Source organism: Lissotriton helveticus, chromosome 4_1 (assembly GCF_964261635.1).
Source record: "Lissotriton helveticus chromosome 4_1, aLisHel1.1, whole genome shotgun sequence".
NCBI lineage: Eukaryota > Metazoa > Chordata > Amphibia > Caudata > Salamandridae > Lissotriton > Lissotriton helveticus.
In genome coordinates, this window is record NC_136063.1 from 1,903,991,773 (window position 1) to 1,904,135,951 (window position 144,179).

The following is a 144,179-nucleotide window of genomic DNA, read 5'->3' on the forward strand; positions in this document are numbered from 1 at the left end:
GGCACAGCCCTACCTACAATTGAATAGGCTGTCCTGCCGCCACACAAAGTGCTCTTGTTAGTCTGAAGCCATGCTTGGGGAGGCAGGAAATCTGTGCACTTCAAAGGGAAACCTCTAGAAGCTCCTCCCAAAGGAGGCATGTGGTATAGATATTGGACGTCAGACACCAACTCCTCAGTACAGTTCCAGACCTGTGGAAACTCCGCCAGGAAGGAGGAATGCTGTGCTGCTGAAAGGTCTACCACTCTGCTGGACTGCTGCCCTGCTGGACTACTGTCTTGCTGGATTGCTGCCCTGATGCTTGCGTCGGAGTGACTGGACCTGCACCTGAACCCAGGATTCCCAGTCTGCCGGCCTTCGGTTTAGAGTCACAGGACAAGACAGGCTCACACCAATCTGAACCAACACCCGGATCCAGCAGAAGCAAGCACCTGACCCCCAAGTAGTGACTCTCAGGTCCTGGATCCCCAAGTAGTGACCCTCAGGTCCTGGACCCCCTTAGTGTGGCCTCAGAAAGGCTGAATTGACGTTTATGGGCTCTCCGAAAATGGACCTCGGTGCCAAAACCTTGCCGCTCGCAGAGCCCTCCAACACGAAGTTCCATCAACCAGACTCTCCATGCAACAGCACTGACTGCTCACTGGGAGCGCCACTGAGAAGCATTGGCCGCCCGCTCATAACAACAGGATGTTTGCCCTACAGAGCTGAACATCTGCGACACCAGGCCTGCTCTTTGCACTACAACGACGACTGTCTGCGATGCTTCTCTGCTACTCGCAGCCCCCTCCATTGCTAACAAGACCTTTTGCCCGGTTACAAACAAAATGAGGGTGCGAACACACCACCTCATATCTTTTCACTCAATCTGCCCCAATGCCTCATGGTAAATGCAGTGAATTATAACTGAGTTTTTCACTCTTGATGGTGTAGCCAGTGCTGTGCATCTCTAGGCACGTCTTTCACAGTAGTGGTCCTTTAGTTGAGAGCACCACTTGTTTGGTGGTGCTGGAAATGCTGCCCAAAGTCTTATCAGATCTCAGTAACAGTCAATGGGCGCAGGTGCATCTGCGCTGGACTGAGATGGTAACTTAGCGGGGCTCACCTGGTCCCTGTATCCAACCCACGCTGAGCCTGAACTTTCCAGCAGTAACTTAGCAGGGCTCACGTGGTCCCTGTATCCAACCCACGCTGAGCCTGAACTTATGACTTTTTGCCAGTCTCACACGACCAGGTAGCCGCAAATGGAGCTTTGGGCTTTTTGGTGACATTTGCACTTCAAATGTTAAGATTGCATATCTTCAGTTCTACTGATTGGAGTTCAGATATTTTGGTCTTGATTTATTTATTAAATTGTGCTTTATTTTTCTTAATTGATGTTGGATTATTATATTGTTTTAATTTAATTCCTGCTTGCAGTGCTGCCTAAATACTTTACACATTGCCTCAAAGTTGAGCCAAACCGATCTGTGCGAAGCTAACAGGGGGTTAGGCATAGGTTAATTTGGGGTTTGCTTGTGCCTCAGCCTGACAAGGATTTTGGTTGCTGGTTGAGTAAGGTTTCACCCCACCCCTCCCTTCAAAAAGTAATCAATTTCTCACAGTCATGACCACTCTGTCCTTGAAAATTTGTTTAAGTGCAGTTCTAGAATGGTGAGTGCTTGGCAGTTGCTGACCCTATGTATTTTAAGTGATGGCTTCTAGACCTGCTGTCATTAATGTTGGGAATCTGATTCAGAAGTGAACTGGCTCGAATGTCTCCTTTATTAATTGTGCGAGTACTGTATTTAAGTTCCACATGGTTGTGGGTGCTGGCCTTAGAACGCAACCCTTTTTAATCCTTCTGGGAACCTCATTATAACTTATAGGGTACAGAGAATGGTTGCGGTCAGTCCTCTACTAAAGGCCAAAAGGGCATCCAAGTTGACTTTGAATGATGCATACATTAAGCTGTTAACTAGCAGGTGGGATAGGTATGTTAGCCCAGAGGGGCTCTCACTTCTATAAGACCTTGTTTTTTGCATCAGTAGATACATCTGCAATGTAACATTTAAGTGTATTTGGTATTCTAGCCTACTTGAGGATCTCCATGTTTCTGTGCAAGAAATGTATCAACGTGACTGAACTATAAGCCGTCATGTGCTAGGATGAGACTGGCTGGTGCCGCTTACATTCTAAGTAGGTCCTGTGCTGCTGGGAGGTTTATAGTTGGTCCAAACAAAATATGTACTAGGTCTATGAACCAATGTCTTTCTGGTACACTGAGTCCATCAGTATGAGGGTCATGCCAGAGTGGCTGAATTTGTCTTATTACCATTGGGATCAGTTGAAGTCAGAAAAGTGTACGAAGATGTCCCTGACAAGGTTATCAATGGGGCATTCTCCTTGGATCAGAGGTGTGGGTGCCTGGACGCGTAGTCTCTGCAAATTGCATTCTCTGGGCTTGCAAACAGAGCTATGTCTGGGTTGTCCTCATCTCTGAAAAGTTTCATCCAGCATTTTGTTGTTTTAGCTCCCACTCATGGAATGCGTTAGCTTGTCTACTTCTACATTTTGAAGCCTGGTAGGTGTACAACTACCAGTGTTGAATTCCTCTGAATCAGCACTGTTATTCCCTTTACTTGTGCTTGGAAGGCTTCAGTACAAGGTACACAGCCTTGAGTTCTAACAGATTTGTTTTGACTGCCTCCTATGGGCTCCATAAGCCCCTGATTTTAGGGTTCCCTACGTATACCCCCCGCCCCCAACCGGTGTGAGATGCATCCATGGTGATGGTCACTGTTGTATTGGGTAGCTTGAAAGGCCTACCACTGTTACGCAATCGGTGCTACACCACTTTATCTCCTTCTCGTTTCCTTCTATGACAACACTAGATCTTCCCAACTCCCAATGGCCTTTGACCATTTACTAAGCAACCATTCCTGGTTAGGGATAATGTGCAATCTGACATAGTATGAGTGTAATGCGTTATACCATCATACCCATTACTTCATAACTGTTCTCACTGTCGGCAATTTGCCCCTTCAGGTACAGAGGAGTTTGCCTGCCAGTGTCTTGATCCTTTTGGCCTTTCTTGAATTTAGTGCCACTCCCAAGAACACATTATCTTGTTCTGAAAGATGATTCCTTTAAGTTTAACGTGAACCATAGTATGTGCAGTGTTTTTATCCGTCTGTTTGTTCTCCTGACATTGGTGTTTTGAACTCGCTTTATTTCGTTCCATTACTGATGGGCATACCGGTTGAGGGTGTTGAGTCACTGAGTAGCCAGAGCTCGTTCCATCTTCCTGCCCATCATGTCCCTTCCCTTATTAGAGAGCCTGTTCATGCTAGGGCATTACCTCACTTCCTGGCTTTTGCGAGGATGATTGAGTCAGCAGTTGCATTCTCCTTGATGTAGATTTGGTCTTAGGAAGAGGGCTTCTATTTCTTCATAACTCACAGAGTAACAGCCTTCAAGGAGGTTGGCTCTCACGAAAAGCTTCCCTCCTTTGGTTGAGCATGCTTGGAAACATGGGCAAGTACAGGTTTCTCTTTTGCAAAGACAGCAGTGTCTAAAGCAACAGCCTGATTCTGCCATCCTTTCCTGAAGGTGTACTTCATAGGTGTCTGCCGCCTTCTTTATGAGAAATTCGTAGACTGCCAGGTCATCCGGCGGTGAACACCTCAAGGGATTTGTGTCGACACCCTCCTAATGGAATCAGTGTTGTGGTCATGCCAGGCCTCCTCCAGAGGCTCCTGTTCTTGGATGACTGTGGTGTCTTTGTACTTGAAGAACCCATGTTCTTCCTTGTGAGGCTCTAGCATCGAGGATGACTCAATATCTGCCTGCTCCTCAAATGGCTTGGCCTCCAAATGTTTAGCTGAGATCCGATAGCGAGTCATCAAAGTCTTTCTTCGTTTGGAAAAGTGCAGCGACTTTGGCCAAAAGACCACACTGCTTGCACTATCTTGAGCGCCCGTTGCTTGGTGTGGGTTGCCAGCAGGGACTTGTTTTTCGAGAGTCTCTCTCCTTGGCCTCAAACACTCTTCTTCACACTCTCTCAACCTCTTCCCAGTGTCAAAAGGTGTCCCGAAAGTTTGCCCCCCACCAGAGTCCTTGTGTTTGGATTAGTGCGGCTACTTTTGCTTTGCAATCTGTCTAGCGTTTCGCCATCAAGGAGGCTTTCCAGAATATAGAGTTTTTCTGCTAATTACTTTCTGCCATTTCTTCTGGTTGGATTCATTTACTTCCCTTGCGGCTTCCATTCTTTCAATGTTGATCTCCCCTTATTCGTCCTCAGACTCTCCTCCCTGTACCAGCTCAGATTCAATTGTTTCTATGTCGTTGTTGGATAGGCTAACTCCTTGAGGGAGGGCTGCTCCTCTTGTGTTTAATATGGCATAGTGCTGCCAAAGTTGTCTCACTCACCTGCAGCGTCTTGGGCTGAAACTCTGTCCAGCGCAGAGGTTGCAAACTTTGTATGGGTCTTTCTGGATCTTTCTGCAAACACTTGTGAAGGCATTTCAGGAAGAATTTATAGTGAGAGTTGTCCATTTTTCCCTCCTTGACTCACTTCTTTCTTACTCTCAAACAAAACCCTGACAAAATCAATAAAGCACCACTTCAATAATAGAGATGTTTATTTTATTAAAAACGTTACAAACGAGTGGACTGGAGGTTGTTTTACAAAATGGAAAGAATGAAATCTACTGAAAACCTGATTTACAAAGCCTTAAGGTAATTAATCCGTTTTGCACTGGTATTCCAGATTCCAACAAGCACTGATATGGGTTACAGTACATGATAAAGATGGTAAAATAAGTTGCTGTCAAAGTCCTATAGTCCTATCGCAGTGATTTGAACTCCTCCTAATCAATGTTCCTAGATTTATATTATATATATATATATATATATATATATATATATATAGATACATACATATACATATATAATTTTATAGCCACTCAATTCTAAAACAACATCACATGCAATCTAATAAGGAAGACTTTGCCTAAATTACATTTGGTCCCTCTAGTTTTTAAAATGTGCTGAAGAAACCGTCGACCAGCTCATGTACAAAATACTTGCTTTAGGTTACTCGGAGCTGGTTTCTTAGGTGAAATACTCTGTTAATGTCAGTAACAATTAATACTACCTTTAGAAACTACCCCTTCAGAGAGACCGCATAAAGTCTCTGGCTTTGCAATAATGATTTAAATAATCCATCAATCCTACTAATTAAGAATGATGCATCTTCTAAAAGTGATTAATAACATACTCTAACTCCCAATACAGTGTTTGGTTCGTCTGGCTTTAAAGTGCAACCCTTAGTGTTAATTTCTGCCCATTCATAGTCTGCAGTACCAAGAAATAAATTAGTTTCAATTACCCTTATCCCAAAATTATGTATTCTTTGATATAATGAGCTGACAGAGGTGATTAAAAGATGGGTAAATAAATTATTGATAATGATTATAATTTGATAGTGACTATAAGCAGTATCACTTTCTACCCTGTTTTAAATCGGATGGTCGGCAGACAACAGTTTTGCCGTTTCAAATGGACTGCAAAGTACTATAATTTATTAGTTTTTTAAGAACTTTTCTAGGTGTTTGAAAAAGATGAGTTTTCAATATCAGTACATAGGCTTAGCCAATCACATGAGACGCCATACAGCTAATACAAGTGTTTATTTTTCAATTTCATAAAATTATGCTCAAAATGAATAAGAATGGGTCCTAAAATATAGAATGTTTGTGCACTGTGTGAGTTTTACTTTAAGTTCTGCATACATATGAAAAGAGTTATTTCTTTTAATTTTATTCTTGAAAAAAAGGTTTCATGTAGGCCACATTTACGGTAAATGAAGTGAACAGTAAGGTTTTAAACTAGCCTTTATATTTGTATTCAAATTTAATACCTGTGTTACAGTTAAAGGTTTCAAGTATTTAAACAAAATTGAATGATCAGGTAAACATGAAAGGCAATGGCCCTTTAAAGCACACCTCAAGTTGATGTCATTGAAGCCTAGTGTTTGTCTTAAATCCTCCCACCGTTCACCAACTTTGCCTACACTCCTAACTGCTTCACTGAGCAATAACTAAAACACTGAAATTTGTTACAAACACATTAAAATAATTGGAAATAGTCAAAGAAAATCAGACTATAAAAAGATGAATCTATTTGATTTGTATCGCCATGTGCAGAGGTGACTAGAAGCACAGAAACATGTGAGAAATAGTGTTTTGTTCAGTTAACATTAAGAAAAGAAAATAATCAGAAAAACGAACCAGTGATGCATCATCCCACTATACAGTTATCCACAATAAGAAATGTAAAAGAAATTAAATGCATGAAAAGCATTAAATAAGCAACTTCATTAAACAAAAAAGTTGCATGGTAACCTTTTAAGTACATTAGAATCGGTTAGAGATTTTAACTAATGGAATGAACATATTTTCATTTAGTTTAAGGTAGGTCTGTTGCAAATGGTTGCAAAACATAGTCATAACAATAGGATACTGCATCACAAAGTTTTGTAGTTGGGGGGCGGGGGGGTCTTTTCCATCTCAATTTAGTAAAGTCCAAGTACGGATCAGCTGGGTTAAAAAGAATCTGCAAATATAACGTGCACTGATGAGGTAATGAACAGAAATAACCATGTGTTTAAGGCTAAATTCTTCTTTGAAAACTTTCTTTTAAAAGGCATTAAGTAGGTAATACTGAGTTTAAGTATTTAATAAATACAAGTTCAAAAATTGATTAAAGAAATCAATTAAAATAATAAAAATTAACTCTTGCATATTAGCCGCATTGAACATATAATGCTAGAAAGGGTTGACTTATAAGAGAACATATTTGTAATCTATGGTAAACGTGCAAAGCGTCCCCACTTAGGTCTGTGGATATTAAACAATTCTGCACTTAAATTAGATGTATGGCAATGTGCTGTAGTAGAGACAGGTTCACCAAGGCTCATCTGCAACCTAGGCTGTAAAGATCTACAAAGCTGCATCTGTGCAAAATTTCTCTGAGTTTCATCTGTGAGGGAGAAAAAAAATAAAATCAGAAAATTTTGAAAATAACAAATTGAACAACCAAAGAAGAGAATCAAAAAAATGACCAGTTTACTCATTTCAAAAGTACTGTGGTAGTTCGGTCACAATGATACACAATACATTACATATTTTGTGTTTGAGGCCAAATGACCAAATATTACAATACAAATTCTCCTAATATGAAGTAAAACTGAATCAGCATGAAATCGTTGTTTGTATGGTTAAAATCATGCTTTTTTCTGACCCCTTCAATTTGCCAAATTCTAAGTTAATCGAGGCCAAAAATGAAGTGCAGACGAACGTTTGACAATCTTAAACAACAAGCCATTCCCTTCTGTAAGAAGCTGATGAGATAATTTTACTTCACCAGATTCACCACTTTACGATTCAAAATCAACATGAAGTTTGGAAAAAAATAAAATCTTGAACAGTACCCATAAGGTCCCAGAGCATTGAAAGTGCATATATACCACTAGTTCAACTGAAGGGAGGTGTGAGAACTATGATGAAGCTACACATATTATTACTATTCATTAGAAAGACTTGCCAACAGTACTTAATTTTACAAAATAGTACATTCCTGGTGCTGGTTCAACATCTATGAAAGAATCGCAAAACAGTTAAAAGTAAACTGGAGGTGGGTCAGAAAAGAGTTGAAAACTTTAAACTAGGATAGACCATATCACAGCACTACCAGAATAAACCTGGCCTCCTAACCTATCAATGCATTGATACAGTACACCATGACAACGCTTTGCAAAGTAGTCAGAGAGATACTTGAGCCAATGTCTAAGAGCGGAACACATCAGCGTAAAGCTGAAGTGATCGATTTAACTTTTGAGCAATGGGTCACACCTCACTCAGATTATCTCCTGCGCTTGTTCATAGTAGGTGCTATCCACGTTATGGAAATATAAAGTGGACTAATTTCCAGGTACAGTTTTAAGAACGGAGTACAAATTCTGGCTTCAGTCCCCAACTCACACACATTGTGAGAAATCTTCCAAATCCTTTGATAGCCCAATATGCAATGCACTTTCAAGATCTTCTGCCTAAAATAAAGCCATACCATAAGAAATATTATTTTGAAGTTCTTTAGCCTGTCTGCCCTTCACTAAGGATTTGTGAAACCATGAAGAGCAGACTGTCTGCCCTAAAGTCCTTAGTGCAGTATATATTAAGCCCAGAAAAAAACACTGACTGGTTTTAAGAGCCAGAGAAACAATCTTAACCATAAAAGACAACTTTACCCACAGAGTAGTAGCCCTGTTTTCTGAAACCCTGCCTCTTACACTCTTAACATGCCTAGAAAGACTAACAAGGTGAGCAAACACCAAAGACAATGAGGAACTGCTAACAAGACATTCATAATCAATCTGACATCTCAAATAAGTGAACAAACTGAACAACATTTTTCTAATAAAATATTTTTTTTATTGAGTTTCATGAACAGAAAAGGCAAGAAGACCAACAATTAGTGTCACATCACCACAGGCATATACAGGCATATATCAGAAAAACATACTTTAGTCCCAAATCACATGGCTCATATGGCAGCATCTGGAAACAAATGAGGATGCTTTTCAACCTGGTCTGTAGTTAGTCCATCCCCAGCAGTGTCTCGGTCTCAATCACTCTCTTCCACTCCCTGTGTCCTCCAAGCGGACCATACCCTGTCCCACATCTTGGGGTATCCCCTGCTTTTGTATTTTGTCTGCTCTGTGATCATGCACCAGTCCACATCATTTCGCCAATCCTGTGGCCTCGGCGGGTCCGGAGCCTCTCCACGTTTGAGCAATATTTCTCTTTGCCACTCCCAGCCCAAGTGAGAGCCATATACGACTGGTTCGAGGAGGCGGAGCGTTCCCCAAACATTTAATATACAACATCTGATTGTGTCCAGCAATTGGTATCCTGTAGTCGTGTGCATCCTGTTCCTAATGGTGGACCAGTAAGGTCTTAATCATGGGCAGTCCCAAATAATGTGTGTTAAAGTCCCTTCCTCTCCACAGCCCCGCAAGCAGTTCGCCGTTGGGGTCCTACCTATAATGTAAAGTGTAGTGCGGGAATAATATGATCGATGCAATATACCCAGCTAGACCAGTTGGAAACCCGACTTGATCGCAATCTCTCGAGGGACATCCACTCACCCTCCTCGATTTGTCCGACCTCCACTTTCCATTTCACCTTAAGGGCCAGCACAGGATCAGGAGAGCTGTTAAGAATCTTTTCGATAACCGTTCCGTCAAGACACAGTCTTCAAGTGGGGAGAACTCTTCTATGGGCTTGTTGGTGGGTAAATGTACTTCAATTGCATGTTAAGTTGGATATATTTAGAACTGTGTAGCCTCTACTTGATATTGAGCAGTTAATTCATTCCCTGCCATATGTCGCCCAGTGTATGGATTCCTATAAATTTCCAAAGTATTGTAATTTACCCACCTCAGATAAGTGATCACTGGACCAGAGAGGGGTCATCTCAGTTAGTCGTCCCTTCCATCGGCCTCCCTCCAGATTTGGGCGACTGTTCTCCTGTGTGTCGGCAGTGAGCGCATGTATTTGACCCCAAGTGCCCAGTTATAACCCTTCCCACCCCACGCATATCTATCCAAAGTGTCACTGGGTCATCCCATGGCAAAAACAAAAAAAAAAAAAACTGTTATTGTGTACCATCAATTGTGCCGCCCAATACTACTTACCGATGTACGGTTGTCCAATCCCCCATCGTGCACTGCCCTGGTAAGTTTCTGTAGGGCGAAATACTGGTAAAAAGGCTTTACCTTAACCTTTCATCTACTGCCACTGATCGATCTGTCCACTGTAAAACATTTGTATGACATCTTTGCCACTGTCATCCATACCAAGTGGTGGAGAGAGGCTTATGTGGGAAAGCAACAGAAGAATATGCTGCAAACTGGTGGATGCAAATAATATTCCCCATGTGCAGCAAGTGTCTATTATACATTTTCAAGCAACAGCCTCAACTCTACTAATGAGTGATGGGCATGGTGCAGACAAGAAGTATGTAATAAGTCTTCAACACTATCTGGTTTGTTAAAGGCTCATTCTTCATCTGTGTGCCTCCATCGTACTGTTTTGTTACAGCATGCATTGATTAGCATACTACCATAAGTCATAGGAACCAGTTTTTACAACCTCTAATGCAAGCAAGATGCAATCTGAGCTTCAAGCACTGGATGCTTAAATGTAATACAAAATGTAGCAATTCGGGTTCCACACATTTAATTCCCCTCACTTTGGAATACACGTTTTTTGGCCTTTTATTGTGAGCTAGTCTCACTAACCTAGTCTCACTCATGGTTAATGGTCTGAGCGTGCTGTCACCTTTGACATTTTGGTGGGAAATGGGTCACGTAGCTGTGCCAGCTGAGGGCACAGCTGAGGCTCTCTGCGGGGAAACCACTTCAAGTCGCCAAATTGGATTGTCTTCGAATGCTGTGCAGTAGGGTTGAAACAGGAGTGGAGTGTTGATGTTGCATCCTGGCATTGGCTAAGGGGCGTTGGACTTCTACAACTTCCTACCCCACGTACAAACTACTGAGAGAGAGATAAGAAGGCGCTGAATCTGGGAGCGGCAATGACGATAGAATGCCCAGCAAGATGTAAAAGCAACCTGGAGCTCTGCAAGGATGGACTTTGGCTCTAGCTGATCCGCCAGGAAAAGGATGGGTCACTCCAGGGCCAGTGGTATTAGGCCTCTTATGCCACCTGAGGTACAGTTGGGGGAACGGACCTGCGGGGGGAGGGTTCGGGGGGGGGGGGATTTTTGATTGGGAGGCCCCGATTGTTCCTTTGCACCTTCTGTCAACTGGCCCTAGACTCCGCTCCTAATACACAGGTGCCCTGCAAGACGGTAAGGCGGCCATGGGACCTGGGAAGCATGGCAGGGAGGGTGTTCCGCTGGCTAATGATGAGCTGTGAAAGACTTCCCAAGTAGAAGAGAGCCTCAGATGACCGGTCTGGCGCAGGGAGACAGAAAACCCAACTCACACAAAAAAGCACCCCGAAGAAACTGCTTCTGGTGGCTACAGACGGCCACCATGGGAACATAAGCCTAAGATCATGAAAAACGGTCCTACGGTGCCAGAGAAACATGCCTATGTAGTCTGGAGAAAAATGGGGAAATTAAGCATTTGTGGCACTTCGCTGCAAATTCTTCCAATACCCCTGGTTGGGGCATGACCCATGGTGGAGACTTATCAATTTTTTTTTCTATTCATTGGGGAGCGGCTAAGGTAGAGGCTCACTTCTCATATTAAGTACGCCCCTGGTCCCCCATTCACCATGGAGCAGGAACATCTCATTAAGGTCCTGCGGACCCATCACCCAGGAAGCTGCTGGCTGGGTGCATTGCCCTCTCCAGTGTCTGGTGGCTGGGCACTGCAGCCTCTTGTCCCCCCTGCCAGAGTTCACCACAGGCATGGGGAAGTGCACAGCTCCCCTCAGCAAGACTGCTCCAGCTGTGGTCCCATATAAAGAAAGATACTGGTGGCCTACTGCAGCACAGAAGGCTGGAGCTGCACAAGAAATGCGAACACGGGATGTTAGCTGGAGCCATGGCAGCCTTGGGGGTTCTCCCTGCCAACTTCTAACAGGACATAAGACAGTGGGTGCTCCAGGTGGGACCGGGAAGCCTAGATGATGGGAAAAAGGGCTTTTGCAAGGCCTCCAATTAAAAGCTTAGAGCAGAAAACGCCAGTCATATAATATGAATGTAACAGGCAAGTAAACACCCCATGATACCCCACAGGGTTGAAAATCTCATGGTTCCTTTGTCCTGGCCCCAAGATGGTCAGGGGCACCACCAAGATTGTGAAAGAGTGCTTCAGGGGAGGGAGAGCTGCAACGACCACAGTAGCCCATCCCCAGAAGGGCCCACATCTCGCACAGGAGATAAAGTCCCTGATGTAGAGTAGTATCTTGTTTTTTACTATAATGTTGGTATTTATAATGTTAAATATAGCATGTGGTTACTCTTTTTTTTAAATGTGGTGACACCCTGACAAAGTCAGTAGGACTGCCTTATTGAAGATACCTCATATATTGCGATATATAGATTTGGGGGTGGGGGTAATTATGGTTAGAGGTATGAGGATGAGGGGAGTACAGTGACATGATGGTGTCACCAAAGTGCTTCAATTTACCAGACATTCATAATTTGATGCACATTATTTGGTATTGTGCGTGTGTGTTATTCAAGCAGTGTTCCTTTTTAAAAGAAATAGGCTCCTACTGGCCAATCATTTATTGAGTTGTGTACCAGCGAGCTGGGGTCAAAAATATCCCACACTACCACCATTGAGTAGGCCTAGACTGCTCTGCTTCGCCAACCTGGGAGCCATGTGCAACAATGGGGTACTTGGTTACTAGAAAAAAGGTAATTGCAGACTTATTACTTGTGAAGGATTTGCATCCTTTGCAAATTATGCCCCTATTTCTCATACAATGTACCTGGCCAATCACCAATTTGTAAATAGTATTCCTCTCCTATGGTTTTGCACTGAATGTACGAGTTACTCACCTTCGTTAACAATGTATCTGGTAGAGAAAATTCTAGCAGCAGATTCCTGAACATTGAATTATCCGCAGGCGTGAGACTGGATCTGGAAAACTTTAGCCACAGCATCCTTGCGCGCCGGGGGACGCCATCACGCGACTCCGCACAGGCGTCGCCTGCGTACGTGATGTCAGCAAGGTCACATAAGTCCCATCCCAGTGCGCCTCGTCAGTTTTTTCTGAGAACTTTTCCACGCCACAATGCGGAGCCAGCAGAGAAACTTTGGAAGCATGAGAACAGTGTGCGAAACTGCAGAAAAATGGAAAAGAAAAAGGAATGGTGACGAAGAACACCATAAGGAGCAGTGCCAACAGTGCAGTACCCAAAAGCAGGGAAAGAATAAACAGAGCACAGCCCTGAGCAGCCACCCTGCCAATTATGAAAAAAACAGTACCCCCTTGAAGACAAGGAACATATACACAATGTCATGACAACATGTAGCAGGAGTACAACCCCGACCAAGACCCATGAAGGGGAGCTAGTTCCAAGACAAACCGGGAACGACAGACCTCCAAGGCAACCCCAGCATAGAGTGCAACAACCACCCCAAGGGAGCCAGGGCAGGCCAAATGACCCAACCAGAGAGTGTAGCAGAAGGGCCAGGACCTTCAGAAACAAGAGGGAGGGAAAGGAGGGACGAAGGATGGCCAGACTCAATCCTGGAGCAACCAGAACAGAGGAGCACAGGAGTACCAATAGATCCAACCTCTACAGTGCCAGGAAGAGGAGGGAACAAAAAGCAAGACAATGTCTTGTCAAGAGAGCGAAAGAATGCACGCACTCATCATAGCCATCCACCGGGAGGCGAGTGCAGAAGGGCAAGCCAAAGGGTGCTTGCAGAACGGGAAGGAAGGGCAGGCCGTGAAGAAATCTGCGGCTAGAATCCGCTCTACCAGGTACATCGTTACCAAAGGTTAGTAACTCGTACATCCTAGACTACTAGCCGCAGAGTCCTTAACGTAGAATAGATACCCTAGCCATACCCACTGGGAAGGAGGGTCTGCGAAAGGACCCCACCAGCCTGGACCTAACAGAGGCTCACAGGGGACTAGCCCCATGGACAGGGCGAAAAAGCCCCTCCCCAGGCAAGAGGAACCCCACAAGCAGAACACCCCCGACCCCAAGAGGGATGTGGGAAGAAGAAGTTAAAAGAATTGAGAAGAAGCCCGTTCACCCTCCACAGAGGAACCAAGGGCAAGTTCTGGAGGCCGAAGCACCCCACGCCTCTACAAGGCAACAAAGCTTCCATCCAATGCAAGGACAAGGAAGAGGAAGAAGAAGAAAGCCTAAAGGCCCAAGGAAACGAGGGAAAAGAAGGCGAGCCCACCATAGACAAAAGGCAACAGACCAGAGAGAGCGGCGCTGGTAGCAATAAGCCACCGGAAGAACAGCCCGGGCCCCAGGAAGACCGGGCAGGCTACGCCTGACAAAGGGAGAAACACAGAACCATCCCATCCTCCAGGACAGGAGCATGAAGGCGAGGAAATACCAGTACCCACTACTACGAGGGGTCAGCGCACACGACCTAAAGAAGCATCAGCAACATACATAACGCCATGGAGAGCAGAGGCCCGAAGGCGACCAGAACTCCCTAGCAGAGTGTAAGCTATACAACAGCAACTACTACCCTACATAGGGTAAGTTAAGTCCCAAGACATGGGAACCCTCTTTGGAAGGAACTTCCGCAGCAGAGGAAAAAAACGAAAGAGCCACGGGGGAAAAAGACCCTGCGGAAGGCTTACCAAGCAGTCCAAGAGAAAAACAGAAGGCCTAATCTCAGGGCCAAGTCTGTGCCGACAACTCCAGCAAAAACACAGTCAACAAAGGGGCTGTCCAGCAGCCAACAACGCCACAGTCCCAGCAAGGAGGATTCGAATGGCCATAAAACACACCCCACAGCAAGGGCGACCAGACCAAAATAAGGTCCACACCAGCTCAACTCAGCAGTCACTGAGGAGGGGAAGGAGGAGGAGGATGATATGGCAGAGGAGGATAAGGTGGAGGAGGTGGAGGAGGACGGAGCCCTGCCAAGAACCTTTGAATGGCGGAGTCAGCCGTGGCATGGAATAACAGGGTGCCATCAAATAGAAGATCAATCAGTCGCTCCCGAACAGAGCAAGCATGGCGACGGAGGGGGACAAAGGAAGTCATGGCCCGGCCCAGCACCTCCGAGATGTCCGGAGCAGAGAATAAACGCCGCTAGCTCCCGGCCATCCAACGCAAGATGCCGTAATCCACCTGAACAGTCTCTTGTGAAGCGGCGGATACCAAAGACTCAGCAGAGTCATACAAACAAGAGGAGGCCCTAGCCAACACACATAAGGTGTTAAGGGCCCGCAGGGCAGCGCTGGTCGAGGCGAACATGCTGCGCCCCTAAGAGTCCAGCCATCGGGCCTCCCAGGACGGCGGAGTCAACAGTAGCGGCAGGGAGGGAAAAGCAGTCCTCAAAAGTGGATTGGAAGCAGAGGGGTGGAGGGAAAAACACGCCGGGACACGCGGCGCCAGAAGGTGCCGGTGCAGAAGGTGTTGAGGCACCAGATCCCCTGAGGCGGGGCGCCTCCAAGCTCCCACCAGGGAAGAAAGGAGTGAACCCTCAGAGAAGCATTAGCTCCCTCCAACCAGAGCCCTGGTGGAGAACCTCCAAGAGATGGTCTGCCGGGAAATGAGCAGCAGGGTCACCCATGCACAGAATAACCACAGCCGTGGACACTGCTTGAGCGAAGGCCACACCCACCTCCGTAGGGTCCTGCGGCAGAGAAAGCAGCTCCTCCGTGGGAGATGGCTGCAAACTGAGGTAGCCGTCCCCGTAGCCAAGCGGGGCGGGCAAAGGCCAGACCTGGAAGTCAGAAGGAACCGAAGAGTGGGGGACTTGTCGCTCCTCTGGCGAACACCTTGGCCTCTGGAATGGCAGGGAGCCGCCCTTCGATGGCACCGGTGATAAAGCCACCACGCGGCAGCCTGTCTCCAGGGAGGATGACACCAGTAGGAACCCAACCTCCGGTGAAGAGAAAGCGTCCGAAGACGAATCCGCGACTCGACGTCTGTCCAGAGACGCCAACGAGGCCTGCAAAGCCACCCCATATGTCTCCATCTGGACTCTCAACACCCCCTCACCGGGAAACGGTGGATAGGAGGACGACACGCGGAGAGCCCATGCTCCCGGCAGACCGAACACCAGACCCCTGGGACAAGCTGCGACACTTACCCACCGGGAAGTGACGCTCTCGAGACATCGGAGAGGGATAAGGACGCGGACGATGGTCGTTTCTGAAATTGTCTGCCGAGGCTGATCGAGGGGATAGAGCCGACCTTGAGAGACGCGCCAAGAGTAGTTTCATCCGGCGCTCCTGCCGCGACTTTGGCTTCAACTGTTAGTACGCCTCACAATCAGTGGTGCTGTGTTCTTCCCCCAAACACCACATGTAAATGAGGTGAGGGTCCGTCGCCGACATAAGACGCCCACACAACGTGCAAGTCTTGAACACAGTTCCACCAAAATATATCCCAATGAGGGGAAAAAAGGGGGCCAAAACAGGCCCGAACCGAGACCGGCTCCGCGTAGTATGCGGAAAAGGAAAAAAACTGACGTAGGCGTGCCGGGTGGGACTTATGTAACCTTGCTGACGCCACATATGCGGACGACGCCTGGGCAGAGTCGCGTGATGCCGTCCCCCCCGACGGGCAGGGATGCTGTAGCAAAAAGTTTTCCGGATGCTGTCTCAAGCCTGGGGATAATTCTACGTTAAGGAATCTGCAGCCAGTAGTCTCTATCAGATTCATGTATCATAACAAGTGGTTAAGTGCAATGTGTGTATATTTTCCTTAGAGCACGTCTCGTTACTCTTCATTCAAGATTGTCATTAACACTGGCAGCAAACTCTGGTTGTCTAAGCAGTACAATTTCCTTTGCGTCCGCAAGGTAACATGTGGCTGGTATTTGGATGCTCTTTGCTAAGGCTCAATGCCGATACTCTTGTTTTATCCTGCCCCTCTTGGTTTCTGTAATAACGCACAGCAGTTGTGCGGAATGAAGAAATTAGGTTTACTTTGCCTGTCAGGTTCCAGTTAAAAAGCTCAGAGGTTTACCCCAACTGCTTCCAGCTCTAATCGGTTGATGTACAGATGTTCTGGAGTTGCTAGAAATTTCTTCACCTGCATCCTGGACCCCAAAGACTCTACTGATTCTTAGATTGCATGTGTTCATATACAGAAGTCTGTTATGGAGCTTTGCTGTTAGCACCAATAGATCCTCTCAGGACTATCTCAGTTGTGATCATGGGGTGCTAGTCATCTCTGTGGAGGTCTTGTGTGGTGCATAGCATACCGATTAGGAAAATGCAAACAGCATTATACATAAATGGAAATCTGATCACAGTCTGAAACAGACATCTGCTGAAGAGGAATTCTCATTAGAAATACCAGAATTTTGCCATGGATGAGAGAGACACGATCTATGAATCTAAAAACTCACACAAGTTGGTTTGTGCTTTTTCTGGGCAGAGGTTCAACGTCACTAAACAGATAATGAAGCCCAATTTAAGCAAAGGTGTGAAATTCCTATTGCCCGACGCTCATGACATTCGGTGTAGTATGTGTAACCAAGTTGTTCAAACATTTATACATGGCTCATTACTGCAAATACTTTGAATGAGGTGAGCACTCTAAGGACATGTGGTGAGCTGTGAGCTCAGTTTGCATTACTGATAGTGACTCTAGTATAAAAACATGTCCGATTTCAAAATGTAACGATCGAAGGCTACCTATAATGCACTCAAAATGCTCCCTTTGCTTTCAAAACAAAATGTATACAAAATATGTTTTGCTAACCTATTGTATAACTTTTAGTAACATTTCTCTGTTACGTCATTCAGTGAAAACCATGATATTTAAAAAAAAGATAAATGACTGAGAATCAAGGTAAAGCCTATATAGGAAACACGAAAATAAATCTGGGGCCCAATTTCCAATAATTGGCACATATAGGTCTGAAAACGATACTTCTAAGACATTTTTATAACTCCATTTTGCATGCGCAAATATACACATATATTTGCTCGGAAAAACTCTGCTCATCATTTGAAACTAATTCCCTGCATCCTGATTCTCCCAAACTTTTCCAGTGCTGGAAATAATTCGAGAGTAGTTGACAAATATCCTTAAACATGCACGTTTGTAGGCGTGCCCTGGCATAATCAAAAGTCGCAAGCACCAGAGAGCTGATATAATGAGAACGCTCCCACAACTGGTGAGCTCACTGCATGGCACCTAAATGGCCAAGTGGATTCTGGTTTACATCCCAAGTAGATTTCTAAATCATTCAGTCCTTTGGAAACCTTATTATTTGATAAAATTCCACACCCCGAAAGCAGCAACAAAACAGTTTCGCTGTGGCCCCCATGCTACCCTGCATCTGGGTGCAGTAACCCCTGAGGTATATATGAGAGGGGGTCAGGTGGTGGGGATGGAGAGCGCTGTGGTCTTGGAGGAGAAGGAGCGCTGTGGTCTTGGAGGAGAAGGAGGCTGTGGTGGTGGCTCAATGTCCAGCATGGGGCTAATGGCCTTGCCTGGCTTCTTTCTGTGTTTTTCTGCAATAGGGATGTAGAGGGCTTCCTCAAAATTCAGCTGGCAGTCACCGCTGGGAAGAGGAGGATCCATCCCATGTGGGGATGTATCACAAGATGCCAATGGCGAGAGTCAATCTCGTCCTAGAACTTCAGCAGAATCTGTAAGACGGTCGTTGACACCGAGGGCTTCGGAGTCTATGATTGAGTTTTCAGGGCCTGCACCAATTTTGGTCTGATGCTGAAGGTTTTTGGTTTGATGCTGAAGGTTTCTGCTACAACAGCCATATAAGCATCGAGGCTACAGCAGGTACCGCCGAAATTTATGGTTTCTTCAGTGCTGAGCTGAGACCACCCAGTGCATCCGACGGGGGGGAGACTGCCAAAAATGGCACAAAGGCAGTGGTGGCCCAGGAGTGGAGCTCTGTTGGTCCAGAGCAGCTGGACGTACCTTTGTGGAGGGCTGCTCGTTAAGCGAGCAGTGTCAAGGGAGGTGTGGAGAGAGAGCCGTACTCACTACCACTTATGCCAGCAGAATATCCTTGGTCTCCTGGTCAGAGCTGGAGCAGGGTGAAAAAAAAAAAAACTCCTCGTCCGTAGCCAACGGCTTACTGTGTTTTTCCCCCTTGCGCTCCTGGGTGCTGATAAGGTCTGGGGTGTCATCTCCGCTTCTATGCGAGATTTCAAGGCAATGGGCCCTGTGTCCGCGAAGAGTCAAGAGCAGAGGTAGCGGCAGCATCCTCGTGATTCTCTGGCACTAGGCAGAGGTTACAGACCTGAAGGAGATCAGTCAAGGGGGTACTCCAGCGGCAGCAAGGACAGTATCTTAAGGGTGTCTGTTCCATCATCGTCAAGGCATTCTCGAGAAGACGGAGGAGATGAGACTAGGGGCCCGAAAGGAGAGACTCAGCGTGGGGCCACGAACGACTGAAGAGACGCTTGGGATATGGGACGCAGACATTGATCAGGAGAAACACAAGTGAAACTAATACTGATGGAGGGAGAGGAAACCGTTAAGGCCAAGAAGAACACAGATGGTGTAGATCCGGACCACTCGTCCGAACTCGAAAGCGTAAAGAAAACAAACCAACAATGAAGTCTATGCTCGTGTGCAGAGGAGTCACAATACCTCACGACTCAAAAGACTTTGTTGAAGAAAAACAGCTTGCAGACATCCGGACCCAACACCAGAAGGCAGGAGTAGGCATATACAGTCACACAAGCATCAAACAATACATGTTGATAGTCTGTAGATCGAAACATTCCATTACATTTTATTCTTTGGTACTTACTTTCTTTGTTTTATTATTATGTTGTTGGTCTAGGTAATTGTTTTCTATATACTCGTTTTCATTTTCCATTACCACTAGCGATAAATCAATGGCCACAGCTGGTAATCAAAAGATCAAAAGTGTTTTAGAAAGACTGCATCCCGCTTAAAGCTGTTTGGACTAGTAAGATAGCTATTATTATTTTTTTAAGATAATGAGGCATTTAAATAAATGTACTGATTTAAAAAATTGTATTCCTTGATTAGATCAAAAATGTATCCTGTGTCATATCTATCATAATGTAGCTTTTCTTCTGCCAAAACCAAGTCAGTAGTACACAGTAACCTCTGGGTCAAACAAAACTTCAATCTTGGCCCACTCTCTGACAATTCGTTTTAGAGTTAGTTTCAGGGTCTAAGCTGGATAGTCTGTTATGGTTAATAGGATGGCCTACTCTCTTGACACGCTCATCTCTCAAAAATCTGTTACACCTTCGGCATCATATTGATTTCGCTTCCTTGGTATGCTGAGGCACTTACAGTAGCCATATTGAGGTGTAAAAAAATTTGAAAGACCATGGAAAAAGGGCTATAATGTATCAGATCATATGGCCTATTACCAAAATAAAAAAAGATGCACCACTAGAACAGCCAGGGCTGCATACTACCAGTGAAGTGTTCATTCTTTCAAAAAAAGCATGGCCTCCTCACCAGCTGAAGCCTCTCATATTGAGCCTTTTTTCAAGAACTCAATCTCACACACACTTTTGTCCATCCAAGGGCGAGTTTAGTTATGTCCCTCCACACTACTTCTCACTTTGACACCGATACGCTCTCCAGGTCAGCTTTTGAGCCTATTACCACTGTTCAAAAGTAAAAGAAACTGGACTCCCACACTGACCATTTTATGAAATTCATCGCTTCTTTCCGGAAACATTCCAGTAGCTTAGAATGCAGCTTTAACCAACCCTCTACTGAAAGAAAACGTAATACTGGACCCACCATCCCGTCAAATTTTTTGTCTATCTCCCTACTTACCAACCCCGCCCCCACCACCACCTCTTGTCAAACTAACAGAACATCATCTTTTTGCCGCACAATCTGGGATTCATAAAAATCTTAGCACTGAAATGGTCTTGGCAAAAGCTTCCGATGACATAATTTATCGATGTGGGAGGAATCGCAGCCTGTATACCACACTGTTGCCACTTTGGATACCATTTACCATGTAATTGCATTAGATCGGATGGCGGATGTCTTGGTGTCAGGGATACGGTATACAACTGGTTTGTCTCCTTTTCGAAAAATTGCAGCAAAGCAGTTTCCATGGCTAATTTCCAATCCCACGCTGGGTCTGTCCACAGGTACCGCATGGTTCTGCTCCAAGTCCTACCCTACTCAATCTATATGTCAAACCACTTGCAGGATTGATAGATTCCTTTAGGTTGCAATATTATTCATATGCTGATGACAGCAAAGTCATCTTCATGTTAGAATGAGATAATGGTGGCTCAGCCCAAAATATTTTTGTCTGCCTTACAGAGGTAGCTCTTTGGATGAAACCAGACTCCTCCGTGATAATTGCCGAAATAACCTAGGCCTGCATTCTTGGTAACCCCTTTATGTGGACCCCAATTTAGTGGCCAGATATTTTCGTCCCTATTCAGTTAGGTGTTGAACATGCTAGAAATCTTGGGATCTTTTTTGACACCAAGCTCTCTTTTGAAGAACACAAAGGCCCTAACTTCAACTTGCTTCTAACTTCGGAATATAAGAAGAAAAATTCATCCATATCTTCCAAGAAATCCCAATACTCTCTTTTACATCTAGGCTGACCTACTCCAATTCTTTGCTGGTAGGTCTTCAGAACTACTTGTTACGCAGGCTTCATTCCGATAGTTCAAAATGTGGTGGCTTGCTTAGTCCTCAGATTAAACAGAAGCTTTATCACCTCGAAACACTTGAATAAACTTCATTGGTACTTATTGCTAAAAGAAATCTGTTAAAGGCTTTATGCCTGTGTCAAAGCCGTCTAGAAACAAAGCAGATAATTTTCTCCAATAAAGTTAATGTATGAACAGTACATTTACAATATTGAAAATCATAAAACAGATCAATTCATTTCATAATTTAATTTTTCATCAGTAAAAGCATAGATTGTTAGAATATTTATTTTATATAAAAAAACAATATGTACATAGATTTTTGTGAGCTCCAGAAAGTTGAAACATGCCTTATTACAAACACAGGACAAATCTCCATGCAGGAAAAAAAAAAAAACAATATCAGTGCCAACAAAGAAACGCCAATGGGTGAGAGCTACGCACTGCACCCGTTCCATCTATTAACTATACAATAATACTTATTTAGCAGTAATGATAAACCAACCTGCTCTGTATGGCCATGATTGAGGTACTTCCTGAACCTTCTCATTGAATGATGCAAGTTGTACAACACTGATCTTGCTTTTCAGGCAGTGATGCATAGTTCATTTGCCTTACTATTTCAGCAAAAAGTTCATCCACCATGGTTTTACTCTTGGCTGATGTTTCAATGAATGGACATCCCCACTCTTGAGCCAGAGATCGACCTTCTGCAGCTAAAACTTCACGCTCAGATTCCAGATCCACTTTATTTCCCACTAAGATTAAGGGAACTCTTTCATATCGTTTCACCCGGACAATTTGGTCCCTCATTGGCTTGATGTCCTGGCGGGGAAAAAATTGTACATTTTAACAGATGCAGCTAAGCAAATATGGTTTCCACAATTCAAAGTAAGTCAACAGAAAATATTACCCTGCGTAAGTATTCAATTGACATACACACATGAATGTAATACGTTTCTCTTGAAGGACAAGTATTAACTTAATGGCATGAGTTTTGAGTGATTAAAAACAAAAAACCTAAGTGCTACAATTTTCATTTGCATACAGTGTAGAGGTTATTGGAGACCATCAACAATGGTAGGTTGGAGACCTGTGAAAAATGGAGGTCACGACTAAATCTTCTAGGTAAATGTACACATATAGAAAGTTCACTACTGTATGAACACACACTGTAAGTCAAAAAGAAAGGTTTGCACGACTGAAATAATAAAAACCACCATTACCTGCATGTAACAATGGCTGTATAATATAGGTATCTTTACCAGTTGTTTCAGATTTAGCAAAAACGCATATATCATGCAGAAGTCATTAACGTATGCTATGCTAGAGAAAGGGCTCTAAACACTGCAGTTGTTTAGTCATCCTGCAATGCCTCCATGGGTATAAGCAAAAGCACTTCGTTAAACAACTGTCACTATCCGCATTTGGCCCATTTGCCCTACATTATTGGCTGATACATGAGGTCTGCTCTTCAAAAGCCAAAGTGACTAAAGGGGAGCCACTGAGTTCAGTCTATGAAATGTAGCGTTATAAGTGTATGTAGTAGGTAAATATTTGTGCGTTGGCCCGTGTGTGTGTTAAACACCTCCATTCCTCCCTAACAAACCTCTCTAGAATACAGTAAAACCATTCTGACAAATGACAGAGAATGAACATTTATTTAAAAAAGGACATGCAAACACGGTTTAGAAACCACAAAGATATGCAGCCTGGCTCCTTTTACGTGGGGATTGCATTTTTATGACACAGGTTTGACTGACATGTTTACAAAGTTTTCAGTCATTTTTGCTTTGAAGGAAATCTGACTATTCCAAATAATAAATAGGCTGGGTGGTAAATTCCGTTTGCGGAATTTGGGTAATTTGCGTTACGCGGAGAAAGCGGAATTGCCCAAAAATTCCACGATCTGCCGTTTCGCGTAATTTTTTGCTTGTTTGCGCTTTCAAAATGCGTGTTCGCAAGATATTTCTCCCCGAGCACGCAAACAGCCTTCGCGAACAGGAAAAAAGCATTGCGAACCGGTAGAACAAGCAATTACGCTTATTCGCGGAGCGTTTGCATGCCCGCGGAGATTTTTTACTGTTTCGCAGAACTTTGCGTAGCTCGACTACGCAAATTCCGTCCACCCCCAATAAGTAGACCATTCATTTGAAAACTGTACCATCCTCTGTGTTATGCAAAAGGAAGGTGATGTAAATGTGTGTACGGCCTTCCTTTATTACTAATCTCTTCCTCACCGGGCGTCTCCAGCTCTCCTTTCACCCCAGAACTTGACTCATCTCCTTTAGTTTACATGTCAAGACGAAAGAAACTGTGTGGATAATATTTTTAGCTTTTTCTGTGGATCGTTTGTTCATCCATCCAACCATCCACCCCTCTATCGACCACACCTACCAGTCTATCCACTAACCCACCCACCATATCCATTCGCCAAGCTCCATTCCATCTATCCATACCTTTCCATCCGTCCACCAATTCAGTAATGCACTTTCATTCATTCATCAATTCACCCACCCCTTTATCCATCCAGTACATTAGTGTATTCTTTTTTTCTTACTGAACTTACTATGTTCACAGCATTTTCCCTTTTACTTATTTGTATTTAATTCATTTCAAGATTCTCGTTTCTATTTGGTTTCTCCTTACTTTTTCTTGTGGCTGTTTAAAGATGCCAAGTGCCTAAATCTTGTGTATCCCCCATTTCATCTCGATTCACAAGACAGCTCCTCGAGGTGGGTCAGGACTGCTTCTCAATCACATGTAGTGGGTGCAAGGATGAACTACAAGATCATTAATGTAGCGTGCCCAAACATAAAAATGACAGCTCACTTTAACTTGCCATGTTTTAAGGATTGTTTTTCACACAGCTGCAGTAGGAATCTGGTAGTAATGGGGTGGTCGCTGGTTGGCAGATTCGTACCCTGTCCAGGTAGGGACCCTTCCTTCTAGTCAGGGTAAGAGGGATTACACTTCAAAAATAACCCCTGCTCACGCTCACCCCCTTGGAAGCTTGGCACGAGCACTCAGGCTTATCTCGGAGGCAATGTGTAAAGCATTTGCACAGAACACAGTAATACAGTGAAAACACTACAAAAGGACACTACAGCAGTTCTAGAAAAATTGCCAACATTTATCTGAAAATCAAGATCAAAACGATAAAAATCCAACATACAGTAATCTCAGTATGAATATTGAAGGAATCCGGGGATATCTCAGTGTCGTGAACAAAGATATCCAAAAGTTTAGGCCGAGCGTGGTGTCGTGGGCCAGCTATGGTGTCAGGAAGACTGCAAACAGTACCTTACAAATTCAGGGCATCGTGGACCTTGTGATGAGCTTCGAAGAGGAGAGGTCGGTCCCAGAGGTTAGAGCAGGAGTCGCTGCACCGTTAAAGTCCCACATGTTGCACCTCTGTGAGGTTGAAGTCAGGAGCACTGGCCTCGGGGCTGCGGTGCGAAGTGGAGCAGTGCGGCGTGCTGTACCCTCAGGTCACGGTGCATGCTGCAGCTCGTTGAGGGCGCCCAGCAGCATTGGTAAGACCAGGGCTGCGGTGCAAAGTGGGGCGGTGTGGTGCTGGCAGGTCACGGTGCAACCAGTGGCGTCGTCGTTGCTAAAGTGCTGTCATCGGTAGACTGTTTGGAGTCGATGCCACTGGCGGGCCAAGGCTGCGGTGTGGGGCGGTGCAGTGCATCGAATAACTTACAAGCGGTGCCCCAAGGCTAATGTTCAGTCAGCTGCATCAATGTTGGTGTGGAGAGTCATCAGGGATTCCAGGGCAGCAATGTGAAGCGAGGTGAAGTGTGGTTCCCTCAGGTCACTGTGCAAGCAAAGGCTCGGTGGCGGCGAGACCAGGGTTGTAGTGAGATGCTCTCTGTGGTGCGAACAGGTCCACGAGCAGTCAGCTGCGTGGTTGACAGTGTCAGCTTGCTTTTTCCTATGTGACAACAGAAAAACTCAGTTCCAGATGCGGGTACCCAGGTGGTGAAGTCTTGGGTATGCCTGAGGCTTCCAAAAGGAGGTAAGCTCAAATTCAACCCATTGGAAAAACTTTCACAGCAGGATTCAAGAAAGTTTAGTCCAGTCATTTCACTGCCCAAGACAGAAGCAGCAACTGCAGGCTACAAAACAAAGCAACAAACAGCAAAGGGGCAGTATTCCTCCTGGCAGCTCTTCTTCTTGGAAGGGTCCTTATTCCAAATTAGTTCTAATGTTCTAGTGTCAGGGCACTAATATTTATACTACTTTTCCCTTTGACGTTCTAGGCAGCAAGTCCTTCTTGCTCAGTAGAAACCAGGTCTGTCCTCCCTAGCCCATCTTCTCTGCAGGAGGTGGAGACAGTATTGTGCAGAGCAGACACAGCCTAATCAGGTGCCAGTGAAAACTCCCTTCACCACTCTAAATGCAGAAAGGTCTATTCAGCCTGTCTATGAGTCACCCAGGAAAGGCAGGAAACACCTCAACCCCCCGTATTTATGACGGTTTATTATATTTATTTATTTAAAACATTTGTAAAGCGCGGCTGACACCTTGCAGGTTTCCTGGCGCTAGTGAATACTCTTTAACTGAGGAGACTGAAAACAGGAGCAAGTGATTTAGGGATTAACATGGGAATAGCCAGGTTTTGATGCGTTTCCGAAAGGGGAGGAGTTGAGATATTTGGCGGATTTCGAGGGGCAGACTGTTCCACAGCTTAGCCGCTGCAACTCCAAAGGATCTACCCCCAGTCCTGACTTTGTTGTATCTGGGTACAATTGCCAGACAGGCTGAGGCAGAGCGTAGGTTTCTGGTAGGGGTGTACCAGGTAAACATGGCCTGCAGCGGCCTGGGCCCGGCTCCGTGCAGCTCCTGTCACTCCAAAACCAGATGGTGAATACACAAATAGGCAGAGGCACACAGGACGGTTAAATAAGGCAAAACCCACTTTCAAAAAGTGGCATTTTCAAACACAATTTAAAAAAAACCTTTAATAAAAGAGGTTATTAAATTCTGAGCTCAGGGAGCCTAAACTGCATTTCCCTATCTTTTCCCAATTGAAAGTGACACTTGTGAAATGTAACAAGACAGCTCCAATGATCGCCTATGGCAGTGGTTCCCAAACTGTGCGCCACGGCGCCCCGGTGCGCCGTTAGAACTTGCCTGGGGCGCCGCGCACGTCTTGGGAACGTTGAAAATGAATTATCCTCTGAAGAAGTTTTAATGTGCGAAGTGTGTAAATTAACTCTCTGCAGCCCCGATAACCAGTGCGAGACCACAGCTTTCTTTAAGGCTGCTATGAGAACGTGCTGGGACTGGGACTTCAAAACTGTCCCAGCGCTGATTGGCAGAGGTTCATCAGCCTTATCTTTTTATGACTTATGATTGGCTAAAGAGAACGGCTCATGCCCCTGACTGCCTCTGTTTATATGAAGTGTCAACACCTGTCCAGAGCAATCCTAGATTAAACACAATAAGAGAGCAAAGAATGTTGTACTTTACCAGTTTATCATTTCGTAGTGCACTAGCCGGCAAAAAAAATTACAGGCTCGCTCCCTTGTACTGCACACACCAGCTGAACATCAAACATTAAAAAAAATGAGAGTAAACATACACGTACTCGTGTAGAATATGTAATGGAGTCCCCAGGTTTAAAAACAAAATGCTGTGGCGTACGCACCTCAGGAACTCACAACAATGTGCAGGCAGCTCTCCGAACGAAATAAAGCGATGTGCCGCAGCATCCACCTTACAGGGCATGTGGGGTCCGGCCTTATAAATAAAGGGCCCTCAAAGCTAGAGATAACATGTGCCAATATGAGAACAACTTTAACGGATGAAAACGGATGCCATATTAAAAGCAACGTTGGCCAGAAATATCGCCTCAGGGCATGTGATCTCCGTGCAAAGGACGTCAAGGGCCCGTGATGCTGTGCATATCATCCGTCAGTGATGTATGCCACCATAAGTGTGGCCCTCATCTGAAGGAGTGTAAACAGAATACATGAAAATGTGCATAAAAAACAAGTCCCTTGACGTAACGGTCCCTTTGGGGCGAACAAAGGAAGACTCCAACATGGATCCTCGATTGACACGATGTGGCGCACCAGTCAGAGCTGCACTCTCGGGAGCTGGGAATCCGTGTTCGAGCTTCGGCGTTGGATGTTCCTGGATAAATTAATCTTCCCCCTGGCTGTGCTAAAATCTACTAGTTTTTTTTTTTTTTTTTTTTAAGCATCAATGTCGGAGCGGAGGCGAGGACAGGCAAGCAGTGCAGTGGGGGTGGATGGCTGACGGCAGAGATATTAAGTGGACAGTCAAATTATGCTGCTCAATCGCAGTGAACAGCACAGCAGACAGGAGAGAGTTGTTTAAGAAAGAGTGCTCACAGACTAATTAAAACACCCTAACAACACATGTAATTCTCCTAGGTACTGAGCCGAGGCTGGGCTTACATCCCCCCACCCAAATCAAAAAGTCACATTATGGGGAGCCGTGGCCAACAGCCATTGGGTCAAGGGAGCCATGGGTCAAAAAAGTTTGGGAACCACTGGCCTATGGGAAAGACAGCCTTTTTCAATAATGAAAAACGAAATTAGCTGTATTTCACCATCAGGACATGTAAAACACATCAGCACACATCCTACCTTCCACATACACAGCTCCCAGCCGACAGGGGTACTTTGGACCTTCCCTTAGAGGTGCCCTACATTTAGTAAGAGTGAAGATTGGGGCCTGGCAAGTGGGTGCACTTGCCAAGTCGACATGGCAGTTAAAACTCGGCGCAGGCACTGCCGTGGCAGAGCTGAGACATCTTTGAAAGGCTAGTTGTGTTGGTGGCACAACCAGTGCTGCATGCCCACTAGTAGCATTTGATTTACAGGTCCTGTCATTACACAGTTTACAGTACTAGGGACTTACTAGTAAATCAAATACACCAATCATGGAAAACCAATCATAACACAATTTACAGGGAGATCACATGCACTTTACCACTGGTTAGCAGTGGTAATGTGCCCAGAGTACTAAAGCCAACAAAAAGAGGTCAAAAACAGGAGGCCAAAAAGCAAAACGCTTGGGGATAAACTTGCCAAAAATGCCAGGTCTAACAGCATCCTAGTGTTCTGGGAGGAAGAATAAGAAATACACATTGCCAACACAGCTCCTGTACTTTTTATTAAAAGATTACTGCTCTTGAATAGTGAATTCTGACCTTGAGTTGTCTGAGGATGAAAGGGAAGCAGGAGGTCTCCTTCACTGTGAAGTGAGAGAAAGGAAAGATCGCTAAAGAAAAAATAATGTTTTTTTTATAGGGATCCTGAAACCTTTAATAAATGTTAATGTGTCCAATTGGTTAATACATTTTATTAAACTACAACAGTCTCTTATACAGTGTGCAATACGTTTTTAGGTCTCGCTAGAGCCAGCGCATGCGCTCCTCTTGCGAGAAATTTAGTAGGTGGTTTAAAAGTGCTACCCAGGCCGGCCACCAGCTCGCTATTAAGAGCGCGCGACGTGCACAGCACTTTTTCCCCATCGCGCGCGCACACACAACTCGCGTCACCACTCGCGTTTTAACATTTTTTTATTTCATTTTGCGGCCGCGCGGCCAATGCTTGTTGTTTAATAAAAGCTGTACTCGTGCTAGAGTATCCGACAATAGTACCATATGGTAGGCTGGGTTCCTGACCACCTCCGATGCAGTTAGTCTGCTTTTACTGCTGGATGGTTCACTTGAAACATTTAGAGGGATTTTCATTTCTGCTCTTTCTGTACCAGGCTTCTTGTGCTGGGTGACATGTCAGGTGATTCCTCCATGTGGCGATCTACTCCAGCAATAGTCGATTGAATCAGTCACGCAGCTCCTGTGCTGTGCTGGTGGGTTCTTCGGATAACCCCTGGGGGCGGGGGACAGCATTATACTGCATATCAACGTTTAAACTCTCAATGTTTAACAATCCCTCAAAGCATTTTGTTTTATTGCAATAGAATGTTAACCACAGGAACAGAACAGCGGCAATTGTAACGCCAATGAGTTCAAATGCAACCCTCTGCCCTGCGTCCTTCTCTTTCTCTCCGACAGGCCCCCTCATGCCTCCATGAAGTGCTAGCTTCAAGGGGTGCTTCCAATAATGACACACGGCGCAGAGGATGGTGGGAAAGGGCCCGTGATTCATGCGAGTAATGGCTTTACCTCTCTCCAAGGTATCTATTTGGCTGCCCTCACGTTGGAAGTTTGCCTATACTGTCGCCACGCGCCTCGGCTGTGAGTGAGTCACCGTGCGCGGCACGCAGGCAGCCATTGGTTCCTCTTAGGCGGACAAAACACATTTTTATGTACAAAGACTGGAGTACTGTTACCATTGAAGGTCAGTGAAGTGCTCGAAGGGTATCATGCCCACGAGGCGCAGATCAAGGTTACATTTAACCATCACTGGTAAGCGCCTAATGTCAGCCTGATTGAACAGAATGAGCACATATCTGCAGTGCCTCTCACAGCAGGTAGCTGAGAGCTTAGTGGCCTGATGGTTGAAGCTAAGAGAGCAGTCAAGCCATATACCAAGGCTCTTAATCTGGGACTGTGGATCCGGTACAGGGCCAAGGTAGTCAGGCCAGAGGAGAGCAGGGTTGAAGGAGGGTGGGTTGCCAAGGAGCATGAGCTCGGTCTTAGCCCTATTGAGCTTAAGGCATGAGAGTTCCATCCACTTTGCCACCTCCTCTAGGCAAGGACCTCTCGGGGTGGTTTAGTGCCACCACGAGCTGCGCGTCATCTGCATAGGTGATGATCTTTATGCCGAGTGGAATGACATTCTCCGCCAAGGGTCTCATATAGATGTTAAATAGTGTGGGTCTCAGGGAGGAGCCCTGAGGAATCGCACAGCTAAGAGGCAACCGGTTGGAAACAACATCTCCTTCAAACACCTGAAAGAAACGGTCCCTGAGAAAGGACTGGAACCAGGTTAATGCAGTGCCAACCACTCCAAGATTCTTGAGTAGACAAGTCAAGTTGTTATGATTGACAGTGTCGAAGGCAGCACTGAGACAGAGGAGGATGATTGCTGCAGTACCTCCCTGGTCCTGTATCCTCCTCGCCTCCTCAGTTACTGCCAGAAGGGCGGGCTCAGTCCCTAGCTGAGGGCAAAAGCGTGTTTGGGTATGGTGGAGAAGATAGTTGGATTCTAGGTACTCTACCAGCGTGGTATTTATATGTTTCTCAAGCAGCTTACTCAGCCAGGGAAGGAGGGAAATGGGACGATAGTTGGTTAAGTTGGACTGGACAAGATTGGGTTTCTTTAAAAGGGCCTTGACCAATGCGCATTTCCAGGCAGGGGGAACCGTAACAGAAAGAATAGACTAATTTAAGCTGTCCAGGATTACGGGGCGAATGGTGTTGGGAACTAAGGTAAGAGGCTGTGGGGGAGTGGGATCTGTGGGAGAGCCCGAGATTACCTTGGCCATAATCAGATCTGGTGAGTCTAAGTCCAAGAGAGGGAATTGCCCTAATGAGAGTTGGGATTCAAATTCCAGTCCTGCAATATGGGATGCAAAGAGATCATTCTAAGAGGCTGGGAAGGACAGATAAATATTTAGAATTTTTTGATGGAAAAACTGCCAGGTTGTTGCATCGAGTAAGTGCACCCTCTGAGATAGGTCGTTTCTGGGGCAAGCTGGAGAGAGTTTTAGCAATTCAGAAAGTGTATTTGGGTGAATTTGCAGCTAGATTAATTTGCTCCTCATAAAAGGCGACTTGGGCAGCTTTAATTCCTGTTTTATATAGTCTATTTGCCTCTCTATAGTCTGATTTCCTGGGTTCTGAGTAATTCTGCCTCCACCTTCTTTCTAATCTTCTGCATGCTTGTTTTAATTCTCTTAATTAAGGGGAGAACCAGGGAGCCGCCTTTAGGATACATTTCTTGTGGGTAGGTTTCTTAGGGAGTACCAAGTCAAGGGAGATTAGGATCCACCTGCTGAGATCACTTATTTAACAATGGAACGTACGAGGCTTAAACAACGCTCGTAAAAGCAAGCAGGTGCTGGCATACCTCAACAGACCCAGGGTAAAAATCGCCTTTCTCCAAGAGACGCACCTCCCACCGCAAGATTCCCCTAAAGTTCCCCAAACACAGGGGTTCGCACAGGTACTTCTCCGGCTACAGTACCTATTCGAGGGGAGTTTCTATCCTTATCATCGCAGCATCCCCTTTAATTTCCATGTTAGCAATTTGGACAAAGAAGACTATACCTAGTTCTAGCTGGCCTCTTAGCTGACCAGGACGTTCTCCTTTTGAATATATGACCCTAATGTTAAACTAGCACCACACTTTCGAAGCCTGGGGAATCGAGGTCACCTCTTACCAAAATCCAGCATTCTCGGCGCCTCATCTAACCCAAAGTCAAAGGCCTGGCCGCAATCGCGACCAAAACCCCCAATATCCGTCCTCAGAGGGGCACTGGGCTCCTCTCCTCAATCAAGGCCTTCTAACCGCGCGCCATATGGTGAAGAAGCTGTACCCGGAGAAGGTCTTCGGTTTGCTACGCCAATCACAAGAACCCTAACCCTCTTTCCAGCAACTCAATGACATCATAGCCAAATGGACAGAAACGACAAGCAACAAAAAAGGGAAGTGTGTTTCGCATTTGCTCATGGAACATCAATGGCCTAGCCAGAATTCGATTTTGGACTATACCTTCACTAGTCTCTCGTTTTCATTTATCATCAATTTCAGCATGGGAGACGAGGGAGACCGTGATCATCGCCCACAAGATATAACTTTAGTGTCAACTGTTCCCTCTGATATCCAGCCTGCCTCAGTCGTAGGCACCATCTATACGTCAGACTATAAGACAATTAAAATCACAGCAAATAACACCGAATCCCTGCCAGAATCTGCATTGAATCTCATATTCGACCAAGATGGACTACATTCAAACCTGGAAAGCTTCACCAAGAACTCAACGAACTACACGATTCACAAATAAAAATGAAGTGCACTCAGCCATTCGGGCAGGCAAAAAGGTTAACTGCAGCACAAGGAGTGCAAATTAAATGCCTCAAAAGAACTATAAATGGCTCAATAATATCCTTGCGCCATGACCCTGGGAACCTCTTGCTACTCTCCTCTTTGCGTCAAAGAACTAATCTAAAGAAGTTGTAATGGGGGCATTAACAGAAATCATGAAGATGTCACCTGGGCCAAATTTCTTCAAAACATAAAACAAAATGACAGCGCTTGTTTCTGGAAAATGGAAAACAATCATTAACCCGCAACGTGGGGGAATTCAATCATACATATTAGAGGAAACCTGGGCCAATTATCTGCACACCCTCTGCAACTACTTTACAGCAGGCTCCCTTCACCAGGACCAGAGCTGGGCAGCTTCAACTGACTGTGATGCGGCTCATCTAATAACCGATAGTTTCTCACATATATCCTCAAACGCACATCAACTTCTGGAGGAAACGTCAGACGAAACTGTGCATCTGTTAATTAAGCAGCAGATCACAAAGGGAAGAAAGGAAGGGGCACCAGGCCCGAATGGAATCCCACCCGCTCCGTTTAAACAGAGGGCGACAGAGTGGGCAAGATCACTTCATCCAATATTCCTGGAAGTGAGACAACGGGGCATCATCCCTGATTCATGGAAAGGCTCCATGATCGTTGCTATCCACAAAAGTGGCGACAAGGCTTCGCCTGGCAATTATTGGCGGGTGGCACTAATCTATAATGAGGCTAAATACTTTGCGAGCACGTTGTTGGAAGAGCTTACAGCCTGGGCAGACATTTTATAATTCCACTAAATCAGGCAGGCTTTCGTAAGAAAGCTGGCACAACAACAAACATCTTGACATTATCTCCGCTCATAGACGCCACAATTTCGAAGAAAATATAACCGCGAATGAGAGGTTCATCATTGTGCTATGTCTGTTTTTAAGTAAGTTAAATAAGTTGCACAAAAGCAGATTTTAGTTACTGTATCAAATAAGGTTTCTCTCCTCACAGCACGTTAATTACCATTTGATGCTAATAGCGAATGCATAAAAATGTGATCCTGTAAAAACAGAGCACATCGCCTTCCTTTATGGCAGAAAGAAAATGCCTCCCCTTTCTGCTAATCCATGGTCACAGTCCAGTGAACTGCAGTAGTCAAACACGGGGTCGAATTAGCCTAGTCGTGGCCGCTCAGTGTTCATTGTAAGGAAATGTAAGGGCTCGGGAATGTTCGAGATCACATGCCAGTGCGTGCGGTTGTAAATCGGTTTTATTGATTTATACAATGCATTAATATGTAGCTCTTTTGGGAAGAATGGTTTTGTTGTAAGTAAATGCCGGTCTTTTATTTGTTAAATAAAGGATCTCAAAACAAAGAATTCAGAGGGTTGTGAAACCCCTTCACCATGCGGTGCATACCAGACATGACTCTTTGATTGCATCTGTGAAGGCGGATTGCATGTCGAAATGAATAAATGGCGAGTCATCCTTGCTTCATTAGCAGGCAAACTGCGGGATACGCCCTATTATTTCTCGACTGGACTTTGGCAATGCCACACTGGCAGAAGCGTATTGCCACTACTAGGAGATTCCACCACATCCCCCCCTTTAATCCAGCGTAAACTCCCCTAGCTGAACTGCAAACCGCTGCCTACCTGAAAGGTGACAAGATACATCTCAGTAGAAATGTCACACTGTTTTTGAGGTCCCAATACTCAGGACTGTGCCTGCCCAAAAACATTCCTCGGGGGCTGTGAGCTCTGCCTAGCACTCCATTAATCATCAATGTGCTACCCCGATCCTTCATTTTTGTATGGTTTGGTCTTGCACACTATCTGACCTGCCCCTTTATCTATGTTTGTCATTGTAGCCAGTCATTTTTATCTTGCTTTAGCCATAATATCCACCATGTCTGATCTATCCTATGTTCATGTATTCAGCATCTTGACTCTACTCTTACGGTCCTACTTATTTCATTTGTTTTTGTTATGCCTATACACTTTTGTTGTAATGTGCTCTACTCTACTCATAATTTTCGACCTGTGCTTTGTATCTTATCATTTTGCTTATTCTTTTTTTGATTTGTTATACCTATACACATTTATTGTAAAGCGCTCTGATACCCGTAAGGGTCTTGTTCGCGCTATATAAAACGTTCAAATAAATAAATAAAATGCAGCTGCAGCTTTGTTTTATCGATTTTAGCGACGCCTTCGACAATGTGGACAGATTAAGACTGTGGGCGAAGCTGGCAAGCTGGGGGATCCCAAATGCGCTCTTAAAAATGATAACACTCCTCCATACCGATACCTGGGCACAGGTCAAACTTGGCACAGGGACGCATTTGACAAGCAAAGCAAAAACAATGAAGGGTCTCAAACGGGGCTGCGTGCCGGGACCCATTTTATTCATGGCAGACCTTCCGCAATTACTCAACACCAGCAACTCTCACGCACCCAGGATGGGGGCACAACTCTGTACAATCTCCTTTACGCAGACAACTTAATCTTGCTCAGCCACACAGTAGTAGTCTTGCAACATCTCAACAGCATGCAGGACTACGCCGAAGCAAACAAGCTGTCAATCAACTTAAAGAAAACTAGACATATGTCAAGTAACAAAAGGAAGGCAGAGAGAAGCTGGCAGCTGGGCGGCACACAAATAGACTCAGCGGGAGTCTACAAGTACCCTAGGTGTTTACATTGACAAAGAAGGAACATTTGACAGACACCTAGAGGAGATTAAAAGAAAGGGGTTGGTGCTAGCATTAACCATGAAAAACTTAACATCTAAACTACTGGGCTCAACATTAAGTCCCCTACTGAGAGTAGCGCAGGCCAAAATTCTACCCGCAATTTCTTATGGCAGTAAAGCCTTAAGAGGGAGAGATGCAAAACTGTTGGACACAACCTTAGTAAAAGCATACAGAACCACGTTTAACCTTCCTAACTACACTTCCCCGACGCAAATTAGGCTGGAATTCGGCCTACTGAAGCAATCTTGGGCCAGATATGGCGCATATATCAACTGCTGGAACAAAATTAGACTATCGGCCCCCAAAACTCTAAATCAGCTTCTATGGCAAGATCTTCAGCAGAGGATTCTCCTGCAAGAAGCTATCTTCAGGAGGCTCTCTCGTGCACTGGACTCTTGACCATTTGGAACACGCAGATTCACCACTCGGCCTTTAAGAGATTAGTGTTGGCTTTGGTGGAGGACAAAGCAACTTTTTCAGTAAGATTGAATGCCTGGATGACTGAACAATTACAGTCTGGGCCCCTCAAAAATATTTCAATCTGGGTTACCCGAAATCATAGAAATAAAAATTCTTAAAACTTCGCCTTGGCTTGATACCATGGACCCAAAACCTTCGGCCATGGAAGAGGGAGCCATCTCAAACATCTTGTAGTCTGTGCAAAAATTGCCAGGGCGACATTACCCATTTATTATACTCCTGCAAAGCGGTAATAGAGGAAAGGGGCTTCTAAGAGTCCCCCTAAACTGCCTGTCGCTCAAGGAGACAGGCAGTTTTGGCGTGCTTTGACCCAGCAACACCTCAATTAAACTGTAGACTAGTGAGATTCCTAGATGCAGTACAGAAAAAAATGCCATCGAACGCCTAAACTCCACCTAGGCGAAGGGGAAGTCGCGACTATTGTGCGCACTCTTAATTCTTTTAACTAGGACATGAGAGTGCCTCCAATAAGGTCAACTTGGGAAACCTCCATGTAAGCACCTGGATTGGACCCTCAATACTTCCCCATTTGGTTAATAGCACTGCCCAGACAGAGCAATGAAGCCGGGCAGACCGCATAACTTAAATTGTGAGCTATGTGTATGAAGAACAAAGCATTTCTTTTATATTTGATAACAATTTAAATGTTTTAAGATTAAAAGGAAACATACATTTTGCATATGTGTAATATGATCTTATGATTTTATTGTATTAACTGAAATTCGTATTACAATGGTTTTAAGTAACTATGCAAATGTAATCAAATTAAAATTCTAATGTGGTTGACCCTACCTTCTTTCACAATCTACCATCTGTATCGGCACATTCAATGCCAAAACTGTCCTGCTAGGGGGGAGACCTAAACTTGGTAAAGAACCCACTACTTGATTCCAAAGGAACCCACACCGTAAGTAAACTGCGAGCCTCTCAAATACTTCATATTATGGACACATACACCTTAAGAGATACATGTTGACATATGTACCCAAAAACATCAGCATACACCTACTATTCTGCACCACACGCCGTCTGCAAACGTATCAATTACTGGCTATCAATGGGTGAACTCCCATAGCTTAGGGATATACGACATTTACCGCACAAACTTTCAGACTATTCTCCTGTATTACTAAATCTTAATATCCTGTTTGGCTGCGGACTAGAGAAAAGATAGTGCTTCCCCAGCACTGCTCTTATGGCTGCAGTGTTTCACTAGGAGCTTAGAGACGCCATATTGGAATATTTTGACTTAAACGGAGGATCAGTGTCAAGACAGGCCACTTTGGGGGACACTTTCAAAGCATACATTCAAGGGGTTATGCTTCTCGAAACAGGAGGGTGTCCTTCGTAACATCCGTAATAGCATTAAACGCGTAGAGAACGGGCTGAAGATCTTGGATAGCTCTAGCGCACAGCAACCTGGAATTACCAATCTGCACAGTCGATCAGTATTGAGGGATGAATTTCGTGCCCTGGTAGACAAGGAAGTGAACTACTTGGGCAAAGTTGCCCGGGCTTATCACTACGGAGAGAGTGAGTACCCAAGATGCACTCTGGTGCACCTCCTCAGCCCACACTGAGGTCCTGATTATATACCAGAATTAAGACTAGACAACAACAGTAGGGTCACTAATATCATTGCAATGACTGATGCCTTACTGAACTATTATGAACGATTGTACTCCACTAAACTTGCGGAGGATGATGTCGCCAGAGCAGAATACCTGAATGAGGTTGCAATGGTGTGGAACACGGAAAAACAGCGTTGATGCCTAAGTGAGCCTTTCTACGCTGAGGAGGTGGTACGAAGAGGCCATCAGGTCCTACATCCTACAAAGTTAACCTAAAAACAACCCAGGCGGCCTTCGTTGAAAGAAAAAAAAAAAAACAAGCTTCCGGTAACTCAGAGGGAAACCTTTCGTATCGTCAAAAAACTCCTAAAAGTGCCAGATCCACCGCCCTTCCGCGACCCCTCGGGTATCGGGTGTAACGAACTGGCAGAGTTCTTTTCCACCAAAAGCACAAGCTACTACTTGTGTAACGATATATCTGTAAGAGACATTAGTAATTGTGTGTGTGTCTTGTAAAGCGCACTGCTACCCGCACCGCAGGCCTCGTAGCGCTATAGACCGCTGGGGAACCCGTCCTGGCTTTCCCTGTGAGATAGTCCCTCCTGGGAGTCTCCCCAAGGTGAAACCAGGCATCCCCGGCGTTTGTGAGGGGTCGTTGTGGAGATGAGGCTAGCTTAATGCCCAGAGTTGCCGAGTGTGATCCCTGGTTAGAGTAGGCACCGAGGCGAGAATTATCGAGTCCGCTGATCCTGGTCCAAGACCCTACCGCGTCGGGAATCGAACTCTGGTCCCAGGCCGTTCTCTGCTCTCGGGTCTGCCGCCTCTAACCAGTGAGCCACGCCACACCACACTAGTTAGCGATAGATTCCTTTACTTAGAATATCTCCAGGCGTCAGACTGGATCGGGAAATTTTTTGCGTAGCAGTACCCATGCGCGTCGGTAGGCGTCGTCCGCGTCAGTCGTCGGTGTCGTGGGCGCCGTGATGATGTCGGAGTACTTAGACGCCGCCTCCGCGCGCAGGCGTCAGTTCTTATACACAGCTTTTCCGCGCCAGAAATGCAGAGCCATGATAAAAACCAACACTGGTGCCATGAAAATAGGTCCCTGAAAGGGGATGACCTTAACCCTAGATATCGGTTTGCAGAACTGGGAGGATGGGTGAGTCGGTAAGGAATCTATCACTAACTAATGTCTCTTACAGATACATCGTTACACAAGTAGTAACTTGTGCATCTGAAAGAAACATGTTTGTGATTGATTCCTTACCTTAGAATAGATACCCCAGCAATACCAACCCCGGTGGTGGGTCTGCGAACCAATAATCACACGAGAAAGTCCTGGAGGACGGAACGGCCAAAGAATCCATCCCTCCGGACTTGGCTGGCCAGGCAGTAGTGTCTTGCAAACGTGTGCAGCGAGGCCCACGTAGCTGCCTGACAACTGTCCTGCAAGGTGACTACCAGGCCCAGGTCAGTAGTAGTCGCCGTGGCCCGAGTGGAATGGGCCCTCAGCCCAACAGGAGGTTCCTTTTTAGCCAAAGAGTAGCACGCCTGGATGCACAACACGATCCACTGAGAGTTGGACCGTTTGTGCACCGCCCATCCCTTCTTAGCGCCCACCTAACCAACGAAGAGTTGGTCCTCTACCCGGAACTGGCGTGTGCGATCCAGATAGTATGAGAGCGCACGTTTTGGGTCCAGACGTGGAGCCTCTCTTCCTCTTTTGAGGGATGCGGAGGCGGAAAGAAGGTGGGCAAGGTGATGGACTGCCCGCTGTGGAAGGCTGTGACTACCTTGGGCAGGAAAGAGGGTCTTGTCCGCAACACAACCTTGTCCGGATGGACAGAAAGGAAAGGAGGTTTAGAGGAAAGAGCCTGGAGCTCACTCACTCTCCTGGCAGAGGTGATGGCAACCAGGAAAGCAGTCTTAAGTGTAAGAAGACGGAGAGGACAGTTATGAAGCGGCTCAAAAGGAGCACACATCAGGTAAGTTAGAACCAGGTTCAAGTCCCACTGGGGCATCACGAAAGGAACAAGAGGCAAAATAATGCCCTTTAAGAATCTGTTAACAATCAGGGACTTGAACAAAGAAGGCTGATCAGGTAGCCTTAAGAAGGCAGAAAGGTAGCCCTTGATAGTGCCCAGAGCAGAGCCCTGCTGGGCAAGAGAAAGAAGGAAGAGGAGAACCTCAGAAAGGGGGCAGAGAGTGGATCCACAGCCTTTGCTGTGCACCATGCCACAAATCTGTTCCACCTGCACGCGTATCCCGACTTTGTGGAGGGACGCCTGGCTGCCAGACATTACAGACTTAAGGAGGCAAGTCAAATGGCCTCAAATGTCACCGCTCAATCTCCAAGCATGGAGGTGGAGACTGGACAGGTTCGGGTGGAGGACCGTCCCCTGCTGCTGCGACAGAAGGTCCTACTGAAGAGGCAGACGAATCGGGGGGATAGACAGACATGCTGAGTAGCTCTGGATACCAATATCTTCGTGCCCAGTCCGGAGCCACAAGGATAACCTGGGCCCGGTCGCACCTGATCTTCAGCACTCTGGGCAGAAGCGGTATAGGCGGAAAGGCGTACAATAGACCGCAACTCCGAGCGAGTGCCGCCTTGGAAATTCCAACACGCAGAACTGATGACATTGCGCGTTCTCTTCTGTGGCGAATAGATCTAACCAAGGCTCCCCCCACTGCTGAAAGAGGCCTTGCGCCACGTCAGAGTTTAGACGCCATTCGTGATCCATCATGCACCGACGGCTGAGTTAGTCCGCCCTGGCGTTCAGGGAACCTGCCAGGTTTTGAACCACCAGGGTCAAGCCCTGATGTTCCAGCCACTGCCAGAGGCGCAGAGCCTCCTGGCATAGGGTCAACGACCCCACCCCGCCCTGTTTGTTGCAGTACCACATGGCGGTGGTGTTGTCCGTGAACACCTGCACTACACTCCCCCGGACAAAGGGGAGGAATGCCTTCAGTGCAAGCCGGATCGCCCGCAGCTCCGGAAGGTTGATGTGGAGCCGGGACTCCGCCGGAGACCAGAGGCCTCTGATCTCCGCCTCTCCCATGAGGCCCCCCGAGCCCTGGAGGGACGCGTCTGTCACAACTACGTGCTCTGGTTGGGGTAGGGAGAGGGATCTGCCGTTGACCCAATCGCGGTCCGTGAGCCACCACTGCAACTGTCTTGCAGTGCTCTCCGAGATAAAGACATGGTCGGACAAGTTGCCCTGATGCAGGTCCCACTGCAGAGCCCGCATCCGCCACCGGGTGTGACGCACCAGAAGGATGCAGGAGGCCATCAGCCCCATAAGCCACAGCGTCAACCTGACCGAGACTCGGGATAAAGGCTGAAAGATGGGAATCAGAGCCTGAATATCCCGAACCCGCTGTTCGGGAGGATAAACCCAAACCTGCGCCGAGTCCAGAACCGCTCCGATGAAGAGGAACTTCTGAGAGAGACACAGGTGTGACTTCGGCACATTGATGGAGAACCCCAGCAGGTGCAGGAGGTCGGCTGTAGTCTGGAGGTGGCTGACGACTGTCTGGGGTGAGCCCGCCTTCAACAACCAGTTGTCGAGGTAGGGGAAGACTGAAACCCCTAACCCGCGCAGATGAGCTGCGACCACCACCATCACTTTCGTGAACACCCGTGGGGCGCTGGTAAGGCCGAAGGGGAGCACTGTAAACTCGTGGCCTACCGTGAACCGCAGGTAACGCCGGTGGGCTGGCAGGACGGGGGGGATGCGAAAATAAGCAAGTCCAACGCTACCATCCAGTCTCCAGGGTCTAGGGCAGCTAAGACCCGAGCCAATGTCAGCATCTTGAACTTCTCCTTCCAGAGGAAGCCATTGCCGTTCCGTTGGTCCAAGATAGGGCGTAGGCCCCCTTTGCCCTTCTTGGGTACCAGAAAGTAGTGGGAGTAACAACTACACCCTACTTCTGGCCCAGGAACGCGCTCGATGGCCTCCTTGGCCAAGAGGGCCGTAACTTCCTCTTGTAGAAGTCTCAAGTGATCCCCCGACACGCGGTGGTACTGCGGTGGCATGGCTGGAGGGGACGCCTTGAAGGGGAGGGAGTAGCCCCTTCGGACGATTTGCAGCACCCACCTGTCCGAAGTGACAGTGCGCCAGTGGTGGTGGTGATGGCGAACCCTGCCCCCCACTGGCGTCACATGGGCCTGAAAGCACGGACTGGATGACCAGGTTCTCGGGAGTGGGGTGGGAAGACAAAGCAAGGGTCGCCCGGAGCTGGGCGGTGGCGCCTGGCCACGTTCCTATCCACAGGCTGACCTGTAGCGGGCTTGGACCAAGTGCCCAGAAGAACGTCTCATAAGGCCTCATTAAACTGCAGCAGAGGCTCGGCCGTGTTTGACTGCGGTTTAAGGACCTCAGTAAGAAGGTTAGTCCTCACGGCCGCGACAGGGAGCTCAAGTCCCAAAGCCTTGGCCGCCCTCATCAGTACCACGCTATAAGCAGCCCCCTCCTCCATAGCCACGCTAGGAGGGGAGACAAAACCAGTGTCGGGCGAAGTGTCCAGACCACTGGCCTCCCCAAGCTCACCTGTCCAGTCCGCAGAAGACTGGCAATCACGTGCCAGAGGGTCCTCAGACCCCTCCCAATCCCCCTCGTCACCCATCGCCTGGTACTCCGGCTCAAAGGATGGGGCCGGGTCATAGAAGTAAAAATCTCCCATCGGCGTCGACGCCAGACCCGAATCAAGGGCAGGACCAGGGACGGCACTGGGGGGACACCGGCGAGGTCGTGAGGTCGACCGGCGGCGACCCGGATCCGGATCCAGTGGGGCCCTGCGGCGCCGGGACTGAAGTCGCCGGCGGCGCCGGGGCCGAAGCACCCGGCCCGCGTGTAGACCCAGTCGGGGCAGCTTGGCCCGAAAGCGCCGCGGAACCAGACGGAGGAGCGAGCGACCTCATGGCCATGAGGAAGTCATCAATCTCCCCCGGCGTAGCGTTCTGCCCAGGGACCGGTGGGTATGGAGCAGGCCGCGACACCTGCAGCTCCAGCGGAGCCACTTGGGCGGTGTCGCCCGAACCCCCGGCTGCGTCGCGTGAACGTCGGGGGGTGTCAGAAGAGCGATGGTGCCTCTTCGACTTCTTGTGCCTCTTACCGGAGGACTTCGAGCCCGAAGACCGATGACGACTCCCAGAACTGTGGTGACTCTGGCCCCGCGACCTCCTTTCGGACCAGGACCTCGAGCGGCGCGGGGCGGACTGCCGCAGCTCGATTTGTTTACGGGATCGCTCCCGTCTAGCTTTAGACGTCAGGGCCCGGCAATCGGAGCAGGGCTTGTTGTCGTGGTCCGGGCCTAGACAGTGCAGGCACCGGCGATGGGGGTCAGTAACCGAAATCAGTCGGCGCAGGGCTTGAACCCGGGCATCCCTACAGACACAGGAGTCTAGAGACTTCGAAGTAGATCAAAAAGGATTGTAAAAAGTTAGTCAAAAATTGACTAGGGTACAACTTTTTCCGGATCTGCGCTTGCTGGCGCGGAAAAAAGAAGAACTGACGTCAGCGCGCGGAGGCGGCGTCTAAGTACTTCGACAACGTCATCACGGCGCCCACAACGCCGACGACGGACGTGGAGCCGCGGATGTCGCCTACCGACGAGCATGGGTACTGCTACGCAAAAAATTCCGGATCCAGTCTGACACCTTGGGATATTCGAAGATAAGGAGTCTATCACTAACTTGTCTCTTTAAGATTTCTAAACATACTAAAAACACTCCCTGCCCAGACTATTCACTATAGGGTCTCCCCCTAGACCCTGCAGTCAATACCCCCATCCTTGACTCCTTCCACCCCCCACCCTGACAATGGAGATGCTCCCCCATATTATAAACTCAATCAAAAGCGGCTCTCCATTTGACCCTGCACCCTAACAGCTTAACACTCGTGACACCCACCAACACCCCCCTTATCACCAACTTAATTACCACTTCCCTAGAACTGGGCATCGTCCCCTAGAACTGGGCATCGTCCCCCCCAATTGGAAAAAGGCGACAGTCAAAGCTCTATTAAAGAAACCTCATCTGGACCCCCTAGAGCTGGGCAACTATCGGCCCATACCCTTACTACCTGGAATCGGCAAGGTGACGGAGAAATTCGTTAACCAACAGCTCTCCACCTTCCTCGAATCCAACAGTCTCCTACACCACACACAGACAGGCTTCCGGCCTGGCCAGGGCACAGACACCGCCCTGATGGCAGTGGTTGAAGAAGCACAAATGATCCTGGATGCAGGACGTGATCCTCCTAGACCTAAGCGCCGCCTTCGACACGGTGGACCATTCTATCCTGGCCCATCGCCTAAACAAGATAGGAGTCACAGGTTCGGCCCTAGCCTGGCTCAAATCCTTTCTAGAACACAGAACCTTTCAGGTCACCGAAGGCAACTTGAGATCCAAAGCCATGCCACTCCAATGTGGGGTGACCCAGGGCTCATCCGTAAGTTCCTACACTTTTTAACGTATATATGTCACCCTTGGAGGAAATTGTAGCCCCTTTCGGCATCAACCTAGTCACGTATGCCGACGACACCAAACTCGTGGTCTCCCTAAACCAGACGGACCACTGCCAGGTAAATCTATGCTCCTGCCTAAAAGAAATCTCTAATTGTATGAGCAGATCACTCCTCAAACTTACCGGAGAAAAATCAGAGATCCTAATGCTAGGCAACCAATCCAAACTCACCTCCTGTCGTCAATGGCCATCATGCATGGGACCTGCTCAAACACCGAAAAAAGAAATAAAAAGCTTGGGTGTTTGGCTCGATCAAGACCTAACCTTTCAAACACAAGCTAGGAAGACCACGGGAACCTGCTTTGGCCTTCTACGCACCACATGCAAAATCCTCCCCCTTCTAGCCCCTCACTCTCGAAAACTCCTCATTCAGGGTCTCATCTTGTCCAGACTGGACTACGGTAACGCCTTACATCTTGGCGCCCCGAAATCAGTCATAAATAAACTTCAACTTGTCCAGAAATCAGCAGCTAGGCTCGGGGGTGTGGAATTTAATGAAATATGTACTTGTCCAAGGGACAAGTAGCTTCATAAATCTACTTGTCCTGTAACAAAACCCACTTGTCCCTTTGGTGCCACATAGTGTGCCGTAAAATAATGGCAGCCATCTCAATATAGAAGAGCTTCGATAGTAGCCTCTCTGGTTAATGTCAGGCTAATACTATAAAAGGATTTGACTTTTGGGGGTTTTCACTAGCTTTTCTCTAATCTTTTCCCATACTGAGAAAGGTTGGAAATTTACTTCCCCTGACAATGACAGAAGTAAAGTTTCTTCCAGGGCTGGGAAAAATGTGGTTCGAGGAAAAGTGAACTTGTAAACACTCAGATTTCCACTGGGGCACATTCATCTTTGCTCATGCTAAAATGCAATTCACAAATGTTTTCTAGAATTACGGTTTCCTGGCCTACTTAAGGAAATTCATGTGAATTCATGAAAAACGTAAATCTGCATTAATATAAGGACATATATCCTGGGTGCACTTTTGTGACTTTCTTTAACATTTGAGCCCCTTATTCAATCAGAGTTAACCAAGACTTTTTGTTTTTATTTACATGCTTTCTCATCCTATCGGCTGGCTTGATTGTGTGTGACAACATTCTGCTATTTTACAAAGTAGTTTTGTTCAGTACCAGGAATTTCTATGGCACTGAGGTCTTTATGAGACCAAATACTGGCTGTCTAGTAAGAACGTGCTGGCGAACAGCACCACACCTACCTGATAATCCCCAGGTAGAGAAAGGAGCATAGTGCAGGCCAAGTGAGTAACCAGAAAATTGAAATACCCCCCACTTTGATCCAAAGCTCTTATGCCACCAAGCAAGCGAAAAAAGTCACTAGAGTCCTCTCCAGAATTGCTCCGTCTCTTCCATCTAAGCATCCATCCATTCATCCTTTCACCCACTGATATCTAGCATTTCATCTTTACATGGTCATCCATTCATTATTTCATCCATTAGCCTTTCACCAAAGTGTTCGTCCATCTGTGGATTTGTCAGTCCATCCGCTCATTAATATCCAAACCTACCCATCCATCTCCAAACCTAACCATTTCAGCCATCTGTCCATCCTTTTGCTCATCCATACAGCCACCCTTTCCCTCCATCCATCTATCCATCCATCCATCCTTTCACTTATCCATCCATCCTTTCACTCCTCCATCCACCCTTTCACTCATCCACCCATCCATCTACCAATCCATCAATCCATCCTTCCCCCTCAGCCATTTATCCTTTACACTCATCCATCCTTTCGCTCCCTAATCCATACACCCTGTAACCCATCCATCCATCTTTTCCTTCATTATAACATCCTTTGTCCATCCACTATCCCCGTCCCTCATCCATGCATTTAGCCAGCAACACTTACACTCACTCATCCTTTCACCCACACATTCATCCATCCTTTCACTCACACCCACCCTTTCACATTAATTATGAGCCTTTGTCTGTCGAGCTGCAGACAGAAGAGGCCCATCAAGAGCTCCACCTCTACAGTAGCTGCTAAAGTGGGGTGTTCACGAAGCCCCTGTTCATTCCTATCCTTTCATCTCCAAACCTATCCACCAAACTCATCGATCCCGCCTTCCTTTCACTCATCCATCCTTTTGCGCATCCATCCTTTCACCCCACACATCCTCCTTTTCGCTCATATTCATCCACCCCTTCACTCATCCCTCCACCATCCTTTTGCTCATACATACATCCTCCTTTTCACTCGTATATCCTTCCACCCTTTCACTTCCTCCATTTACGCTTTAGCTCATCCATCCACCCTTTTACCCCATCCATCTTCCATTTCGCTCATATATCCATCCACCCACCCTTTCACTAATCCCTCCATCCACCCTTTCACTAATCCCTCCATCCACCCTTTCACTAATCCCTCCATCCACCTTTACACTCAACTATCCACCCATCCATCCACCCTTCCACCCAGTTAGCGACCTACCCACCCACCGATTCACCCAGCCATCCATCCATCTACTTTCTCTCTCAACCATTAATCCCCCTTTCATTCAGCCATCCATCCTTTCACTCATCCATCCACTTTCACCCCATCCATCTACTTTCACCCCATCCATCCACTCAGCCATCCATCCTTTCACCCTTGCCCATCCATTCTTTCACGCATCCTTCCTTACATCCATCATTTCACTCATTCATTCATCTATCCATCCACCCTTTCACTCCACCCATTCATCCATGCACCTATCCATCCAACCTTTCACTCATTCATACATGCATCTATCCATCCACACTTTCACTCAATGTATTCATCTATCATCCACTCTTTCACTTATTCATCCATGCATCTATACATCCACCCTCTGACTCATTCATCCATGCATCTACCCATCCACCCATCCACCCTTTCACTCCACTCATTCATCCATGGACCTATCCATCCAGCCTTTACTCATTCATCTATGCAGCTATCCATCCACCCTTTCACTCATTCATCCATGCATCTATCCATCCACCCTTTCACTCCACTCATTCATCCATGGACCTATCCATCCAGCCTTTACTCATTCATCTATGCATCTATCAGCCTTTCACTCATTAATGTATGCATCTATCATCCACTCTTTCACTTATTCATCCATCCACCCTTTCACTCATTCATCCATGCATCTATTCATCCACCCTATCACTCATCCACCCACCCCTTTCAAATCCATTATGGGCCTTTGTGTGCGGACCTGCAGACTGAAGAGGCCCATCAAGAACTCCACAGCTGCTGTAGTTGCTATGGCAGTGTGTTCAAAATGCCCCTAGTGTATGCACAAAGTGAGGTGAGAGGCCTAGTGCAAGGACAGAAATGGGGGTGGCCTTAGGCCTGCATGAAAGCCTCATGGAGAAACTTATGAGCTTTAATGTAAGCCCTAAATGACTAAGAAATCGAGAGGCCAAGGGGAGCAGGTCCGGGGTGTCAAGGTTTAGGCACCGGGTGAAACTTAAAGTGTACAGGAAAGGCAAAGTGCAAAGAAGGGGGTGCACGAGGTGCATGAGAAGGGAAAGCGCTGCTCTTGGGGCCGTATGAGGCCCAAGAGTGGAGCAGAGATTAAAACGCAGGGGTCATAGAGTTCAAGTCAGAGCAAGGGGCCAAGAGGCAGATAAGGCAGCCTCTTACATGCCATTGCTGCGAGTGTTCTGGTGCTGCAGAAGCACGATGTTTGTCTCCTGCTCAAAGAAAATAAAAGGAACAGGGGCGGGCCTGGGGGGCACACAAGCTTATGGAGCTGGCTGCAACTTTGAGCTCTGCTATATCTCTGTTGTTGTTCTGCTCTTGGGAAATTAAAGTGCAGGCCCCAGCACCATTAAACTGTCTACTTGTCCTTTGGACAAAATGCAAATTAAAACCTCTTGCCCTCCTAAGAAATCTAGATGTCTCGGGCGTCGGGAGATAGGAATTCCCCACCCCTGCAGGCTGCTAACAGGCACAAAAAAACGATGCTCTGCTAAACCGGCTCTAAGCTCCCTTCACTGGCTTCCAATCCACGAGAGAATCAATTTCAAATCCCTCTGTATCACACATAAAATCTTACAGGACATGGGCCCCCCAATCTTAAGACCACTGATTAAACCATATTAAGTCAACAGGATGCTCAGATCCGACCACCTCTTTCTAGCAAATGTCTCCAGAATCAGGAAAGCGCGGTCAGGAGGGAGTCGGTTCTCATACCACGCCTCCAAGCTCTGGAACTCCCTGCCCATCAACATTCGCAGGGAAACCAACCTATTAACCTCTTCAGCGTGGCGCGAATTCTCGCGCTGTGCTGAAGGTTCTATTGGGTCTATGGACTCATGACGGAACGGTTCCGTCATGAGCACAGGCCAACCGACGCTCATGACAGAACTGTTCCGTCATGAGCACCGAAGAGGTTAAAATTCCGTAAGCTCCTAAAAACCTGGCTGTTCCCTTAGGTCTGGTCTGTTCCCTAGCCAATCCCTCGAGTCCAGCGCTGGGACGCCCCCGGGTAGCTACGCGCTTTACAAATCCAATTCCAATTCCAAGACATTAATCGACTATATGGCTCCATGGCCCCTGTCCCTTGATGGTCACACTGGTATTTTTATAAAATATACAAGGCCATTCTTATTCGCCATCTTTTAGATATGTATTCTGAAAAACACATTACAGGTCTCCGTGGTCCAATCAGGGTTTGTCCCCCCACAGATCTTCTTACAATCTCCGCACGGTATTCACCATCCTTAATAGAGTCTCACTAGATGTCCCCTGCTTGATGCCAAAAAGGCCCATGACTCCTTGGAGTGGCCATTTCTTTGGGCGACAATGCAGACATTAGGGTTTCCTATGGGTTTCATAGCACTGTTCAAGCTCCTATACTCCCAACCACTGGCACGTCTCCAGGTGCTGTGGAAAAAGGGTTCAGGCAGATCAGGTCGTTTACCCTTTTCCTAGGTTTGCCCGGCGTTAGCCGCTTCTCACTCAACTCACGATTACCCAAATAAAGAGGCAGGCGCTGGAGACTGGAAGGCAGGAAACAGGAGTTTATTTCCGACGGAACAGAACACGTCAAATCAGACAACAGGGTATCTTCTCGAGGTGCTCTCTCGACATCTCTAAGGCCTGGCCTCTTATACACTGGTTTATTACTTTATTACATGCAACACATTCTTAGTAATGCTTTGAAGTCGGAGAAAGGCGTCTTTGGAATCCCCGGTTCAGGTCCGTTCCCACACATATCTACAGTAGGAGTCCCCACCCCCAATCTCAGCATGATGGCTGTCGCGCAGCTGGGTATTCCGCTGGGAACAGAAATGCGGGTAATCGATCGGTTCTAGGGGTGTGAGGGCATTGATTAATCCCCGCTCCTTTGAAGTGAGGCGAGGTCCTACTGTAGAGGCAATAAACCGCATATGTTGGGCTAAGTGAGGGCCTGGGGTCGGGCCGAACAATCGGGCAAGGAGGAAGAGGTTATCAAAGGGGCCTGTTTCATGAATGAGATGAAAGGGTGTGAGGGGGTTCAGCGCGGGATGTGGCTCGGAGGCAGGGTCACGCTGGAGGTGCGTTTAGGGCCAAGCAGGAGAGGCCGGGGCTGTCGAAAAAAGGGGGGTGTGTGCTTGCGAAGCCGGGGTGTGAGGGGGTGAGACGCGCTGGCTATCGGCAGTGGGGTCATGGCATTCAAAATGGCTGCTGCTTATGCGCACGCATGGATCCGAAAGGGGACAAGATGGCGCCGATAATGTTTACGCCACAATCTAGATTTTAACAGTCCTCCCTTTTTAACATATCTAGCCAGCTTGTCAATTTACGTCAATCCCCATTATTTTTCTTATTTCGAGGTCATACAATGCTTTCATGTGTTCAGTTTTGAAGTCCGAAGTCTTAGGACACATGCAGTTAGCAATGAGCGAACACAGAGGTGGCAAACATTGAATACCTAGGCAACACCCACACAATATTACGACCGGTATCAATATAAATGTGAATAACCTCCATCCCCAGTCCTTCAAGGTGCCCCAAAACCAGCTTCCAAGCGACCATCCTTCCTGTTCCTGGTGAACCTCTGAGGAAAGTCTGTGGAGGTGTTCGATTGCTTTGTAGACTGAGGGCGAGTTATCTGGCACGTAGGTGCAACAGCTGGACCCAATGATGCGGCATGCTCCTCCTCGGTCAGCTAGAACCACATCTAGAACAAGGCGGTTCTGAAGAGCCACCAGGCGGACTGCCTGAAGTTCGGCCGTATTGTTAGTGAGGATGCCAGCCGTGATGTTCATGGTTGTTTCTACTGCCTGGGTCAGGTGGCGGATGGCGCGGCTGTTTGCCATTGGGCCCCACAGAGGAACCAGTCCTTTCACTGCATCCAAGAACTGTGCTCCAGTGGAGTCGGCTTGTTCAATGTCTTTTGCGCGCTTCTGTCTGTGGTGGTTTGCTGGGGCCACGTACGTTGGAGGGAGAACGAAGGCGACGTAGCAGGTACCCCCCCAGCTTTTTGGAAGCCAAGTGTAGGCTTTGGTGCCGCAAACAAAGTACATATTCGGAGAAGCAACAAAGGAGGAGGGATCGATGGCGTCCAATGTTCTGGTGATGTGGCAGGAGCTGTGACCCACCGGCTGTGTTCCCAAGCCTTCGAGGCACACGAGGCCCGTGACATTGATAACAGACAGAGCCACCGTCAGAGTGGCAGCAGTTTGTTTCCGTAAGTAGGAGAAGGTGGGTCTGGCTGGCTTATGGAACACCTGCATTTCGACTCGTTCCTTAGCAGGGATGTCCATCTGGAAGGAGGAGCCAGAGGTCAAAGGACAAAAGGGAGCAGAAGTCCTTCCGGTTTTGTTCAGCCAGAACCCGTGGTAGAAGTGCGACACTGTCTGACCAGAAGTGGCGTTGTCCCTGTAGCTCTCTTGCAAGAGGGTCAACCAGGCAAGGCAAGAACCGTGAACTGAGAAAGGGGAAGGGATGAAAGGGATGGAGTGTCCAGTGGCATGCGGGAGCAACCGGCAGATCCAGCAGTTTGTGGCGTTGGCGGCAAGGTTGTGTTGGTGCAACAGTTGCACGAAGGAATTGTTCCAGAACTCCTTACGCCTTTCTCGGAGCTGAGGCGAAAGGGAGATCGGGTGATGCTCCTTCGTAGTAGTTGGCTGTGCAGTGGTCAGCAATATCCGATGAGCGGGTGCGCTCTCTTCCATGATCCAGAAAGAAGTCATGAGGAGGAGGCAAAAGAGGAGGACAATGAAAAGAACAATTGTCTTCGATTTGTGTATACTGTCAGTCTTTGGATTCCGATAACGGGTATTTCCTGTTGCTTCCGTTGTCTTCTTATCTGGCGCTTCCATCATCTTCAAGGTGCTCGGTAGTGGGCAGAACCGCTGACTTAGTTTAGCCTCTCTTCGGGTAACCCTTGGTTGTGTTTAGGCTACCGTTCTGAGATTCAACTTAGTCTGTGGTCTACTTAGCCGAAGCTCCCTCCTTTCGACGCAGGAAATACCCTTCCCTGGATGGTACAGTGGGATCAGAGAATTTTGCAAGTTCGAGTGCCTCGATATCAGGATAACAGTTCAATGATGGCCGGTCTTTGTCCAGCAGTTCTTCTTGGGTGCTGACGTTTTCTGTTGTGGTCAGGGTCGAGGAGACCTTCTTACAGTGGTGCGCATGTAGCCAGTGTCGCTTCCCCTCCACTCGAAGAGCCGTTTGGGTGGTAATCAGTACTTGCCAGGGGCCCGTCCACCGGGGTTCCAGACTCTTTGTCCGTTGAAAATTCCGGATCAGCACATAATCTCCCGGTTGGATATCGTGACCCGGACCCCTGGAAGCATCGGGGATGGCCTGCTGCACCTGCTGATGAATGATAGACAATGTTTTAGTCAATTTGCACAAGTAATCAGACAGTAGGACGTCCGGGACGTCGTGAATGGAGGTCGGTTTAGGGGCAGTCCAGAGGTTCATCGGTCGCCCAAATACAACCTCGTAGGGGGTCAAATGGTGCTTAGTGGGAGTGGAGCGCATCGATAGCAACGCCAGTGGGAGGGCATCTGGCTATTTAAGTCCCGTGGTGGCCACTATCTTTGACAGTTTTAGTTTCAGTGTGGCGTTGTGTCGCTCAACTAAGCCAGCAGATTGGGGGTGAAAAACTGCATGAAACCTCTGTTTTACACCCAACCCTTTCAAGATTAGTTGGATAACTTCAGCTATGAAGTGGGAGCCGTTGTCGCTCCATAGAATTCGACAAAGACCGTAGCGAGGGAAAAACTTTCAGCAGTACCTTGGCAGTGGTCATGGCAGTGTTATCACGGGTTGGATAGGCTTCTACCCATTTGCTGAAAGCACACACAATGACCAATACATACTTCAGGCTTTGGCATCTTTCTAGTTGGATGTAGTCCATCTGGAGGACCTCAAAAGGATGGTCGGGGACCCCAAACCCTCCCCGGGGTACCACAGTTCCTTTCCCAGGGTTGTGTTGCAAACAGATAAGGCATTGCTGGACGAGGCGTCTGGCTGAGTCGGGAATCTTGTCGTTGTGCCAAACCCTGCAGATGAGTTTGATCATGGGGGCAGATCCTATCTGTGCGGGGGAGTGTGCCATAGTCAGTATGGGGATCAAGTATGAATTGGGTTCGGGTCGTTTTCGGGCAGGGGCAACAAAGTGGCTGGGTTCAGTGTGGTGCATCTTTTCAGCGTGATGTGGGGTGCAAGCAGAGTCAGTTCATATCCAGTCAGTCGGGCGCTAGTCAGGTGTTGCGTCTTGGTCTGGTTCAAGAGGGTGTCAACAGCATGGGGCACTAATACCGTGAGGGAATTCGAGAGTACGATCCCCTCACTCTGTCGGATAGAGACAGCAGGGGCAGCTACGGCTCGAAGGCAGGCAGGCAAGGCTCTCGCTACGGGGTCAAGGGTGGCAGAGAAATAGGCACATGGTCGTTGCTTGGGGCCAATGGTTTGAGTCAGGACAGACAAAGCGCACCCCTCCCTTTCGTGAGTGTAGAGAGAGAAGGGCTTTGTGTAATCGGGGGTTCCTAGGACCGGTGCAGAACAAAGGGCATCTCGAAGTTCTTTGAAGGACGATTGGCATTCGGGGGTCCAAGGGAGTGGGAAGGGGACATCTTTGGCTAGTAGGGAAAGTAGCGGCTTTACAAAGAGGCTGAAATTTGGCAACCACTGCCGGCAGAAGGAGGTGAGGCCTACCAGGGAGCGTACTTGTTTCTGGGTCTTTGGGACGGGGGTTTCCAGAATGGCCTGAATCCGATCAGGTGTAAGCTTTCTCCCGTCTTTGGACAAGAGGTGGCCTAGGTAGGTGACCTGGGGTTGGCAGAATTGCAACTTCTTTTTGGAGACCTTGTGGCCGTTTCCCGCGAGGAAGTGCAGGAGTTGGAGGGTGGCTGTGACTGCAAGTGGAGTGGTGTCGGCCGCCAAAAGGATGTCATCGACGTACTGTATCAACACCACTCCCTCCGGTAGCTGAACGGCGTCCAGCTGTCTCTGGAGGGCCTGGCTATAGATGCTGGGACTTTCTGTGTAGCCTTGGGGAGCTCTACAAAATCTATATGAGCGGGATTTTAACGTGAAGCCGAAAAGGTAGCGGCTGTCCGGGTGGATGGGGATGGAGAAGAAAGCGTTTTTGAGGTCAATTACAGTGAAGGAGGTGGCTGTGGAAGGAATCAGGGTCAGAATGGTGGCGATATCGGAGACTACAGGGTACTGGGGTACGACTACCTTGTTGACCTCTCGAAGGTCGATGATGAAGCGGTACGCTTTCTCATCTCCCTCGCCCTGCTTTTTCACAATGGGTAGGATGGGGCTGTTGCAAATATTGCTGACTACTTCCTCTACCACTCCTGCCTCTACCAAGGACTGAATTATCATTACCAATGCCTTCTCACCTTCGGGCGATATCCGATATTGTGGGAGTTTTGGGAGTATCGCATCTTGGCGGACAGTTATGCGCACGGGATCGATCATCATTCGTCCTACATCAGCGTCCGTTTTAGCCCACAGATACAGAGGTAGAGAGTCAAGTAAGGATGCGTCAGCATCTGAGATGGAAGACATGTGTAGTGCATGATGATGTCTGAGCAGGGTCGGGTTATCGTACAGGATGACCCGAACCCCGTCCTGTGAACACCTGATAGTAGCTCGGAAATGCTTTAGTAAATCAAGACCCATAATGGCATCGGGGGTGTTGGAGGAAAGCAGAAACGTCGTGTCAGTGGGGTTACTGTCCAAGTCGAAGGAAACCGGTGCGGATAAAGGGTTAGTGGAGGGCGTTCCATCAAAGCCTATTGATGTTATGTGTGAGCCAGACAAGGGTGCCCTTGGAATCAGTCGTTTAGATAACGCACTACGTGTCGCGCCAGTGTCTACCAGAAATGGAGACTTCGTACCTAGGACCTTCAGGTGACGTAAGGACCTTGCTGGTCAACATAGAGCTCGACTGGATCCCTTCCTTGCCCTTGGCAGCCCTATGCAAAGTCGCGAGTGTTGTCGCAGTCAGACTGTTGGCACTGGTTCGGTCGGGGGCGGTCAAATGTGTTCGGTCTGCCAGGTCTGTCATTGTTGGTGTCGTGGGTGTGCCCTCGCCCCTGCCCTCTAGTTTTGGGGCCATTTGCCATGTCTCTTGTCTCTTTATTTTTAAGCATTTCCAGGAGGACCGGGCATTGAGACTTCCAATGACCAAATCCTTTGCAAAACGCACACTGGTTCTCATCGAGGTCTGTTCGTGGAGCGCCGGGTGTGGGTGTGCGGTCTCTAGGGGGTGCATTTGGTTGGTAGGTTCCTCTATACCGTTTCCTTCCTGTCGTCACTCCTTGTAATTGAGCAATCATCACTCGCTCTTTCAAGTCCTTTTTCTTTTTCTCAGTCGCCCTCTCGTTCTCGTTCTTTTGGTGTTCGTAATACTGAGCCATCTGAAGGATAGCTGCAGGTTTGGAGGCCCCCCAACTACTCTCGCTCGTCTGTAACTTTTGGGAGACCTCTTGCGATAGACCCTTCACGTAGTTTTGCACGAATAGGTGTTGTCCGGTTGCAGTGGTCATGTCTTGGCCACTGTAGTCGGAGAACACCGTCTCAAATCGGGAGAAGTATTCTGATACATCTTCCTGGGGTTTCTGACGGCAAGCCGTGACTACCGACCAGTCTACCTTCTTCTCTGGGATCAATGTCTTTAGCTTCTGAACTATTTTGTCCGGGAGTTCCAGTATGTCTTTCACCGGTTTCTTTCCGGGCTCCCGTGTCCTATCTAGTTCACTGAGTTGATTCCAGGTATGTCCGAACAGATCTGTGTGGTCGGCTTTTCGGATTTGCTTCCACACATCAGCCGGCAGACATAACCCGAAAAACAAGTCAATGTCCGCTAGAGTCATTATGGTTGAGCCTAAGGCTGTACCTAGTTCGGTATAAAATGCTGTCGGGTTCTTTCTTAAATCGGGTAGGGTTTGCCTAAAAGTTAAAATATCTTGCCGGTCCCATGGTTGATAAACCCAGTTGTACACAACCCTCCCCTTTGCATCTGCATGGTTGATATCGTCGTTCGTTCCCTGACCTCGTGGGGGAACCCAGTAAGGGGCGGCTTCTCTGATAGGCATCATGGTGTTGCCTACTTCTGATGAGGACCCAGTCGTTTCGGGAACTGTAATCTTAACTTCCGGTTTTTGTTCCGTGAGGTGGCGGAAAACCTCAAGCGTTTGCATGAAGAGGTCACAGAGAGCATCACGCTCGGCCTCGTCCCCAATATCGACTTTTCTATATAGCGCTGTCAGTTTAGTAGGACCCCGATTCTGATACCTGTCCTCATATGCGTTCAGGGTGTGGTAACTAAACCGTAAAATGAAATGCCGTCTGTGGCTGCCAATAATTAACAACAAGGGGTGGTGATGGACAGAGTCTCTGAATTAAGCAGAAAACTCTCACCCAGTCAAGAGATCAGGGCTAGATCCAACACCGTTTTTTAGCTCACTGCATCATCCCAGTTTCAGAACCTGGCTGTATGCAAATTAGTCTGTTCCTGTCCTAGTGCATGATGGGAACAGGGCAAACCAAACTACAAAGCCAATTCTTACACTGGAAAGGAAACAAGCTACCGGGGACCGGTTTCTGGCATTTCAGCCTCTTCGGCCCGGCTTGCTTGAATCCTGATGGTGCAGTGAGCAAGGGACTCGTGTCTGAGCATACCCTTCCACGCTTAGGGTGGACAAAATAATTAACAACAAGGGGTGGTGATGGACAGAGTCTCTGAATTAAGCAGAAAACTCTCACCCAGTCAAGAGATCAGGGCTAGATCCAACACCGTTTTTTAGCTCACTGCATCATCCCAGTTTCAGAACCTGGCTGTATGCAAATTAGTCTGTTCCTGTCCCAGTGCATGATGGGAACAGGGCAAACCAAACTACAAAGCCAATTCTTACACTGGAAAGGAAACAAGCTACCGGGGACCGGTTTCTGGCATTTCAGCCTCTTGGGCCCGGCTTGCTTGAATCCTGATGGTGCAGTGAGCAAGGGACTCATGTCTGAGCATACCCTTCCACGCTTAGGGTGGACAAAATAATTAACAACAAGGGGTGGTGATGGACAGAGTCTCTGAATTAAGCAGAAAACTCTCACCCAGTCAAGAGATCAGGGCTAGATCCAACACCGTTTTTTAGCTCACTGCATCATCCCAGTTTCAGAACCTGGCTGTATGCAAATTAGTCTGTTCCTGTCCCAGTGCATGATGGGAACAGGGCAAACCAAACTACAAAGCCAATTCTTACACTGGAAAGGAAACAAGCTACCGAGGACCGGTTTCTGGCATTTCAGCCTCTTCGGCCCGGCTTGCTTGAATCCTGATGGTGCAGTGAGCAAGGGACTCATGTCTGAGCATACCCTTCCACGCCGGCATGCGAATTGTGCATATCCATCGTATATTCTTCGCTCTCCTTCCGTTCTACCAGTGCCTTTGCTATCTTGTCAATTCCCTCTCGCTCATCTTTGCTCAATCTATTCAGTCTACCAGGTGGCTGTTTGCTAGTCTTGTGTTCATCTGATGTCGTTACTAATGCGGCCGGAGCGGAGGCCGTGAGGGCTGGGGCACTAGCTTCAAGGTTATTCTCATTTGCATTCGGAGCTGGCAAGTGTTGTACTAGGGGTTGGGAGGGGGCATAAGGGGGGGGGGCATATAGATGACCGGAGGACTTAGCAGCAGCTCATCGTTCGCCCGTTGTTTGGAGGTCAGCTCAGGGTAGAGCGTAGAGGGGGTCCTAACAGGACACTGGCCTGTCGATTCAGATTCCTGTTTTTGTCTGGCTTTCTCCCTTTCTTTTATATCTTCTTCTAGTTTCTTAGCGGCCAGGTGGGCTGCCTTTCGCAACTCTTTTCCTATTCTCGCTTCTTCTCTTTTCTTTCGTTGTTCTGCTTCTTTGCGTCACATGCCGAAACTATCAAGCATAGTGGGCGTGGTTTTACTGTTACAAAGGGCTGTTTCCAGCACGTTTATTTTTGTGTCATCGAAGGATCCTATCAGTGGCCACTGACTTTCCTGATCCTTTTTAGTATATTTATTCCATAACTTACTATAAGCTACGGCGACTAGTCCATATTTTAAAAACATATCCTTATTAGGGGTGCCCTCCAGAGGAGCCGGATGATCCACCTCTAATAAGCGGTCCGGGCTGAACCAACTACTGACCAATGGGGAGAAGATAGGCATGACGGGTTACAACGGGGACAAAAGTCTGCACTACCTATCCTTCACTACTTCGCGAAGACTAGACAGAATATTTCTATTCTACAGTATTCGAAAATAGGGAATACCCAAAGAGAGAACCAATATCGAACAATTCATGTCCGTTCAATCAAACAATCAGTGGCGAGAAAGAAATAGGCACGACGGGTTACAACGGGGGCAAAAGCCTGCGTTACCTATTCTTCACTATCTGCAAAGGAGGACGGAATATTTTTACCCTTCCCCGTTTGTAGACAGAGAATTCTTGAGAAAAAACAATCCTCGAACAGACAATGTTCGGGCAAGCAATCAATCAGTGGGGGAGAAAAGATAGGCACGACGGATTACAACGGGGGAAAAAGCCTGCGTTACCTACCCTTCACTGCATGCAAAGGAAGAGAGAATACTTTTATCCCTCTCAGTTTGCAGACAGAGAATCTCCAAGAGAACCAACAATTCGGAGAGCAATACTAGTATTTTCCAATCAAACAATCAAATATTTCCTAGTTTGTCGTGTTACACGACCTTACCCGGACCGTATGGACAGTTTCTCGTCTTCCGCTTCCAGCGCCCGATCGTCCTCTATTCTCTGTAATTGCTGTGGCACTCCTGATGGTTCCCAGTCAGGACCGTAGATCACTCGAGAGAGGTCTGTTCGGAACCAGTGAAGTTCGGATGATCGGCTGCCAGACGAGGGTCTATCGGGCAGGAGCTCTTCCCGATCGTTGCAGTCGTTCACTCCGTCGTCGGGACCTATCCCACTGGATCCACGTGTCGCTGATGGGCCCCACGTTTGGGACGCCAATTGTGGAAAAAGGGTTCAGGCAGATCAGGTTGTTTACCCTTTTCCTTGGTTTGCCCGGCGTTAGCCGCTTCTCACCCAACTCACGATTACCCAAATAAAGAGGCAGGCGCTGGAGACTGGAAGGCAGGAAACAGGAGTTTATTTCCGACGGAACAGAACACGTCAAATCAGACAACAGGGTATCTTCTCGAGGTGCTCTCTCGACATCTGAGGCCTGGCCTCTTATACACTGGTTTATTACTTTATTACATGCAACACATTCTTAGTAATGCTTTGAAGTCCGGAGAAAGGCGTCTTTGGAATCCCCGGTTCAGGTCCGTTCCCACACATATCTACAGTAGGAGTCCCCACCCCCAATCTCAGCATGATGGCTGTCGCGCAGCTGGGTATTCCGCTGGGAACAGAAATGCGGGTAATCGATCGGTTCTAGGGGTGTGAGGGCATTGATTAATCCCCGCTCCTTTGAAGTGAGGCGAGGTCCTACTGTAGAGGCAATAAACCGCATCTGTTGGGCTAAGTGAGGGCCTGGGGTCGGGCCGAACAATCGGGCAAGGAGGAAGAGGTTATCAAAGGGGCCTGTTTCATGAATGAGATGAAAGGGTGTGAGGGGGTTCAGCGCGGGATGTGGCTCGGAGGCAGGGTCTCACTGGAGGTGCGTTTAGGGCCAAGCAGGAGAGGCCGGGGCTGTCGAAAAAAGGGAGGGTGCTTGCGAAGCCGGGGTGTGAGGGGGTGAGACGCGCTGGCTATCGGCAGTGGGCAGAGGGGTCATGGCATTCAAAATGGCTGCTGCTTACGCGCACGCATGGATCCGAAAGGGGACAAGATGGCGCCGATAATGTTTACGCCACAATCTATATTTTAACAGTGAATGGTTCAATAACATATCAGTTTAAGATTGTATGGGGTACACGACGGGGATGCCTCCTCTCACCATTACTTTTTATCATTGCCATGGACCTGTTAGTGCACCACTTGCAAGAAAAACATTTGCACTGTGGCCTTCGTTTCAAATCTGACCCTCTCCTCATCCATATGTACGCAATGATATTTTACTATTACTGCACCAATCCGCACATTATCTTGCTCTTGTCATTCGGGGGAGATTATCAAGTTTGCAATATTTTCGGGCCTCCACATTAACTGGGTGAAGTCTGAACTGTTTCCATTAACTGACTGGACCTCAGCAATACCGTGTGAATTTCCACTCCAGTGGTGCGATGAGGCCACTAAATATCTTGTTATCATACTTCACAGAGACAATGAGCAGGTGATCCATCTGGATTACTGGCCGGCCATGGATTAACTCACGGTACCGGTTGAGAGATGGATTAGAGTCCCGCTATCCATGATGGGTCGGATAGCCATAATTAAAATGGTAGTGCTTCCCTGTTTTTTGACATCCAAATTCCTCTGCCTAACTCATTTTTTCACTAACTTTGGTGTCTTTTTCACAAACTTATAGGGGAGGACCGGTGGACACGTATCCAATGGGATATACTTGGGCTCCCTTATGATAGATGTGGTTTTGGTGTTCCCAACTTTCAATATATCCTGAGCGCACACGGCGCAAACATTACACTGTCAGCGTGTAACACAACTACGATCACGTCGCTAAATATATTTTGAAACATTAGTATTGCACTACTAACATATTGTTTGCACTATTGCATGACTGCTGGGAAGGAGAGTCGGCCGGGGTGGGTGGGGGGACAGCTGCACTCACGGAGGGAGAGACAGACCAACCAGAGGCGGGAGGCAGCATGACAGTTACCTTCATATCTACACGCACATCATCGCCGTTGCTGCCCATGAGACAGCGAGTATACAGCCTGTCTTGGTCACACTGCCTGCACACGCGAGTAGGCTCTCTGGGGGACCTTGTCAACCAATCAATCACAAAGCTTATTTGGTGGTTGCCAACCAATAAGAGAACCAACTAGCCCGTGCAGACAGCCTGAACAACACACTGGGCTGAGTGAAAACAGATGCGCTTGTTACTAGTGATGGAGCGAGATAGAAAACAAAATTTTGTTTAAACTCGCGAAGTCACATTTCCATAACATGAATAATAATATTAATGATTTGTGATATGTCGTGCTAATACAACTTAGATTAAACATTACACGTGGGGGGACTAACATGTGTGCTCATAAACGTGCATAAATGTTGCATCTTTTTGTTCGTGCAAAATAATAAAATAATTTATTGTTTTCGTTTTTGTCATTACTAATTGCTGCAAACTTAAAAGAAGCATGTGCTTATTTTGCTTTTCCTTGTCTGTGTGATGTCATTTCTACTATTCTAGGTGCATATGGGTCTCATGGAAAAACGGAGACTGGTAAATATAAACGCTGCTTTAATTGTTTGCAATGGCTAGGTAACATTTTGATTAATCGGGTGGGTTAATTAAATAGTGAACCAAGGGGTGGATACAGAATCTACATTATTTCTTACATTAATACTTTTCTTGTGTTTGTTTTATACTAGAAAACATAAGTTGCCTGCTTTTGGGCCTAGTCATTTGAACCGCAGAAAAAGAGCTGACATAAAATTCTGCAGAAAGTCACGAGACGCCCATTTTGAATTAAAACGTTTATTGAAGCTGCATTCACAAAGCAAAAACTGATGAGCTGACATCATTCTGTCGGACATGGCCAAGGTCGAAAGTGAACATTTTGTCAGTCCTTAACTTGGCATCCGCGGAAGTGTAATGAAAGTCTATGGAAGCTGCGAGGATGACTTAATACATAGTTGCAAACGCAGGAAGCTTCTGGCTTCACGTGGAAGGAACAATGGTCTCTATGAAATATGATTTTATGGAACTTTTTGAGAATTGGGTGACATGTCACTTGTCACTCTCAGCCAATGGGACGTCGAGGATTTCTGAAAACTTTCCTTTGCTAGTTTAGTTAGCGTAGAAAGGTATAAAAAGTCATGCCCTTAGGGTTGGGCTGGCTGCTGCTTTCTGACTTTCCGATGAGGGTGAAGTGCTGCTGGACTTTGCGTGGAGCACGTAAGAATCCTCAAAGAACTTTACTTTAATTCCTATCTATTTAGCTTATTTAGGGACTTAGGTTTTAGAAATGCTAAACTTTAAATATTCACTTTGATTTTTGATTCATTTGCTTAAATTGTATTTTTCTCTTAATTCTTTACAATCATGCTTGCTTTATTACTAATAAAATTCATTTATAAAACTTTCAACTTATATACCATAATTTAGTAAATAAAATCTTACTTTTGACAAACAAGCTGGTCTTGGTTATTCAGAAGTGTAGGTTACTATTAGCTAGATCACGTCGCCTATGGTGGTCGTTTAAATGGTTGGGTTTTATTATAATGACAATATTCTTTCTGCAAATGTATAAATATGTATATAGTTTGTAGATAATGTGTATATAGATTTATTCTGACCACCTGATTCAGTAGGCCCAAAATATATCAGGTTTATAAATGGGTCCATATTTAGTTTAGAATTTTGTTTATAGGTTATGAAGTTGGGTAGTGTAGTTTATGATATATTTTCTATAGCCCGCTGGATCACTAGCGGCATCACAAAACTGCAAGGGCGGTAACAAAAATGACGTCCACCCAATCGAAAACCATAATTAAACAAATCAGGACGCGAACGAATCGGAAACTCGTCGGACACAGGGGCGTGGTTTTAAGTCCCCTTCTTTTGTAGTGTTTACTACAACTTTCGCAGGCGAGCAGCACATGCGTGCTCCAACGCCAGGCTCGACCTAAAAACCAAGCATTGTAAAAGTCAACTGGTCTTGCCTATAAGCTCTATTTGCTTTCCCAATGATTTTAGCAATGTAGTACAGCAAAGCGGCTGTTGTGCAGCTTGCCCAAAATTGGTTACAAATATATATGTACACATGCACAATGATGCAGCTCACATGTCGTTTTGTAGGCATGTGTCAACACAGACAGGAATCTACAAAACAAGGCGAGAATTCTTTTTTTTTTTTTTAAATGTACTACTTTGAGGTAGATAAAAGATAAAAGTTGTGCTGTTTTTATGTAGCGCTAATTCGCTTTGGACAAAAACAGGAATGAGTTTGGGGTTGTGAGCTGGCAGGTGATGGGGAGGCCAAAAGAGAAGGGTAAGGGACAGAAAACCATTAAAAAGCATATGCCCGAAGAGAGGGTGGGCAGCCCAGGGACATACGATCAACAGATGGTAGGCGAGGAAACAGACAACGAAGGGCTGACAGGGATGGGGAGGCACACAGACGTGAGAGGAGCAAGAAAGGCAGCGGATGGTGGGCAGACCAGTAGCAGGCAAGAACGGCATCTGAGGAGGAAGGGTGAGGAGAGAAACACCCCACGAGAAAGAACATACTCAAAGGAGGCAGGTGAAAATATATGCACTCTTGCAGAGTGATTAACCAAAACGGAAAAAAGGTGACTGCAATGAAAGAAGCAAAAGGACACAAGCATTTGCAATGCAATAGGTCTCGCATTTATGAGAGTTTGAGCTATTGGCATTGTAAATGACAATGCCTAATATTTGTGTTTTGGTTTTTAAAACATAGATAAAAGGCAGTCATTCATAGTGCTAATAGCTTAAACTCACACAAATGCGAGACCAATCACATTGCAAATTCTTGTTTTTTTGTAGTGATTATCATTAGAAACCTAATTTCCTTCAATTGCTCTATTTGTATCTAAAATCACTGTGAGTGCCAAGTTAGAAAGGAACTACTGCATGAAATGCGCTGCACCAAGTAGCTAATGATTAACGCAAAGAAACTTAGTGGCTCTGGACATGGCCCAGTATTGCCAACATAAGATGCTACTGTGAAGGCACAATAGGAAGAAGAGAATCTCAGTTAAATCAACATGTATGGGAAACCTGAAAGATTGCTGCTAATGAGGCGTACCCAATAAAGGGGAGGCAGAGAGGTACTGGAATATGGACTGGACAGACCAACCGAAGTAGCGGGTACAGTGAGCTGCTCACTTTCCTCGGATGTGGGTCATTGCATCTGGAATGCTAGTGATCATCGTCTCACTGCAAAGTTGACATTAAAATGCACTGCTCTGTAGCCACCCATTAGATTGTCCTGGCAGAGGCATAGACATTACAAGTACAAAAGTAACTGGCAATGCCAACCAGCCTTCATACAAACGTGACCGATTGGCATTGCCAGTGCTTGTTAATAGTAGTCTGTCAAAAATGAGTTCAATGACAATTTCTCTCATACTTAAATGAGTTGTTTGAAAGTTTTTACAAAAAGCACAAGCGCAAATTGCACGGAGAAAATGGCACTTTTCAAGTACGAAACACCTTTTGCACGTAAAGTAAACACCTGTGCAAGAGTTTGCAGTTCATGTTACTTTGGAATAAATTACCCTGGTGCCAACACATCGTAAATCCGGCTCTGTATTTCTATTAAGCATCTCTTTTCTGGCAAATTACAACAAAACCGGTTTGTTTAGGATTGTTATTAAAGAAGGAATTTCAGGCGTGCCACTCACTTCACCAGGGCCTTGGCAGGTATGGGTCCTGGCCATTTGTCCGCTTTGCCATCGCTAATCGTCTCTGAGGCAAGTTGGAGAGAGGATAGAAAGTACATTGTAGATTGAAAGTAGGGCGAGTTTGGGAAAATAAAGAGGGACTGCGAGAATGGGAAGATAGAAAGATAGGGTGAGGGAAGCAGAGGCCAGGGAGGAGCTCAAAGCTTAGGACAAACAGCGAGAAACAGGATAGGACCTAACAGAGTGAAGAGGGCAGCGCGTTAAGGAAGGAAGAGGCGAGGAGCGAGGAAGGGACCCAGATGGAATAGAGGAGAGAGAAACGAGGAACGAGAGGAAAAGGTAGGCGGAGGGAGGGGGGGGGATATAAGATGAAATAGTGGGCTGAAGGGGGAAGAGATGAGGACAGATGAGGGTGCGAAATGAAGAGAGAATTACAAAAAAAGTCTGGAGTAGTGTTAGCCCAAAAAACAATTGCTGGCACCTGCATTAGCTGGCACCAATAGTGGCAGTGAACAGCATCATCCTCTAAACATTTTGGGCATCAATGTGTTCTTTTTCTTTTATTGCAGCTTAAACATTTCGGTCTTCAGGGAATCTATAAAGGAATCTCAGAAACGAGTTGTTAAATCAGTATCAACATGTCAAGAGAGAAATGTTTGTGTTTGCACAGAGAGTCTGCGTTATTGATTACGTGCACGTGATAAAAACCAACGTAATGCCGCCGTGATGTGTACATGACTATCCTATTAAAAGGAAGGTCTTGGGGTGTTGCATTTGGATGGTCTGGATGTTTCTAGCAATCTAAATGAACAACTACCGAGTAATAATGTCTGCGTCAGTACTGGGTAATTTGTTTTGTAAATTAAACAATCGTGTTTCTAAAAGCTTCTTTTTATTGCATTTGTACGTTTTTTCTTTTTTTTCTTTTTACAGCGGGAACAAATGCTAAACAGATTTACACACCATGTACGGTGAGAGGACAAACATTTTTACACCAGGAAAATATACGCTGTGTGAATAAAAATCAGTTACATAATAGTGGAATGAATTCATATTTGACAATTTCAGTGTCAGGAGTATCATATTTTCAATACACAATATGATATCGATTGTAGGCTCTGCATATAGTCAGAGGGAGATGTTTGTAGCTGATATTAATGGCAACAGTAAACTTCTAAAATCAAGCATAAAAATGTAACTGAATTCCATACAAACTTGTTTAATAGTCAAACTACGGTGGTTAGAGGGGTGGGAAGAAAGGCAACACAAAGTGCCGCGGGAGGGGGCAGGAACGAGGTGATCATGGACAATGGGAGGGGGTGGGAACAAAGTGAACACTGACGGCGGGAGCAAAGTAAACAGACAACAGGAGGTGGGGCGTGAAGAAAGACAACACGGACAAAAGGAGGGGGTTTAGAAAGGCAACACGAGCTATGGCGGGAGGGGAACGGAAACAAAGTGAATACGGACAACGGGAGGGGGCAGAAGCAAATTAAACAGGGACAGATGACAGATAGCAGAAGAGTTCAGAACAATAAAGTAACAAAACAAGCCAAGGCTAAAGAAAAAGTAGTGTGCGGGTACACCAAGTTCTCCATGCCAGTCTGCCACTGGGCCATGCGCATCTGCTTCTGCTGCACAGAGTCCAGCATGCTGGCCAGCTTCTCCAGCAGGGTCAGCACGGTCAGGGTGTTCACCTGGGCCCCCTCGGGCTGCTAATTGCTGGGGGTTGCGTCGGGCCCCTGGGACCATGGCTCCTCCGGACTGAGACCCGGGGCCACCAGGTCGGGGGATTCAAAGCTGTACCTCGGCTCGGGGTTGATGCTTCTCCTGGAGTCCGGGTTGGTGGCTTCTGCCATGATGATGGTGGATCCTGTGCGCGCCGAGGCAGGCTTCTGAGAGCTGTCAGACTCGTCCTGGAGTTGAGGGAAGACGTCTGACTGCTGGAGCCCAGAGAAGAGGCCAACTCCTGCAGGGTCCGTCCACGCCCAAAGTTTTCCAGCTCCTCCCAGGCCTCGATTCGTTGGATTCACTTCTGTTCCACAGTGTGCCGGGGGAAGAAGGAGTAAGGGAAGCCCAGTGGAAACCCCTCCCTGCAGGAAGACACATTCCTGCACCCCTGGCACGGCTCGACCAGCGCTGCAACACCCCACAGGTGGTGGGAGTGAGGAAACCTCACAAGGGCATTCCAGCAGCATTCCTTCCAGCGGCGATAATTCCTTCCTAGGGTCTCCCACTCCCCACCCAAAGTTTTGTGGCGCATTCTTCATGGAAAAACGAAGCACAGCAACCCAGGCCCCTCAGCTACAAGTAATGAGTAACGTGCTAGCAATGTGGGCTCTCAGGCCCCGCTGTAATGTATAGATAATAAAAATATGCAAGGCCGCATTCTATCGGTGCCTGAGCATAAGCATGGGTACCATATGCCCCCTGAAAGCCCTTTGTATGGCAGAGATGACGTGCAGCGCCTCCTCCTCAACTCTCTACTCTGAGGACCAGCTAGTATACCCCGCACTCTGCCTCTCGGAGGTTCGGAAATCTTTCTTTGTGGAAAAACAGAGAACACAACCCCTGACCCGCGCAAACAAGTACATCAACTATCAAGGAATAAAGCAATGCATATAGATCCTCAGAGCCTGCGCAATGCACAGCCAGTAGGCAGCCGCTCAACATCTGGGTGCAATGTAGACACTTCACGGCCCAGCGCTGTCCGAAACCCCCGAGTGCTCTGCCAGCCAAGTCTTTGAAGTGCGCTGTCCAGATATCACATGTGTGATCTGGGCAGGAATCTGCAGAGTCAACTTCTCAGGGAGGGGAGAGGTCGTTTGAAGACAAGCACGGTCCGCTTTCACTTTTGTGCATCGTGAAAGCTCTTGTCTTTATGGGCCATGGCCCCATAAAGATAAGAAACCTTTCACGACGGGAGGATGTCAGACGTGCCCATCCAAGTACGCCGTCTGTGAAAGAGAAAGTGTACGGCACACTAATCTCTTTCCCAATGGCTGGCCACCGTTTAGCATAAACGGTGATGTCGGCCAATGGAAAAAGAGGGGCGGGGCTTAAAGCCCACTAGCGAAAGCTCCTCAATATCATTAAATCTCGCCAGCGAGACTCCGCATGCGCAGCCTACTCAGGCTCGACCTAAAAAGTGGAGAAGTACTTTTGCTACTTGCATAAGCTTCAGAAAAGTAAGTGTAAACTAGATAAATTGGATGACCATCAGCATAATCTGCTTAGCATTTTATGGTAGAGATTCTACATGCCTACAGTAAGAAATAATAAGATAGCATAGCTCTTACTAACACTACAAGCAAAACATAGGTAGGTCTTCCTCCCTGTGCTGCCGAAAGCACTCAGGATCTTACTCCTCTAAAACATTAGAAACATACAAGAGCACAAAAATGTTCCGCACAACACTAAAAACCTGGCTCTTCTCTTACCACTTGAGTTCACTCTTAACACACACTCGCTTTCAACATGCTCACAATCACCCCAAAAACATAACCCACTAGCTTGGACACCCCCTCACATAGACAGAAAGCCCCAGACCACTCACAGCTAACAGCATGCACTATCAGGGTACAAAACGTACCATATATCCACAAAAACCCTAGCTGCATAGGAAATGCAGATCTGAACACCTTCCTACCAAAGGAAAAACATGTTCACTGCATTCATATGGCTAATCCACTGTGATGCAGCTATGAAAACCCATCTGGGGGGCAGTTTCTTTCCTATTAAGATAGTTCAGTGGATTACGGCATCCAATACTGTGATAGGTGTAAACTGAAGTTTACAAGTTAGACTCCCAAAGAGGGTACGCAGCCTCATTCTTCCAGACCTGATAAAACGGGAACCACGCACTTGGCTAATAACAATTGATAGGCAGCGGTTTGAGAACTGGCTAGAAGGTGCTATGAATCACCCATCATGTAAAAGCTAGTAACAGAACAACATTTACAACCCCTTAAGTCCTCAGATTAAGCATGCCAGAGTGAACAGAGCCATATCCAGAGGAGTATTTCCAGTATTTCCGCCGTTCTGGATACCAGGAGCTGTGATGTGAACTGGAGAAAATGCTTCTGAAATGTAAAACAAATTAAGGATTTGTGTACCTAATTCAGGATTTGAGCAGAGGCAACCCAGCCCCATGTTATCGCGCTTGTAAGCAAGTGGTGAAAACCCTTTTTATGTCCAGCCAGAAAAACGTTGGAACTCAATCTCTGAACAAATATTGAAAATCGACATCTGTCTCGAAGTATTAAATGGTGTTGCTCTTCCCAAGACTTTTACCAAAAAATTCTGAGTATTATCTATGGGTATAAAAGGATAAGTAGAATACGTAGCTGCACCTATATTCACACTATCTGCAGACCACATGATTAAGTATTGCTACACTGGCGGCACTAAGCTTGGAGCACGTTTCTAAACCTCACCTACCTGGAACAACAACTCCAACAGAGGACATAATTCACTGGAAAATGTTTCAACCATACACTCCGGACTGGCCCAGGCCCAGGTACCAACCACCAACTGGAGGTGCTTAGCAGTCTCAGGAGAAATATGAAGATCTCTGCAAATGTGACACTACAATACAAGGCCAGTTCCTGCTCATGAAGGCTGCCAATAGGGTGCCAATGAGGGCAACCAGCGCTTCTTACAGGCTGCTTTCCACTGTAGCCAACCGATGAGTGTGCCAAATGAAAGATGTGATCAGCTGCAACACTGGACCCCCCCTGCTCATCCTGAACGCACTCACGCATCTTACGGAGGGATAACTTGGACCCAGGAACTAGTCCGCATTCCTTTAAAACGGGGCCGGGGGGAGGAGGGATGTAGTCTGAACTGCTCCCATGCCCAGTGTACCGGCTACAGAGGAACATTCGTGAACCATAACCCCATAGGACCTGCCGCCTCTGCCAATTGCGGTTCACACTGAGAAGGGTGAATACCCTAAAACAACAAGCTTCAATAGATTACCAGTACCTTAGGAATGCACCGCTCTTTCAACGCTTTCGTTTTTTACTGTTTATAAATTATTGTATAATGACAATGCTACTGACCTGGAGCGCCTCATAGAGAAATATGAAAGCTTCAATCCTACAAAGGACAGTAACTTTTGACTGCCTGAAGTATGGGTAAAAAAACAGAAGGCGCTAGAGCGACAATCGCCAGTGTCCGAATTTCATAGTCAAGATAGAATCGGAATGTCTGTGGACAGGCAAAATTCTGCTGTCATTCCACATGCAGCAGGAAGTGGAGGGTTTAATGTTGATGTTACCAAAGCAATCGTAGTTGGTTGGGTTCTAGTGAAGCGGAGCCCACAGCGAGGTAGGCTGAAGTCATAGCCACGGGTAGTTCTAGAATTGAGGAAGACACTTACGTGAGTAGATAGAGGTGAGGTGAATACTGTGTACCTGGAAGTCCAAAACGACACCAAAAACAGTACATGGACTAATGAGCATCTAATTCCTATAGAGGATGAAGGAATGGGTGGTGAACAGTCCAAAAGGATCTGCAATTAAAATATCTCCCTCAACATCCCCTCATTAAAGCCCCACACCACCACAGCGGAGTCAGACGTTTCCCCCAGACTGTTAGCGTCTTTGTTTCATCCCCGCTCTTCCCTCTGCTCTTAACTGTGTTGCTGTCAAGGTAGGAAGCACATAGCAGGCACTGGATCCGAGCCTTATAAGGGATTTAGCTTTTGAAACCACACACAACTCTTTCTCAAAAAGTTTATTCCTCCCCTGCAACTGCCGCCAGGTTAGCGTCACCGGAGTCTATTGAAGCTGGGAGGGATCAGCTGCGCAGGATGCATGGGCATGATCTACACAGGGCTGTCATTCTTGGAACTTGGTCCCGGTGTCACAGCTAGACCGGGGTCTCCTTCCTTTACTTATGAGCCACAGGCTCAGCCTTTTATCAGCAGAATGAAGGAGCAGCTTCTCTGCAGAGGGTGGATAAGGTGAATGAAACAAAGTGCTGCTGCTGAAAGTGATTGCGCTGCATGCGCGTTGAACAAGGCGGAAGAGACGCCGTGTGCGACGAATAGCGATGCTATGCGCGAGCAAAATATCCAGTCCGGGTGGGCGAAAAGGAGACAGGAAGGGAACTAACAAGCCTCACTTGCAATGAAAAGCGAGTGTTCAGCATAAATTGTGACACGCGGCAATCAAAAGCATGGGTGGAGCTTCCACTCCACTTCCAAAATCAACCGGACGACAATAGATCTTGCAGAGCGATGGCAACACAGAAAAATTATTTAACACATACATATGGGCAATCACAAACAACACAAACACTTCAATTAACCTCTTCGCCGCTGACAGGATTCCCCCGCTGTGCTGGGGCGGGGCGCGTACAGCGCCCCCATGCTCATGATGAGGTCAGCTCGTCATGAGCCACGGCGCTCCGGTGCTCATGACGAGCTGAGCTTGTCATGACCGCGCCCGTTCCAATGGAACGTTCAGCACAGCAGGGGAATCAGCCCAGCGTGCGAGCGTTCCATCTAACGGGCGCGGTCATGACGAGCTCAGCTCGTCATGAGCACCGGAGCGCCGTGGCTCATGACGAGCTGAGCTCGTCATGACCATTCAAGAGGTTAACTCAAGATGTTAGTGTAAACAAAAGGGCATAATGCAGATTAATAATCTTTAGTCAATGGCACCACATAGGTGCAGGAGATAGTAGAGTTCTAATGTATTCAGGCCACAACTCTGCAAATCCAGCCATTGAAAGACTAAAGGGGGGTGGGGTGTATAAAGGCACCTTAAATTACAGGTAGCGGACCTTTATGTTGCAGAGCTCAGCTCAAAGCATTATGGCTCAGAGGTGAATGGGAGTTCCAGGAGTAAATGAGTATAGTGCAATATAGATCGGCGGTATACAACCTAATGCATCAGCAGCGCACACACATGTATACATGTGCACACACATATATACACATACACACACCACACATATATATATTTATTAAATGACAATTTATTAATTGCACTGGACGTTTGTTCGCTGTATACCAGCATTATACACTCAGATGGCCTTAACCACATCAATGCTGATGGTATTCCCCTCCTGTGCTGAGATTTGTTGATTCCCATTGTTCATGACGAGCTCAGCTCGTAATGAGCGTACGAGAGGTGTACCTCATGACGAGCTGAGCTCGTCATGAGCGTCGAAGGGGTTAATGCCCTGGATTTCTATTTAAAGAGATCCCTACCCGACATGCCAGAACACAGAAGGATGTTAGTGGATATGGTGAACTTTTGTCTGAACAACAATGTCTTTATGTTCAACAACTTAATGTACAGGCAATTACAGGGTGTCGCCATGGGGGCCAGTTTCTCCCCCAGCTACGCGTGCTTGCACATGGGCTGGTGGGAGGAGCTGGTCCTCATGGTTGAACACTCAGAAACAATGCAATCACGGGTAGTAACATGGTTACGCTTTATAGATGGCCTATTTGTGATTTGGAGGGGGGATATGACATCTGCAGAAGCCTTTGTGTCAGACCTTAATAGGAACAATTTAAATCTCCAATTCACAGCTACTCTCAGCAAAACATCCATCTCATTCCTGGACACTGAGGTCTTTATTGAACAGGACAGAATAGAAACCAGATTGCACCGCAAGACCACAGCTGGAAACTCTACCTTGCATGCAAAGAGCTCACATATCAAACACCTAGTTAACAGTATCCCATATGGGGAGATGTTGCGCCTGAAAAGAATACACAGCAGGGAGACTGATCTGAAAAATGCCCAGAGGGATAGCAAATTGAGATTTTTAGAAAGGGGCTACTCCCATAAGATCATAGATGCAGCTATCCGCAAATTAGAACAAAAAGACAGATCCAAATTACTGGCTGGGAACACACAGGTATTATCAGACATTGGGGATATTGCCACTAAGCCACCTGAATTTAGATTCATTGTGCAATACAGCGCTCAACATAAACAGATACAAACCATCATTAGTAAGAACTGGCCATTAATCCTAAGTGACCCAGTGATAGGGAGGGATCTCCCCAAAAGGCCTTCCATTACATACAGCAGGGGGGCAGTCTATGAAAGATGAACTGGTCAAAACCAGTCCTGAGGTCTTGGAATCATCAGTTTGGTACCAGACACATGCAGGATTCTACAACTGCAAGGTATGCAAAGCCTGCCAACAAGCAGTCAACAAAACTTGCTACCACTCGCCATTCGACCGCAGGGAACATAAGATTAACAAAATGTTAACATGTAAGACGGAATATGCCGTCTACGTCCTGGTCTGCCCTTGTGATTTGCTCTACGTAGGAAGCACTAAGCTTCCTGTGAACAAGAGAATTTTGCAGCACCTAAGAGCAATTAGCAACCAGGATAACACCTACCCTGTTGCGAGACATTTTAAAGCCAAACACAATTCCAAGAGCAGTGAACTAAAGTACTTTGTAATAGACTGTGTGCAGGCAAGCAGACGGGGTGGCAATAGAGAGGACAAATTGCGCCGCCTTGAAACACAGTATATAATTGAACTTAACACCAAGCACCCCTCAGGCCTTAATATCACGGAGGACCTTTACACTTGTCTGTAATACAAACATTTGAGGCCTTATTGTTATTTTGCACAGGCTTTTATAGGATGGGCAAATTATTTAGCATGTTTTATGAGTTTTAGGTTGTTATTTATACAAATCATGTACTAATTGTTTTATGCTCTACCATCTTTTAACAATCATATTATATGTGATGGTTTTTAGATATATCTATTATGAATTCATTTTTTTAGCCATTTATTAACCATTTTAAAGGTTTTTATCTATTGGCGTATTTATGAATCCTAGGACTGTGTATATTTATTGATTACCATTGACTGTTAGTTATATATGGATAGAGCATAACATCATGCCTAAAACACATGCATTATTTGCACATTTACCTACAAAACAACAAGATCAGTGGCCCAGCTATCTGGTTCATGTTAGGGGGTGATAAGGTATTAGACCGGAATTATTTCCCCTTAAATAACAATTGGCAATAACCCCTCATCTGGGAAGTGGGTTCAACCTGTACACCGCACTTTTTCTCCTGCCACAGTGCTCATGAACAATATACGGACATTTACAACATATGGGGCTCCATATCGTTTCCACTACATGCACTTGATGGCAAGCCTTGGCAATGCAGGCCTATTTACCACGCATCGCATTACATTACGAATCAAGAAGAACATTATGACTCACGCAGCACTTTCAAAAGAAACTAATTTTAAGTCTTTGAATTTTAAAACACTTTTGTTTATTGCACTATCACTATTTTTATAGGACACGTTTTTTATACGCTGAATAGTACATCTGTTTTCTTTTTTGGGCGCCAAACATTTAATACAAGCCACATTGGGCAAAATGCAAATGATGAAATATTTTCTGTAGTTTTGGACGCCGAAAATTCTTCTATGTCTATGCCAATTGTAGGCCTTTTGAAACATGTGATGAGTGTATTTAAACCAATGCCTGGTGATAATCGGTGTCATGTGATCAAGCGCTCTGGGAAGCGCAAAACGCGTCATGATGACTGGGAGCACCGTAACTAAAATAATTTTTGCACTCATCTTGGGTCCGCATTTGCAGCCTGGAGAAAGCCTGCGCCTTGCCGGATTATCCTTGGAGAATATATATATACATACATATACATACATATACATACATATACATACACTTATACATATACATACACACATATACACACACACGTGTAGAGATGGTACAGAACAGAGGACGGAAAGTTGCGGCTCAAGGCGTCCCCATGAAAATTCTGATGTCCCAGAATGTACACAGGCCTCAAGGTCAATGGGTGAGATTCCGCCCAGGCACAAATCATGAAAGTCAGCACATTTACATCTATACACACACACTACCCACTCGCGGTTGCCAATAGGCTGTTCTAGTTAGGACCAAAGTAACCATAGAAAAAGCAATTTTTGTGTTGGCAACAACTTTTGAGTCGGTTGATGAATCGCCACAAAATTTTCACGAAACCTACCCATTTTGGTTCAGTAGCTGTGTTAAAAGTTTTGGGGTGATCCGTCAAACGGAGGCCAAGAAAAAAGGGGGTCCCAAAACACGTTTCCCCATGTTAAGTCTATAGGGATTTTTTTTGGGGGGGGGACAAGACTACAGCCCGGACTGCTGAACTGAATTACACCACATTTGGCAGAAAGCTAGATGTTGGTCCAGAAAGTGTGCTTTTTATGTCTCGCCTGAGACAGCGCATGCTGTCTCTTCGAGACATTTAGTAAGTGGCTTTTAAAAGTGCACCTAGAGGCTTTTGCTGTCCTACAGCTTGCGTTCACGAGCTCGTGCACAGCTGCCATCTGTGTTTTTATTGCTGTAATCAGGCTCCTCTGCTCGCTCTCCCCCTCGTCAGTTTTATTTGCGTCTTCTATCACTGTGAATGCTCCTGCTTCCACCAGGCACACACACCATCAGCCGTCAGTGCACGCTTCCACCAGGCACACACACCACCAGCCGTCAGTGCACGCTTCCACCAGGCACACACACCACCAGCCGCCGGTGCACGCTTCCACCAGGCACACACACCACCAGCCGTCGGTGTACGCTTCCACCAGGCACACACACCACCAGCCGCCAGTGCACGCTTCCACCAGGCACACACACCACCATCCGCCAGTGCACGCTTCCACCAGGCACACACACTCCCACCCGTCAGTGCACACTTCCACCAGGCACACACACCACCAGCTATCAGTGCAAGCTTTCTCCAGGCACACACACCACCAGCCGACAGTGCACGCTTCCACCAGGCACACACACCACCAGCTATCAGTGCAAGCTTTCTCCAGGCACACACACCACCAGCTGACAGTGCACACTTCCACCAGCCGTCACACACCACCAGCCGTCACACACCACCAGCCGTCACACACCACCAGCCGTCACACACCACCAGCCGTCACACACCACCAGCCGTCAGTGCACGCTTTCACCAGGCACATACACCACCAGCAGTCAGTGCAGCAGGCAGGCTCTTCTCAGAGTTTCTTGGTAAATGAGTGTTCGATGCCTGGGAGGGAGTGGGTCAAGTTTTCTTAAACGATGCTGAGTATGCTGGTGCAGTGCATGAACTCCTGTGTGAGTGGGTCATGGGGCTTACTCACTCCACACTTGTAAATCGCGCCTGCACCAGGTTTTTTCTCATTTGCAAAGTTTGGCACTGCGCACAGCTAGGCAGCCCCCAGATCCCCGGGAATGACTGCTTCCTACAACCAGAATGGAAACAACATTCAGAGCAATGAAAACAAGTTAATTTGATGCAAAGAACTGTTAACAAAAACCATGTCCAGCTATTGTAGATCTGGCAACCTAAACAAAATAGCAACAACAAAAAAACAAGCATTTGCATAGCCAATAGGTCTCGCTTTTTGGACCCTATAAGTATTTAGTTATGCAGCAGAATATCCTTGGTGCAACACCAACTGTTGCATGGCTAAACACTTATAAGGTCCCAAATGCGAGACCTATTGGCTATGCCAATGCTTGTTGCGATTGTGTAAATCTGTTCAGCAGTTTTTGATATATCTACCTTAAAAACAGATATCTAGGGATGAGAGTCCTTGCAGTAGAATTTCAGATCCTACTAAAATTTGGATTGGCTGCCAAACTTCAACCAGGAAGTGTTGGCAGCCATTTTGGGACTCTGCTTGAAGCAGAGTCCCAGAATAAAAGTTTTAAAAAGACAAAAAAGGCAGGGTAGGAATACCCTGATCCCCCAAATATGGAGGGGCCCTCTGGAGCTAAAAACTTGTTTTTTTTTTTGCTGTAGACTCTTGGGTGGATCTGCAAATCCACCTAATTGTTTAAAAAGCAACCCCAGGGTCCCGCGCTTGCTTTAAAATAACCCCTAGTGGGCCAGGTCCCGAGGGGATTGTGAAAATGTAGGAGGGGGCACATTGGGCCCCACTCCCAAGCCCCAGGGACTGCCATCTCCCCGGGGCACTGATTTATACGAATGCAGGGGGCCCATTCGACCCCCCCCTCCGCCCCCCTTGCTGACATGGGGACCTCCACCTCTGTGGAGCTTGGGTAAATTAGGCAGGGCGTGCGGTACCCCTCGAGGAGTCCTACATGGCTCTGGGGTCCACCACCCACCAGAATGTGGTCATAATTTCTCGCTGCACTACAAGGCACGAAAGTGACAAGTGACAAAAGTAGATTTATGAAGCAACCTGTCCCATGGACAAGCAAATATTTTATTAAATTCCACACCCCAGCATATACTCCGTACAAGCACTAACAATTCACATCCAACACAGCACTGCTCTATCTCTGTATTCTACCCTTTCCAGGCACATATTCATCCAGCGTATCACTATTTCTGGTCTACGCAACATTGTGCATCTACCTGACATAGGCCACAAGTGAGTCAAACACACAGCAGCGGAACTCTAAAAAGGTGAGTGAGGGCGTGGCCAAGATGGCGGCATGAGCGGACATGTCTTCCCGAGCTCATGCCGCCGGCCTTTCCTAGCACAGGCTCTAGCACTCCTGAGCCCTTCATCAGCCTCAAATGGATCGCCCGGCGCCCCCAGTGGTCCCTGGCATAGGTGGGGGCCAACGACGAGCAGTGTGGGCTATCCGGCCACTATGGACAGCACGGCCAGCTAGGCAGATCGACGTAGTGGAGCAGTGAGTGGGCCGGGCCGGAGTCGGGCCCAGGACCTGCGCTACTGAAGACACGGTGCAGCAAGGCGGGTGCCCGCGCGTGAATACGGCACGAGGCGCCGGGAGTAGAGTTGCCCGGAAGCTACTGCGGACCCATCGGCAGCTGTGCGGCCGGATCGGCGTGAGTCCATGCTGAGAGCCTCGAGGCGGAGGAGGCAGGAGCGGCCGTGGGTTGGGCGCGGCCTTTTCAAAATCACCACTGGTGGCAGCTACAGAGAGTGAAGCGGGGCTAGGACGACCCCAGCGGCACTGTGGAGAGTGGCGGACGGCATCTGTGGCTCCGGTAGTCAGAGCCAAGGTACAGCGCGGCGTGGTGGCCTGGTGGGCGGACATTGACAGCGTGGCCTACTCCACATGAGGCACTGGACTGGCCCGGCCGGCTGCGGGAGAGAGCGCTGCGGGCCCCCACAAGCGTCGGGAAAAGCGGACTGTGGGGCTGCTGGAGACAATTGGGAGCAGGTAGGGAGTTTCCCTGGGCTTCCGAGTCCCCTACACAGAGTACACGAGGTCCTCATACCGACTGGAGGCAGGATTGGGCCGGTGAAGAGAAGGGCCACGGCCAGGGTTACGCCGGCAGTGGGTCGCAGCAATAGTGTGTGGGAGGCCTCGAAAGGCAAAGCCGGACCCACAACTCTGGGCCCGGCGACAGAGGGACAAAGCAGCCGGGCTGTGGCCCCCGACAACGCAGGGCCCGCTCCCATTGCCGGAGTACATTCCCACGAAAATTCGGAGGAGGCCTGGGGAAATGGGCGGTTGGCGATGGCTCACGGTGGCGAGTGACTAGAGGACTCCGTTCGGTGCAGCCAATACGCAGGAACGCGGCAGGGTCTGCGACAGGCACCGTGCTGCGGGGAGATAGTCTATGACCGGTGCTCACAGGCCAGGGCTGGTATTGGGGTTGCCAACCCAGCACAGAGCGAGCCCGGAGGGGATGCGCCCCCCGATACAGCACACTAGAGGCCAATAACCCGCCGAGCAGCCCACATAGTTTGGACAGCACTTTCGAAGCAGGCCTGCGAGGAAACCAAGGATCCAGAGACGTCTCAGGGCTAGGAAAAGTTCTCTCGGAAGGTGCACCCAGGACTGTGACACGAACGTCATGTCAGTTGCGAGGGTCCGCAAGGACAAAACAGTGAAGGAGATGTTTGCCAAGGCCCAGACGCCCCCGCCACCTAAGGACACGTCAACGGCTGCGGCCCGCCAGGCTGAAACTGCGGCTGTTGGTACGGAACCCATCACGAAAGCCTTCTTGGAATCTCTCTTTACGGCCTTGAGGGAAGACAGTCACACCTTCAAGAAGGAATTTTCGGAGGAGCTTAGGGAGGTTCGTAGAGACATGGATGGCATTGGGGAACGTGTAGTGGAACTAGAGACTAAACAGGAGGGACGGGACACCGAGATCGAGGCACTGCAGCAAGAGATAATAAGGATACACGATCAACAGGTAGACTTGCAAACCCACCCGGAGGACCTGGAAAATCGCTCTCGTCGGCATAATGTACGAATCCGAGGGGTGACGTTGACGGAGGACACCAAAGACCTGTTTGAATTTACAAGAGAACTCTTCAACCATATCTTGGGGTGGCCTTTGGAAGCAGAACTGAGGATTGATAGGGCACATAGGGTGGGAACCCAGCGAGCCGCGTCAGCCTCCCCCTCGGACATCTTAGTCTGTATACAAGACTTACGGACAAGAGATCGAAATTCTCCAGAAAGCTCGACAACTGCATCCTATTTCTTTCAAGAATCAATCGCCGACCTTGTTTCAGGACCCGTCAGCACTTACGTTACAGAAACGTCGAATCTTCAAGACGGTCACAACGTACCTCCAATAGCATAACATTTCCTATAGCTGGGGCCATCCCTTCCGTATTGTGTTTAAGCTAGAAAATAAACTTTATCAGCTCCGCTCCCTGAAGGAAGCATGTCGCTTGTTGGGTATTGACCTGCTGTTGGAAGAGGAGGAACCGCAATCTGCTCTGGGGGTTCGGAGGTCCCGGAATCCCAATGGCGTCAGCAGGGCAGATGACATTGTGTCAAGAAACCCCCGAAGGCCGAGATCAAAGACGGCCAACGGGCGGCCGTGGCCTCAGATTTAGCCTCGCCTCATCCAAGCTGAATGTTCCGCCCGCACCCCTCAAGGCTGAGGGTTGTTAGTTATTCTCACCAGGTCGTCGGCGGGAGGGAATTGATTGGATTGCATTACCCCGTGCTAAACTACTACCAATCACCTATGAAGATGATGAACTATGGACTGCTTAACTTTCAGTTTTCTGTTGGGGGATTTTTGGTTGGGGGGGCTAGTTTCTGGGAGTGGGGTGAGGATTGGGGGGGAGGGATGTTCCACGTCTACCGGGTATGCTGGGGGACCCAAGGCGCGCGTTTTTTCTGAAACAGATGGCGTCCCTGGGTTCTTGAATGCACTACATTTTTGAGGGGCTCCTGCCACAAGGCCTCCCCTTAAGGTGGACACTGTATGGGGTCTGCACTTTGTCGTCCTGGTTAATACTAATTATGCCAACCTCCACAATTAAGATCGTGACCCTAAATGTGCGGGGTCTCAATAACCCAGTAAAGCGCATAGCGGTCCTGTCATGCTTAGAAAATATGCAGGCAGATATCTGCCTCCTACAAGAAACTCACCTTTTAGCAAGGGACTGCCAGCGCCTGCTATCCCCGAAATTCCCCACCCAATTTTTTTCCTCTAGTTCCACTAAGACAGCGGGAGTAGCGATTCTGGTGGCTCAGCGGTTCCGGGGGGAGGTTTTGCAGAAAGAAGCGGAAGTCAAGGGGAGCCTCTTGGTCTATCGTTTTGCTATCAATGGCATGACTTTTACCATCGGCACCATCTACGCGCCTAATGAAGGCCAGGAAAGATTCCTACATGAGGCTCTCGCGAAGGCTACGGACACCACAGATAGGCACATCGTCTTTGGGGGGGGGATCTGAACCTGGTCTTTGATAATCATAGGGACAGGTCGAGTCAACGCGCTCACCAAACGGGCACTATTTCTAGGGAGGGGATCACCCGCATGTGATCTCTGGCACGACCTACATCTACGGGAGCGAGAATACTCATATTATTCCAACGCACACAAGACATACACGAGATTACACCATTTTTTAGTGTCCGCATCGGTCCGTGTACTCACGGCGGGGGTTGAGATAGGGACGGCCTCTGTCGGACCATTCGCCGGTCATTGCTACCTTCACTTTCCCACCTAGAACTCTACCCTCTAGAGTGTGGCGCCTCGGAGACCTGCTCCTTCATCGGGCAGACGTGGTCAAGCGTATACAGACCGCCATTACTGAATACCTCTCCCATAACGCTAATTCGGACACCACCTGGGCAACACAGTGGGCAGCGTTAAAAGCAGTGGTGAGGGGGGAGTTCATTGTCATTGCAGTGGCGGATAATGTTGAGCGCAAATGCAAGAGGGAAGAACTGACGCAACAAATTAAGGAACTAGAGAGGATACATCAGAGGACGGGCGCTCCGAGAGTGTGGAAACAGCTTAAAGCCGCGCGCAGTCAGTTAACAGCGCTTAATCAGGACAGGGCGGAATTCGCTGCGTTGCGCTTAAAACACTCCTACTATACGGGTGGGGATAGATGTGGACGCCTTTTAGCCCACCGGTTGAGAGAGGCGCGTCAGAAATAGGGGGTCCGAGAAATCCGTAGAGCAAATGGTTCATGCGTTACCGAAGATGATGCGATAGCCAGGGCATTCAGTGACTTTTATGCCACCCTCTACTCTGGCGCCCCGTTAGATGGCGCGGACGGGACTACCTTTTTAGATTCCGTCACTTTGCCGGTTCTCACCCAAGCGCAGGCCGATCACCTGGATCGGGATATACGCACGAAAGAGGTCATTTCGGCCATCTCACGTCTTAAACCAATCATTTGGTTTTGTTAACTAAATCTGGGGGCCCTTTGGACCCGTGCCCCCCCAAGGTCATGCACATGTTCCCAGAGCTGCTCAGCACCCAACTCCAGCTGCTCCTCGCCAACATAATACGGTCCAATTGCTTCCCGAAAGCCTGGAAAGCGGCTTCCGTTCTTCCTCTCCTTAAGAAGCCTAACCTCGACCCTGCCATCCCTGCCAACTTCAGGCCAATTTCAAGAATCCCATTCCCGGCTAAGATCTTGGAAAAACTGTTGAACTCACAACTTGCGGGGTTTGTCAAGGACTCCCATGCCTTAGATGTTTCCCAATATGGGTTCCGAGAGGAACATGGGACAGAAACTGCTTTGGTGATGGCAGCGGAGGAAATTAGGAGCATACTGGACACAGGGGGGGAAGGCCGCCCTCATTTTGCTGGATCGGTCGGCGGCCTTCGACACTGTTAACCATGATATTCTCCTAACCCGGCTGGAGGAAATAGGCCTTCCCACATCCGCAATTGCTTTGCTGGCCTCCTTTCTGGGAGAAAGATCCTTCTCGGTTCAGCTTGGGGAATTCGTATCAAGGTCCTTCAGTCTGCCCTGGGGAGTTCCCCAGGGTTCTTGACTGAGCCCCTCCCTCTTTAATATATATGTTGCCCGTTTAGCCAACATCATTAGAAACTGCGGGTTCGTCCCACTTTCCTACGCTGACGACACCCAAATAGTGGTGGCAATGTACAACAACACTACTGAGACTGCGGAAAGATTTAGGCATTGCATGGACCAGGTCAGTCAATGGATGCAGGCTAAATACTTAAAACTTAATGGCGATAAATCAGAGGTCCTGCTTCTGGGGGCTGCAGCTAACATCTGGTCAGGCAAATGGTGGCCCTACAGTCTTGGCAGATGTCCATCACCGGTGGACAACGTAAGGAACTTGGGGGTTATATTCGACTCCAAACTTACTTTTAAGGCACAAATAAACAAACTCGCCTCCTCTGTATGGTACACGCTAAAACTAATCAGGAAACTGCTGCCATACATTCCACCGGACACAGGTAAAACTTTGGTTACCTTGTTGGTCCTTTCAAAATTAGATTATGGCAATGCACTATATGTAGGGTTGCAAAAACAGCTATTAAAACTTCAGCGGCTGCAGAACGCTGCAGCCAGGCTGGTACTGAATATTCCAAGGTTCGAACCAGTGGCCCTAAAAATGAGAGGTCTCCACTGGCTCCCTGTAGGAAAAAGAATTCAGTTCAAGTCAGCTTGTCTGGCTTACAAAACACTGCATGGATCAGGTTCGCACTTCCTAAAAAGAAATCTACAACACAACGAACCATCCAGGACACTAAGATCTAGTAGTGCTAAGCTTCTCATAACCCCCAGATATAAACAACTAAGATGGGGGGAGGGGGGAGTTTCCTACTGAACACAGCAAAAACTTGGAACAAGTTACCCGTTGAATTAAAAAACAGCCCCTCACTGGACTAAGCTGAGAAAAGCCAAGTTAAGTGGGCCGCTAGGCTCTCCCACTTCAGCAGCACAGTTCTTCAGTGCCAAGACGCCCTTGGGCATTCATGCGCTCTATAAATCCACTAATCAAATCAAATCTAAACCAGCTAAGGCTCCAGGGCCAGACGGCTTTTCCGCTATATACTATATACCTTGCTCACTAAGTTGTTCAACTCGTTCGCTAACCCAGGGGGAATTCCGAGCAATCTTCTGGAGGCATCAATCGCAGTTATCCCCAAGCCAGGGAAAGATAAAACTGAGTGTGGAGCATACCGACCAATATCTCTCCTCAATATTGATCTGTAACAATACACTAGCATACTGGCCGCTCGCCTCAGCCCACTCATGTCGGGGGTTATAGAACCAGATCAGGCAGGATTTATTCCCGAACACCAGACATCAGACAATACCAAACGGGTTCTCCACCTCATCGAGAAGGCCACACGAGTCCCGGGAGAATATATAATGCTCACTATTGACGCTGAGAAAGCGTTAGACCGCGTTCACTGGCCGTATTTAGCTCAGGTTAGAACGCGCGGGGATGGGAGTGAAGTTCCGTACCTATATTCTCAACTGTTACAAGTACCCTACGGCGGTGGTTCGCGTGAATGGGCACACATCAGCTTGTTTTCCCATTGAAAGAGGCACGAGTGCCCCTTGTCACCCCTCCTCTTCGCCCTCTATATGGAACTGCTGGCGGCGAGAATACAGGAGAACCCAGCCATTACTGGCATAAAGTTCGGCGGATATGTCCACACGATCTTCCTGTACGCGGACGATGTATTGATCGCTCTTACCAACCCGGGGACTGCACTGTCAGCTTGTCTGGCGGACTTGGCAGGCTTTAAGGTGAATACTGATAAATCGGTTGTCAGCGATCTCTCACTGTCGAAATCTACACGGGAGCACCTGCAGGACTTGCTCCCTCTCCATTGGGCCAAAACTACGACGCCATATCTGCGGATCCAACTGGCCTCTTCACTCCCTGAAGTGGTCAACACCAACTATACCCTTCTGAGTCAGAAGATCAGACGAGAACTCAGCAGGTGGAAATATTACCCTATATCATGGCTCGGTAAAATAGCAGCGGTCAAAATGATCATTTTACCCCAGATACTATATCTCTTCCGAACCATCCCTCTCCGCCCCCCAGTGGGATACGCCAGACACAGGCCGAACTTGCACAATTCACCTGGAATGGGCGGAAGCCTCGGATGAGACGGGAATTATCAATGCTTGCTCCGGAGGAGGGTGGGCTGGGAATTCCAAACCTCCACCTCTATTTTCAAGCCGCCCAGTTGCGGTATATTGTAGAGTGGAGCAGGTGGGAGTCAGAGAAACACTGGCTCTTTTAAGACCAGGCGGTAGCAGCGCAACCCTTACAGGGCGTCCCGTTTCTCTGTAAAGCCCATAGACCCCCTAATCTGAACGCCTCGCATATTACACAGGTTCCCATGGAAGTATGGGACGCTACTAATCTCAAACACAAATTTATGTCCTTTCCCTCCCCACTAACGCCTCTACAGGACAACCCGGACTACACTCCTGACACGGACTCGGTGGCCTTTGCAAGATGGGGGCCTGCCGGATGTCGCATCCTATACCAGGTCTATAGTGCAGCAGGGGCCCTCCCTTTTCCTCAGCTGAAGCAGATTTATGGACTCTCGGAGACAGATAGACTCCAATATTTACAAGTAAGGCACTGGGCGCTGCAACCCAGCGTCCTCACCCATGCAAAAAAAACTCCTGTTCCCTTATGAGAGATGGCTAATCACCCGCACATCTGACAAGAAACTAATTTCGGATTTGTATAAGATGCTACAAGGGCGCCTAACACACACCTACAATTCTAGCAAGGCGAGGAGGGAGATCGGTAGAGTCCTAAGCCAGAAAGAGTGGGATAACATACTACAGGGCCCGACATTCCGCATATCACATGGGGCTCACCGAAACGCTCACGAAGGTAGTCACATACTGGTACTACACTCCAGAGCATCTGCACGCGATGGATAACACACAAGAGGCACTTTGCTGGAGGGGTTGTGGCAAAGTAGATACCCTAGTACATTTATTGTGGGAATGTGAGCATGTCCAGGCATACTGGACCCAGGTCTTAGATGAAGTAGACAAGCACTTTGAGATAGAGCTCCCGCGCTTCCCAGCGTATGTTTTGCTTGGCCTCCCCAACCCACTGATGTATCCGCTGCGCTCCTGTAGAGGTAGACAGATAGCAATAGCATTAGGATCCGCGACATAAAATATACTTATACATTGGCGTACTTCCAATGCCCCGACATTCACTGGATGGTTGCATCGTCTGTGGCACATCCTCGGAATGAAGGTCAGGGAGTGACCTAAGTACAACCAATTGTGGCAACCCTTTCTGTCGCTACTGGTTACGGAATTTTGGGAAATAACATTAAAGAAGGTCTCAAAAGTGCACCCATGGTATATGTCCTTGCATTAAGTGCAGCTATACGGCTTTCTTGAATTCCCAAGAATTTACACAAGTAGGACAAGAAATAGTACTAGAAAATATTTGTGAACTACATTTTAGGATGAGCAAATGTGCATGTGTAGATTTGCTCATGCGAAAATCTGAGTGTTTGCATCTTTCCCTCCAACCACTTTTTTACCCAACTCTGGAAGAAGGTTTACGTCTGCCATTGTCAGGAGTATATTTCCAACATTTCTCAGTAGGGGAAAAGATTAGAGAATAGTTGTTGAAAGTCCTTAAAATATGCAGGTTAGTAGATTTGCACCAACTCAAAAGGGCATTCTAACCCTGGAACTATTGCTTACCACTACTTTCAGCCCCAGCATGTAGATCTGGGGAAACGTGGCAACATAAGGGGAGCGCAAGTATTCAAACACTACTATGGTATGAGCCCTGGCATAATCAGAGAGGCTATAAAAGAGCGCTTATATTATGAGATTGCTGCCTTAATGTGTCGCCGCACTACATGGCACCAAAGGGACAAGTGGATTTTGTTACAGGACAAGTAGATTTATGAAGCAACCTGCCCAATGGACAAGTAGGTATTTTAATAAATTCCACACCTCTGCTTGCACATCAGCCACCACTAATGCTCACATTTTAACTGATTGGCTCCAGCAACGGCACCTTGTGGACATGTGGATGCATCGCAACCCGGTAGTAAACATCTACTCCTTTTACTCTGCTCCACTCAAGTTACATGTCTGCATTGACAGGACTGTAGCCGCCTGGCACTGCTCCCCTACATAACCAAAGTTGAATATTTAGGGCACACACACTCCGATGCCAAATCCTAGATATTAGGTTTGCAATGGGAAGCTATAATCCCCCGAATTGTCATTTAGAGGTTTCAGCCAACGCTATTAGAAGAAAGTCCCTTTTGAGACTCAGTGGGCATGACGATTGGTGACTATTTTCAACACAATGCAAATACAGCTTCCACTAGATTGTTTTAATGGGATGCATTTAAAGTGATGCAGAGGGGACATTGGGCACACAGTGTAACATGAGGCGCAGGCTTGATCATGACATCACTGGTTTAGAACGGAAACTTTTTAAGCTGGAGACTCGTGCTGTAGACAACCCGAGAAACTGCATTAGGTTTACTGATGAACCGCGCGACTGTGTAGCCTTACTCAAGAGTCTGCGCTGTCTAAACTATACTGCACACTCAGCATGTATGCATGCCACTGCGGACAAGACAGGACTGTTTCTAGCATAGCTTATCTGCCAAGATCAACACTGCCGGCCCATTAGAGTATTGCGATCCAGCACAGGCACACCTCTATACACCCAAACCGGCATACTCAACGAACTGACCCACCACTCCATCAGAGCCTATCAGTCAGTCACCAACTCCAACCTTGACAATTACAGATCATTCTTCGCTAACCTCGCTGTTCCCACCATTCCGGCGTCAGTGCAACTGGAATTGGATGAATCGATTACCTTGGCTGAAATCCGAAACGTAATAAAGGCACGGCAAATGGGAAAACCTGGGACCAGCCGGTTTGCCGGCTGAATTTCACAAGGAGTACATCACTGAACTCGGCCTGCAACTGCACATATTGTATGGGAAAGCACATGCTTTGGGAACTCTTACAGACTCCCAGAGAGCGGCAACGGTCATATCTTTGCCTTAGCCAAATAAAAATCCAGAACTTACTGGCTCATATAGGCCGCAGGCGCTACTTGGCACCGTTTACAAACAATAGATGAAAATTATTGTGGATATTTGGCATCCCAAGTCCAGAGCTTGGTGCACCCCGACCAGAATGGCTTTGTCCCCACACACAACACTACCTTTACCCTCTGCCATTTATTCAGGATTATGAAACATGCCACCACTAACAGCCCACGACCTGGCTGTCTTAAACTAGACAGAGAAGGCCTTTGATTTCCTGGAATGTGATTATTTCTTTGCTGCTTAGGCCCAATATGGCATTAGCGATAGTTTCCTTGGGCTGGTAACGTTGCTATACATTAATCCATCAATTACATTAAAAACAGGATTCTTCTTATCGGCAGATATCCCTATTAACAGAAGCACATGCCAAGGATGCCCACTGTCACAAATACTGTTCTTCCTAGCCATCGAACCATTGGTGTTAATGCTACATCAAAAAGGGGTCCTATGGGGAGCTACGGTCAGCGATGGCCTACATGTTGTATACTTATACGCCAATTACATGTTATTATACCTCCGAGATGTCTGCGATGTTCCCACAATTATCTATTCCATAACACAATTTGCTGATTTCTCAGGCCTCAGAGTCAATTGGGCAAAATCGTACACATTACATTATGGACAACCCTGTCTAGAGATGGGAGGTGCAAGACTGGACAAAGTGCACCTTTAGGTATCTAGGCATACAGATAAACCATACAGTAGCAGATTTGTTAGACGATAACATTACGAGAGTGGTGACTACGCTGCATGCACAGAAGACGTTTTGGCACGCACTGCATTAAGCAGTCATAGAAACTGTCTGAATTCAAAATGGTGGTATTACCTCAACTCCTTTATTTTTTACTAACCTTTCCCTTTATATACACGCTGCATTCTTTCAGAAATTTGAACCGACCTAATACTATCTGGAACGCATCCAGATGCAGAGTGGCCCCTGCTAAATACTGCGCCCCCCCCTGGAGGCCTAGCAGTCCCACAATTTGGCCACTCAAATGCAATGGATTGCGCAATTATGGTTGGGTTGTTGCTTACCCGACAAAGCCCGTACTGGCTGGTCCTAATGCGAAATAGCGCACTTACTTCATCCTTGCACGAAACTAAAGCTTCCGGAACTGCTATTATTGGATGTGGCACACAAGTGTTAGCGCATTACCTGACATGTTCTACCTTAAGCGGCAGGACTAGCATTGCTGGGCACTCCTAGGACCACGGGTCCAATCATAACAATGGAGTTGATGACATTGCACACTGCAGGTTTACACACGCTAGCCGGCCTATACGAGGATGGTACATTAGCAAATTACAATACATTGATAGATGCCAATGGCCTGCCCCAGGGCAACTTTTTATCCACCAATCTGTCCTTGCTACGTTTCCCCATCATTGGAGAAATAGAACCCTGGAACATCGGACACACCTCATGGTGCAATATGTACAGGTAATGGGAGGAGGCACACATCACACGCTGGCTTGCAGACTCTATGCATTTCAATATTACTCCAAAACTCCATAACCTGAGGCGTCACTGGGAAGCAAAAATGTCCCGCCTTTGCACTGACAAAGAAAGGCCCACAATACATCCCACGCAATGCCAGATTCAAAATTATAAATGACTACATAGTGCATAGGGCTTACCTCACCCCTACTAAGATTAACAGATATTACAGTAGAACAGACGCTACATGCCTACGATGCACGTGTATAGATGCGGACTTCCTGCAGATTGTTGTGCTTGCATTTACAGCTGCTCAGCCAGTATGCTTGTGTGTATGTATGGAACCTTAGAATGCCTGATGACAGTGTGGAATGTTGGTGTGCCTGGTGGACTGGAAGAATGACTGTTGGAGAGAGTGGGCTGAGCTGTGAAGATGCAGCTCCTGGTGGGGCTCCGAATTGGCCATGTATTAGCCATTTACTGATCTTGAACCAACCATCAATCAGCTTGTAACCTTCAACTATCATCTTGTAACTTACAATAAACCTCTACTTGGATTTACCTCCTGACTAGGATTATACTTTGTAACATTGGCAACGATCTGGCGAAGAAACCCTGCTTACAAGCTACCTGAGGTAACATTTTGACCTATTATCAGACTATATATGTACTGGATACTACTGAAACTACTTCAAGAAAAGAAACTTTAATCAAGGAGTAGAACGCCCGCCTAGCCCCACCAGTGTCCACTACCATCGGGACAGCCTGCATGGGCGCTTCACACTGCTTATATTCATTAACTTAAAGGAAATAGAAGAGGTTAAGGATTTAACACCGTGTTTCAAAAGTTGTGTTCCTTAAAGGCAACCTATTCAACAAGCATAAAGAGAGAGTAAAGTTATACGTGGATGCCTTTTGTCTAACTACAGTGAAGATTACTGCACTCTGTCTGACTGTTTTATGGATGAAACTAGGAGAAACTGAGTTTACCTCAAGGCGAGTGATTTAACTTTACTCCTAAAACTATTGACAGCGTGTGGAGCAAGTGGCAATCTGTTATAATTTGATGTCTGCTTTCTTTAAGGAATCACCTGATGTCACTTAGTATGAGGTCATTTAGAATGTAAGCCTCAGGCACGGCAGTTCGTGTGAGCCTTGGTACTGACTGGACGTTGATGCTGTTCCTGATTAAAGATACTGAATCTACATGATTTGGAATATTCCTCTTTTTAACAATGGCGACGAGGACGACAACTTGATTGGGGACAAGTGGATTACAGCATCAATTCCCCTAATATTTGGAATTTATATGGATTTTACTCGTTTTTATCTCAACAAAATTACAAACGAGTTCGGAATTTTGGACTAACTGTTAACCACAGCCTTACTACAGCCTTTCTACTTTACCATCGTGTTCAACATTCAAGGTAACATTTTACCGTTTCCGCTTACCCTCTGTGTTTTACAGTGCCTGCAACCGCCTGCGCATCTTTTGATTCCGAGGAAGGCTCCATCCCTCGAGAGCCTTGGCATTTCCTCGTGAGGCAGACATTGTTTGCGCACGTTCGTTCTCTCTGGAACGCTTCCCTGAATGCAGTGAATACAGAGGGTGACGAGGCTTGTAAACGTCATCAAGTTTCCATTGAACTTGACGTGACGTGACCCCGCGCTTGAGCGTAAGCGCCATCTTGTGTTTACCTTTCAGAGTAAAGGCTGTGCTTCTAAAATGATCTTCGGCACCTTCTAAACGGGCATCGTTTTTTTTTTCCATCACAAGGCAGCTGTTACCACGATCGTGTCAGCTTCTTAAACCAGCATCACTTTCTAATTACAAACCGGCTGTTACCACGGATCGTGCCAGTTTCTTCTGCTGACTTTAAGTCATTGGTGTTTTATCGGTATTTACAAAGTTTGAATTTCAATTTTTAATTGTAATTTTTTTTTTTTTTTTTATTTAACAAGTACTGTTTACTCGTTCATTACCAAGCTTACAGACACTACCAGGATTACAGACATTCTTCACGTGGATTACAGACACTGTATACCAGGACTACAGACATCGTTTACCAGAATTACAAACACTTTTTACTAGGATTACCACAAACATATAGGGCTTAACAAAGAGTTATTACCAGAACTATCAAATGCTACACTGATGCAACTTGGGTCATCACATACCACTATTATTATCAATTTCTATTTTTATCTTACCTCTTAACTATTTTTAATTATGGCTACGTCCACTTCTATGTCTCAACCTCCCTCTTTTCTTTCTAAAAAAGGAGATCCAATATTACCTTGGAAACGATGGAGAAATCTTTTTGACTCTTACATCTTGGCTATTGGTGGAGAAAAGTTTTCGGCAATCAGAAAACAAGCTATTCTTTTACATAATTTGGGTGTTGAGGGACGTAACATATATGATAGTATGGATTTACTTACAATTGGTGGTGGTGAAGGTGAGCCTTGTGATGTGTATGAAATGTCAATGATGATGTTACAGACATATTTTGGTCCTCGCATAAATATTGTTTTAGAACGACATAGGTTTTTCACAAGAACACAGGGTTCTACTGAACGTGTCAAAGGTTATGTAGCCTCTCTCAAAACTTTAGCACGTACGTGTGAATTTGAAGAATTGTCTGATTCTTTAGTCAGAGATCAATTAGTGCGATGCACAAATAGTTCTCGTGTACAGGAGAAACTTTTATCGAAAAATCCTTCTCTTGATGAGGCTATTAAAATTGTTGAAGGAATGGAAAACACCTCTTCCTGGGTAAAAGAGATTAAAAAAAAGGGCATGAAGAAAAGAGAGCTAGAAAGTGAGATTCATGTTGTCAATGATGAACACTCTTCTGAACAACGTGCAAGTGTGAGTAAGATTGTTGCTAATGACAAATTTAAAAAAAATGATAGGGATGTGACTACGCGCAGCTTTGCAAAACCTCAAGTAAATAGTGATGAAAAAGGTAGTAAAGATTCATCTAAACCTAAGTGTATGAGATGTGGGAGTTTCACACATTTTGCAAGTTATCCACAATGCTATGCAAAAGATGCTGTATGCATGAACTGTGGTATTAAGGGACAATACGCTCGAGTCTGTAAGTCAAGAACTTCAGAAAAAAAAAATTCTGATGCAGTACGCATTGTTGTGTCTAGCATCAGGGAAGAAGATGGCATGATTGATGCTGATAAAATCTCAATGCCAGAGTGTGACATTATGGTAAATAATTTCAAGTTTATTGTCTTGGCTGACTCTGGGTCTCCTTACACCATGATAGGCAACAAAGAATGGGATGAGGTTATTGGCTTAGATGAAACTGCTTTAATTCCACCTGACATAAATCCAGTCGGTTATGCCAAAGCCAAAATTAATGTCCTTGGTTATATAGAGGCTTGTATTAAATTCAAGAACAGGAAAACGTTTGGTAAAGTTTATGTTGCTATGAGGGGTGACAACCTGTTAGGATGGAGACATCAGCGTGATCTAGGGATCACGCTCAACCCTTCTGCCAAAGATCCAAGAGATCAAGTTATGCTAGTTGATACTGATAGTAATGGCGTTGCTGTTGATAATCAGAATGGTGTGTATTTCAGAAAATTTCCTGAGGTCTTTTCTGAGGATTTAGGATGCCTCAAAGGTTTCGAACAAAAGCTTATTCTAAAAAACAAAGCCATACCTTGTGTTTACAAAGTAAGAAAGGTGCCAAACATGATGATGGATCCTTTGAAACAGGAGTTAGAGAGATTACTAAAATTAGACGTGATTGAGGAGATAGAGGCATCAGAATGGTTGGCCCCCATCGTTTTGGCCCCTAAGGATGGGGGAGAAAAAATTAGGATGTGTGTGGGTTTGAGGGGGTTAAATCAATGGATTTGGGTTGACAGACAACCGTTACCTAATATTTCGGAGTCACTTAGTACTCTCAAGGGTGCATGTGTTTTTAGTGTTTTGGACTTATCGTCCGCTTATCACCAGATTGTTTTGCACAAGGAATCTAAGCATCTTACGTCGTTCGTGACACCCTTGGGTGCATATTGTTTTAAAAGAATGCCTTTCGGATTAGCATCGGCAGCTGCATGTTTTCAGAGGGTCATGAAGAGAGTTTTAGATGGAATTGGTAACATCATGTTTTTTCAAGATGATATTTTAATCTATGGGAAAGGAGAGATTGAGCATAGTAAAACATTGTGTGAAGTTTTGGAAAGATTGAACGAGAAAGGATCGACTGTAAAGAAGGAGACGTGTCGAATTGGTGTGGAGACTATTACGTACCTTGGTCATGTGATTTCTGGTGCAGGAATACAACCGAAGTTGGAGCTAGCAGAATCGGTTAAGAAAGCCCCTGTACCTAGCGATAAAGACCAGGTGAGGTCATTTCTAGGTCTTGCAGAATTTTATGCTAAGTTTGTTCAAGGTTTTGCTAGCGTGACCGAACCCATTAGGTTATTACTTAAAAAAAGGTGTGCATTTTGTGTGGACAGAAGATTGCCAGAAAGCATTTGAAAAAATCAAGGAGGAGATTGGGAAAATGCCTACTCTAGGACATTTCGATGTAAAAAAAAACAAAAAAACATTTTAACCACTGATGCTAGCCTCAAAGGTTTGGGAGCAGTGCTCTCTCAGGCAGTTAATGGCGAACAAAGTACAGTTGCATTTGCTTCCAGGGCACTTAAACAGGCAGAGGCAAACTATTCTTGTATTGAAAGGGAAGCACTTAGTGTATTTTGGGCGGTTCAACACTTTAAGTTTTATTTATGGGGAATTCCGTTCTGGGTAAGGACTGACCATAGACCTCTTGTTCAATTTTTTTCTTGCAGGCATAGTGAACACCTAACACCTAGAATTAAACATTGGAGCGAGGGATTACAGGAGTATAATTTTATTGTACAATATATACCGGGGTCAAATAACAAATCTGCTGACTGTTTGTCACGATTACCACTTGAGGAAAGCAATAGTGATGACAAAGAGGATTGTGTGTTTTGGGTGGCCGAAAATGAGTGGAGGGATGGTGTGACTAAAGATAAGATATTATCTGAACTCAAAACCTGGATAAGCCAAGGGTGGCCAGACTATAAATCCCTAGATCAAGAGATGAAAACATATTGGTCTGTCAAGGATGAAATTTCTTTTGTGGGGGACAATTTACTGAGCGGTCTAAGAGTTATTCCCCCAGTAGAACTTAAGGACAAAATCATAAACACTGCTCATGAGGGTCATCTTGGAAGGAGTCTCACCAAGGCTAGAGTGAGAGAGAGATACTGGTGGCCTACCATGGACCGTATGATTGAGAATGTAGTCTAAGATTGCACGTTGTGTGCATCTAATGACAAGTCTTATGCAACCAATCACACACCTTTGTCACCAGTAAAAATCCCTGAGATTGTCTGGACAAAGTTAGGTTTGGATATAATGGGACCATTCGATCTGTTACCACCAAGTGAGCGTTTTGTTATTTTATTGGTAGATTACACATCTAAGTGGGTTGTAACCAAGTGTACTTCTTCGGTGAATGCAAAAGTTATTATTGAATTTCTCAAAGGAGTGTTTGCTTTTGAAGGCTTACCTAAATTCCTTGTGACAGATAATGGGGTGCAATTTGTTTCAACTGAGATGAATGATTTTCTCATGAATTGTGGTGTGATTCACCAAAAGACTGCACTATATTCTCCTCAGGCCAATGGCTTAGCGGAGAGAATTAACCGGTTGGTCAAAACTTGCCTTCAATGTGCTTTGGATACCAAAGTCTCCCTTAAAGAGATATTGAGAGATACTTTGTGGGCACATAGGACAACACCTAATGCTGTTACCTTAACATCTCCTTTTGAGTCATTGAGAGGTAGAAAGGCGATCTCCAAGTTAAATCCTGTCTGGATGCCAATGATGGACGGGGAAGCCTTATCGGCTGATATTAAGAGAAATAAGATTTTAAGACATCAGGGTTCGTACAAAATGAGATAGGATTCCAAAATATGTGTGAAAGGGAAAAAGTGGAATGTTGGAGATGAGGTTCTGATAAAGAATCCTAGGTACACGATTAAAGGGAAAAGTACCTTCATGGGTCCTTTCACTATTGTCTCCATTAAGAAAAATGTTGTGAAAGTTAGCAATGGTAGTGTATGGAGCATGTCAAGGTTAGTCAAATGTCTGAAGAATGGTTCAAGTTCTCGGAGCTCTTCACGCAATGATGTTGATGATGTTGGGTCATTCTCTAATGACCAATGTGCTGGAACTTCTTCTGATCCTAGTCCCAACCAATTTTCCAGTAGACAACGTTGTTTACCCTCGACATTTAAAGATTAGATTATGTCTTAAACCGGTTCTCCTTAGGTTCTGGTTATGCTATTTTTACTATATCTATTTTTGACCTTCCTCTTTCTTCTTTGTTCATTCAAAATCTAGTTATTTGCGGTGTTATTCTTTTGGTTCATTGGGAAGGGGATGTGTTATAATTTGATGTCTGCTTTCTTTAAGGAATCACCTGATGTCACTTAGTATGAGGTCATTTAGAATGTAAGCCTCAGGCACGGCAGTTCGTGTGAGCCTTGGTACTGACTGGATGTTGATGCTGTTCCTGATTAAAGATACTGAATCTACATGATTTGGAATATTCCTCTTTTTACCACAATCTTTTCTCATTGAAGCTTCCTGTCTTCTGAAAACATTACTAGAAATCGTTTATTTACTTTTAATCAGTAAAATAGATCGTTTGACAGTGTGAAGAACGCTAACTTACTGCCTTTCTACGAGCATTAGAGGAGATCGGTCATTACATATTGAGCTGCGTTTTGGATTGTCGAACAATGTGAGGATCAACTGCCATCTAGTGGAACTGCCCGTGTACTTAATTTCTCATCTCCTTACAAGCATACTAAGATGTTGTTTGTTCAAAGGAGATTTGCGTTGGCTACAGCGTTATTACAACATTTAAATGACGATTTGGGCAGCATTTCAGTCCTGTGTGGAAGTTGCGGAATTCAAGTGTATGAAGAATTAACATATACTTGGTCGTGCCGGTGAATCTAGATTCATGGAAGCAAACTCGATCTGGGAGTTTTGAGGACTCAAGGAATGCATTGTGAGTGTTTTTTTTTTTTTTTTAATCAACTTCATTTCAATGTTAACCAAGTTAGAAAGTCGTTCCCTTCAAAAGTGGGCTCGAGCGAACTGTTCTTTGGAGTGTTCTCGAGCTGTTCTCAGTCACTGTCAGTTTGTGCTCGAAACAGCGCTTGCATTGGGTTGTTGAAGTTGCTCATGTGAGCCCAACTTTCTTCTGAAAGGACGCAAATACGACGTTGGCGGCCATCTTGGGTAACATCACCATGACAACACCACGGCAAGTCATTGGACCAACATCTGGGATCGGGGCTTCTTCTAGTATTCATTATTTATACATATTTATGAACATTTTGTTTTATGGTATTTTGATATAATGGAAGAATATTTTCTCAGCAACTCAGACTGTCACACCGGTTAATCTCGAGTTTCTCTTCACATTATACACTGCGGGGGCTACTAGAGGTACCTGCGGAGATTTGGCCACAAAACTTTCGTAATTCTTGATGTGGGACTCCTTTTTTACTGTACCCGTGGTGGGGAATGCGATTGCTTTGCTCACAGCTAATATATTGTTTTAAGATCTCGGGTGAGAGAGTTCGCTCACCGGCGTTTGCTCACAATACATCGTCACTTTTAAATGTTTATGAACAACTATTCAATAATCTCGTATTGTTTTATACAACAATTTAAGTTAGACTGATATATTTGTAGTGATTCATGCAGCAATTTAAGTAAGACTGTAGTCCTTGTAATGACTTATACAGAGCAATTCAAGTAAGACTGCAATATTTATAATGATTTAAGCAGCAATTTAAGTTAGACTGATATATTTGTAGTGGTTTATGCAGCAATTAGAGTAAGACTTATATTATATTTGTATTGCAGCAATTTAAACAAGACTAATGTTTGTAGTAGTCTTTGCAGCAATTCAGTAGGACTGTAGTACTTAGTGATTCTTGCAATAATTTAGTAAGACTGCTATACTATTTTTGTAATGATTTATGCAGCAATTTAGTAAGACTGTAGTATTTATAGTGATTTAAGCAGCAATTTAAGACTGTTATATTTGTATTGCAGCAATTTAAGTAAGACGGTTATATTTTTTATGATATGAGCAGCAATTTAAGTAAGACTGTTATATTTGTACAGCAGCAATTTGAGTAAGACTGTTCTACTACATTTGTAATGATTTTCCAGAAATTTAAGTAGCACAGTGATGCTTGTAGTGGTTTTTGCAGCAATTTAAGTAAGACTGTAGTGCAATTCATTTGTTTGGTTACTCACACTTTAATTGTGTATTTTACTTTTGTGGTACAAATTTTGTGTGAGCTGTACTTGCTCCACATTGGGACTATCTTGGTATTGCTAGTGCATTGAGTTTAGTCTGTTTTCTGCTGTAGGGTGGTTGTGTATAGGGGCTGGTCTTCATACACTTGGTCTAGTCTTCAGTGTGGGTTGTGCGCACACCCTTCTCACTGTTTTCACCCTACGTACTTTTTTTTTGTGTTTAGCACCAGCTTTACCATTTTACTGTTCCCTTTTCCACATGTTCTAGAGTGTTTTCTTTAGTGTGGTGTGTACAAATGGATGATTAGTTATTATCTCCCAACTCCACACATTATTTTATTATTATCATCTTCTTAGCATGTTACTTATTGCATTTTACCATCTATCTATTTTCTTTATGTTCCCAAGGGAAGAGGAGGTGTCTTGCCATGTCTTCCTTTTGCACCTATTCCCTGCTGCTTGTCTGTGCTCAGTCTTTCTTTCTCTTATCTTTGGTTTTTTGCCTGTATCATTTCTTCTATACATATGTGTTATATTCCCACAGGGTCGTAACAATTTGTTTCCTTTGTTCCCTTAAGGAAAGTGGATATGTTGTGCTTGCATTTACAGCTGCTCAGCCAGTATGCTTGTGTGTATGTATGAAACCTTAGAATGCCTGATGACAGTGTGGAATGTTGGTGTTCCTGGAAGAATGACTGTTGGAGAGAGTGAGCTGAGCTGTGAAGATGCAGCTCCTGGTGGGGCTCTGAATTTGCCATGAACTAGCTATTTACTGATCTTGAACCAACCATCAATCAGCTTGTAACCTTCAACTATCATCTTGTAACTTACAATAAACCTCTACTTGGATTTACCTCCTGACTAGGATTTTACTTTGTAACACATATCCTGTAGAAATACAAGTCCTATAAGCTTACAGGAACACTATCACTGCGGCAGTGACTACTTGTACTGAGCGCCTAGACTTGCATCACTGGGAGACATATCTACATGGGCTATTTCACAGAAGCAAAAAACATAAGGCAACCTCCTCCCTCCCCCCCGACCCCCCTTTCCTAGATTTGAGGTTTATTGTAACCAAACACCTTATAAGCAGACGTTGGAAATCCTCTACTGCCCCGACTTTTGTTGCCTGGCAATGCTCAATGTGCAACTGTGCTCAGTCCAAAAGTATAGCGCTACGCAGAGAGGACACACTGACTGCGTAGATATCCCATTGCCACATACTCGGATACTATCCAACTTACCTTACAGCCTGCCATTACAGAGGTGGTGACAAGCCTGAGAACACCGAGGTCACTAATTTTGTGCAGAACTGAGACTCTCCATCCTAGTCACTCTGTGCCAAGACACCATCTCCTCACCAGACTCCTTCCTCTATAACAAATATCACTGCTATGGGTCATTCATAAATATGTCTACATGAGGCTCCACAAAAATTATGGTTTCAACAGACACGGAGGTATATTGTTATAATTCATTGCTTGCCATAACAAACAAATCTGAACACTGCTTTGGTACTGCTTTACATATACTTGGAATAGCCATTCCCACAACTTCTCTACCCCCTTGTTTCTACATGTCAACTTACTACTCAACTTATGGACTCCTCGTTGTGCATCCGTTCACGAGTTGACGTCAGGTAGAACATCAATCGCCACAAATATGTAGCCCTGAGTGTCTTTCTTAAAAAAGTATTCTGGATTAGAAGTTATGTCTCTCTATGCAATACGTACACTGTATGTTTAGGTTTGCGATCTGTAAAGCGCATGGCTGCCCGAGGGCTGGTGAGTGCTGTTGTAAGAGCTTTGATCACGAGTAACTAACAGGGAAACGGCCAAGTTTTAGAAATTTTCTCAAGGAGGTTTCATTCGGCAATGACCCGAGGTCAAGTGGGAGGGTATTCCACAGCCTTGGTAACAGATGGGCAAATTACCTACCTCCCCATCTTGCCTATTTAGCTCTGGTTGTCCTGAGGAGCTGTAACTGGGAGGATCTTAAGAGTCTGGTCGGGGTGTACCAGGATTTCAGTTGTCAAAGTTTAGTGGGCTTTTTTGTCGATGGCCTTATGTGCAATACAGAGGGATTTTAACTTGATTCTGCCTTCGATTGGCAACCAGTTTTGCTGTTTGAACAATTCTTTAACTGATATGTGGTGTGGGATTTTTAATAAAAGCATGCCCTCCGCATTTTGCACCACCTGGAGTCTGTTACATTTTTCAACGAGCCCACATAAATGAGTTGCCGTAGTCCAGGCGTGAATCTATAAGGGATTGAATTACAGTTTTTTTCAGATTAGTGGAGGTCAGTTCAATAATCTTCCTTCTCATTTTGAGTAGCGACAAGCAAGTTCCTGACAGTTTCTTGTTTTGACAGACTATTGTGGGTGTGTCCTCCTGCCAAATTCCCAGATTTTTTATGACAGGTTTGGAGATGGGTGGATCGTCCATATCATTGGGCCATTGAATCAGGGGTGTGTGAATGGCAAGGTTTCCTAGTACCATAAGGTCCGTCTTTTCACAATTTAGCTTCAAGCAACTGTTTGACATCTATTTGCCGCCTTCTCAAGACAGCGAATAAGCGAATGGTTTCTTGAATTCGGGCCATTTGTCAGAGATACTACCAACTGGGTGTCACCTGCATAAGAAATCACTGATATGTCATACTCCTGCACTATGTTGTAAATGTTAAATAGTATAGGGCTGAGAGACAATCCCTGTGGAACACCACAGGTAAATGGTAAACGATCTGAGAAACAGTCCCTTTCCATCACTTGAAACGATCTGTTGTCTAAGAAAATAAATAAATAAAGGTGAGACAGTCCATGGCTTCACCTTGAATTCCTACTTCCCTAAGTCTGTCTTAAGATGGCTTGCTCCACGGTGTCAAAAGCTGCACCAAGATCTAATAGGAGAATAGCTGCCGACCCGCCGTCATCTAATGGCACCTTCAAACCTTCTGTAACCACCAATAATGCTGCCTCTGTACTGTGGGATAAAAGGGGGTGGTGATGGACGGAGCATCTGAACCAATCAAACACTCACACCCAGTCAACAGATCTGGGTTTAATCCATCACCGTTCTTTAGCCCACTCTGCCACCCCAGTTCAGACATGGCCATATGCAAATCAGTCTGACCCTGTGCCTCATGGGAACAGTCCAGCCCGAGCTGCCAAGCCATGCCTTCCCTGGACCAGAAACAAGCTTCCGAGGACCGGTTTCTTGCCTTTCAGCCGTCTTCAGCCCGGCTTGCTTGAATCCAGTGGCTAAGTGAGCAAGGGACGCCATGAGGCACAGGGTCAGACCGATTTGCTTATGGCCATGTCTGAACTAGGTGGCAGAGTGGGCTAAAGAACGGTGATGGATTAAACCCAGATCTGTTGACTGGGTGTGAGTGTTTGATTGGTTCAGATGCTCCGTCCATCACCACCCCCTTTTGTACCACTATGTACTGTGGGAAGCACGAGAGCCCATCTGAGTGGAGTGAAGGTTGTCATTAGTCTCCAAAAAATGGGCCAATGTGTGATTTACAGGTTTCTCCAAGAGTTTGACAAGGTACGGCAGAAGGGAAAAAGGGTGCAAATTACTTAATACAGTTGAGTCGAGGTTAGCTTTTTTTTGTAATGGTCAGATGACCACATGCTTCCGAGGATTGGGGACGAGAGCGGTGTCTAGTGACAGGTTGAGCAATTACATTCAAGATGGCAGAGTAATATCCAATGCTTTAGCTAGGATAAGTGGGTTGTTGGGTCAAGAGGAGAGCCAGATTTGTTTGCTTTTATTAGGTTGAAAAACATTCTCTGCCTCAAGTCTAGGGAATTGAGCTAGTGTTGGAAATGACTATGGTACTCTAACCTTAAATTTCTTTATCTGGACCGAATTCCCTATTGCTCGGGAATTGATCATAAATGTGTCACTTTTTTGTGGAAGTAAGATGCTACGTCAGTGCATCTCTTTAGAGGCTTGAAAGGAATAATTGCTTTCATCAGGGCTGGTCAGAGTTTTGACCACACTGAAAAATTCCTTAGGGGAGTTTGCTGACACAGATTTTGTCCTCCTAGTATGTAGCTTGCGCACTCTTCAGGTCATTGTAATAGGACCTAATAGTAGATTTATATTGAATTTTAAGGGCATGGTAATAGTCCTTCCTCCAGAGTCTTTCTAGTTTTTTACATTGTTTTTTTCAATAAATTTAGCTGCTTGTTGTACCATGGAGTCTTTTTGGGATGTGTTTTACTATCAATAGTTTTATTGGGGATACACACATCTAACGACTGGATAATTCAGTTCTCCCATTGCTGATATTACTCTTCTAGATTGCAAGCAAAACTTGGGCTATTCTCCCTTAGAACTGTTTGCCAGGTTTCTGGGACCAGCTTGGACCAACTTCTAGTCACAATAGTTTGGGCTTTAACCTTTGTCTGCTGAGCAGGTTTAGGTAGGCTGAAAGTAATAAGAAAATGGTCTGACCTGGGGACTGGGACAGCTTTAGAAGCCGTGATCAAGGAATCATTAGAAAAGATGAGATCAAACATATACCCTTTCTCATGAGCAGGTGAAGACACATGTTGAGTTAACTGTAGTGCTTCCAGGTCGACCTGCAGCCTTCTTATAGTGGGGATGTCTTGTGCGTCTAAATGAAGGCTGAAATCCCCTAATATTGTCATGTGGGATTTCTCTGTCACAAGACTAGTTAGAGAATCAGGTAATGCCTTCATGAATCTTCTGCTTGCACCTAGGGGGCATATCGTGGAGTACTCCTGAAATGGTGTGAGTGGGGGGGAAGAGTGTGATGTGAAACTGGAAGCTTTCGCAATCAGGGAGAGGAAACTGGGATGAGGTGCATTTAAAATCATCTTTTACGATAATAGCAATTCCATTTAAAATCATCTTTTAGGATAATAGCAATTCCACCCCGATTTTATCTACCCGATCTTATCTATGTATCTGATAGCCTAAGGTGAGGGCGAAGTTGATGTACGGGCCTGAGCCGTCTTTGAGCCATGTTTCTGTCACAAACAATATGTCTAAGGAGTCTTCCTCTAGCATAGTTCTTATGTCAGATGTGGCTTGGGATTGAACAGGCATTGATCAATTACAGATTCCACGTGAGTCCTTGTAAGTCGGTTATTATAGATTGTAAATTCTTACTTGTGTGTGGCTCATAGCCACACTGAAGGCAGGCTCTTCTAGGAGTGTGCATGTTAGCTCCTGGCTGTGGAGCGCAAGCAGGGTGTGCCGTAGATCTGAGCAATAGTAGCTGATCTCTGGAATATATGTATGAACCTGGGTAGTGCGGTCCAGGGTTCATGGCCCCCAGGCCTGTTCGGTCGCAGAAGAGCTTGCCTTTGGCGGCCTGCTGAACGCCCGGCTCGCAGTACTCATTTATGTAGGAGGTGGAGTCGGCAACTAGACTCCCGTCTCTTCCCAACACTCTATGGTATAAGCGGCAAAATGCTGCTCTATGGTTCCTACGTGCTGTTTCTACTAGCCACAAACACAGTAGGAAGAAGAAATCCCCTTCAACTTCACAAATTACTTCTAGGGTTTAAAATGTCCTCGTCACCGAACTCTCTACATATATAGAAGACCACCACCTGTTAGATGACATGCAATTTGGTTTCCGTAGAGGGCATGGAACTGAAACCGCGCTTATAAAAGCATCAGAGGACATCAGGATTATCCTGGATCAGGGTGGAACGGCCGTTCTCATTCTGCTGGACCTCTCTGCAGCTTTTGATACGGTCGATCATACCATATTGATCGACCGTGTCACCAGACTGGGCATTCAACACAAAGCGCTAGACCTGCTGTCATCTTTTCTCACTGCCCGCACCCAGTCGGTACATCTTGGCCCCTTCCACTCTGCCCAACTGGCCCTCCCGTGTGGTGTTCCGCAAGGTTCATCGTTAAGTCCGACTCTTTAACATCTATGTGTCGGACTTAGCCAGAATTATCAAAGCACACGGGATGGCCTAACTTCCTATGCCGACGATACCCAATTGGTGCTGGCAATAAACAACAGAGAACAGGTTGCTGCCAATTACCAAGAGGGCATGCTGGCCATCAGTAGTTGGATGGCCAGCAACTGCCTCAAGCTGAACTCCGATAAAACGGAGGTGATGACATTTGGCAATCTATCCCCTAGTTGGTCTCAGTCCTGGTGGCCCTCCTCACTGGCCCCCCGGATCCCAGTCACTAAGGTCAGGAATCTGGGCGTCACATTTGACGACAGACTGACTTTAGCACCGCACGCCAACTCGGTGGTCTCAGCTTCTTTCCACAAACTACGAATGATAAAAAAGATCTTACCATTCCTTCCGCTTAACACCGGCAAAACTCTGGTCAGTACTTTAGTGATGTCCTCCCTGGACTACTGTAATGGGCTATTTGTGAATGCTCAAACCAAGGTCACTCACAAGCTACAATCTGTCCGGAATGCAGCGGCCAAAATGCTACAAGGCACTCCCAAGTTCAAGCCCAAGCCCATTTCCAATATTATCAGGAAGTACCACTAGCTCCCGGTGAAGAACCGTATAAAATTCAAGGCACTGTGCATCACCTTCAGGGCCACCCGCAATACTGGACCACAATTCCTGATAAAAGAGCTAGCTACCTATACTCCCAACAGGGCACTGAGTTCAGCCACTGCATGTCTGCCTAAGGTACCACGCACTAAAACTGCTTCCTGGGGCGATAAAAGTTTTATCGTCGCCACCGCCAAACTGGAATTCTCTCCCACTAGAGATCAGATCATGCCAATCCTTGTTAACTTTCAGGAAAATGTTAAAAACCTGGCTGTTTAACCAATAACTTCAACTGCACAGTCCACGTCGCTGTCCATAGCGCCAAGACACCTACGGGTATTTGAGCGCTCTACAAATCTCAAAAATAAATAAAATAAATAAATATTCAAATTCATTTCATGCATAAAACAATGTCAGTGCAATGTCAATACAAAAAAAGTTAATAAAATGTGGAAACTGCTGCAGGTAAATGAGGTAGAGGTAAGAAAACAGCGCTCTCAACCTAGGATAGCTAACCTTTGCTTGTATGTATCTTTACAGATAACTATGACCGTCTTTACAAAAAAAAAAAAAAAAAAGTCACACAGATTTAAACAAAAAAGAAGAAAGACTGTCTATTAAGGGGCAGCATAAATTCATGTAAACTACAAATGTAAAAATGAGAAAAAAAACACTATATGAGGCACATTAATGCAAGTGATGGGTATAGAAGTTTCTTACTGTGAAAAACAATATTAAATCTTAAGCTTGGTGGTTCATATGATTCGATGAAATTGGAGAAAAACTTTATTCAACTAAGGCAAATGGTGCCAAGAGGTCAATGCTGTGCGCGCCCTAAAATGTTCTTGGATTGCTGGAGTCACAGGACGGTGGCATCAACACGGGAAGAACGCCATTCAAATGTTTTTTACAGGAAAAAGCATTATACTGTAGGGTTGAATGCATGCTTTTCGCCACCTTCCTACGCACATTTTGAGAACCATTTGTCCAACTCCACACTCCCACATTAGCGGGAAAGGTAAGTATGGGAGAAATAAAATATGGTCATCTGGTATGCGAGTTCTTTAGGCCTAAGTGACTTTTCTAAGATACCACAAAGATAGCGCTGCGCCAACAAACACATAACCAACTGTAAAGTTTTTTCAGCTATAAAACAGCCTTTCTTACCTGAAAGGATTGCTGATTTACCAGACTGTAAACTAGGATGAAACCTTGCCCGTTTTTAATGTAGAGATCGCGCATGGAAGCAAATTGCTCGGTCCCAGCAGTATCAAGAATTTCAAGTACCGAAGGTGAAGAGTCCACTTCGATTTCCTTACGGTAAAAATCTTCAATCGTGGGATCATACTTTTCAATAAAAGTCCCTGTAACAAACTGTACAGTCAAGGCAGATTTGCCAACCCCTCCACTCCCTAAAACCACAACTTTGTACTCCCTCATTAGTTTTGATGTTACCTGCACACAACATAAAAAGAAACTACTGCGAAAAACAGGGCTGTTGCTGCACTTTTCTTGTGACGTTAGCAAACGGGACAAGTGTCATGTCAATTTAGTATTTCCTGCGGATTACTACTGTTGTTCATGTACACCATTTCATTTAAAAGAGAACACGTGGGTTCCTCCACATTCAAGAAGAGTAGCCGTAACTGTCCGGCTGATTTTCGTTCACAGTGCAGAATTCGTGGCAGAAGAAAAGCAAAACACCTCTACTCCTGGACACTGTAAATCCATGCAGCCCTAAACAGATACAGATTCGGTACCTCCACTACAAGGCTCCTTTTAAGAACTTGATCCGTTCATGCAATGAAGTCGGTGGGTGAGAGAAGGGCAGGCTGGGGACGACCCTGGAAAAAACGTGGTTATGTGAAAAGATCCTTGAAAATTGGTCATGAAGATGCGGCAAGCAACATCCCTAGAAGAGGAGCCAAGAGGATCCTTGGTAAGGGCAGGTCTAGAGAAGTGGGATGCAAATAATGCACCTCGTACTGGGGATGCAAGGAGGGCTTTGCATAAGAGGGTGTTTGATGTGCACAGGGAGGGTCTCTCTGGGTGAATCAGTGGCAGCGACCAGAGCAGGTTCCTCTTTCTGCTCGCTAGGCCAGAGGCGCGGTCCGTCCTTCTGGCAGTCTGTAGGGGCGCGGCACCTCTTCGTAGCAAGTGCCTGCTCCTTCCGTCGAACCTTGTAGGAAGACCGGCGGAAGGAGGTGGTGTAAGTTCCTCTTCACAGGCCGCCGCCGCCCCCGCCCGGGGCTTTAAAGCCCGCACACTGTCCGCTTCAGCACTTCACTCCATCACCCCTGCTCACTCAGGCTCCTCTTCCGCAGTCTAGGGGCAGCCGGGCCCGCCCAGCTACATAGAAAGGAGAAGGAGCAGCGCGCCGGAAGAGGAAGCGCAGACGTGAAAGACCAGCTGGAGGCTGCGTCGCGGCGGCAGCGCGCGCCTCGCTGCGAAACCAGAGCCCAAGGGAGCCCAGTCCTCGTCGTCTAACGGAGCGGCCACCTTGGAGTGGTGTTTTTGGGTGTGTGCCCCCGTAAACAACGCAAATATACTTCATCAATCTGTTAAATCTGGGCAGCTAGTAGATTAGGCCTTCACAATGGGTAAACTCTGCCTTTCTATTCAACAATTTTACAAAATCGTGTTTTAATAGACAGGATGTCTCCTGGAGCTAACGCCAATATGATGTTTTCTTATTACTGAGCTGGTTACATTTAATACGAACGCTATTAATGCGATTACGTATCTCAAATGAAACTTTCACCAATCACTCCTCTGTATACGGAGTGTAAAATATCAGTACTTCAGGATGGGCGAAGAACGTCGAAACGAGCTTAATAATAAATGCAAATATACAAATAACAAATACATCTTGATAAATGTATATAAAAAAGGTAATACAATTCATTTTGGAATAGAAGGGGAGACATCTACAGAAGAATAAAATGGAAAATAAACATGATATCAGTTACATTCAAATAAGCTTTATATCGGCAAATAGCCATAAAAGCAGATTAAAAGACAGGTAAAATATATAAAACGATAATCGTGAGAAGAGAACAATCTATTTATATAGAAGTTAAAAAAAAAAGTATATCACAATAATTATCCCACTAAGCCCTGGCGTGGGCATGCTCTACAGTCTCAAGTAAATCGGGATGTATTTGATAAAAACATTGTTAAAAAAAGAAAAAATACAATAAAAAAAACAGCCCATTATAAACTATCATGCTCATGTTCAACATTTTCCTGGCTATTCCATCCAAGGAGGCCCCATACAAAATGTTACGTCATTATATTATAATTAGGGCTCCCGGTTTTATGGTATTTATTTTTTTGCATTTTCATCAGTATTTTTTGCCTACTTTATCTGTATTTATCCATATTTATTTTGTTTATTTTCAAAGTTTTATATAGCGCGAACAAGATCTTTGCAGATAACAGAGCGCTTTACCAAGGCAGGTGGAAGGGTAGGGAAACAAGGGAGCATAGTAGGAAGGTAGGTCATCAAGTTAATGTAAATAGTAAAAATATTACATATAGTACAGGTATGAGGTAGCATGGCATAGTTGGAACGTAGGTCATCAAAACAATGTAGATAATACAGAAATAGAAAATAATACAGATATGAGGGAGCAAGAATCTAAACACTTTAGTCTAATACAAGTAAAAACACATGTGCATAGGAATCGGACCGGTAATACTGATTGACGCATTGTAAATCAAACGTAGTTGATCAAGTGTATTTAGCCATAAGGATATTTTTGACTTCTTTCTTAAAAAGAAGAGTGGAGGAGATGAGTCTGGTTTCAGGAGGGAGTGCGTTCCAGATCCTAGGCGCCATTCCTGAGAAGGAGCGTTTGTAAGTTTTTTCCTTCCGGAATCTTCGAGGTTTCAGCAGAAGATTGTTTGTACTTCTGGTGGTTCTGGACCCGCCGGAAATGTCAACTTATGAGTGAGGTAGCCGGGTGATTTCAGGTGTATAGCCTTGTGCGTCATGCAGGCAATTTTCAACTGTATTCTGGCTTCAAGAGGCAGCCAGTTCAAGGATTTAAAGTCAGGGGAGATATGCGAATGTTTTTTTGATCCAGTAATTGTGTTTTGCGGATCAATGAAGTTGTAAAACTGTGCATATCCATATTTATTTAACTGATAGATGCACACTCATACTATGATGTCTGTCTGTTTTAGCTATTTAAGCTGCCAAATATTATCTAACAAAACATCCACTGGTAAATATTAGCATTATACCGCAAATGTATGCTGACACATGGTCTTATTTAATGAAATTGTGTCCTGTTTTTTAAATTTCCCATGCTGTCCATCTGCTCAGCTGTTGGCTGACAATTCAAGACAGCAAACACAAGGAGATGACGGGCAGAGCGCTGAAACTTTTCAGACACTCACACCCAAACAAGCATCCTGGGACCGGTTTCAGTGTAACACCCCTCATCAGCCAGGCTAGCTTGAATACAGTAGCAAAGTGAGCAAGGGACCCATGTCTGGGTATACCCTGCCAACTTAGAGCACACAAAGCAAACACAAGGAGATGATGGACGGAGCGCTGAAACAGACACTCACCCCCAGACATAGATCTGGGTTGAATCTATCATCGTTCTTTAGCTTACTTCGCCACCCCAGTTTAGACACAGCCATATGCAAATCAGTCTTGACCCTGTGCCTCATGGGAACAGTCCAGCCAGAACTGACAAGTCATGTCTTCCCTGGACTGGAAACAAGCATCCTGGACCGGTTTCGGAGTAACACCTCTCATCACCCAGGCTAGCTTGAATCCAGTGGCAAAGTAAGCAAGGGACCCACGTCTGGGTATAACCTTCCAACTTAGGGCAAACAAAGCAAACACAAGGAGATGATGGACGGAGCGCTTAAACGTTTCAGACACTCACCCCCAGTCACAATTCAAGAAAAACAGCACAGAGTCACTTAAAAGAACCAAATTTTCTGTATTTATCAATGTTTAAAAATAAATGCAGACAGAAAATAAATCATTTTCTGTTGTATTTTTCAGTAAAAATCCGTAAAAACAGAAAACCTGGAGCCTTACTTATAATATATGGTAACAACAGGAGTCTCCTAGGTTCTTGCAGCACTATCTCAGTTATGTGCAGAGTGGAAGCATGGTGTTAGTATGATATCTTAGGTAACCCCTGCTATTAGACCCACACATGCCGATTGGCTTATTCTCCACTTTCCCAAGGGGAATCTGCTAACGCCAAGCTGTTTAGTCGGTTATCATCGTACCTAAGCATCCTAGTGGCTTCTAGGTGCTCTCTAACTCCCAGGTTCTGGCACAGCGGGGCAATCCGTCTTTAACTGCAATTAGCATAGAGGGGGCAAAAGAAAATGACATGTTCAAAGTTTCTTTGGGGGCTCCACACACAGGGCACTGTGCTCCGTGGTGTCTTCTTAGGTGAACCCACTTAGCTGTAAAAGAGCCAAGGGACAGGGTTACATGCCAGAGCTGCATATACAGTATCAACAGAATATGCCCCTGAGACCACAAATACAGCCCAACTTATTTAGAACATACACCTCTGTTTTTTGTGTATATACATGCAGTCTTTTTCAACACTAATCACAATACACTTGACAAAGACAATATTTACATCACTTACCGATATCTTTGTTACTAACAACGTGTACTTTTTTTCACATAAAAAGACCTTAAACCATACTTCTAACTTTCATTTTTCACAGGAAATTAACTTCCTATCAAACCTATACAGTCCTGCTGTCTTATATCAACTCTTGGGACTTGTTTTTATTTTGTCCTCAAACTACTCTTCTTAGGTCCTAAAGAGGTCAGAGTTTCTTTTCAAACTCCGAGAACAGCTTGAGACACCTAATGCTAGGTGTACTTTTTCTTCTCAATTGTTCTGAACCTCTTTGTGTTATAAGCCAACGCGCTTCGACTGTCTGTTGGTGAGACCTGGGTAATGGATTTCTACGAAGGTCTTCATCAGGGCAGGGTAATATTCATGTAGGACAGATGTTACCTGTAGGGGGGAAGTGAGGGTAGGCGTACAGGGAAACCAGTGTTTAAGGAGAAGGTCGGAGTGAGTTGTGGTGCTCCCCACATTACCAGTCTGGTTATGGGCATTGGTTTAGTCTGCATTCCTGAAGCCTGACTGTCCCGTGATCCGCTAGTTTTCCCGCATCCCAATGTGTGACTCCTATGATTTCCTTGGTGCTCAGTGATCTTTAAAAGCCTGATTATGAGTAAAATTTAAAATGGTGCTGTCAGGATTTTTCCTGCTGTTTCTGTCCACATACCTTCAGATGTATCCAATGTGGCGCAGTAAATTTCCGTCCACCGTTCTCATCTGTTCTCCTTTTCTTGCGTTCTCCCATCTCACACCGCAGCCAGCATATGTTTAGCAGCCCGGGTGAGATCCATCTCGCAATGTTGTTGAAAAACGAATGGCTTCACTTCCACTTCTTCACGTTGAACGTTGGCAACCACACGGCGGTGCGTTGCATGTTGCCTGGCTGTGCCTGGCTTCTGCTTTCTTCATTGTTACGGCCCAAGTTGCGTTGGTGATAGTGCATGTTGTAGCTGCGTTCCATAGGATTAGAAACAAACAACCCATATTTGTATTGAAGCGGAAGGGCTATTTTCTTGTCTTTTTAACCAAATATCAAGGGAACCTCATCTTTTATTTCCTCATTGTCTGGATACTTTTACACAACCAAATTATATGTGTCGGAAGTGTCTGTCCGGCTGACTTTTTCCTATCGCTCTTTGTGGACACATTTTTTTTGGCCTGCCCGCAGCTCTTTTTGGTAGAACCAATAAGGTCAAATCTGCTTCTAATAATTTAAAGCCACCATGATTAATGCTATCTCTAGCCTTGTTGGTACACACCCACATTTACGTCCAGGCTGGTGCAGAATGGGGCAGTAACGTCTTCCCAGTGCTTTCAGTGTTTATACCGCTAATGTGCCAAACCCAATCTTTCTGGCTTGTTGATTTGTAACAGTCATTTTCTCATCCACACTGTGTTATCTCATTTTCTATTGTGCTCAGATACAATTTAGTTTTAGCTTCAAATCTTGATAGTAGATTGTCGATGTTATTTCCAGTTATATGCTTTAGAACTGTCCATTTTATATCATTGGGACCATGATTTTCTACAATGCAGTGTGCTACCATCGGTGGGTTTGGTGTCTTGCAACGTATACTTGACCGGTGCTGGGTTATGCGCTTCTTTATAGGCTGTGTGGTTTTACCAACATAAGCCTTTGAGCAAGGACATATAACGCAATAGATAACATTGTGTGTGTTACAATTCATGAACTCTTTGGCTTCACTAATTTATTTCCATATGTGAACTTCATGCCTTCAATCTTGCTGTCACAGGACTTGCAATTACCACCTCTCCTATGTCCTCTGATGGAAGGTAAGGACAACATGGTTCGAATGGACGGAGTGGTGTTCTTTTTTACAGTGTTCGCCCGCATTAGTTTGTCCTTTATGCTTTTGTTCTTCTTCAAGGCAAATATGGGAATTTGTGCAAATGGTACCAATCCCCTCACAGTGTTCCAGTTCTTTCGCACAATTTTTTTCACTTCAGTAGTTAAACCTTAAAAGGTTGTCACACAGACTAGAGGCATATTTTCCAACTCATTTCTTGGTGTCAATAAAGTCTCTCTAGGGGTGTACCACGCCCTCTTCATTGCACGTTTGAGCAGTTGTTTAGGATCAATTCTCTCTGCCAATTTTTCAAGGAGAAGTTTAGCTTAGTTAAAATAGTCCTCTTTCTTAGTGCAGTTAGGTCTTGTTCGCAAAAATTGGCTAAATGGTAAGTTTTCACGCAAATTACGTTGATGAAAACTGAAAAAGTGAAGTAATGTATTCTTGTCTCTTTTCTTGGTGTACAGGATCGTGAATAGTTTTCCCTCCTCATACTTCACCAATAGGTCCAATAATTCATCTCTGTTTTGCTGAAATTGAGAGTGAACTGAATGTCCATGTTTCTGTCATTCAGCCAAATTACAAACTCTTTTAGGTGTTCTTCTGTTCCACTCCATAGCATGAACATGTCGTCTATATACCAACACCAGATCTTTATGTGTCCATCATAGGGGTTGTTCCTGTATATCCAGTTGTCCTCAAACATTGCCATAAACATTACGGCCATTTCTGGGGAGAAGGGACACCCCATCGCCGTGCCCCTGATCTGTAAATATTGATGTTTATTGAAAGTGAAAAAGTTGTATTTAAGGCATATCTCCGCCAATTGTAATAAGAAGTCTGTGGGCACGTTGTGTGGCCTTACACGCTTCTCTAGGAAGACCTGAAGGGCCTCCAGTCCCGCTTCTTGGGGAATGTTAGTGTACAAACTAACTCTATCCAGGGTGACCAGTGGCTCTTGGTCGTCCTTAAAAAGTTGGCCTTCCAGTAGTGTGATGGCTTGCATGGTATCTCTTATGAAGCTGGCCGTATCACTCACTAAAGGTTTGAGAAATGTGTCCACGTATTTAGCCGTTCTTTTCAGAATAAAATTTACTCTGGAGATTATTGGTTTTCCCGGGAGGGAGGGGGGGAGGGAGGGAGGGGGTTCTGAATCTTTGTGGATTTTTGGGAGGACATACATTATGGGTGCACTAGGATTCTCATGTATTAGGTATTGAGCTTCTTTTTTTGCTAGCCATCCTTCTTCTTCCCTGATAGATATTAAGATAGACAATTTAGATTTGATCAGTTTTGTCCAGTCCTCATCTGTTCTTCGGTATTGACATCTATTGGACAAATGGCGCCAAATTCTGCCTCGTATTTTTTGCGTTGCAGGATCACGATCGCTCCGCCTCTTTCGGCAGGCTTGATTATAATCTCTTTTTTTTTTTTTTTTTTTCTTAAGTTCCACTTGGTAAAGATCATTTTTCCATCCAGTCGGTCGAGGTCCCTCATTACATTTTTTCAAGTATCAGTATGTCAATGGGCATATTTACTGAAGTGGAACAGAAAGTTGAAGGATTTTTAAGCCCTGATTAATTTCTTGTCATCGGATCAGAGTTTTCCAAGAAGAATGCTTTTTGACAATTTGTAGTTTGATAGTTTGTAAATTGGACTTTTTTCTCCTTCTTCTACCAGCGGTATACCTTTCTCCTGGTTGCGATATCCCCCTGATATTAGTTGGGGGTGGATTGTACCATCGTTTGGCTCTTGTTCCACCTCTGGGGCGACCGTTCCCTCTGTCTAAAAAAGGTGCCAGTTGGTAGTACTGCCTTGATTGATTGCTTCTCGTACTTGTTGAAGGCTAAGCTTCACTGGAGCTATCAGAGTAAGAGGATACGTCTGACAAGGTGGTTAACTGTCTCCTACTTCTTCCACCGTAGGTTCTTAGCATCCCAATGCTGGCTGTCTGTGTTATAGGATTCTTTTTCTACATAAGGATATGTCCTTTTTCACTGAAATTAGCAATATCTTTTTGCAGTTTAGATCTTTTTGCGTCTTCGGTATTCTTCTTGAAAATCTCGTTCTCTTTTTCCAATCTGGCCAATAGTGCTTGAGCGTTTTCCACTGCTAGGTTGTTACGCAAAGCCTCCTCAAGTTCCTTTATGAGGTAAGCTCTTTTTGGTTCAGGTATTCAGCTGTTTTTATTGAGTGGAACAGCCAGTCTCTTGAGCACTTCGTTCCAATGTGGCCGAATCAATCTAGGTATTCCGGTTGATCTGTAAAGATCACGGGGATATTCTTCACCTGGAGTCCAGCTGGTATTGAGCCTGCTCTTAAATGTTCTAACAGCACTTCACCATGGAGGGCAGTACGAATCTGCTTTTTCTTTAGACAAGTTATTTTTTCAAGCTCGGATTGTTGTCCTAGGTTTGTGGTGGTGTTGCTTGGATTTAAAAAGGATGGACGTTTCAAAAGTTCCTCAATGTCCTCTTCACAAATGCTGAGGGTTTTGGGATCAGACATTTGCGGATGCTTTCAGTATCTGCAGCTTAGGTCAACTTCCTCTCTTTCCTTGTTTATTCTCTATTTGGAATTTAGAATTTTAAGGAGCACCAGTATACAGGATGGTTGTTCTAACTTATATTTGTGTTTGTGTAGTGGGTGAAATAGTGCCTCAAATACACCACTTAATACAAGGATGGCAATAACCCTGTTTAAGAGATATACAATCTCTGTGAGGAAACTTGCAGTAGAATCCCTCGTAGGTATGGTACCTACACTTGTGATAGTTGCTAACAGGGGGGATGATTCAGTTACGGAAACTCAGAGGCTGGAATCAATATAACAGTATCAATAGAACATGCCTCTGAGACCACAAATACAGCTTAACTTGTGCCACAGTCATCCTTTTTATTAACTCTGGGCTTCCATCTTTTTGAATTCTTCTTTCTATTTTTGAGAAACGAGGGTTTCTTTCACCCAACACATTTATAACATACACCTCTGTTTTTTGTGTATATACATATAGACTTTTTCAACACTAATCACAATACACTTGACAAAGACAATATTTACATCACATACAGATATCTTTGTTACTAACAACGTGTACTTTTTTCACATAAAAGACCTTAAACCATACTTCAAACTTTTATTTTTCACAGGAAAATAACTGCCTATCAAACCTATACAGTCCTACTTTCTTATATCCACTCTTGGGACTTGTTTTTATTTCGTCCTCAAACTAATCTGCTTCTTAGGTCCTAAAGAGGTCAGAGTTTCTTTTCAAACTCCAAGCACAAGCTTTTGCCAGTCCAGCTCGAGACACCTAATCCTAGGTGTACTTTTTCTCTCAATTGTTCTGAACCTCTTGGTGTTACAAGCCAACGCGTTTCGACCTTCCGTTGGTGGGACCTGGGTAATGGATTTCTACAAAGGTCTTCATCAGGGCAGGGCAATATTCATGTAGGACAGATGTTACCTGTAGGGTGGAAAGTGATGGTACTCTGAGCCTGTCATCTATGCTTACTGTTTACACTTTGAATAGTAATTATACTGGGCTCCATACATACCGGCTTAGATTCTCACGATGTGCCAGAGTTAACTCCTTATTTCATAAATTGAAACGGTTCTTTGGGCATTCTGAAAGGGAGGCAATAAAAAAGAGGAATACAATGTTTCTTTAATTAGGGGTTTTGTATGTGTCCTTAAAATAATTGGCTTGCATTTCACGCTTTTGGACAAAAACGATCTTGATTAGAAGTGGGGAGGCGAGCAGCGGAACCAGTGTTTAAGAGGAAGGTAGGAGTGAGTTGTGGTACTCCCCTCATTACCAGTCCAGTTAGGGTCGTTTGTTTAGTCTGCATTCCTGAAGCCTGACTGTCCCGTGATCCACTAGTTTTCCCGCATCCCAATGTGTGACTCCTATGATTTCCTTGGTGCTCAATGATCTTTAAAAGCTTGATTAAGATTAAAATTTAAAACGGTGCAGTCAGGATTCTTCCTGATGTTTCAGTCCACATACCTTCAGATGTATCCAATGTGGCGAGGTAAATTTCCATCCACCATTCTCGTCTGTTCTCCTTTTCTTGCGTTCTCCCGTTTCACACCGCAGCCAGCATATGTTTAGCAGCCCGGGTGAGATCCATCTCGCTATTGTGTTGAAAAAAGGATGGCTTCACTTCCGCTACTTCACGTTGAACGTTGGCACGGTCAGCGTGCGTGTGTTGCGTGTTGCCTGGCTGTGCCTGGCTTCCATTTTCTTCATTGTTACGGCCCGGGTTGCCTTGGTGATAGTGCATGTTGTAGCTGTGTTCCATAGGATTAGAAACAAATAACCCATATTTGTATTGAAGCAGAAGGGCTATTTTTTTGTCTTTTTATTTAACCAAATATCAAGGGAACCTCATCTTTTATTTCCTCATTGTCTGGATAGTTTTACACAACCGAATTATATGTGTTGGAAGTGTCTGTCCGGCTGAATTTTTCCTATCGCTATGTGTGGACAATTTTTTTTTGCCCTGCTTGCATATATTGCTCGCATATATTGCTGCATAGACAATCACCTAGCTAATGATGTTTGCATATCATCTAGGAAATTCTCTTTTTTTTTTTTTTTCGATTTATGTAGCGTGAATTCTACCAGAAGGTATTGGAGCGCTTTACATGAGCACCAGTACGTTACCAGTTACGTTACATAAGGACACATTTATTATTTGGTAGGCGTCGGGAAATTAAGTGATTTGCCCAGAATCACAGGCTGCTGAGCTGAAGCCGAGGCTCGAACGCGGTTTCCAGGTTCCAAAGTCGGCAGCTCTAGCCGTAAGCCTACATCCTCTCTTTAACATATAAAAAAATGCTTCTGTCAGGGGGCCAAAACTCGACTGAGAGAGTAGTGCAGCGATTTTAAATTGCAAATACACAGATTTTAGCAATGTCTTGGTAGTTGCACTTGCTGTGCTCCACAAGTTTACAAATACTATTTCCAGTAGGGCAGAGCTTTCCAAACTTTTCCTGTTGGTGACACACTTTTTAAGACATGCATCATTTCGTGACACGGTAATGCAGTTTTACTAGCAAACCAGAGGTTAAATTAACTGCATTTTTAGACGTGCATCTTTTCACTACATGGTAATTAAGTTTTACTAGCAAACCGGAGGTTAAATTAACTTTAAATAAGATATAAGGACAAATACATATGGCATAGAAATTGTAAATAACAAAATGTATGGGGACACAACATATCTCACGAAAGCCTTTCACTGAAAAATATGATTTTTAATATAACACATATACATTGCCAAACTGCTGCTAGCTTCTGGGAATGCTCCATTAAAGAGTATACACACCCATCTTAGAAGTTCTACCACCCTCCCTTAAAAGTGAACTAGCCTTGATAGGAAATGACTGTGGTGGCACATTAAATGCACACCCACTCGCTTGGAAAGTGCAGTACTCTGCTATTGAAAGTACAGAATCCCTCCTGCGATCTCTTGTGAATGTCTCACCAACATATAGTGCCCAATGCAGATGTTCTGTCACTCTCACATTAAAGTGAACCGCCTTGCTAAGAAGTGACTGTGCAGACGCTTTAAAATTAAAATATCCTGCCCGCTTCGAATGTGCTGCATGCACCATTAAAAGTATGTAGTCCTGGTGAGAAGTTCTGTCACAGTCCCATTAAAAGTGCACCAGCCTTTGCTGACACCTGGGTCTGTGGAGGGACAATTAATTACATAAAAGTGGACTCTGATCATACGCGGTGCGGTGTGGTGTCATTTTGGAATTGCACCTTCATGTCCGATAGAGCTTGCGTCCCTGTTTCCTTAGAGCTGTCCCTAGTTCTCTCAGACGCTTGGCGAGTGGCCGGGTTTGTGTGCCTGGTGTTTGACCCTGATTGAGTGTCATTTCTAACCGAGCAGAGTGCATGATGGTGGGCGTGCACAGCCCTAACTTGTGAGATGTGCCCGGTGTCTGACCGTGGCTTTGCGCCGTGCTATGCCCTGCTCAATGTCTGACAGAGGTTGTATCTTGGAGAATGTCAGACACCAGCAGAAGACTACAAGTCTTGCGTGTTCTTGTGTTCTTGCATAACTGAGTCCCATGCTCTGGTGCGTGGTATCTGACAGTGATCGTGCCCCTGGGTTCTCACACCCGCTGTCTGTTAGGTGATGTGCCCACGCTGTCTCTTGCCTGTGTCTGCCAGCTGCTGAGCTCTGCGCGCTCTCGTGCCCAGTGTCTGTGCCCCACGCTCATCTCATTCCTACTGGCCGTGGCTCTCGCACTCTCAGGGCTGGAGTCCTATGAAGTTGCACCCCTCCGCCCTCCACCCCCCTTTCCCGTCATATCTAACAGTGGCTCTCGCCTGCCCGGAGTCTGACAGAGGTTGTGTCCGTTGTCTGCAGTAGCTGAACTTTGCACGCTCTCGAGACTGGAGTCTGAATGTGACTATCTCTGACCTTCTCTTGCAACGCAGCAAACAATGCAAAACCCATTGTCAGTCACCATGGCCCTTCCCCGCCCCCACCTGCGCACCCCGCTGCACCCCCCCAAGCAGGAAACAACAGGAGGAAGGCAGGCCATTTTATTCCCCCACCTCAGAGAGCACAGCCTCGGCTTCCAGACTCGTCAGAGGAGCTGCTGCTTAGTTGTATTGAGTCACTGACATGCGAAGTACCGTCCTGCAAAATCAATCATTAGACTGGGTCTTTTCATCTCATGCGACACACCCACACATGGCAGGCGACACAGTACTGTGTCGTGACACAGAGTTTGGAAAGCTCTGCAGTAAGGTGATCCTAATATACTTTATTCACTGGATGTCTTTTGAACCAGCTAGGACCAGGATTTCCTAGTAAAGGGCGCAATCCTACTTTCTCAGAAATTGGGCTGAGACCAAGATCCAGCCTGAGCGCGACCAGTAAAGGAGACTTATGGGCCTGCAGTTGAGTACTGTTTGAAATGGGGTTCTCTCGTCGGCATAAATATGTACATTTGTCCAAGTAGGGACCATTACAGCTTGTCAGGGCATACACACTTAAGATAATCTCCGCTCAACCTCTTGGTAGCTTGGCATGAGTGGGCAATGCATAAAGCCTTGCACTCAAAACACACAGTAACACAGTGAAAAAAAACACAAATGGGTACCACACCCGTTTAGAAAAATAAAGTACATTTATCTAAACCAAACAAGACCAAAACGTCAAAAATCCACCATACATATATCAAAATAACATTTTGTAGGAAATAATTCGCTCCACATGGGGCTATTACAATGTTATGTTATGTTATGTTATGTTATGTGAGCTTGGCTTGGAAAAGGCTTCCTTTACTTCTTTGATATTTTTAATATATTGTTTTTAATCTCTGCTGCTTTCACATGTACTGTAATTTGGGGAATTGTTTGGGGGATCATTGTACTGTGTAATGTGACTCTGGGAATTGCTGGTATTTTTAAATGGTCGGAGTGTGTTATAATCCCTTTTTCTTGCACTCCGCACTCTCTCGAGGCTAGTTTAGTTTTAGCGGCAATTTTTGCCGTGCCTCGCGCCATTCGCGGTCAGCGCTCTAGTCGCTGCAGGCAGTCCTCATTCAACCTTGCTTAATTGCCTCTACTCAGACGCGCAGCTGGTGCGTCTAAGGCAGGCCCGTCTGTGCCCATCAGCGCCAAGTCAGCGGCCAGGGCCAGTTATGCTGCCCAAGTTGGGCCTTCTGCTAATGTCCTCCAGTTATCGGGTGAGTTCCTAAACACACTTCTGCCTTCCTCATGTGCTTTATATAGCGGCTGCTCTATGCTCTCTAATTTGGACTCTGTTTGCTCTGACTGCAGTTTTACTCCGACACTAGAGATTTCCTCTAGCAATTTGCCTAGTAAATCCTCGAAGGCCTTGTGTATTAGAGCTGCCCTTATTAATTCTAGATCATTGAGGAAGCATTATCTGGACGTGTTCGACCTGGTCCCTGACAATTCATTAGACTTGCTGTTTGTCACTGAGACTTGGCTGGACTCCTCATCCAACCCCATTGTTGTGCTGGCTACACCTGCTGGCTACAAGCTTCATTGTGTTGGCAGAGGGGGTGGCCTGGCCATTTTGTACCGGGATAACTGGGCTCTCCTTTGCGAAGCTTCTAGCCTTTGGGGTGAGTGTGAGGCTTTGGATTTCAGCATGCAGCTTTCAACCCACTTCACATTAGGTGGCTCCCTCATCTCCTGTCCCCTGGTCCAGCTGGTGCCTTTCTTAAATCCTGTGGTAAAGCGGTGGCTGAGCGAGCACTGCGTTTTTCCCATTATTTGGTTCTGGGAGATGTGAATCTTCTAGAAAAAAAATGAAAAAGGTGCCTGGTCCTCAAAGCTGTTAGTGTGTCGTGTCAGAACTAGATCCGAGTGTCCATCAAAACACATATATGAAATAACACTGGGCTAAAAGATTCCCATCAGCCCACCCAATGGCGGAATATCGTCATGTGGGATACAGATCATAAATCCAGATCTCGCCCAGCCCACCTGGTAATGATACAGAGATGGATTTTGAAGCCGTATTGTTAGGCCACAGTGTTTTTCAGATGGTACTGATGGAGTGCAGTGCTTGTGAAAAAACTAAAGAGAAAATGGAGTGAGGATAAAATTGGCTCATAGGACAAAAAATAAGTTTAATAAGTATTGTCCTAGGGTCAGACTAAAGCAACGCCAAATAGTTTAAAATAATAACTATCTTGTCGCGCAGTGCAGTGGGGTCGACATGTTTCAGCTCAAAATGGACCAACTGTCCAAGCTTTCTTCAGGACCAGATAGTAATAGCAACTGCAGATGTGAGAACAACAATGCTAGTAAAGTTGTACAGGTATATTGATTAAATCCCACCAGGAACTTGGAGCCCCAATGTTGGCTGGCGGATATCCTATCATACGTTCTTTCCTGAAAAAGAAAAGATAGTGCACAACAGCAAGCAATAAAAATAGTGCATGATGGTATCTCGGAAACAAAGAAATGACACAACAACACCAGCTAGGCGAAGAAGATTCGCCACTCAGAAGACAAAAAATTCTCCTGGTTATATCAAAAAACATTTAATGGTGAACCAATAGTTGTAATGTATAGCTTACCCAGCATTTTGTGGGAAGTTACCTCACCTCGCCCGGCACCCGCTCAGGGAAGAAGGAGGCCCCGCTCTGTTGGAGTGGAAAAGAGGAATAGAACAAGAAAAAAACCTCAGAGACTCTTTGGAGGTATGTAAATACATTGATCACTCTTTCCCATTATTTTCCTAACTTAACACCAGCTGTTTCTAAAAAGAGACTCAAACAATAGGCAAAACACATGGTACTGACCATGCATGGAGAGGCAAACTAAATAACAAGAACCCTGATAGACTTCAGTTAACAGTTAGGGAGGAAGAAATGAAGACTATCTAGCAAAAGGAAACCTAGTCATAATTGTAATAGGCTTTAATGAAAAGCAGACAGATAAAAGGACTAGCATGTGAGAAGCCCTTTAAAAAAAAACATAAAAAAGATCATAAAAAAGGTAGGACAAGTAAAGGCTTCAACATATCAAAGCTAAGATCAAAGCCTAAAATCACCATGGAGCCTACCTGTCCGTCGGTGCCTCAGGGCCAGCGTCCGAGTGGGAGTGGAGGTAAATGCTCCCTGCTCGCGCGTGTTTTTAAGCACTCTCGTAATGGCTTAATTGATTGTAGCTGCGCTTACAAGGCAGGTCTCAATTGGACCGCTGCTTAAAAACCTTAGCGCATGATCAGGATCGAGAAAATAGTCGCATGAATGCGCATGCGCTGATGTTGTTGGTAACAGCGCATGCGCGATCTAAAGATACTAATATAAGTGACAGCGCATGCGCGATCTACAAATACTGATGCCGATCAGTTGGACATGCGCGTCAGAGCCAAATACTATAGTTAGTGCCGATCATAGAATGGGAGCTAGGCATTGGAGCAGGCATCTTGCATATACTAGCAGATCTAATATAAAGCTGCTTTATTTTGCCCATGCCCCGGTGTCATGAATGTTAAAGTACAGACATAAATGAAAAAACAAGGAAAACGCCCAACACAGCCAAATGAGGATAGGGTGATACAGACCCATAGTGAATGGAAACACAGCAACGTACATATTCATATACAGTTTCTTATATGTATTTTGCGTATATATGTGCATATTGTACATATATGTATTATCTATGTAATGGAGCGAGTAGTTATGCTCTCAGATAAAAATTACTACATAGTCTAGTATGGCTCTGTGGTGCAGCTCAGATGTTATACAAATGATTTCTAACAAATAATTTCAGGCCATAACATGCATGATACTATATACACGTATATTGGACTATCAAATAGGTCATTCATAATAGAGATTACTACATAGTCTTAGTAAGGCTCTGTGGGGCAGCTCAGATCAGATGTTCTACAAATAATTTTTGGCCATGACATACATAATACAATATATACGTATATTGGACTATCAAATAGGTCATTCATAATGATGTCCACGGTATATCGTCGTTAAGGCCCTGACTGTCACTTTTAAGATGGAAAATCCATTTCTGCTCCTTAATAAACAGGAATCTTGAGACATCACTTACATGAGGAGGAATATACGGATGTTCTAAAATCACCCACCTCATGTCATCTGCTGTATGTTTCAGAGTAAGGAAGTGATTGGTCAACCTCGTTGATTGTTTTTGGCACCTAATAGTGCTCTTGTGTTCCCCGATTCTCAGTTTAATTTTTCGGGTGGTATATCCGATGTACCTGAGGGAACATGGACAGGTAATCATGTAAATTACCCTGTCTGTGTTACAATTGGTATGTTTTTTTAAAAGCCACGTTCTCCCTGTTCCCAAATCAACTGCGTTTGTTTTGCTTGTCTGAGGACAGACACTACATGACCCACACGGAAAATGACCAGAGACCAGTGGCAGATCCCATAAAGTAGGAGGTCTCTCAGTATTCTGTGTCCTAGGTCTCGTGTGGACCAGAGTGTCACGCAGGCTAGGTGCTCTCCTAAATGAAAACAGGGGTAAAGGGATCCTAGCATCAGTGATGTTAAGAATACCCCAATGTTTTCGTACAGTCTTTTGGATTCTGTTAGACAAGGTGTTGAATGTACTCACAAAAGTTAGTCTCTCTAGTAATGGTTTAGGGGGACGTCTTTCCACCAGCGCCTCGCGATTATTATTTGATGCACGTTTCCATGCCTTCTTCACGAGATGTTTAGGATATTGACGTTCCTGTAGTTGAGCAGAGAGAACAGTTGCGTGTTTATGGAACAATTCCTTAGAAGAGCAATTCCTCCTCAATCGGAGAAATTGGCCAACAGGCAAGTTCTCCCGCAGGGAACGGGGATGATGGCTATTAAATAGCAAAAGGGAGTTCCTCGCCATGGGTTTAGTGAACAGTTCACTTTGCAGTCCCCCTGCTTCCGGAAAGATTGACAAATCCAAAAAGGAAAGCCTCTCATGACTGAACTCAATGGTGAAATTGAGGTATTGATTTCGCTCATTGAGCCATTGATGAAAGGAATGTATCTCAGTCTGGGAGCCTCGCCATACCACCAGGATGTCATCTATGTATCTCTTCCATAGCACCAATTGGTGGAAAAATGGATTGCTATGGTTGAGAACATGGTCCTGTTCGAATTGGTGGACATAAAGGTTGGCGAGGCTAGGGGCAAAAATGCTCCCCATCGACGTTCCAGAAATCTGGAGAAAAAACTGATCTTCAAATTTGAAGAAATTCTTCCTCATAGCTATTTCGGCACATGCCAAAATAAAGTTGACAGGAGTGATGCTATCAAGATCCTCTACAGATAAAAGATGTCTGATGGTATCTAGAGTTTCTTGTTGAGGTATACAAGTGTAGAGAGACTCCACGTCGAAGCTGACTAATATCAGAACTGAACTTGAAAAATTCTTCCGTAAGGTGCGTCTACACTTTTTCTTTAGGGACAAAACTGACTCAACTGAAATCGGTGAGACTCAACCAACGAATACAGGACTACGCCCCAAGTCCATATTCACCCCCATGAGTCACCAGGTTCCATCACAGGTGACTACTTTTGAACAGGCAGTCAGGCATGACATTTCTGGCCTACAGGATGTTGATACCCAGAGGTTTCAGAACCTTTCTAACTTAGAAAGGCAGGCCGTTACTAGCCTGACAAAGGATCCGTTGATTATAATTAAACCAGCGGATAAAGGGGGTGCTACGGTAGTTATGGACATGGTCCAATACCGACAAGAATGTCTAAGACAACTGGACAACCGTCAATTTTACCGACGCTTATCTGAAGATCCAACTCCGCAACTACTCGTTGAGATCAGAGCGCTGGTAGACGAGGGACACACTGATGGGTGGATTACACCTCAGGAGGCGAGGTTTTTGGTGACAGAGCACCCTGTGACACCAGGTTTCTATTGCCTACCCAAGATCCACAAAGCCACTAGACCACCACCAGGACGTCCCATCATTTCAGGGATAGGTTCCCTCCTTGAACCTCTCTCAACGTTTGTAGATTATTTTCTTAGACCTCTTGTCAAGAAAATGCCCACGTATTTAGAGGACACAGCTGATGTCCTTAGACTGCTACCAATTGTAGAGTTCAATGTAGAGACTGACTTATTAGTCAGCTTCGACGTGGAGTCTCTCTACACTTGTATACCTCAACAAGAAACTCTAGATACCATCAGACATCTTTTATCTGTAGAGGATCTTGATAGCATCACTCCTGTCAACTTTATTTTGGCATGTGCCGAAATAGCTATGAGGAAGAATTTCTTCAAATTTGAAGATCAGTTTTTTCTCCAGATTTCTGGAACGTCGATGGGGAGCATTTTTGCCCCTAGCCTCGCCAACCTTTATGTCTACCAATTCGAACAGGACCATGTTCTCAACCATAGTAATCCATTTTTCCACCAATTGGTGCTATGGAAGAGATACATAGATGACATCCTGGTGGTATGGAGAGGCTCCCAGACTGAGATACATTCCTTTCATCAATGGCTCAATGAGCGAAATCAATACCTCAATTTCACCATTGAGTTCAGTCATGAGAGGCTTTCCTTTTTGGATTTGTCAATCTTTCCGGAAGCAGGGGGACTGCAAAGTGAACTGTTCACTAAACCCATGGCGAGGAACTCCCTTTTGCTATTTAATAGCCATCATCCCTGTTCCCTGCGGGAGAACTTGCCTGTTGGCCAATTTCTCCGGTTGAGGAGGAATTGCTCTTCTAAGGAATTGTTCCATAAACACGCAACTGTTCTCTCTGCTCAACTACAGGAACGTCAATATCCTAAACATCTCGTGAAGAAGGCATGGAAACGTGCATCAAATAATAATCGCGAGGCGCTGGTGGAAAGACGTCCCCCTAAACCATTACTAGAGAGACTAACTTTTGTGAGTACATTCAACACCTTGTCTAACAGAATCCAAAAGACTGTACGAAAACATTGGGGTATTCTTAACATCACTGATGCTAGGATCCCTTTACCCCTGTTTTCATTTAAGAGAGCACCTAGCCTGCGTGACACTCTGGTCCACACGAGACCTAGGACACAGAATACTGAGAGACCTCCTACTTTATGGGATCTCTCACCGGTCTCTGGTCATTTTCCGTGTGGGTCATGTAGTGTCTGTCCTCAGACAAGCAAAACAAACGCAGTTGATTTGGGAACAGGGAGAACGTGGCTTTTAAAAAAACATACCAATTGTAACACAGACAGGGTAATTTACATGATTACCTGTCCATGTTCCCTCAGGTACATCGGATATACCACCCGAAAAATTAAACTGAGAATCGGGGAACACAAGAGCACTATTAGGTGCCAAAAACAATCAACGAGGTTGACCAATCACTTCCTTACTCTGAAACATACAGCAGATGACATGAGGTGGGTGATTTTAGAACATCCGTATATTCCCCCTCATGTAAGTGATGTCTCAAGATTCCTGTTTATTAAGGAGCAGAAATGGATTTTCCATCTTAAAAGTGACAGTCAGGGCCTTAACGACGATATACCGTGGACATCATTATGAATGACCTATTTGATAGTCCAATATATGTGTATATTGTATTATGTATGTCATGGCCAAAAATTATTTGTAGAACATCTGATCTGAGCTGCCCCACAGAGCCTTACTAAGACTATGTAGTGATCTCTATTATGAATGACCTATTTGATAGTCCAATATACGTGTATATAGTATCATGCATGTTATGGCCTGAAATTATTTGTTAGAAATCATTTGTATAACATCTGAGCTACACCACAGAGCCATACTAGACTATGTAGTAATTTTTATCTGAGAGCATAACTACTCGCTCCATTACATAGATAATACATATATGTACAATATGCACATATATACGCAAAATACATATAAGAAACTGTATATGAATATGTACTTTGCTGTGTTTCCATTCACTATGGGTCTGTATCACCCTATCCTCATTTGGCTGTGTTGGGCGTTTTCCTTGTTTTTTCATTAATGTCTGTACTTTAACATTCATGACACCGGGGCATGGGCAAAATAAAGCGGCTTTATATTAGATCTGCTAGTATATATGCAAGATGCCTGCTCCAATGCCTAGCTCCCATTCTATGATCGGCACTAACTATAGTATTTGGCTCTGACGCACATGCGCAACTGATCGGCATCAGTATTTGTAGATCGCGCATGCGCTGTCACTTATATTAGTATCTTTAGATCGCGCATGCGCTGTTACCAACAACATCAGCGCATGCGCATTCATGCGACTATTTTCTCGATCCTGATCATGCGCTAAGGTTTTTAAGCAGCGGTCCAATTGAGACCTGCCTTGTAAGCGCAGCTACAATCAATTAAGCCATTACGAGAGCGCTTAAAAACACGCGCGAGCAGGGAGCATTTACCTCCACTCCCACTCGGACGCTGGCCCTGAGGCACCGACGGACAGGTAGGCTCCATGGTGATTTTAGGCTTTGATCTTAGCTTTGATATGTTGAAGCCTTTACTCGTCCTACCTTTTTTATGATCTTTTTTATGTTTTTTTTAAAGGGCTTCTCACATGCTAGTCCTTTTATCTGTCTGCTTTTCATTAGAGCCTATTACAATTATGACTAGGTTTCCTTTTGCTAGATAGTCTTCATTTCTTCCTCCCCAACTGTTAACTGAAGTCTATCAGGTTCTTGTTATTTAGTTTGCCTCTCCATGCATGGTCAGTACCATGTGTTTGCCTATTGTTTGAGTCTCTTTTTAGAAACAGCTGGTGTTAAGTTAGGAAAATAATGGGAAAGAGTGATCAATGTATTTACATACCTCCAAAGAGTCTCTGAGGTTTTTTTCTTGTTCTATTCCTCTTTTCCACTCCAACAGAGCGGGGCCTCCTTCTTCCCGAGCGGGTGCCGGGCGAGGTGAGGTAACTTCCCACAAAATGCTGGGTAAGCTATACATTACAACTATTGGTTCACCATTAAATGTTTTTTGATATAACCAGGAGAATTTATTGTCTTCTGAGTGGCGAATCTTCTTCGCCTTGCTGGTGTTGTTGTGTCATTTCTTTGTTTCCGAGATACCATCATGCACTATTTTTATTGCTTGCTGTTGTGCACTATCTTTTCTTTTTCAGGAAAGAACGTATGATAGGATATCCGCCAGCCAACATTGGGGCTCCAAGTTCCTGGTAGGATTTGATCAATATACCTGTACAACTTTACTAGCATTGTTGTTCTCACATCTGCAGTTGCTATTACTATCTGGTCCTGAAGAAAGCTTGGACAGTTGGTCCATTTTGAGCTGAAACATGTCGACCCCACTGCACTGCGCCACAAGATAGTTATTATTTTAAACTATTTGGCGTTGTTTAGTCTGACCCTAGGACAATACTTATTAAACTTATTTTTTGTCCTATGAGCCAATTTTACCCTCACTCCATTTTCACTTTAGTTTTTTCACAAGCACTGCACTCCATCAGTACCATCTGAAAAACACTGTGGCCTAACAATACGGCTTCAAAATCCATCTCTGTATCATTACCAGGTGGGCTGGGCGAGATCTGGATTTATGATCTGTATCCCACATGACGATATTCCGCCATTGGGTGGGCTGATGGGAATCTTTTAGCCCAGTGTTATTTCATATATGTGTTTTGATGGACACTCGGATCTAGTTCTGACACGACACACTAACAGCTTTGAGGACCAGGCACCTTTTTCATGTATTTGCAGGGGCTCGAGGTGCTGTGGTCGTTAAATATTCCCCTTGTGACCCTCCCCACTTTATTTCTTAGATGTGAATCTTCACCTTGATCAACTTGAGGCTGGAGACTCTGCTGATTTCCTTGACTCCCTCAAATCGGCTCAACTTTCTCAATGGGTTACTCATCCTGCTCATCAAGGAGGCCATACCTTAGACCCCATCGGTTCTAATTTCCCTATTTGGGTGGTCAAGCCCTCGCCTGTTTCTTGGTCGGATCACTTCCTCATTTGTTTTTCCTGGGAAGTCATCCAGCCCGTCCGGCTGGTTTGCTGCCATCGCCCTGCGACTTTTAGTAAAATTGACCCTCTCCAGTTTATCAGCATTTTGGCTGCCTCTCGACCTTCTTTTCAGCAAGACCTGGAGGAGTATGTGTCCAGGTTTACTGACTGGATCTCTGAATCGGTGTCCGCTCTATCTGCACCGTGCCGGCCTAAGCTGGCAAGAGATTCCCCCTCCAAACCCTGGTTTTATCCAGAGTTGAAAGCCCTCAAACATGAATGTAAAATATTGGAGAGAGCATGGCGCTCCAGAGGTTATTGTCCTCTGACAAAACACTCACTCAGATCCAAATAAAAAAGCTGTTACGCCGCTAAAGCGGTCGCAAAAAGCAGATACTTTACTTCACGTATCGACCAGGCCAACGGAAATTCAAAAGAAATGTTCTCCATTGTGCAAAGTTTTATGTCTCCCAGTGCTCAGGCTCGCGTTGCACCAGTCTCGGAGTGCTGGTGTAATACTCTTGCAAAGTTTTTTCTGGACCAAATTTGCATTACACGAGCTACTTTCTCTTCCTGTACCATGGTGCGTACAGCCTCCCCATCTGGCCAGCTTGCAGCTGGTCCGGCTAATACACTGTCAACCTTTGCGCCGATAGATCTGTCTTGCTCTCTTAAAATTCTTGAGGCCTTGAAGTCGGGCTCTCCAATTGATTCCTGTGCTGCGAGACTTCTGGCTGCCGCGGCGAACATCATTAATCCCGAATTCAATCAAATTGTTAATATGTCTTTGCGGGAGGCTCTTGTCCCGGCATCCTTGGAAGCAGGCACAAATTTTCACTCTCCTCAAGAAGCCATCCCTTGACCCGTTGATACCTGGAAATTACCGCCCAATCTCGCTTTTGCCAAGCCTGGCAAAGGTCTGTGAGAAGGTGGTTACAAATCAACTCACCAATTTTGTTGAGGCTTCGGGTTTGTGACACCAAGCATAATCTGGCTTCCGGGCCTCGTATAGCACGGAATCGGCATAGCTAGAGGTGTCAGAGGCAATCCGTGAGTGTCTGGATGCTAGCATTGGTCATGCTAGACCTCTTGGCGGCATACGATACAGTGCCCCACTCCCTGCTTCTTGATCGCCTCTCGGAAATTTGCATATCCGGGTCTGTCCGGGGCTGGATCAGGTCCTTCTTGGTAGGCCGCACACAGCAGGTCTGGCTTCCACTGTGTTCCTCTGTCCCCCAGCGGGTGGCCGCAGGTGTCCCGCAGGGGTCATGCCTTAGTCCCCTTCTTTTTAACATCTATGTCACGCCGCTGGTTTATTTAGCAGAGACATTAGGGGCTAAGGTGATTGCCTACGCTGATGACACCCAGCTTTTGTTCTCTTGGGGAAGGGACATTGACTCAGTACTCTCTGCTCAACACTGTCTGTCCTCTGTTTTTCACTGGCTCGCTCAGGTGCAGCAGAAGTGTAATGGAGAGAAGTCAGGTTCTCTTGTATGGCGTATTTCCCACCAATTTCAGAGAGAGGCTATGGCCCCCAGGCTTCCCCTTGCCTAGTGCAATGGAAACTGCTGCAAAAAATCTGGGGGTTTGGTTCAATGAGAACATGACCTTTTCAACCCAGAACAAGACACTGGCCGGGACCTGCTTTGACACTCTTAAAGCTCTGAGGAAGTTTCTTCCTCTCCTCCAAAGACCTGCTAAAGAAACTGTTGTCTGTGCCTTGATCTTGTCCCGCCTGGACTATGCCAATGCACGTTATGTGGGCATCCCCAGCTACCTCTTGAATAAATTACAGGTAGTTAAAAACTTAGCTGCCAGATTACTGCTGGGTTTGTCTAGTAGGTGTAGTGTGCGTGTTCATATGCGCTCTTTGCACTGGCTCCCAGTGGAGTCCCGAATAAAATTTAAATCTTTGGCCATCGCCCATGTGGCTCTTCATGGCCTGGGAACTATCTACCTACAGAAGAGATTTGCTTTTTCCAAACCAGTGAGACAATTGCGTTCTACTCCTCAACTTCTGGTGCAGACCCCTAGGTTCAACCGTCAAAGGCTTGGCAGGAGCTCCTTTGTGCGGAAAGCTGCTGCTTTGGCTTGGAATGCACTGCCCCTGGTGCTGCGCAGCATCCAGGACCTGGTGATCTTTAGGAACAAGTTAAAAACTCTTCTCTTCTAGCCGCTGCTCTAGCCTATGTTTAATTTTCTCATGTATGTGCCGGGACACTCCGCCGAGTATCTGTGCACGTTATAAATATATACAACATAACATAACATAATAACAAACTCTCATCACCGTTGTTAAATTAACCCGATATGACCTTCCCCTCAACCCCGAGTCAGAAGTACGCGGTCAGACCGGCCCTGCGCCCTAGGCCCGAAGTAACTGATGGGCAGATCACAGGTGGGGTGAAACATTACCCTTAGACAAATGCGTAAACAGGAAAACTAAGATCGATCCCACAGATAGGCTGCAACACCAAAATGATCTAAGGAGCGTGGTCCCAATAAAACACATTTGGCCAAAGAGGAACGTGTTCCCAAAACACCATAAAGTCAGATGCCACACTATGTTAGGAACACTCAGCCAATCAGAACACAGCATGCACACTACACAAAGCGATCATGCCCTCCCCATTCCAGAAATCTGGACACGTAGCAACTGGCCCCACATTGTGTCCATTCAAATTCGAGACCCACTTGTGCTTCTTATCAAATGACCAGATTTATGGCCATGTGACAACGCCCAGATTTCTGTCTCCAAAGGATTGTACAAATTACTGTATGACGCTTCATGTAATGTATAAAATGACAACCAAAACTAATGCACTTTGAGACAGCCTTCAGACCCTACTCTGTTGCATGTTCTCCCGGCCGCTGCGTTTAATTAAACCAACTATTCCTGTTTATTTTGGCAAATGCCTCTTGTCTTTTATTTTATCAAGGTAAATTCCTGTTCGAGCAACAGTCATCTCAATGATGATCCAACATTAGCACAAAACTATTCCAATAAAATCATGGTATACCCCAGAACTACCCCTGCTTAATAGAAAATGTAAAATAACATATTCCAATTAGGCTAAATAAAAATATAGTGCTTCTATCAGTAACTACAAAAACTTTATCACGTATAGGCTAATATGCCAATTCAGATTGCCAAGTCGACTAATCGCACAAAACAACCTTTTCCATTATTAAAAATGTAGCCTACCCGGATGCTAATGCATCTCAACCAGGGTCATCTCAAGTGTTCTGTGACAGTCTTACACATTATTTTTCCACCATAAATTCATAAGTTTAGATCTACTGTGCATATGAAGCAGAAAGATTTGGATAACCACAAATTCTCTTTTCCTAAAGGCAGAAAAAACAGAACTAGTGCTTGTTGGCAATTCCTCCTAGTGGATGCTATGTTGATGACCTATGGAACGGGGACCACCGCAGTCCCTGTGAATATTGAGAATACTTTGGAGTAATTTTTAATCAAATCTCTTATTCAACATTCAAAGAAATAAATTATCATATATATATATATTTATTTATTTATTTTTGTCTATCTTGCGTGCAATGAGAAAGATTTTTCGAGAATCCAATAGGAAGGCTATAGTCCACGTGGGCATTATCTCTCGCATTGACTATTGCAGCTCACTTTATTTTGGTCTGCCTACTAACTTGCTTGCAAGATTACAACACAATCCAAATTCAGCTGCTTGCTGCATCTCAGAAAGCATTCACATATCTGAAGTCAATTAAAATCCTTACATTGGCGCAAATCAAGAGCCGATATCTGTTAAAGGCAGCAAAAGCATTTACTGTTCTCCAGCTCACTGATGTTGTTAGTAAAGCCTGCTCAAGCACTAAGCTTGGAATGCGCTACTGCCTGATCTCAGAACCCTCACTGGTTCAGCCTTTTTTAGGAAACGTTTGAAAACTCAGTTATTCATACTTATTTCATTTTCTGTGGAAACTCCTCTATTGTGTTCTCATTTTGGATTTGTGATTTTAGCCCCGGATGCCCTGTGGGTACTTGTTAGCTTTCTATAAATTATGTAAATAAAAAAATATTAGTCCTACTTGAAATTATCATGAAACACCTATTATCATTAGAAACCACACCTTGCTCTTTTTAGTCTCCTCATGATTTTGGGGATATGTCCTTACTTCAAGGACTATGGATGTTTATTATTAGAATTATGACAGGAGGTCCTTTGACTGTTTTTTTAGGTCAAACATCCTTCTTCAACTCCATTTCTCTGACAGCCTTTCTCCAAGCACGAAACAGAAACTGCTAAACAAAGTTCAGTGTGAAACCCAGCAAATTGTTCAGTCATGATACTGGATTATTTTCCTTCCTCTGCTTTACAGTATTCCCATTCTCACAGAACTTGAGGAAGAATAGGGTAACACAAGTCTGTATTCACAACATACTACACATTTAGTTCCACATCTCTCTCCACATAAAGCATGTAACATCTGCTGCAATTGCTACTGACTTAACTCTTGACCCCCAACTCCACAGTTAGCAGATAGATTGTTTACCGTTAAGGCCATGTGCTCGAGAATGCGACACAATGCCTTGATTTGCACCTTCCTTGGCAAATAAATGCACAGACTAGCGATTATATGTGGGCAGTCTCCCTATTATACATGGACTCCAGACATGATGGCAGCGAGATTTCGTGAGCTTTGCGATGTCCCATGTGATCCAAGATGACTGCCAGATCTCACAGAGACACCGAGATGTTGCTGGTTCAATCCCCCTTAGGCACCACGACCAGGACATGGCCTAGCCAAGCCCTTCTTCTCATGGGCCACATAATAGAGACCAAAAGGAAAATTCTAAGTGGTAACTGGGAGTTCCAAAAACCATCCCCTAACTTCTGATAAAAAAGGTATTCGAAGTAAGGGGTATGAAAATGAGCAGCTCGATAACTTTCATGAATGCATGCAAGGAACTGCAGCTTGGCTTAAAGACAATACACTACAGTTTAATGGTGACACGACAGAGATTCTATGCTGGCCTGCAACGAAAATTAAATTCTCCTTCCCGTCTAACTTCTGGCCCATATGATCAGACAAGCCTCCGATACCCTCGGAGACAGTTCGAAATTTGGGCGTAATCTTTGATAACAAGCTCAGCCTAGAAACTCAACTGAATAAAAGAGCTGGAATCTGTTTCTCCCTCATTAGAGCTTTACGTAAGACACTCCCAAAGCTCCAAATCTCGTCCAGAGCTTTAGTGGTTAGAAGTGTAATCTTCAGATGGACTATTGTGACGCCTTGCTACTGGGACCTATGAACTTCCTAATAAAGAGATTACAGAGAGTACAAAAGGTGGCAGCCAGGCTGGCCCTAAATAGATCACGTAGAACATTTGCATCCCTGTGGTACAGAACATACAATTTAAATCGCTCTGTATTGTATTTAAGACACTTCATGGCCTCGGGCCAACCCCTTACAAAATAGATCTAGCGGGAATGCCCCGAAAAGAAATCTATGTTCCTCATCAGCTAATCTGGCAAGCAGGTCCAGGTTTAACAAAAACAGATTTGGAGGAAGGGCATTCTTGACCGAGGCAGCTTGGCTCTAGAATGAACGTCCTAAGATAGGCAGGGGATCTATTACACTTTAGAAAGAGACTTAAAACACGGCTCTTCCCAAAGGAATAGAACACGTTGAACATCACAAGATTAAATTCACTAATTCACCTTCTCCTTCCTGAACCATGTGTCCGCAGTTGCGTAATATAGCGCCAGGATACCCGTGGGGTGACAGTGCACTTGATAAATGATCCAATACATACATATATGAAAGTGCGAGCAGGGCGCGGATGTTAGTCAGTATAATTTTTGTATGTTTCTTGAACAGCATGTAGGTTAATCTGTGTACTGCACAAATTCGGCGAGATAAGAAAGGCTCCTTTGCTCATGTACCTCTGGGCAAGGAAGGTAATAAGGAAGAATGACAGGAATAATGCAAGGGTAAAAGCTGAGTGGAAAAAAGCAGAGAAGACCAGAAAAAGTTATGTTTAGCATTACAGCCATTCAGACTGTCAATCTGTTTGTAAGTGCCAGCTTATTGATGGCATACCTGTTATGCTTCGGAGGTCCCAAAAGATCCTTCAGAACTGGGTTGTAAACTGAATGGCCTGACACAATACTGCTTGGAAGAAACTGAAGTAGCATATTGTGACCTAGTAAATAGGTTGGCCTGTTTTGTAGAGATAGGTATACACTTGGAGGGAATAAAATTGGCTATTTTTGTTAGAGAACCCACCAAACTAAAAGGGTATTGTACCCAAGAACAGACATTAAGGGCCAGATGTACAACCATTTTTGTGGTCGTAAACGGTAAATCAGCCTTTGTGTGACTGCAAAATTGGTCTACCCCATGTACAAACCCTATTTTGCGAGTCGGTAACTTTTTACAGACTCGCAAAATAGGGTTTGCAATTCGCCATTTCGGAAGGGGCGTGCCAAGGGCGTCCCTTCCTGATAGCGACTAACACTTCAATGTACAATTGTTTTGCAACCACAATTGAGGTCGCAAAACACTCACAGTTTACCACCTAATTCAAGTAGGTGGTAAGCCACTCGCAAACAGGAAGAGGTCCCCAGGGGACCCCTTCCCATTTGTGAATGGATGTGAAAATATTTTTTAAGAGCAGGCAATGGTCCCACATACCACTACCCACTCTTAAAAAATCAAACAGGAACATTAAATTTTTATTTTTTTAAATACATCCTGGTTTCCTTTAATGAAAACGGGCTGCAATATAAAAAAAACTGGTTTGTTTAAAAAGTAGTCTCAAATATGGTGGTCTGCTGACCACAGCAGGCCACCACCCCTGAGAGTGCTAGCCATTTCCAATGGGGTTGCAAAGTGCACATGCCTCATGAACAATATTGAGGCATGCAATTTGCAACCCCATTAGGAAGCGCAAACAGTGTCCGAGATACTGTTGTAAACTACATTTTGCAACTCGCAAATTGTAAGAGTCGTACATCTGGCCCTAAATCCTCCAGAAAATCCATTGAAATTCTCTCCCATGCCTTATTAACTAGAGGTATGGGAACCAACAACCCCTGTTGTTTCTTATGATGTTATTTTCCTTGAACACATACTACAGACTGAGCTATGTAATCATCATTATCTTTTGTGAGCATGGTCGCCAAAGGTGTCATTTGGAATTTGCAGTTTTAGAGTGTCTAGCTAATAGACGTTTATAGCACCAAGGTTGTACTGTCTGTGGGTAGGTAAATCAATTCACCTTCAAAGAGGATTTATTTTTGTAGACTTCATGTATCTTTCTTCTAGTTCCATTCTGGAAGTTCCTGTTTCTATACTTGTTGCATGAGATGATCCAACAAGCCATCTTTAACCACTGAGGCAATAAAAGGTGATACAGCTGTTATGGGCCTGGGAAGTTCTTCAGATTTTTCCTGATCTGACAATAGATTGACTTTTCCTGGCTTATAAGTACAGGTGAATGGGTATTAAGCAAAAAACAAAGATCAACACAACTGCTTGGTAGTTAAGGTATTTGTTGTTTTCAAGACCACAAATTGCGATGGTCAGTGTATGGATTCTCTAAAAGCATCTCCAACAGCCAATAACTCCCTGCTGATCATAGTATAATTCCCTTCATAAAATGAAATTTTCCTGGAATGAAATGTAACAGGATGTAATTTAGAAGTCTATGGATCCAATTGTGACAATATCGCATCAACCGCTGAATCAAAATCATCTGTTTTGAAAATGAAAGACAAATCTAGATGTGCGTGGCATAAGACAGAACATCTTTAAGGCATTGAAAGCTTCCTTGGCACCAGGTGTTGATATAAACTGAGCCCTTTTGTGCAGGCGTCAAGTGATCAGAGTAAGAGAAGTTGAGAGGTATTTTACTAAACACCAGTAAAAATGGGAAAACTCTAAAAGAGCTTGTATATCCTTTAATGACATATGGATAAGCCAGTCTACTACTGTGCATACCTTGTCAGATCCATTTGAATACCCAGAAATTCAACAGAAGTGGTATAAAATTGCTGTCTGTTCTATCTTAACTTTTGCCCCTCCAGGTTTATGGTTGACACATATTCAGCTTCTAAGATTGAATAAATACAAATGTCATATCCATATGATGCAATATGCCTCATTTACAAAGAACAGGAAGACTGCTGGGGCATGTAATTAGAAGTGATTATATAAGCATCCTCAACAGAACTATCTTCATTATAAAACACACCTTGCTGTTTTCAGTCTCTTTCTGCTTCTGGGATGAGGACCACCAATGTTTAGTATCAGAATGATGACAGTCACAGTAGGTCATTTGAAAATGTTCTTACGGCAGACATTTTTATTCAATTCCAGTTCTCTGGCTTTTTTTCTCTGGTCCAAGAAACAAATTGATGAATTACATTCAATCTGAATCCCGGCAAATATTTAATCATGCACTACAGGGTTATTTTTCTTCCTCTGCTCTACTTTATTCACAGTCTCCCGGAACGTCAGAAAAACAGTATATAAAACAACTTTCCATTCACAACATAGTTCATATCGAATTCCACAAGTCTTTCTCCTTATGGTATGTAATGTCTCCTACAATTGTCACTGAGTAAAAGCTGTACTACAATGAACACAACAGATAATTCACTTACATTGTAGGTGATAAGCTTAAGAATATGTTTTCTACTCTGGGACTCAGCGTGCCTGATTTGCGTCTTTGCAAGGAACTGCATTGACTAGTGGTTATTTCTGAGTGGAACTCTCTTTTACACAGAGATTTCTCCCATAATGGCAACAAGATCTTTTGAGAACCATGAGGTTTGGAAAGATCAAATATGACTGCCAGCATCCATTTGATCTTAATGAGACACTATGACCTCATTGCTGGTCAACACCTGCCATCCCTCTTGGGTCATGGCCTAACTCCTGCTACACCATATCATGGATCGGGTGGCCACCAGCTATATGCACTGGTACAGGAAGTGAGGTAGGCAGGGGAGTAGAGGCTGGAGGCCAGTTCTAAACAGGAGCTTGGAGGTCCTGGCGCCCGATACCAAACCTACCCATACAACACCAAATAGCAACTGGAAGACCACCTACTGTCTAGTCATGCAATTTCATCTCCACACACACGCAGACACACACATATATACACACACACCCCTCCCCCACTTCACCACTTTTCACCACACTACAGAGACAGGCTATCCCCAGAGAACAAATTACTACTTGAATAACTTATATCGCTTCAGATCTTTCCCATGCCAATATTGAACAACACACCCAAACACGTTTACATAGCATAAAAGTATACTCATATACATAGTGGGTGACAAAATGAGCACATACATGCAAACTCTTTAAGTAGTTACAAGCTACACACTAATGATCTTCTATCTTTGGATCAACGACTCATCTCTTGAGAGGTGTGGTGCAGCGGCCAGGGCAGCTGACTTCTGAGCACAGGGTTCATGTTTCGATACCCGGCTCCGGCGGCAGCTCAGCTTAGCACTCGGGGCAATAGCTCACTTAATTTCCATGATGGCCCCCAGCGCCTTGAGACCCGTAAGGGTAAGTAGTTCGCGCTTTACAAATAAGGATTTACATTTTTTTTACATCTCTTGAGGTTGAACCAAATTCCCCCGTTTTGTCATTATAGGCAAATAATAGACTTACCTTCAGAACACCTCCCTTAATTATGCCGATCTAAAGAACTCAGCTGCAGAAGCAAACATTCAGAATAACATGAAATATAACAAAACATAGATTAACATAACTTATAATGGTAAAGCCCATGTTCACCCAGAAGGATATTTCGGTGCTGAATAACAGGTGTCTATTGTTACCCAACCCAGTGGTATTCATTTTGAATATAGAGCCAGACAAGATATCAATAACAACCCCAACACATATTTTGGCCAAGAAACTTAGCAAGCGCTCTACCCTAAATCACACTGAACATATACACTCTAAATCCTGTCACAGAGTTCATGTAATCTAGAAAGCTTGCCACAGAACAGCCACAGGAACACAAAGCACATACTCTAAAGCCAGGCTATATGGATTCAACTACACCCTTGCAGGGACACTAAGGGGAACAAGACTGGAGATACAGGAGCATGGGTAGCAAGCACAGTGCCTATTTCAGTAGTGTAACACCAGGCATCCAGGATTTTATATATGTCTTTGAATAACTACCAATCAAAGATAGAAACCTCTGACCACCAGATACTAACCCATCACCAGGATCTTTCCACCCGTTCTAGTACTTAGATTAGACCTGCAGCCCAGTCTGAAGCGCGACTGAAATTCGTTCAAGTGACCATTATCAGAGATGTTTTGTTAAAGTTGTGAGAATAAGCAACTTTGAATGACCTTTGAATGAAAACAAATTCCACAGGCAGGCCTTGAGTTTTTAAAACTCAGGATGTCTTCATCAGAGGAGATACAAGGCGAATTTAAGGCAATCTAAATTACCCCGAGTAAGTTATACTTACCAGTTTTGTCCAATAGGGTACAAGCTGGTCTAAGGGTTTAACCTTAGCTATGGTTTTCATTGTAGTCAAAAATCTCTGCATTTTCAGATGATAATGTTTTTTTTCAGTGAGTTCTAAAAAAGGGCAGACAGAGTTTGATTTGTTTGACTTTCTCGTCAAGTAAAAAAGTGAAATCTTCACATTTGGCAACAGGATCTTTGACTGTTAACGCAGATGGTGGGTTGTTGGTCAATTTTATGACTTCAGCAAGTTGTCTACAGCGACTGTGTACAGTACTGATTAGAAACTCAATGTGTGAAGCCTTTAAATTGAGAATATTGTGTGAAGCTTTTGCATTGAGAATTATGCTTTATAGAGCCTTCTACCTATACTACGATTATCAGGGTTAGAAGGTGAGGGTGAATGCCTCCATGTTTTCTCCTTCACACTTAAATATTATGGGCCTTATTGATAGGAAAAAGAGTGACATTGGAACATTAATAGTAGAAGTATCTACAAGCAATTTAGAATCACAAGTCACACCATTGGATAAATAATTTCTTCAAATCACTTGTTAGCAAATTAACCAGTCACCTGTGGGCTGCTAGCAAAAACAACTAAATTGTCACACACTAGTATCATAAAAATGTAAAACATTTAGCAGCCTGAGAACATCACCGGGTCAACACATGTTAATGGAAGGGTTAAAAAGACAAAGATACAGTACAGTAGAAAATGAAAAAGAAGAAAATATTAAAACATAAAATGTAAAGTAGAAGAAATTGCTAATTAGAGGCAATGCAAGGATGTTACTAGATAGCCAGAATTGTCAAAATCCCATATTAACCCAAATGCAAAAGAAAACACTTCAAACACATTTAGATTTTCAAACATTAAACATGAATGAGTATCATAGTAAACTAAAGCAGAATTGTCTTGTTAGATTTGACCCAATATCATATTCAAGGAATCACTTGTGGCCTTTTAGAAACTCGGAGCATAGATAAAATACTTCTATTATCAGGTTATCATTACTGAAGATGATCAATGATACTGTTTCATGTTATAATCTGTCTTCTGTTATATATGTGATCATATACTCTTTAGTGTATGTCTGAATCACCAGTTTGTGTTTTTCTATGCATCAGCAAAGATAACCTGTTAGGAGAATTCAAATCTTTAGATACAAGGCTGCTCCTGTGACAATTAATTACAGAGGATTGGTCTTTGTAAGATTATTCTCATGCCGATGTGTGTTCGCTGTGTATATGTTTTGTGCTATCTTTTCTTTTCTACACTTTACTAGACCCTTGATAGCTCCTTATAATTAGATTCATTAATAGTATCTGACACCCTCGTCCTTTTGTCCATAGTGGCTTAACTTCATGACAAGTAAAGTCACGATTGACTGTCTTCTGTCCTCATTTGAAGACCAGTACTTCACCACTACGAATTTATTTCATGGTATTTCACTTTCTGGTATCATTTCACAAATTCCTTTCTAGGTTTCTTTTTCTCTTGTGTTTTTTTAATTCTCTTTGTCTATAAAATATATACTGTTTTGAGTCTTTACATATTGTATATAGGAATTATCAATGATGAATTAAAATGTAATATTTTTACATATCTTCTGAGTTGATTATCAATTGTTTTTGTACTCACAGACCATCAAAACCATTTGATACTTTAACCACATGGCTGCTGCACATATTCCTCTGCTGTGCTGGACAGCAATAAAAACGGGTGTGGTCAAGGCACAGGAGCACCGTACTGCATGAAGACCTGAGCTCGTCATGAGCATGGAAGGGGTTAATAGTCTTTTCTGCATAGAGCTTTTGTGTGCTTGTGACTCTTGGGTACTCCATTACCGTATTAAAATGTTTTTTGCCTATTGAATTTGGCCCTCTCTGCAGGGTCATCCCCAAACTCTGTGCCTTCACCCTTCCTATTTTCATGAATTTGTTTTTTTCTGGCCTTAGGACTCATTGCACCTTACCACCGCTGACCACTGCTAAAGTGTTTGTGCTCACTCCCTAAAATATGGTAACATTGGCTTACAGCTGAATGGCATATTTAATTTACTTATGAGTCCCTAGTAAAGTGGAAAAACATATGCCCAGGGCCTGTAAATTGTATGATATGAGTGGGACTTATTTTGCCACCAACTCAAGTAGCCACCTTGAACATGTCCCAGATCTGCCAATGAAGCCTCAATGCAGCTTTAAACTGCCTATTCGACTTGACAAAATAACCCCCTTGTCTATCCTTAAACTCCTCGTTTATTACATACATGTCATCCATAAGGTATGCCCTAAGCAGCCCATAGGGAAGTGTGCATTATAATTAAAAGGGGAACATCCTTTACAACGCAACTGTTACAACGAAGTACCTTTACGACGCAACCATTACAACGCAACTTTTGCAACGACTTGTGCTGGGGGGCGCTCTAGGATAGGGAATAGTTTCCAACACCTTCCCTACTATCCACGGGAACTGGAGTTGGAATAGTAAATTAAACTATTCACTATCCAGCGCCCCCTAACGCAAGTCGTTGTAAAGGCATGCGTTGTAATAGCATGCGTTGTAACGTCATACATCCTAATTAAAAGGTTGTACATGTTTTACATGCTCTGGTAGTGAAAAACACTACTACGAGGCCTACCTCTCCCATAGGATAGCTTTGGTTTGGTTCATTTCATTTCATGAGTGCTAACTTTTGATTTGAGAGTAGGTGAGAAATCATGTTTAATGTCTAAGAAGTTGTAATTTAAAATGCTCTTTTATGGTAACATCAGATCTTAAGTTCTACATTTTAAAACACCTCTATTAGAAGGCTGGTATTTTCCTACACTGCCTATTTTGTGATTGCAGCCTGTTCCTGGGTCACATGTCTGGGTGCAGTTGGCAGATGGACTTTGTTTATTCCTCCCATACAGCCACACAATAGAGGGATTAGATATGCCTGGATGGACCATTACTGGCAGGGTTGGAAGGGGCGTATCTGGGCACAGCCCCACTTGCATTCCAATAGTCTGTGCCCTGCCTTTACACATAGGACTTCACACTACCTCATGGTTCATGCAGTCAGGCTGGAGCCAGGGCAGGAGTGGCAGGAAACTTCAAGCACTTAAAAGGGAATTCTCAAGAAACTTCTCCTTCTTCAAAGAAGGCACCAGGCATAAAATAGGACCCTCAGACCCACTCCTTAGTTCACTTTCTGGACCTGTAGATGGACTCTTGGAGAACTGCCTGCTGCTGTGGTCTGATGTGTACTCCAGAAGACTGCTTTGCTGCATCTTGAAGGGCTGTTCTTTACCTGAAGCCTGCCTTGAGTCTTCAGAGGCCTTCCCTGCTGCCTGAGCCCTATTCCACCTCTTGAAACTAGGACTACCCGCATGACTCAAAGGGCTAGTTGGCTGGTCTCCTGGTCAGAGCCCAAGGACAGAAAAGGCTCCCAGTATCTTGAACCAGCACCTGGAACCAGTCTGAGTGAGTCCTGGCCCTCCAGGTAGAGCATTTCCAGTCCTAGATGCTAAATGTGATCTGATAGCCAAAATCCATAATTTGGGTCTTAGAAATATTTCGCTAACAACTGCTCTGAGAATCAGGAGTAGACCAGGACCTACATACTCATCGATCTGCCGAAGGTGCATCACCGGTCAGCTGACTTTTTCAGCACCTCCAGCTACGTTCTTCTCTGCAGCACAAAATCCTGTTCTGCAGTCCTTTGTAGAAGGGGTATCCAGCCTCACGGAGCCCTTGTCGGCTACAGCCTGCAGCTTTGTGCCGCTGGAGATTTTTTACTTCCAAAAAAGAGTTTAAATGTATAAATCTTTATCACAACTTCAACCCATCCAGTGGCTCCCTGTCATTAATGTCTCCTCCTGGAGCACCACCTGGAGACTTGCCCTACTTAACTTAACCTTCTCAATATCTTTCCACAAAATGTCTTTTAAGTTCAAAAGTAAGCGCAGACCAGGCCCAATCCACTTCTTGCACCCAACTCGCACTCAGTCAGACGTATTTTATGACTTTGACCCAGTCTTGCACAACTAGATGTCCATGGTTGGCACGTTGATATTTAGGCACAAGTTTTTACATAAAAAATTCATCATTCTGGTTCTACCGACTGGATTGTTTTGTCGTTTTGGTGTCAAATATTTTTTTTTAATGTACTCTATTTCGCTACGTCAGTGTGGGATTGTTCTTGGGTTGTGTTTTCACTATATTACTCTTTGTGTGCTGCATAAATACTTTAAACATTGCCTCTAAGTTAAGCCTGATTGCTTTTATGCCAAGCTACTATAGGGTTAAGCACAGGTAAATTTAGTTACTTTTGTGCTTTACCCTGACAGGGATTGTGGCTGTTGCTTGAGTAGGGTTAACAACTGTGTCAGAGGAAGCACTGTTTAGGCGGTTGCCAAGCACTGGCCCCATAGGAGTGCTAATTTTCAAATATACGTGCTATAGTTTACCACACATGGACCTTTCTTCGTCGCAGTAAGGGGTGAAAATCTTTGATAACCCACTGGTGGTCTACCCAATGAGGACCATTAATTAGAGGCAAACTCTGAAGCACAGTTTCTGATAAAGAACGTTAAATCTCTAATAAATGACTCACAACAAGTTTTAAAATAAATGAATTATTGTTCTAGAGGTTCAGCATTCATACAAGAAAGTAACATTTTAGAAATTCTATCATGCATACTAATGCATGTAGCAAAAATCCAAATATTTAGTCAAATTTTATGTTAGATTACGAGGGATACTTTCCAAGGTAACAAGATGGTTCAATTAAAATCTCTCAAAGGGACACAAGATTCAAATTAAAGTAGGCCAGGGGAAAGTCCATGAAGATAGGCAAAGGGGAGTGGATCATTTAATCAGAAAGTTCAAGTCAGGATTCTTACCAGACAGTTCTAAATAGTCCAGCAGATAAATTCATTAGCATTAGGAAATTGCAAAAACTAGATAGTTCAGCAGGCAGGACGGGGTCAAGGAAGTAATGAAACAATGGCAACAGCCACAGTTCTAAACAGCATTGCAAACAGATTCCTCAGGAAGCGAAAACAGGTACGGGAGAAAGAGAGCACAGAGAACAGGAGCCCACTCCTCCTAAATCTAATAGTCTTAATAGTACATATTTGGTATCATGACTTTGCTGTCTATCCACTGTAGAGCGATCTAATGTGACTACTCCAGGATATTTTTTCATGTGATTCATGAGAAAAATAGTGCACTGCATCCTCACAGGTTTGTCGACTCAAAGCTTAAATATTTTTTGCTGTCCATGGATGCTGTCAAAGGTTAGGTTCACGCGAAATGCACCGACATGAGAGTTAAGGGTGTGCGTTTCTGGTTTGCTCTTTAAGGAATGTGGCATGATTTGAACAAATAAGCAGCATTTGAAAACCTGTCAAAGTTCATTGCATCAGACCATGGAAAAATTATATATAAGCATTCTGTAATGTTTGTCAGTGATTAATACACATACATGTACAACTGTGATTATTGCCTACTGCTACATTCTCAAAATCAAAGTGTAAAAGATTTTTTTTAATCATTTGGCTTAAAAACACTACAAACTATATAATATCAGACAGCTATACTTTCAAAGCTTTAACACTTAACATAAAAGTTTTGCACCAATATATGTTGTCAAGTCACTCTGCTAAGAAACGCTATGTTTTCATGTGTCATCTTCACAACATCTTTGTTAGAAATATAAGATAATCAGTTACTAAATCATTTCAAAAGCACTATGTTTATTGATTCTACCATTCTCATACTAATCAAGCACTCTTTTACAGTGCTGGATGGTTCAACATAAATCATTTTCAGTGTTGGTATTCAACACACATGCAAGGTGCACATTTAACTTTCATTGTAGTTTTCGGCGTTTTTGTCTTCATCAGAATAATCCGTATTTTCCCTCTAACAAACCCCCTTCTGATGGCAAATCAAGTCTTCACCAAATTACTTACATTAGATAATCACAGATTATGATTTGTTGTCTTGAACCTTCCAGACTCTTCCAGATTTTTCATTTCATAATAGTACTTACATTGTTTGTCTCTTGTTCAAGATCAGATCTGATTCTCTTTACTACCCTTGCTGATAAACACCTCTGCCAACCCGACGACCTCAAGAACATCATAACATCTCTCTTCTCCCCTTCCCAGCCAACGCCATTGAGAAAGCCATCAACGCCCAACTTAACGAGTTCATCTAAGCGAATCATTTCCTGGACCTCTCCTACTCGGCTTCTGAAGCAACAACAGCACTGAGACCGCTCTCCTCACCACTACAGACGACGTCTGCACCCTCCTCGACCGAGGTGAAGCTGCAGCCCTCATCCTCCTGTACCTCTTGGCTGCCTTCGATACCATCTCCCACCATACCCTATGCACAAGAATCCACGACACCGGTATCCACGACAAAACCCTGGAATGGATTAGCTCTTTCTTCACCGGCCGACCACACAGAGTCAGACTACTACCGTTGCTCTTGGAACCCACAGAGATCAGCTGTGGAGTGCCTCAGGGCTACTCCCTGAGTCCTACTCTCTTCCGCATCTACATGGCCCCGCTTGCAGCCATTGTCAGGAACCACGGACTCAACATTGTCTCCTATGCCGACTACCCCACCTGATTCTTTCCCTCACCAAAGAACCCACAGTTTCCAAGAATAACTTCCATGACGGAATGAAGGCTGTCATCACATGGATGAAGAACAGCTTCCTCAAGCTCAACTCAGAGACTACCACAGTACTCATCATGGGCTCCACTCCCTCCACCTGGGATGACTCCTGGTGGCCCACAGCACTTGGAACACCCCACTAACACACTCCCAGTCCACGCATGAAACCTCGGCATCATCCTGGACTCCTTGCTCACCATGAACCGCCACATCATCATCCTGCTTCCACATGTTACGTCTGCTCCAAAAGATCTTCAAGTGGATCCCCACTGAGTCTAGAAAGATGGTCACCCCCTCACTCATCAGCAGCAGAATCAAATACAGGAACACACTCTAGGCACACATCATTCAAAAATTCCTCAAGAAACTGCAGAACATTCTGAACGCCTCCTCCAGATTCATCCTCAACATCCCCTACTGCAGTCACATCACCAGCCTCCTTAGAGACCTCTACTGGCTCCCTGTCACCAAAAGAATCACCTTCAAGCTCCTCACACATGCCTACAAAGCCCTACACAATGCGGGACCTGCCTACCTCAATCACCGCCTGGCATTCCGTGCACCCACAAGAGTCCTTCGCTCTGCCCAACTGGCCTTGGCCACCGTCCCACGTATCCGCAAGACCACAGTCAGAGGAAGATCTTTCTCCTACCTCACAGCAAAGACTTGGAACACCCTGCCTCTCCAGCACAGGCAATCACCATCACTATCTCATGTCAGGAAGCACCTCAAGACATGGCTCCATGACTGAACCACAGCACCTTCGACGGACCAGCGCCTTGAGACCCATACGAGTGAGTAGTTGTGCTTAGAAGTCACCTGATTTATTGAGTGACTCCTCGTTTGTTAGTCCCTTTATATTACAGGATTTAATAGCTAATATTATCAAAATTATGCACAAAGAGATTGC

The 144,179-nt window shown here is 45.3% G+C and overlaps 1 protein-coding gene across 1 annotated transcript; it reads right to left on the reverse strand.

The window, feature by feature from the left end:
* Window positions 1–4,601: 4,601 nt before the first annotated feature.
* RAP2C (RAP2C, member of RAS oncogene family) lies at window positions 4,602–104,574 on the reverse strand. Its single transcript, XM_078688553.1, has 3 exons — window positions 103,378–104,574; window positions 21,835–22,154; window positions 4,602–7,020 (listed from the first exon to the last, which is right to left on the reverse strand). Exons 1-2 carry the CDS (start codon window positions 103,648–103,650, stop codon window positions 21,876–21,878), a joined length of 552 nt encoding a protein of 183 aa, XP_078544679.1. The 5' UTR covers window positions 103,651–104,574; the 3' UTR covers window positions 4,602–7,020; window positions 21,835–21,875.
* Window positions 104,575–144,179: the final 39,605 nt, after the last annotated feature.

Coding starts and splice junctions, on each gene's coding strand:
- RAP2C (XM_078688553.1), bottom strand. CDS start 103,650: ATGAGGGAGTACAAAGTTGTGGTTTTAGGGAGTGGAGGGGTTGGCAAA. Junction 22,155..103,377: donor TAAATCAGCAATCCTTTCAG/GTAAGAAAGGCT, acceptor TTTCCCCGCCAG/GACATCAAGCCAATGAGGGA.